This window comes from Globicephala melas, chromosome 6 (genome assembly GCF_963455315.2).
Source record: "Globicephala melas chromosome 6, mGloMel1.2, whole genome shotgun sequence".
Classification (NCBI taxonomy): domain Eukaryota; kingdom Metazoa; phylum Chordata; class Mammalia; order Artiodactyla; family Delphinidae; genus Globicephala; species Globicephala melas.
In genome coordinates, this window is record NC_083319.1 from 79,748,983 (window position 1) to 79,870,878 (window position 121,896).

The 121,896-nt window shown below is 41.8% G+C and overlaps 2 protein-coding genes across 2 annotated transcripts; one reads left to right on the forward strand and one right to left on the reverse strand.

Moving 5' to 3' along the window:
* Positions 1-18,383: 18,383 nt before the first annotated feature.
* ACO1 (aconitase 1) lies at positions 18,384-78,872 on the forward strand. Its single transcript, XM_030832659.3, has 21 exons — positions 18,384-18,486; positions 38,955-39,073; positions 40,127-40,295; positions 41,348-41,485; positions 49,101-49,170; positions 49,300-49,483; positions 50,053-50,192; positions 51,848-52,019; positions 53,328-53,428; positions 54,818-54,934; positions 56,035-56,194; positions 57,461-57,596; positions 59,996-60,080; positions 60,861-61,017; positions 62,411-62,535; positions 64,386-64,490; positions 64,960-65,102; positions 67,550-67,697; positions 71,901-72,023; positions 74,740-74,925; positions 76,531-78,872. The coding sequence occupies exons 2-21, from the start codon at positions 38,977-38,979 to the stop codon at positions 76,642-76,644; spliced, it is 2,670 nt and encodes an 889-aa protein (XP_030688519.1). The 5' UTR covers positions 18,384-18,486; positions 38,955-38,976; the 3' UTR covers positions 76,645-78,872.
* Positions 78,873-82,899: 4,027 nt separating this feature from the next.
* On the reverse strand, positions 82,900-121,602 carry RIGI (RNA sensor RIG-I). The gene is given in 20 exon segments (XM_030832660.3): positions 82,900-83,317; positions 84,899-85,040; positions 92,577-92,728; positions 94,425-94,595; positions 97,411-97,501; positions 100,048-100,198; positions 100,934-101,067; positions 102,007-102,062; positions 102,065-102,160; positions 104,278-104,306; positions 104,308-104,380; positions 105,804-105,854; positions 105,857-105,962; positions 108,237-108,345; positions 108,347-108,490; positions 109,068-109,221; positions 109,974-110,075; positions 111,767-111,883; positions 112,922-113,069; positions 121,544-121,602. Coding segments are annotated over 19 exon segments (2,304 nt in total). The 5' UTR covers positions 113,049-113,069; positions 121,544-121,602; the 3' UTR covers positions 82,900-83,018.
* Between the last annotated feature and the right edge of the window lie 294 nt (positions 121,603-121,896).

Consider the following 121,896-nt stretch of genomic DNA (forward strand, 5'->3'; position numbering starts at 1 on the left):
TGGAGAACAGTATGGAGGTTCCTTAGAAAACTAAAAATAGAATTACCATATTATTCAGCAATCCCACTACTGGGCATATACCCAGAGAAAACCACAATTCAAAAAGACACATGCACCCCAATGTTCACTGCAGCACTATTTACAATAGCCAGGTCATGGAAGCAACCTAAATGCCCATCGACAGACAAATGGATAAAGAAGATGTGGTACATATATACAATGGAATATTACTCAGCCATAAAAAGCAACGAAATTGAGTCATTTGTTGAGACGTGTATGGATCTAGAGACCGTCATACAGAGTGAAGTAAGTCAGAAAGAGAAAAAAAATATCATGTATTAACGCATGTATGTGGAACCTAAGAAAATGGTACAGATGAACTGGTTTGCAGGGCAGAAGTTGAGACACAGATGTAGAGAACAAACGTATGGACACTAAGGGGGGAAATCCATGTGGGGGTGGGGATGGTGGTGTGCTGAATTCAGTGATTGGGATTGACATGTATACACTGATGTGTATAAAATTGATGACTAATAACCTGCTGTATAAAAAAATAAATTAAATAAAATTCAAAAATTAAAACAAAAACAAATAGAGACTTGAAAGTCACCTTAAATTCCACCATGTGGAGGGAACTAGTTAAACATGTGTTCGTGTATTCTATAAACTGTAAAGATAACATTTTGGTAAAAAAAAAAAAAGAATATGCTCTATTTTGAGTAATTCTTGAATATAATATGAGGTATGGGTTGAAACCGATTTTCTTAGATATGGATATATAATTGTTCCTGCCTTTTTTTCCATTGACTTACATTTGCACCTTTGTTGATAATCAATTTGCTTTGAAAAAGATACATATATGTATGCATGTCTATTTCCAGACTCTCTATTCTCCTGCATTGATCTATGTGTCTATTCTTTTGCCAATACTACACTAACTTAATTAAAATAGTTTTACAATAAATCTTGAAATCAGGTACAGTGAATGCTTCAGCTTGATTCTTCTTTTTCAAAATTGTTATGGATATTCTATTTCATTTGTCTTTCCATCATAGGAAATTTTAGAATTAGCTTATCAACTTCTACCAAAACAATCCTGCTGGATTTGATTGGTATTGCATTGAATCTACAGTTCAACTTGGAAAGAACTGATATCCCAACAATATTAAGGCTTGAAATCCATGAACACTGTATGGCTCTCTATTTACTTAGCTCTTCTTTGATTTCATTCATCAGTGTTTTGTAGTTCCACATACAGATCCCTCACATATTTTTTTAGATTTATACCTAAGTATTGTATAATTTTCATATTATTATAAATAGTACTGGTCTTTAATTTCCAACTGTTTATTGCTAATTTATAAAAATACAATTGAATTTTATATATTGAACTTGTACCCTAAAATTCTGCTAAACTTAATATTAGTTTTAGTAATCTTTTTGTAAATTCTTTGGGATTTTCCTCATAGTCATTAATGTCACCTACGAATAGAATACAGCTCTTTCTTCCCAGATTGTATACCTTTTATCCTTTTTCCTGGCTTATTTCACTGGCTTGTATATGGAACAAAATCAAATAGAAGTGATAACAGTAGACATCCTTGCCTTGTTTCTGATCTTACAGGGAAAGCAGTCAGTCTTTTGCCATTAAGTATGACATTAGCTGTAAGTTTTTCATAGATGCCCTTTATCAGGTTGAGGAAGTTCCCTTCTATTCCTAGTTTGCTGAAGTTTTTATTATGAATGGATGCTGAATTTTGTCAGATGATTTTTCTCCATCTATTGAGGTAGTTATAGTTTATCTTAGTCTGTTGATACAGTGAATTACAGTGGTTAATTTTTGAATGTTGAACCACTCCTGCTTTCCTGAGATAAATCTCTTTTTCATGATATACTATCTTATTTATTTAGTTGGTAAACTTGATTGGCTAATATTTTGTTGAGGATTTGCCTGTTCTGGACATTTCATACAAATGGAATCATACAATATGTGGTCTTTTATGACTGACTTCTTTCATTTAGCATGATGTTTTCAACATTCACCCATGGTGTAGCATGTATCAATACTTCATTTCTTTTTATTGTCAAATAATATTCCATTATATGGATATACCACTTTTTGTTTATACATTCTTTAGTTGACAGACGTTTGGGTTGTTTCTACTTTTGGCCATCATAAATAATGCTTCCATAAACATTCATGTATAAATTTTTATACGGACATATGTTTTCATATCTCTTGGGTTTATACCTAGAAGCAGAATTGCTGGGACATATGGTAAGTGTGTCTAACCTTTGAAAAATGTCCAAACTGTTTTCAAAGTGGCTGCACTATTTTACATTCTCACCAGTAATGTATGAAGGTTCCAGTTTCTCCACAGTCTCATCAATACTTGCTATTGTAATTTTTTAATTGTGTTTGGTTTTTAAATGTTTCTGCTTTAAATACCAAATATTTCTACCATATAGCCCAAGAGAATCTTTTATATTTTTGTTTAATTATAACAAGGTCAATAAAGTCATAATCAGTTAGTGAAATAGTATGAAATCCAAATATAAATGTCTATAACCTGTGTTAAATAAATAAAATTTTCTACTCCAAAATAGTTTTTTAAAATAGTCTCAAAGTTAAAAATCAGTGTGTCACTGGAGAAAATCTTGCTGATAAACTAGCCAGATCCAAATTCATGATGACAAAAATATATTTATACATATATATATATACATATATAAAATTTGACTAGAACTTTATTCTCCAACCTAATTAATATTTATACTTCTTTTTCCCAAAGGGCTAAACCATTTTTTCCAGCTGTACTGAGGTGTAATTAACAAATAAAAATTGTATATTTAAGGTATACAATGTGATAATTTGATATATGTATATTGAGAAATTATTACCACAAGCAAGCTAATGAGCACATCCAACACCTCACATTGTTGCCCTTTTTGTGTGTGTGGTGAAACACTTAAGATCTACTTGGTTAACCAATAAAACTATACGACATTAATGAAAGAAACTGAAGAAGACAAAAATAAATGGAAAGATATCCCACGTTTATGAACTGGAAGAATTAACATTGTTAAAATGTCCATACTACTAAAAGCAATCTAGAGATTCAATGCAACCCCTACCAAAATTCCAATGGCATTTTTCACAGAAATGGAAAAAGCAATCCTAAAATTCATATGGAGGGCTTCCCTGGTGGTGCAGTGGTTGAGAGTCCGCCTGCCGATGCGGGGGACACAGGTTTGTGCCCCGGTCCAGGAAGATCCCACATGCCGCGGAGTGGCTAGGCCCATGAGCCATGGCTGCTGAGCCTGTGTGTCCAGAACCTGTTGCTCCGCAATGGGAGAGGCCAAAACAGTGAGCCCGTGTACCGCAAAAAAAAAAAAAAAAAAAAAATTCATATGGAACCACAAAAGACTCCAGATAGCCAAAGCAATCTTGAAAATAACAGTGCTGAAAGTATCACATCTCCTGGTTTCAAACTATATTACAAAGCTATAGTAACCAAAACAGTGTGGTTCTGGTTAATATTACACTTTAAAAACATCAAGTTTTCAGCTTTTGCCCTCGTCTCCTTAATAGCATAAAATCTCAGTGCTTTACACCTTCAAACCATCCTTGTCAACAATTATTTTTCTTCTCAAGATTCCTGCTACTGAAATGTGTGGCCTCTGGTTTCAGCTATAATTTTGATCAAAGCTAAATCAGGAATATTTTGATCTTATAATTTTATTTATAAATTAATATTCAAGAAATAGAAATTTTTAACAAGTACAAATTATCAATTTCTCCCATCAAATTAAAAAAAATTAATATCCAGCATTATGAAGGATCCCAAAAGACAGTTATTCTGCCTAAGGTGGAAATTTAAACTATTATAAGTTTTCTGGAGGATAATTTATAAACATAATTTAAAAGTTTTAAGAATGTACAAACCCTTTGACCCAGCAATTCTTCTTCTAGGAATTTTTCTTCCTATTTTTTGGCCATGCTGTGTGACATGCAGGATCTTAGTTCCCTGACAAGGAATTGAACCTGTGCCCCCTGAAGTAGAAAGCACAGTGTCTTAACCAGTGGATTGCCAGGGAAGACCCCCTTCTTCTAGGAATTTGTGCAAAGGAAATAATTAAATGTGGTCAGAATTTTATGCATAAAAATGTTCATCTTTATAATGGAAAAATAAGGAAATTTTTACATAGCTAAAAATGTAGAATGGTCAATGGTTAAATATTGGGTTGGCCAAAAAGTTCGTTCGGGGTTTGCTGTAACATCTTAATGGACAACATGAACTAACTTTTTGGCCAACGCAATGAAATACAATCTATTTGTGTGATGCAATATTATGCAGCAATACAAAAATCATGGTTTCAATTAACTTTCAATGGTCTGAGAAAAGTTTTTGATGTTATGTTTTGACAAAAATGCAACAAACAAAACTACCTGTTGTGTGTTCCCCACTATTGAGATAAGACAGAGACCAATAGAACTAAACATACTGCCAGTGATAAGTCATTCATGGGTGGTAGGATTATGGGCAGTTTTTAATGGAGTGTGTGTGTGCGCGTGCGTGTGTGTGTGTGTGTATGTGCACATGGGTATATTTTCAAAGTTTTCTGCAGTGTACGTATTTTACTTTTACAATGATAATGAAAGTGATGTACAGAACTGTTCTTAATTTCTATTTAAAACCACTTTTTTATTTCACTGCACAGCCATAAACGTCTCCTTCATGAATACCTCATTTTGCTTTCTCCAAAAGTTGCAAAAACAACTTAGATAATGAGCAGTTTATTTGCAGTAATAACGTATTGGCTCCACTTAGGGAAAAAGCTCACAGAACTTTTCCCTATGGAAAAACAAAAATGTCATACAAAGAGGCATTACAATGTTTATGCTAACTCTGGCATTTTACATGCTTGAGCTCATTATTATTCTCATTAATTTTGTGATTGTTAATAGTGCTGCTATTTATATGATGACTTAACCTTTACAGATTTCAATCAAAGGTTTCAAAACTTAATGAAGAATGTGTCTAGAATGTAAGAGGATGTAACTCTGAGTGATTTTCTCCAGCAGGAGGCATATTTTGATCCTCAATATACTTAAAAGACTGGGATGCCTAGCTAGGGAGAAGTCAAGAAACAATTATTTTATCAGTACAGGTATAAAAATTGTAGATGAGAAATTGGCCTTCATAAAAATATGTATGAATGTCAAAATATACATGAAATGAAAACAAACTACGGGGGTATTTTCTAAATGGTCCCTTTTATGTAAGTAATCTTAAAATAAGCAAGGAGTAAAAACGTTTTTTAACGAAATGTCTTAATTTATAGCAAAAGCTGTTCTAGGCTTAAATCTGAGCAGGATAAACTAAAATTTCCAAGGGATAGAAATACAGAAGATTCCACTGTTCGCTTTTGCCAACAGATGGTTTAGGCCATCTTGCACAACCATTTTATCCTTGGTCATAGAGTTGTCCATTAGTCTGTGTCAGCTGTGTTTCTGTATAATTGTGTAGTGCTTTACAAGCATTGTTAAAGCCATTATGCATGATAAACATAAAAGCAGTGAGAACTATTATATCTTCCATCTTTTTCTCTACTTCAGAACAGTTTATAGGGCGGATAATTACCTGTTGTTTAAAAGAACCATCTGATGGCAAAAATCTGCAAGTCTGATGAAATATTCCATCGCTAAGGCTGTGGTGAAAAGGCACTGGGTAATTGAAATGCTTAACAATTCTACCACACCTGTGGAGATTATGAAATTGCTGCCTCTCAGCTCCAAATCTAACCTTTCGTACTCTGCTTTTTGATCCTGGGGCCAGGACTCTCCAACCACCTTTCTGCTTGGTCAGGTGGCTCTAAGTTAGGATGTGTCAGTGGGAGCCTGAGAGGCTACAGGAAGACGAAGGGACTTGCTTCTTCCTGTCTGCTTCCTGGGGGCTTCCTGTTTGTTTGCCGTTCCCAGGAGCCGGCCCTGCAGTGCCTTCACTCTGCAGCAGCAGGTACCTTTGCAGAGCAGCAGCCAAATTCAGTTTTCAGTTTTCCCCATACTTGCAAACCCCTGTCTCCCACAGAGACATCAGAATCAGCTGGCCCTCTCCTCCTGCAAGGCCTGGGCCCCAGGCCCATAAGACTCCCCGTATCAGACTCAGAATCTCCCACCAGTCCAGCAGTGCCATCTCCTCGGAGTTCTGAGTTGCAGCTCCATAGGACCTCTCCTCTAAGTTTCCTCAGCTGAGGGTTGGGAGCAGCTGCCTACAGTTGCTGCCTTTTGATACCTTAAAGTTCTCTTTTTACCTTCAGCTATTAATAACATTATACCTAATGAACAAGCCTTTATATTAAATTCTTTTGGTTCACATAACTGGTGTGGTCTCTGTTTCCAAATGTGACCTTGGCTTAGTCAGTTTAGGCTGCTATTACAAGTTACCATAGACTGGGTGGCTAAAACAGCAAACATTTATTTCTCATGGTTCTGAAAGGTAAAGTCCAAGATGAAGGTGCTGGCCTGGTCGGGTCCCGGTGAGAGTCCTCTTCTGGGTTGCAGAAGAAGTTACAACTGCTAACATTGTATGTTCACATGGCAGAAAGAGACCTAGCTAGCTCTCTAGACTCTTCTTCTAAGGGCACTAACCCCATTCATGAGGGCTCCACCCTCATGATCTAATCATTTCCCAAAGGACCCACTTTCAAATACCATCACATTAGGGGAGTCAGGATTTCAACATATAAATTTTGGAAGGACATAAACATTCAGTCCATCGTAGAACCCAACTAATACAGAAAAGAAGTGGGCAATATCTAGCAAAAATGACATGGACTTACACTTTGACCCATCAATACCACTGCTAGTACTCTATGCATAAAGATATATGATCTTTCTTTGAAATGCTATTCATAATAGCAAAGATTGGAGACAAAAGTCTACCAATGGTACATGCACATAATAGGATATTATAAAGTCATAAAAAGAAATGAGAAAAGGCACTATATACAGCCATGGAGTGATCTCCATGATACGTGGTTAGGCAAAAAAAAAAAAAAAAAAAAGGCAAGAGGGAGAAAATGTGTGTAGGATGCTGCTGTTTGTCTAAGAAAGGAAAGAATAAGAACACAGTCACATATTTACTTTTATTAAATTAAGTTGAAGGATAAACCAAAAAATCAAAAAACAAGATACCCATTGGAGGTAGGAAAGAATAGGTTGAAGAAGATTGGGACAGAAGCTAGACTTCTCTACATTTACCTTGTTTTACAGATTTGACTTTAAGAGGTTCTGGTGAACAATTCCACCATGTAGGTGTGTATGTGGAGTGGGAGTCCCCACACCAACAAGCAATTCTTCAACACCAGCTAGGTGTCCTACAAATCAACTGAACACTGACTATACCTGGAGATGGCATCAGATCCCACAGGTTAAAGGCTCCATCCTATAAGACTGTCCCCCTGACACCCCCAACTTTAGACACCAATCACAAGCCCAGGTTATCACCTGTGCTTCTGACCAACCAACAGTAGATTGGAGGCTCCAATGACCTTCAAATTCAATTAACTTGCTAGAATGACTCACAGAACTCAGAGGAACATTTTACTTATGAGATCCATCAATTTATTATAAAAGGATATAACTCAGGAACAGCCAGATGGAATAGACACACAGGGCAAAGTATGGGGAAAGGGCATGGAGCTTCTATGCCCTCTCCAGGCACACCAGTCTTCCCAAATCTCCACATGTTCACCAGTCTGGAACCCTCCAAACCCTGTCCCTTTGGGGTTTATGGAGTCTTCATTACATATACTGGGTTGATTAAATCATTGGCTATGACTGATTCAACCTCCAGCCCCTGTCCCCTCCCTAGAGACCAGGGGTTTGGACTAAAAGTTCCAGCCCTAATCACAGGTTAGCTCCTCTGGCAAACAGTTCCCATCCTTAGGTGATTTCCGAAAGCCACGTCATTAACATAACAAAAGACACCTTTAAGCTCTTATCACTCAGGAAATCCCAAGGGTTTTAGGAGCTCTGTGCCAGGATCAGGGACAAAGACCAAACATATTTCTTACTACAAATCACAATATCACAACTTTGCAACCATAAAAATCATTTAAATAATCATAAATAATATTTAATTTTTTAAATGATGTATTATATAAACAAATAAACAAAAACTATATCCACTTAAAAGGCAGTGTTTCTACAAAGACCAATCCAACAGCAATGAGGACCCCTAGTGCCCAGGTTATGACTCTAAATACCATTTCCCACTAAGAGGAACCAGGGCTCCTTTGAGAAATGGCAGATTCTAGGTCAGGAGCAGAAAATGGACAAAGCAAGTAAGGAAGCTCTTGTTACACCAGAAAGCAAGAACAGTATCAAGGGACTTCCCTGGTGGTGCGGTGGTTAAGAATCCGCCTGCCAATGCAGGGGACACGGGTTCGATCCCTGGTCAGGAAAGATCCCACACACCATGGAGCTACTGAGCTCGCACGCCACAACTACTGAAGCCTGAGTGCTCTATAGCCCACGTGCTGTCACTACTGAGCCCATGTGCCACAACTACTGAAGTCCGCGTGCCTAGAGCCCATGCTCCGCAACAAGAGAAGCCACCGCAATGAGAAGCCTGCGCACCGCAACAAAGAGTAACCCCCGCTCTCTGCAACTAGAGAAAGCCCACACATAGCAACAAAGACCCAACACAGCCAAAAATAAATTTAAACATTTTTTTTAAATAATATGTTTTTTTAAAAAAAAAGAACAGTATCAAGGATGACTGGGTTCTGTCAAAAGGACTCAGGAGTCAACTTGAAGAGATTCTATTAGAATATCTTCATGTGCAACCCCTAATGATTAATGAGTCTAAACATTGATCATCAATGCCTGCTCACATTCACAAAAAAAGAGAGACAGTCAGATACAGTTAAGTCCCCTACATACGAACAATTTCTGTTCCGAGAGCAAGTTCGTAAGTCCAATTTGTTCCTAAGTCCAACAAAGTTAGCCTAGGTACCCAACTAACACAATCGGCTATATAGTACTGTACTGTAATAGGTTTATAATACTTTTCACACAAATAATATATAAAAAACAAACACAAAAAATAGAGAACACATTTTTAATCTTACAGTACAGTACCTTGAAAAGTATAGTGGTACAGTACAACAGCTGGCATACAGGAGCTGGCATCTAGTGAACAGGCAAGAAGAGTTACTGACTGGAGGAGGGAGAGGAGGTGGGAGATGGTAGAGCTGAAGGATCGTCAGCAATAGGAGACGGAGGGTAAGCTGCAGTTTCACTCACGCCTGACTTTGATGGAATGCATCTTTGAAATTTTGCAACTGGAAATTTCACAACTTGAAGGTTCATATGTACTGGACTTACTGTATTATATACCTCCTGATAAAAGTACACAGTATCATCTTTGAAGTATTCTTGTGCAAAACATGGGAACCATAATCTAATCAAGCTTCAAGATACATGTATCTATTTGCAGGGGACAGAAGAACATATTAATGACATCATGGAGATGCAATTAGCAAAATCCAGGTGGTAGAACACAATTATTTCTTCAACAAATAAACTACAAGAAAAAAAATAGAGTGTAAATCTGTAACTTAACAGAGAAAAGATAATGGGCCTGATTTAAATACATTGTTTCAAAAACTTTATAAGACAGGGAAATTTGAACATGAGATATTTTATGATTTTTGGAATTATTTTTAACTTTGTTACGTGATGATACTATAGTTACATTTTTAAAACAAAATATATAATACATGAAATTGTATAAAGACAGGTATTTACTTCAAAACTGTCAGGTTGGGCTTCCCTGGTGGTGCTGTGGTTAAGAATCTGCCTGCCAATGCAGGGGACACGGATTCGAGCCCTGGTCCAGGAAGATCCCACATGTCGCGGTGCAACTAGGCCCATGCATCACAACTACTGAGCCTGTGCTCTAGAGCCCGAGAGCCACAACTAATGAGCCCACGCACCACAACTACTGAAGCCCACGTGCTTAGAGACCATGTTTTGCAATGAGAGAAGCCACCACAATGAGAAGCCCGCGCACAGGAACAAAGAGTAGCCCCTCTCGCTGCAACTAGAGAAAGCCTGTGTGGAGCAGCAAAGACCCAACACAGCCAAAAATAAAAAATAAATTAAAAAGTAAAAATTAAAAAAAAAACAAAAACTGTCAGGTGTGAGGAAGAATTGAGTGAGGATATAGAAGAAAGAAAATTGTCCAAGAATTTATAATTGTAGAGTCTGGGTCATAGGTATGTTGACTGAAAAAAAAACATATGATGTAAAAGTAGTAAGTTTCAGTTTTATTTGGAGACCCTATTGAGGACAATAGCCCAGAAGACAGCCTCTCAGGTAGCTCTGAGGAACTGCTCTGAAGAGGTAGGGGAGGAGCTAGCTTATATATGAATTTTTTGGCTGGAAAATACATGTAGTCAAGCATACATCTTGGCGAAAGGTTACTGCTAATTACAAAAAAAGATATCTCAAGCTAATGACTTTAGTGTTTTTCTGTGAATGGGAAGATGCAAGAATCTGGGGTCGTTGAAATTCTTCCTTAGATATGCATCTTAACTTATCTAGTGGCCCCCATACCCAAAGCACAGAATGCCATTTTCCCATTTTTCTCCATCCTGAATTCCCCTCAGGCGTGCTAAGACTAGGCTTGCTAAGACTGGGCGTGCTAAGGCGTGGGAGACTGCAGCGGGTTTCCATTTGACCGTTTGGATCAGGGTGACACTCTTTGTTCTTTTTGTTTACAGGTACATGGGGATTCATTATAAAGTTTTTTATATGTTTATATTTTCCATAATAAAAAGTCCAGGGCTTCCCTGATGGCGCAGCGGTTGGGAGTCCGCCTGCCGATGCAGGCGACGTGGGTTCGTGACCCCGTCCGGGAGGATCCCACATGCCGCGCAGCGGCTGGGCCCGTGAGCCATGGCCGCTGGGCCTGCGCGTCCGGAGCCTGTGCTCCGCAACGGGAGAGGCGACGACAGTGAGATGCCCGCGTACCGCAAAAAAAAAAAAAAAAGTCCATTTAAAAGGCAAAATCATCTCACTTAAGAACATTTTTGAATGTATCTCTTTGATAACTTTTCCTATTACTTGAGTGATTATTGTACTAGCCAAGTTTTTCATTTCTTCTAGAGTCAACTTTTGGTGATATAATAATGTCAACTTCATGTGTATTTATGTAGATTTATTAAAATAAAAAGCTTAAGCGATACATTTACCACTATGTACAGCTTTGGTTACCTCCAAAATATTTCAGGTGTCAGGGAGAAGGAGAATTGTGATGCTTTTTTTATAATTATTATTAGTGGAGCAATATATCCTATGTGCACAAAATAGCTCTTGAGAAATTCCAAGAATACAGATACTTTAAAACAAAGCAAACTCCAGTTAATGATTTTAAAATAAAATATATTACAAATGAAATTATATGATTTTATAAACATGCTTCAAACTTATCAGGGACGGGAAGCAGATATAGAAATAAGAAGACTGGCTATGAGCCAGTTGAACTGAGTGATGTCTATATGGATGCTCATAATACTAATATCTCTACTTTTGTAAATGGCTGAGATTTTTCATTATTTTAAATCTTTTAAATAAAGCGAAATTTAAAAGTTCTAAATTCCCAGCTTTGCAGAATTTGGCACAGCTGCAAGACAAGTTTAATAAACTGAATCTTTTCCCCTCAATGTAAAAACAAAATTACACAACTAAATTTGTGCCTGGTGATTTCAAGCAAACACCAGAGCATCCTTCACCCTCCCCAAAAAACACAGATACCTATCAGGGTTTGGGATTTTACCCAACTTACAAGCTAATAAGAGCCTGTTACTATTTTATGAATATTGGCAGGAGACAGGAGACTCCTAAGTCAAAGAAAAATGTTATTACTCAAGGCACAGCGAGCAGCATGAGCATCAAGTCCTTGCCTCGGGTCCCATGGGAGAGATGTGGAGGGTCCAGAAGGATGTAATACATACAATGGGTTTGTGCTGCAGGAGAGGAGCACTGAGCTTGGGAATTCACTGCTTTTATGGTGATAACAAAGTCTGCACTTTGAACCCACATGTACCCATGACCCAGACTCAACAATCATACATTCTTAGACAATATTGTTTCATCTATATCCTCATTCAATTCTTCCCCCCACCTAGTAATTTTGAAGCAAATGCCTGACTTTATATAATTTCAGTACTCAAAGCCACTCTCTGTAATCACCACCCTAAGGAACGGCCTCGGTAAAGAGTAGTCAGGACCTTGCGTACTTGGCATACCCAGCAAAAATGTGCAGGGCTGCTCAGGGCCCATGAAAGTTTGCCTTCCCCATCAATCTACCTGTTGTCCCTCCACGTCTTGGCTTCTGGCAAAATTCACAAACACATGCCACTCTGTTGACCACTCTGATTAATTTAACCAACAGAGGCTAGAACTAAATCTGTTCAAATGGCCTCATACAGCATTTAATTAAGGTTACTATCAATAGGACTCCAAACAAGCCAGACAAAGTTAGCCTGTAGTATTGACCTCAAATATGCCTTTGGGGGTCCTGGAGTCAGACAACCGGCCCGGGGAGACCAGAGGATTTTATTTCAGCCAGTCAGGATGTAGTCTAGTGTAAGGCCAGTCCATTATCCATTACAAGCCATGAAACAGAGTTTACACAGACCTGCTGATCTTTGGTGTCATTGCCAATAATCACAGAAGGCAACAGATAAGCCAAAAAAAAACCAAAAAAACAAAAAACACCCAAGACAAAACAAAACAAACAAACAAAAAAAACATCCATCCCCAATGGAGAGATGTTCTATGGCCCATTTCCAGTCATATGCAAACCCAAACAGGCACAGGTAATTCTGATCAGGTTTTTCATTAAACTTGATTTGGATCAGCCTTAACATTGGTTAAGTCACACGGGCAGTGTCACTGAGTGGTTGTAGCTGGCATAACCTAAAACCTCTCAAGCATCAGAAAAGCACGTGAATTTATAACAGCCAGAATGAAACAAGGTTGTGCCAGCCCGTGTGTTTGTACCTGCTTAAAGGGGGTCCGTGTTGAGAGCTACTATCGATGGCATCAGGCACAGCAGAAGAATTAAGAATCAGCCATGTCCACAGAATGTCAGCTGCAGCTGCTACGTGACTCAAGTGGCAGTGGTGGATCTAGGGGACAAAGAGATTATTAATTGCCCCCACCCTTACACATTTTGGGTCTAAAGTGTTCCCATCAGAGGTGCCAGGGTTGTTTAATCTATGAGTCTATAGTATTTCAATTGGCAGACCAGATAGCAGACCAGGCAGCTAACTCACTGGCAATATCCCAAGAATCAATAAAAAAAAATCTTTCATCAAAAGGAGTATTGGCCAGAGTTATGAGAATGGCCTTGAGTTCTGCCCACTATGTGGACGACCACACCAGTTTTCAAGATGGTATATATTGAGCAGCACTTGAACAGCTGAAGCAGCCCGGTGGACACTAACAGGATCCAACTAAGCCAAACCACCAGTGAACAAGGGTTAGGCTTTAAGGAGAACCTCTGTGAGTCAAGCGCCCCATTAAACCAATGGATTTATTTCAGGTTGTATACGTAATGGAGAAGAAAGTTTCTCCAAAACAATAGCTGCCCCTTTTTCATATACACTGAGATGCTGTTGGGGCCAGGTCACTGTGTCCTTAAATATACAATCTCCATTTGACAAGCAAGTAGACTGGACCTTTTCCTTATTAGTTGTCAAGTCTGAATTGACCCACCCAAAAGTGGGGACAGCAGGCTGCAGAGTCCTAAGCCCTCTATGCATGGATCAGGCGTTCAGCTTGGCAACACATTAATAGCCACCCCACTTTTTAAAAGGGGTGTACTTAGTACCTGCATCCGGCAGGTGGCGATGTTGTACTGGGAAATTGCCTCTCTGAGCTGCCACCATTTAAGTCTTTAGAGCTGTGATTTCCATTTCTTCTCAGATTTTATATTCTTTTGGGAGACGGCCGGGAAGAGGACAGAGATTATCTCTCTACACGCCACAGTGCCTGAATGAAAGAATCCCTTCTGGACTTCATGAGCATTTACAATACAAGCATGTACAACATAAATATCAAGTAGATGTTCAGCAGTGAAAGACTCATTACCAAATCATTTTCTGGAAAAAAGTATTAAATAAGTCAGTAGGAGCAGCCTCAGAACAGTAAAATTACTGCTCCTGATTTCCAACACCTCCATCCCCAGGATGGGGAGTTTCTTTACCTGTGTGCACCTAAATCACAGGGCAGCAGCAGGGATCTCCATACTACCATAAGGGAGAAGCAGCCCTGAAAATTTGTGAACAAGGAATTCTAGACCATATGGGAACAGACCAAAGTTCCCTCCTAGAACATTTAAGCTCCTCTTCCTTTCTGCAAAGAATTAATAACTTATAATCTCATGGTATCCAACGATTTCGTTTAAATAAAATTATATTTGTTTGCACAGGGTTTCAAGCACAAGCTCTGGAATTAAGACCAGGCTTTGTTCAAATCCCAGCATCACCATTTACAAGTTATGTGACCTGAAGCAAATTACATAATCATTCTGAATCTCAGTTTCCTCATCTGTGAAATGGTAACATGCCACCAGATACAAAGTGTTCTCGTAAAGATTCAATGGGACATTTAATCACATTTGGTTTTTATTATTAGCTTTGTTGAGGGGAACGGTGCTTAATTGTAAAGCCAATGGCCAGAGGACCCTGGTTCCCCGGGGAAGGCAGCTCAGGAGTTCAGGCATTTAGGCAGTAAGAAAGCGCAAAAATTAAGACTATGAGAGGCATGGAAGGGGATGGCAGTTGGATATCTGTGGGGGGCCAACATAAGCCTAAGAACTGCCTTTCCTTTTTATGAATGTAGCATTTTTTTGTAGAAGAACAGAAAACATTTATCTCAAACTTCCTCTGATATGAGGAAGAAATACATTCAGTGATGAACTCAGGCATTCTTGAGTCATACCAAACAGGAATTTCAGAAGGGACCACTTTATACTTCATTCATTGCCATACAGATATCTCCCCTCTACTATGCTAGAGAATACTGAATGGTTCTACTATGCTAGAGAACACTGAACACCAATGGAGAGCACAGAGTAGAAGGCAGTAATTAGTCAGCAAACTTGTACTGAGCACCTTCTATGTGCCAGGCTCTGTGTTAGGGGTGATGAGCAAACTGACATTATCCCACCTTCAGGGAGGGTACATTTCCAGCTTGCAGTTCCCTGGGGGCAATCTGCTGAACATACAAGAGCAGAATCACCTGTAGTATTTAGAGCCCTCAAACTCTGAGCACAGATCCTACTCCTGAACTAATTCTAGGTCGGGGCACAGGAGGCTGTATTTTTAATAAATTCTAACACCCAGTTTGGGAACCACCACTGGTGTTACTCAAAGGGTAGTCAGACCCTCACATTCAGTCTGTCTAAGAGTGCAGTATAGGAATGTGTTTTTTCAATGAGCCTCGAGGTTTGAGAACTGCCATGCTAAACTGCCTCTCTCTCTCTCTCTCTCTCTCTCTTTTTTTCCCTTTTCGGCCACGCATGGCATGTGGGATCTTAGTTCCCCTGACCAGGGATCGAACCCATGCCCCCTGCAGTGGAAGAGCAGAGTCTTAACCCCTGGACCTCCAGGGAAGTCCCTAGACTGCCTTTCTCTTACACCACTTCCTTTCTATTAGATAATATGTGTGAAAATGCATTATGACAGCAAAGCAGGATGCCAAGTTAGTGGGGTCCAGTTTATACAAGCAACTGAAGTCAATGTGGAGTATAATGAGGCATTCCTCAGAGCTTAACAGGTCTCTGACCAAAACCTCATGATTCTTTCTCTTTTTTCTTTTTAAATTATTTTATTTATTTATTATTTTTGGCTGCGTTGGGTCTTTGTTGCTGTGAGCGGGCTTTCTCTAGTTGCAGTGAGTAGGGGCTACTCTTCTTTGCAGTGCGCAGGCTTCTCATTGCTGTGGCTTGTCTTGTTGCAGAGCATGGGCTCTAAGCGTGCGGGCTTCAGCAGTTGCGGCATGCGGGCTCAGCAGTTGTGGCTCGCAGGCTCAGTAGTTGTGGTGCATGGGCTTAGTTGCTCCGCAGCATGTGGGATCTTCCTGGGCCAGGGCTCAAACCCGTGTCCCCTGGATTGGCAGGCGGATTCTTAACCACTGTACCACCAAAGAAGTCCTCATGATTCTCTTTATAGTAGCATAAGCTTCTGGCAGGTAAGGCTGATAGAACAGTGCTGTTACCTCACTGAAGGCCCTTCTGCCACTGGCCCCTGGAGCGGATTCATGGTGCCTGAGCAGTTATCACACCTGGAGGGCTTCCTCTCAGAAGGCCCTTAAAGTCTACACATTCCTCTGGGCCACTTGCAGAATCTTTTGTATCATGACCGAAATATTTATTAGGCGAAACTTGTATGAGCATAGTGATATGGTTCTAACCCCCTTAAATGCTTTCTCAACACACCATGAAATCCAAACTCAGGATGTGGGATTCAGGATGAGGAAGAAACTGGATGGGTTGGAGGGGACAGGCAGATGTCTAGAGAAGACACTGAACTGCCCCTTTAGATGTGAAGAATGGCAAGTGCCTTGGGAATACTCAGGTGGTGATGCCCCACAAATGGCTGCTGACAAAGAGTGTGGAGATCTGAAGAGGGTTAAGGTCAATGACAGAGGCAGAGGGGACTTCAGCTGGAAGTTTGCATACAGAGAAAGTAAATGAAGCAGAATTCATCAGTGTATGGAGTCACATGTGAAGTGAGAGGAGAAAGAGTGCAGTGAAAGAGCCTAAGAAAGAGGGACCAAATTCAGAAGTGAATCATGAGAGCAGAAGGCTCTAAAGCCAAAGGAGGTTAACATCTCAAGGAAAGACCTGTCAACCAGTGTCAAACACCACAGAGCAGTCAGCAAGGGCAAGAACAGAAGAGAGGTCACTGGATTTGCAATCCGCACATCACTGGTGACGTTTCCCAGAGCAAAAGAGCAGAGTGACGTGGGAACTATTTCCTTCATGGTTTTGGCCAGAGTGTTTACTAACAAATCTCAATTCCTTTTATAGTTCTGACTTAATTATTTCCTGTCAAGGATTACCAGTTCTTATATTATATGTATGTTATCACTGAACATTAAGAAACTTTGCTTTTTGAAGGGCTCTCTCAGTAAGAACCAAAATGTAGCTGGATGTCTTTTCTCCCTACCCCTCAGCTTTCCCTACACTCTAACTTCCGAGGCAACCCCAGTATTATTTTTCGGGGTTTGTGGTGAGCCTCTGGTATATGGTGGCCACTCAAGGAAAGTTTGCTCAATGAATGTGAATGCAAGGACTTTAGGAAGTGGGTGGGAAGAAAGTCTTCTCCCATACAGTAAATACGTAATATTTACTATAGTAATATGAAATATAGCAAATATGTTCTCTTTCAAAATTAAATATAACCAGGGAATAGCTGTACCCTGCAGTGCAACATGATGAAGTGTGGGCTTAGGAGTCAGATAGAGCTGAGGACTGAATCCCAGCTATGGATGTCTGTAAAACAGGGTCATATTCCTCACTTCATGGGGCAACTGGAGGAACTGAACTAAATAACATATGTAAAGACCCCATCATCGAAGCCTGCAAAGAGTAGGAGCGTGGTAACTAGTAGAGGTCAGTATCAGTATCAGCTATTAGTCATCTTATAAGCTGTTTATTCAGATAAGATAGAAAACGACAATAACTCTCTATATAAGTTGGGCAGGAAAACCTCACCTTTCATCTAGAAAGATCTAATCACCCACATTTACCTCAGCGGGCGCAACTCCAACCAACCTACGGAAAGTAGGTGCGGTGAAGAAGGCCCTCTCAGTGTATGCTGAGCCATTTCTCTGACTTCTGACAGGGTGAACAGCGTACATTAGGAAGAGTTGTTACACGTTAAAAATAAATAAGTTGATTAAACATTGAAACTTTGCACTCCTAGCCACGGAAACGTTGAAGTCCCGCCAGGTCACTCAGCACGCTTTACAAGGCATTAAAGTGGCGATGGGGTGAGGGCAAAAGGGAGAGAGGGGAGGTGACCACACGTACCGGGGTGCCAGATAGGGAAGCCTCCAGCTTGACGGCCAAATCATTTTAAAAAGTGGCATTTTCCCCTCGTCCCTTCGGCTCCCCTCCTAGAGAGCTGGACAGTCATACTGCACGGCCCAGAGTGAGCGAGTCCCAGGCCTGGGCCCGCATAGGAGGAGCCTGCCGCTGGCCCCTAGCAACCCTCCCTCCCGCGGGGGGCGAGGTCTCCTTCGCCCTGCAGACCCCGCCCCGCCCCGGCTCCGCCCCTCGGCCGGTGGCCCCGGGGCGACAAGGGGAGGAGCTCGGCGTCTGGAATCGCGCAGCGCACGGGATCGGGCCCCGCAGCCTGGTTCCCGGCCGCCGGTCGGAGCCTGCAGTGCAGTTCGCGGTAAGTGAGTACGTCGCGGCCCGACCGACGTCCGGCCCCGGGCGGGAGCGCCGGCCGCCCTGGCCCTGGCAGGGTGGGCGCGAGTCCGCGGCGCCCCGGGCACCTTCCCCGAGCCTGGACTGCCCGGACTGCAGCGCGCCGGGCGGCCCGGGGCGGGGATCCGGGGAAGGCCGAGGGGAAAATCGGGGACTAGTTCCTGGGGACTGACCCCTTCGCCCTGTCCCCAGCCTGTGCTGAGCCAAGGACAGGTCTTGGGGACTGGAAATGGCTCTCCTAGGCCTTCTTTGTCTGGGCTGTGCGGGCCGCCCAGAGTCCACGCTGAGACTGTTCCGGCTGACTGAACTGGGGAGTCCTAACCTCAGGGAGGGTGTGCGGGCCTCACCGGGGAGTCCTCGCCGAGCTGCGGGTGGCGGGATAGGGAAATCCTCAGAGGTTCTGACAGATGGGGGAAAACACACCAAGTGGTAAGGGGAAAACGGAGTGCGGGGGGAAGAGACCCTCGGTGGAAGGGGTGGGGATAGAGCCCATCCTAATAGATTCAGAGATCCAGGAAGGAGCACGGGCTGCCTTTACTAATTCAGCCAGCACATCAGAATGGCACATCTTCCTTCCTGCCACATACATAACCCTCCTTACAGCGTGTGTGTGTGTGTGTGTGTGTGTGTGTGTGTGTGTGTGTGTGTGTGTGTGTGTGTGTGTGTGTGTGTGTGTGTGTGTGTGTGTGTGTGTTGGCGGGGATGGGGGTAGGGAGTCGGGGACAGCCTCCAGGGTAGCAGTTCTCAAACTTTTCTGGGGGCGGTGCTCAAAAACCCCTTTACTTAAAAATCAGTATACTAAAAAAAAAAAAAAATCAGTATACTAAGGAACTTTTATGTGGGTTATATATTTCAATATTTGCCAAATATAACTAAAACTGAGAATATTTTACTATATTTAGTAATGCATTTAGACATAATAGTGGACGTATTGTACATAACGTATCTTTATGAAAATAACCATCCTTTTCAAAACAGAACGTTACTGAGAAGAGTGACATTGTATTAATTATATTTTTGCAAATCTCTTTAATGTCAGGTTTAAGAGACAGCAGCTAGATTCCTTTTTTGTTTTTCATTTGCTTTTTCATCAGCTAGATTCTTATATCTGCTTCTGCATTCAGTCTGTTGCAGTATTACATGTCATATAGCCTCTGGAAAACTCCACTGTGTACTCCGGAAAATGTGAGAGTGAAAATGTCAAATAGCATCTTGGCATTGTTACGAAAGTGGTTTTGACTTTGTGGATCCCTAGAGTCCCCTGCACCACACTTTGAGAGCCACCGGTGTAGGAAATGCTTCAGAGGCTTAAATCATTGGGCCTGCTTCTTGTTTGTGACCCTTCCTCTGAATGGGAACACACACCACACCATGCATGGATGGTTAACCTCTGGTAGTTGCAACCAAGCTTGACCCCACTCTGGAAACCAAGAACTAGGTCCCCACATAAGGCATGATGAGCCCTGCTGGCCTCCTGAAAACTGGCAAGGCTCTCAGATGCCTTTGGTTATTTCTGTTCCTGCAGAGGTGACCTGTGCGTAAGTCCAGACTGTAGCAGTGATGTGGCACACAGGACCCAGGCATTCGGAGACGTGCCCATGGGGACCCCATGCCAAGTGTGGAAGGGTTTGTGTGAGAGTTTGCAAGTGTTTGAGAAGTGATTTGCAAAAGAATAGGGAGGCGTGTTGTTGCCTTCCTGTCCTCCATGATCATTTCTGTTTGTGGTTGAGCAGCCTTGAGTTTATTGGAATATGACTGGTGAATAAGAGCACCCAGCCTTGGTGCTCTTTCACTTTCCACTTTCAGAGGGGTGTCCCTGTGAGTGGTCCTTCCTCAGCCTCTGCCAGAGCCCAGTGCCCTGCATGCTGCTGTGTGGTAGGTGGGATCACTCACTGGATTACTTCTGTTGCTCCTTGTTCTGTCAGCACAAATTCCAGATAGAAATTACACACATATTTAGCCTTATAAATGTTTGGAAGACAGACATACCAAACTATCAACAGTAGCCAGTTCTGGACAGTGGAGTCGGAAGGAAGGCAGGGAAATTATCTTTGTTACTCTTTGTGGTAACATATGTCTGCCTGCCTTGCAGCATTCATGTATTGCTTTTACAACCTGAAAACAAAACAAAAAACTAAAATCCCAACAACCTATACTTTTTCAAGGAAGATAGGATTATTTCTGTTAGAATGTTACCATCACTCCCTCTCTCCTGCTAAAACAAATTACTGCATCCTATTTCTAAACTAGTATATATGATACTAGTATATATTAACTCAAAGTAATATTGAGAGAGAGAGCCCTCTCAGACCAAAGCATTTTACTGAACAATATTTGTTTGACGTAAGCCCCTGTCCAAGGTTAGAAGCACCAGATCAGACTTTTTAAAAAAAATTTTTGAATTTTATTTATTTTTTTATACAGCAGGTTCTTATTAGTCATCCATTTCATATACATCAGTATATACATGTCAATCCCAATCGCCCAATTCATCACACCACCACCCCCCTGCCACTTTTCCCCCTTGGTGTCCATATGTTTGTTCTCTACATCTGTGTCTCCATTTCTGCCCTGCAAACTGGTTCATCTGTACCATTTTTCTAGGTTCCACATATGTGTTAATATACGATATTTGTTTTTCTCTTTCTGACTTACTTCACTCTGTGTGACAGTCTCTACGTCCATCCACACAGATCAGACTGTTTTCTAATGGACTACTGTGCAGCCCTTAAACTGATGTTGTAAAACGCTGTTTCATTAAATGCCATGAAGTACAGTTTTAAAATTGAAAAACATGTTACCCAAGACTGTGATCCTACCGTGAAGAGGAGAGAAAGCATGTGCGTGTATGTACAGATGTGCACACGCGTGGACAGAGGCAAAGGATGTGCCAAACGCTGGGTGGTTTTTCTCTTGGTGGCGGGCTACAGTGGGTTTTTAATTCTCTTCACTTTGCTTATTAATATTTTCTAGCAAGTACTAAACAAATATTAAAATTGACTTGACCGGACTTCCCTGGTGGCGCAGTGGTTAAGAATCCGCCTGCCAATGCAGGGGACACGGGTTCGAGCCCTGATCCGGGAAGATCCCACATGCCACGGAGCAACTAAGCCTGGGTGCCACAACTACCGAGGCTGTGCTCTAGAGCCCGCGAGCCACAACTACTGAGCTCCCGCGCCACAACTACTGAAGCCTGCGCACCTAGAGCCTGTGCTCCACAACAAGAGAAGCCACCACAATGAGAACCCCGTGCACCGCAACAAAGAGTAGACCTCCCTCGCCGCAACTAGAGAAAGCCCACGCGCAGCAACGAAGACCCAACGCAGCCAAATATAAATAAATAAAATTTAAAAATTAAAAAAAAATTTGACTTGACCAAAAATAACTCCTACAGTTATTTGTACATTGAGGGCAACATAGTTGGCTTCGTTTTTCTTAGACTGACTTAGCACCAACTTGGCCAGTAGCAGACCCCTGCTACTCCCTTCCTCCCAGTGGGAATTTGAGAAAGAAGTATGGAGCGAGAGGCATGGGGAACTGAAAACAGCCCTTAGTTATGTTGTGCAGTATCTACTTCTGCCTGTGGAGTCAGTTGCAGCCTCAGCCCTGCCCGTTCCCTCCAACTGACCTAGAGGTTAGAATGTTCTTTTCGGATCAGCACCATCACCTGAGAAGCCATCAGCTGACTAGACTGAATGGCCTTCATTTCTTTTTTAGCCATTTTTAATGGAAAATTGCAGACATCCAAAGAAGTGGAGAGTATACGCCCCCCTCCGGCTTCAACAATTATGAACATTAGCATTTGACCGATCTTGTTTCATCGGGACCTTTCCTCAAACTCACTTCTTTTTTTCCCTCTTCCAGGAGTTAGCATCTTCATTTTCAACTGTATAAACTAACAAAGTATCTTTGTTATGTCTTTTAGTAACAAGCATGTACTAACTGCTTTAACAAAATCTTAAAACTTCTGTCCTAATGTCAGCACAACCGAACCCCGGGGCAGACTTCGAATACTTGCTGTGTGGTCCCCCTCCTCTGCTTCCGCATTTCCTCTCTTCTCTGCCTTCTAGGCTAAATCAGTCTTCCCTCTTTCCTTCTTCCAATTCTCCTCTGTTAAGCCTTTCTCAACTCCCTTAGTTATAGCTGTCACTTTCCTCTGACCTCTCTTATGACCCTTAGCATATTATAGTTCTTTGTGAGCTTATCTCAGTCTCCTTAGATCATAATCTTCGTGTAAAACAAGATTTTCCTTATCTCCCTTTCTCCTATGCTACTTAAAAATGCTTAATGCAAAGAAGATGCTCAAGAAATAGATGCTAAATTAATTTAAATTGATTAAGTTCATTGGAGAAAAATTTTGATTACAAAAGAAATGCATTATGTTCAAAGGAAAAATTTCAGATATTGCCTAGGACCACGGACATTTTAATCTCACCTGCAAGATTTTTAAAGATTTTAAAGTACTGCAACAAAAAAAATCTTCAATTTGAGCCAGTATAAAGAAGACATCTTTTTTTTTTTTTTTGAGGAAAATGGTCTTTATGGTCTTTTGTCATTTTTTTCACATATATCTGGAGCGTTTAGGTCTTCTCTTATTCTAGAATGCTTTTTTTCCCTTGGTAGGGAAGAGTGACTCTGACAACATTAGAATATCTATTATGTTTTAAGATGTAGGTTTAAATCTTCAGTAGAAGAAACTGGCTATGTTTAGGGTCCACATGCCCCATGAAGTAAGTTGGTATCAATCTCATGAATAACGGCAGCTCACAGGTATAGAGTTGCTCCCAGTGTACACCATCTTTTCATCTATTGCCTCCTTTAATTATCACAGTGGCCCTTGTGAGCTGGGCAGGGCAGTGCAGGGCAGCTATTGTTGCCTTAAATCTGCAAAGAAGTAAACTGAGGCTTAGGCAGATAGAGTGAATCTTGTCTACGGCAGAAAGTGGCAGAGTCTGATTTTAAGTGTAGATTGGAAACCAAAGGGCTTTGGGATTGGATGTTGGGAACATGCAAAGACGGGAAACTCTCTCTCTCCAAGCACTACATATATTTGGGAGCCAGACCAGGTTCTCGAAGTAAGTATGTATATCCCACTGCGTAGAACTATCAAAGTGATATCACACTCTCTGAGCGCATCACTTCCCAGATTCCTCAGGTTCTACTTTAGTCTTTGTCGTAGAAGTTAATCCACTTTCTGATGAATTGGCAAGGCTGCTGTGCGTGCGTGCTGCTGGGGTTCTCTCTCATTCTCTTTTCGTGACTTAAGAAGAAATCTGGGGAAGCCCATCTTTGAACAGTGTGATCTGCCTGAGCTGTTGCTCAGACTGACATGTATGGAACCCTTAATTATTCCTTAACCTCGTCATCCTTTCATGACCATTACTGTAAAATTACAAAGCAAATTGTACACATTGTGGCCTAATTCATGAAGAAGGCATGTTAGTCGAAGACGGTGTCCTCCTACAGGATTGCCAGGTTTGAATTTTTGGTTGAGAAGCGGAGAAGGAAACGAATCATTGTGGACAGTCGGTTACATGCAAGAGCTACGCAGATACGTGCAGGACAGTTCTATAATAGTGGTGGGATAAAGACCAGCCTCCAGACTGGTCTTCAGAATTGCTATGTTTCATAAAAGCCTTATTTGCTTAGACAAGGAATCAGTTACATTTTAAGGGTTGGTGATGCCTGGTGATGGGTTTTTGACATCAACCCGTACTTTAAAAGTTATCTGTCATACAAATTTTGCCAAAATCAAGGATATTTTAGGGGAAATTAGAGGTTGACTATCTAGTCCTCGCATATATACCTTAGAGTTTGAAGATTGTTTTAAAGTGCGATTTAACTTTTTTAATCCATTTGGTGAATGTGGGTTTTGGGATGAGGAGTGGCTATAAAATGCTATGCCTATTTGGAAGCAGCAGGGTGCGAGGAAGTTGGCCCTGACATCAGGGGCCCTGGGTTTCACTCCCAATCTGGCCACTTACCAGCCACAGGGCATTGGCAAGTTACCCTCTCTGATCCTCAGTCTTCTCATCTGTATAATGGGATGGTAGTCCCTATCTCACAGTTGCTGAGGGACCATATTAGACAATGTGGATAAGATATCTGGCACTCCACGGGCACTCGGCACATGTCAGCAGGCTGCAGTGCCTATGGAGTGATATAGCACTCATGGCAGAATGCCTGTCCAAACTTCTCTCAGCCCAGACCTCCTGAGCTCCTAGCACATATATGCTGCTGCCTGCTGTTCCTCTTCATCCCAAATTCCCCATGTCTAAAACCGACATCCCGGTTCCCATTGTGGTCATTGGCTCTGCCAGTTTGCCCAAATGAGGAACAGAGGAGCTATCCCAGATCTCTCTTTCTCACCCACCCTCAGTCCATTCTCCTTTCTTAACTCTCCCTGGGATTTATTGCCCCTGCCCCCTTCTTCCGACTTGATGACTGTAATAGCACCATAACCTGCCTCCCTGACACCCATCTAGCATCCTTCTCCCAAGTCAGCTCTTAACCACTACCAGAGTGATCTCTGAAAATCAAATCAGGTCTTGAAGATTCCAGCTTAGAATCTTTTAATGTGCTTCCCTGTCTTCAGGATAAACCCGAGCCTTTCTGCGAGGTCCCTCATGATGTGGACCCCGCCCCTCCCTTTCCCTCTCCTCTTACCGTGCCCGTCGTGAGCCCTGTCCTTCGTCCACATGGAACTGCTTTATGGCTCCCACAGGGTCACGCTTCCGCACATTTTTTTTTTTTTTGCGTTACGCGAGCCTCTCACTGTTGTGGCCTCTCCCGTTGCGGAGCACAGGCTCCAGACGCGCAGGCTCAGCAGCCATGGCTCACGGGCCTAGCTGCTCCGCGGCATGTGGGATCTTCCCGGACTGGGGCACGAACCCGTGTCCCCTGCATCGGCAGGGGGACTCTCAACCACTGCACCACCAGGGAAGCCCTTCCGCACCTTTACACGTGCTGTTTTCTCTGCCCGGAATATTTTTTCCCCGACTCCTTCCCTCAGTGTAGTTCTGGAAGGCTTGTGCATGGCGTGCCTGTCCCCGGAGGTCTTCCTGACCCCCTCCCATGCTGGATTAGGTGCTATCCCTAGATGCTTCTTTTTTTTTTTTTGCCTGCACCGTGCAACGTGCAGGCTCTTAGTTCCCCAACCAGGGATGGAACCTGTGCCCCCTGCAGTGGAAGCTCGGAGCCCTAACCACTGCACCGCGAAGGAATTCCAGCACCCCTAGGTGCTTCTTTATCGCTCTCCATCCACTGCTGCTGTAGCATGGACTGCTTGATAGTCTCTTAAACTCCTGACCAGTCTGTGTGTGACTGAAGAGTAAGCGGACTCATCTCTTTTTCCCATCAATGTCAAATCAGTGTCTATCAATGTCAAATGTATGAATGAATCTGGGTCAGTCCCTTTTCTTAGACAAGCCGGCGAGGCCCAGGTAGTAGATGTGTCATGGTCGAATGCTGCTCTATTACTTGTCACATCTTTGACCCAATAAAATGGCCATTGCGTGTAGATGCCATGCCACTCTGTGGGGCGCTGAGATGGGACTAGAGCATCATTGCTTAAGAGCTGGGCTTAAGGCCAGATGGACGTTCCCTCCATCTGGGTTGAGTTCCCTCTCAGCACGCCTGTAGTCTGGCTGCAGCTTCCCAGCTCCTAACCACATGGTTATACCACTGCGGGGAAAGAACGTGCTGGTCAGAAAACAGGAGCTTCAGGTCCTCCCGGCAGCTGCCTTTCTTCTCGAAAACCAAGAAACGTAGGCTTAAACCACAAGCTTCTGGGAACTCTATTAGTACGAGTCATCATTCTTGGGTCTGAGCAGTGCTGAAGTGGGTTGGGGTAGATGACCTCAGAAACATGGTGAATTCATGAAGAGAAATGCTGCCCTGTGAGACCTCCGGCAGCCTGACACCCAGCCTTTCGTGGTGACACTATTTCTAATTTCTAAAATTTGAGTTAGAAAAGTTTGTTACCAAGGATCTACGAAATGAGTTTGGAGCTTGAGGAAATCACGCCACTCTTAAAGGATGGCTATCGACGAGGCCTGCTCTGTAATGCTAGTAACAACTACAGTTGCTGCCCCCTCGCACCCCCTACTCTTAGGACTTAGATGCAGTAGGACTTCGGGGCTCTGCAGGCATCATTTTTGAAGCCCTACTGGCAACGGTGGGTTGCTGCAGGGTAGGGGACCCACAGTCTGAGAAGGGGCTGAGGACTGGCCTTAAAGAGGAGAGGATGGAGCTTCCCTGGTGGCGCAGTGGTTGAGAGTCCGCCTGCCGATGCAGGGGACGCGGGTTCGTGCCCCGGTCCAGGAAGATCCCACATGCCGCAGAGCGGCTGGGCCCGTGAGCCATGGCCGCTGAGCCTGCGCGTCCGGAGCCTGTGCTCCGCAACGGGAGAGGCCACAACAGTGAGAGGCCCGCGTACCGAAAGAAAAAAAAAAAAAAAAAAGAGGAGAGGATGAGGTCAGGAGCTGAGGACTGGCCAGGACACCTGGTTCTGAGGGGGTCCTGCCCTGCTTCTTCCTTTACTTTCTGGACAAATGTTTCATGACCCCACAAAGACTTTCCTTTCTCAGTGCATCTCTGGAATAATAAATCTGAAGTTCAGCAAGACTTTTTGTGAAACTCTGTTTATATTAGTTCATAGCGATACCAGAAAATAAAGGTAACTATTTCTGTTCTTTGGAGTTTGTGCTACTGCAGTTAATTTAAAATGAGCTTAAAGGATGTGTCAGGGAAGTTTTCTCTTTTGGAAATTTCATATGATGTTGTGCTGTCTTGGCCACTGAGCACAGCACAGTGCTGGGGCAGGGGCTGCTTGATCAGACAGTGCCGTGGTCACGGCTCTGGTCCCCCAAATCCTGACCATTACCTTTGGCAGTGGCTATGGACATCTGCTGAGTGAGTCATGATCATTTTTATGATACATCCTGAAAATTTCCAGTGTTACTTAATGAAGTTCAGGGAAACAGAAGGGTTAGATTTCAGGAAGTAGCTACTTTTTAAATGGCAACCTAATGTTTTCATAGTATGAGTTAATATCTTACCAAACCTAAATTCTGATGTTGGAAATGTACAATTAAAACCAAGTGTAAAGTTAGGAGAGTACTTTGTAGTTTGTCCTTAGTCAGAGTTCCTACAGTAGCTGACTCTGCCACTCCCCACCTCAATCTTTTCCTTTTCTGCCCTCGCTCACTCTGCTCTGGCCTCCTTGCCTTCTCTCAGACCCACCTCAGGACCTTTGCACATGATCTGACCCCTCCTCAAGATTGCGCTGAGCTTGCCCCCTCACTTCCTTCAAGCTCGTTCTCAAGTGGCTCCGTATCAGTGAGGCCTTCTTTGATCTCCTGATACCCTTCACGGCGACACTCCTTAGTGCCCTGTCCTGCTTTATCCACAGAACTGGTCACAGTCTGACGTTCTGCTTCTATGTTTGTTTATTGTTTAGTCCATCTACCTCCACTGAAATGGAAGCACCATGAGGGGGCTTTGTCAATTTTGTTCCCAAGTTCATCCCTGGTGCCTAATACAGTTCCCGGCACATGTTACGCAGTTAACATAAATATATGTTGAACAAATGAATGAATGAAACAGAATTTTTTCACCCAGAAGGGACTTTTTAGATCATCAAGTAACCTTATATTACAGACTGGGAAACTGAGGCACAGAAAGGTTATGTGGATTATTCAGAATGAAACTGAATCATTTAAAAACTGTTATAGCTCTTTTTAGAACTCTAGGAATATATGTGGAGCATTCTGGTCAGTGGTCCAGGATGAGACAAAACAGTTAGTGAAAACAGACTGATAACTTAAAATTTTAGCAAAAAGTGACAAGTTATTGTGTGATGGCAAAGCTTTTTGAAAGCAGAGTCTTGTTGACTTTTGTGGTGTAAAGTGCACTTTGCATTAATTAGTGCCCAAGAAAAATGTGTTGATGGATTTGGTTATACTGTCATAAAGTCATTCTTTCTCTAAGACCCTCCTTCTGCACTGAGACAGGAGGGACAGGGGCAAGGCACAACCTTTAAAAGAATGACATATCCTGAGGATACGACAAAAACTCGTTAAAACCAACTAGGTCCAAGATGGCAAAAGATTTAACTTCCCGTAGACCTTGAGCCTCATTATACACTCATTGTAATATATTAGCATATGCTAAACAACACACAGACAGGCACCATGACAGTTCTGAGGACAACCATGAAAGGCCAAAAGGTGGGTGGTGCCCTAATTCCTGGAAATCCCCACCCCGTCTCCAAGATAGAATATTCCACTCGTTAGCTATGAAATTGCCCAGCGCATAGAAACTAACCAGCCCCACATTTCAGGGGCTGCTCTCACTTTCCAAGAGGATCCCACCCCTGGGGCTGCTTCTTTCTGTGGAGTGTGTACCTCTGTAAATAAACCCACTTTCACTTTACTATGGCTCACTCACTTGGCCAGCCATCCCAAGGACTCTAGGCCTGGGACATGACCATTCTCTCATGCCCCATTTTCCCTACAACAGTACTACTCTTTTTCCGTTTTTGTTTTTTTTTTTTCCTTTCTTTCTTTTTCATTCTCTCCCAAAATATACAATTGCACTTACGGCTTTAAAATTCTTTTGGTTACAAGTATCACATTTAAGAGATTTTTGTGTTGTTTTTGGAGTGTGTGTATTTTTTTTTCAATACTTTTATGAACAGCTAAGAAGATCAAAGAAACTTGGTCTCTGGGAAAATTCAGAGCTATTCAGCTATTCCATTTTTCCAGATGCGTCTGCATCAAATAAAGCAAAGAACTAATATTTCTAGTTCTCCGCTTTGTAAAAGAACCGAGTTGACAAGCCATGGTGGTTTGAGGGCCTGAATGGTTCTGACCTCAATCTTGTTTATAGACATCCTTGGAATCTCACTTTTGACAAAAAGTTGTTTATAAGTAGCATGATGTTTAGATACACAACAGTTTGGGGGTGGGACCAATTAATTTCTCTTTAAACAGAAAAAAATGAAGCACAGCTAATCTTTTTAGTGAACTGAAGTAAACCCTAAAAGATGCAGTGATACTGCTTTAACTTCGGAGTTGGAAGCCATGAAAATTCAGGGAGGGTATATTTAGGAAAATGTGAGAAGAGAGGAAGAGAGGTGGGTAAACCACATGAATACAGAAGAAACCTCTTTCTGTTGTTAGCATAGATTTAAAAAAAATCTACTCTTGTGTGTCTTTAGATATCCTAAATAAACAATTCTGAGAGTGTGTTGTCTGTACTTTAGACCACACAGAGCAGTGATTCTCAACTAATCACCTGAAGGCTCTTTCAAACTCTCCAAACTCTCCAGGAAACTGATTACACACAATCTCCACCCCACCCCCCAACTTTATTCTCCCCATCCCATTACTGAGGGGAATTCTGCTGCCCAGGGTTACGCCTGTCCTCTGCTCTTTCCCACTGATGCGTGGAAATCCTGTGGTTGGTGGTAGGGCCCATTCATATGCATGTCTCTTTCTCTATCATAAGACAACCTAAGAAGATTCAACTCCGACAGCATAAGCAGCTAAATCTTAGATTTATATACTCCAAAGGCTGGAAAAACACCGGAAAACGTGACTCTTATTTTATCTGATCGTTGGCATTTAGCTAAAATCAGTCGACTATTCCAAACATCTCTACAAATCTGGCTGTACCAAACAGGCATCATGACTGTCAGCTGGGGTATAGTCCCAGGCGATCCTCTAGCAAGAGCAGTGATTTAGCATTGTACTGTCCATATGCTGTACTCGGGCTCCCTCACAAAACCCATTTGCAAGACTGCTGCCTGGGCTTGGAAATGGTCTGGGTTACAGGTAGCAAAGCTCACTGACCCCAGTGGGGATTCTGCCTGTGAGGTAAGCTCATTGGTCACTTACTTAGCTATAACCAACTAGGTTCACAGTGCACCTGAGCATGGGTGTGAGCAAACTGTGCATTAGATTTTAGGGCTCCCTTCAGGTAAAGGGGAATCTTACAGACAGCAAGTCTCAAGATCAGGTAGAGGCCACAGGCAGTCCTTGCCTCTCCAGGACTACAGAGCGGAGTCTCATCCACAGGAACAGTGCAGTGAAGTCCCCTCGGAGATGAGAACATTTGGTCTCCAGAGGCCATCTTAGTGACCCTCAGTTTGCCCTTTCTGGCAGACAGGGAGTTTACAAAAGAAGAAATTCAGATTCTAACAGAGGGATGGAAAGGTATTCACCTTCACTAGCAATTAGAGAAATGCCCAAGGTTAGCTTTTTAATCTCTCAGTTTGGCAAAAGGTAAAGACAAATTATCTTCATTTACTCACTGCTTCAGAGAAGGGTCATAAAATTGGTACAGCCTTTCCCTGGCAACCTGGTGATGTGCAACCCAATGGAGATATCCGATCCTTTCACCCAGCTGTCCTACTTCTAGGAACTGAGAGCTACGAGTTTATTTTAAGGAAATGGATTAAGGAGCTATTCGAAGAAATGTATACAAAAGTTGCAAGCGGTATTTGAATGTTAGTACTTGGAAACAACCTATGTATTTTAATAATAAGAGATTTAAATAAATTATATATCTGAATGATAGATTTTTATGGTGTAGTTAAAAGTGATATAAAATATCACATGATGGCTCTATAAAGATGTTTGTGGTCTACTGCTGAGTGGGAAAAAAAGCAAGTTACAAAACAATGTGAGGTCTAATCATTTTTTAAAAATCCAAGTACATTTAAGTCATGTTAAATGAAACTCCAAACCATGGTATTAGAGATGACTTTCATTTTCTTCTTTTTGTTCACTTGCATTTTCTTTTTTTTTGTGAGTTGTGTTTCTTTTTTTAATTAGGTTCTACTTCTATACATTAGTGCAATCTGATCATACAGTATTTGTCTTTTTCTGACTCATTTCACTTAGCATAATGTCTTCAAAGTCCATGTTGTCACAAATGGTAGGATTACCTCATTTTTTATAGCTGATTAATAGTGTTTCCACAATGAGCATCTATTTTTAAAATTTTCTTTTAGGGACCTCCCTGGTGGTCCAGTGGCTAAGACTCCATGCTCCCAATGCAAGGGGCCCGGGTTTGATCCCTAGTCAGAGAACTAGATCCCACATGCATGCTGCAACTAAGAGTTCACATGCCACAACTAAAGATCACACATGCTGCAACTAAAGATCACACATGCCACAACGGAGATCCCAGGTGCCCCAACTAAGACCCAGCGCAGCCTAAATAAATACATAAAAATTTTGTTTTTAAAATTTTCTTTTAATGTATTTTTCTGATCTTTTTTCTAAGTTTATTTTTAAATTGAAGTGTAGTTGATTTATAACATTATATAAGTTTCAGGTGTACAATATAGTGATTCACAATTTCTAAAGATTATACTCCATTTATAGTTATTATAAAATATTGGCTATATTCCCTGTGCTGTACAATATATCCTTGTAGCTTGTTTATTTTATACATAGTAGTTTATACCTCGAAGACCCCTACCCCTGTCTTGCCCTCCTCCCTTCCCTCTCCCCAATGGTAACCACTAATTTATACTCTATATCTGTGAGTCTTTTTTTATACTCACTAATTTGTTTTATTTTTTAGATTCCACATAGGTTATAACTGGTATCATTTTTTAATTGAGTTGTTTGTTTTTTTGGTATTGAATTGTATGAACTGTTTATATATTTTGGATATGAACTAACCCCTTATTGGTCATATCATTTGCAAATATTTTCTTCCATTCTATAGGTTGTCATTTTGTTTTGTCCATGTTTTCCTTTGCTGTGCAAAAGCTTTTAAGATTAATTAGGTCCCATTTGTTTATTTTTGCTTTTGTTCCCTTTGCTTTAGGAGACAGGTCCAAAAAAATATTGCTATGACTTATGTCAAAGAGTGTTCCATCTACGTTTTCTTCTAGGAGTTTTATGGTTTCTGGTCTTACATTTAGGTCTTTAATCCATTTTGAGTTTATTTTTGTATATGGTGTTAGAAAATGTTCTAATGTCATTCTTTTACATGTAGCTGTTTTCCCAGCGCCACTTTTTGAAGAGACTGTCTTTTCTCCATTGCATATTCTTGCCTCCTTTGTTGTAGATTAATTGACCATAAGTATGTGAGTTTACTACTGGGCTCTATAGTCTGTCCCATTGATCTAAGTGTCTGTTCTGTGCTGTTTCAGTTTTGTTATATTCATTCGTTTTATTCTTTAGATTCCACAGGTAAGTGATAACCTTTCTCTGATTTATTTCACCAAGCATAATACCCACCAAGTCCAATTGTTACAAATGGCAAAATTTCATTCTTTCTTGTGGCTGAGTAATATTCCATTGTATATATGTACCACATCTTCTTTATCCATTCATCTGTTGATGGACACTTAGGTTGCTTCCATATCTTGGCTACTGTAAAGAATGCTGCTTTGAACATCGGGATGCATGTATCTCTTCAGATAAGTGTTTTCGTTTTCTTCGGGTATATGCACAGCAGTGGAATTGCTGGATCATGTGGTAGTTCTGTTTATAGTTTTCTGAGAACCTCCATACTCTTTTCCACAGTCGTTGCATCAATTGACATTCCCACCAATAGCGTAGGAGGGTTCCGTTTTCTCCACATCCTCGCCAACATTTTTTTTTGTGGTCTTCTTCATGGTAGCCATTCTGACAGGTGTGAGACTGTGGTTTTCATTTGCAAAACCACTGACATTGTGGTTTGCATTTCTCTGATGATTAGCAATGTTGAACATCTTTTCGTGTGCCTGTTGGCAATCTATATATCTTAACTTTACTCTGTATCTTTCTTTTTTGTGTTCATTTGCATATGAATGGTATGTGGGTCTGATATTTACATCAGCAGAATTGATTTGTCATTCCTCTGCCTCTCTTGGAATAAACTAGTCATCAAGAGCAGTTAAAAACTTAACCACAGGTTGTTTTCCCAAAGTTTAGCTGTCAGTCAGTTCTCTGGAATTTTGAACCACGGAAGGTTCAGTGAATGATTATAGAACTAACTCACAAAAGTGCCAGAAGACTGTGATACGCCTAAGTAGTACTTTTTTCAACTCTACTTACGAAGGATTTTAAGGTGTTTTTGTTTGTTTGTTTGTTTTCTCTGCCAGAAATTTGCTTTTTTACTGGAGGGAAAATCAGTTATATTTCTCCTGGTGTTACCACTTATAATCCTGTGACCCCAGGCCATCAACTTCCTTTTAGGGCCTCCATTTTCTCATCAGGGGAATGTTGGTCCCCTGATGTAGTCCTAGGTAAAGTTCTTTAAGGTAGGCTCACCATTCTCTGATTTACCTCATTACCTCCTTAGCATCTAAGATCAAAGTGTCCCTAGCCTGTGGTGACGGATCAATGCCAAGCCACACATGTACAAGTGAAGGTGCCTCTCCAAGTAAGTCACATGCCACTGTCCTAAATAGAGGCCAAAGGTCAGTTGGCAGCAATACCGCGTCTGTGGCTGGAGAGGATCCCCAGTACTGAACTCCCTCAACCTTTTTTACTGGGAGAGTAGTTCATGTGTTAAGTGTCTCAGATCTGCCTGCCTGTGCCTACTATTTAGTATTTTTAGTAATTTACTTTAAAAATCTGGTGTCCAGCACTCCCTTCCCCACCCCTACTCTTCAATGCACAAAATGTATCTGTAAGGATCATGCCAAGTCACCCAGCTGGTATTTCAGGATGGGTTAGCTTTGAGAGACACCGTTTTACTACCAAATAATTATCTTTTCTTTCCGAATGTGAACAGATGTAGTGAAGGGTTTCAGAGATGGTGCAAGTGTCTCTTCTTGGATTCCTTTTCTTTGAGAACTGTCCATGGGTCCCACTTGATTCAGAGGCCAGGCAGATATCAGCAGTCCTAGCCTTCTCAACACAAGTGTTCAGGAAGGGCAAGTTCTGAGTGAGCTGTAAACTCGCTGCTTAAAAGATATCATTTGCCCTTCTTTCCTTTTTTTCTCTTTTTTTTTCCTTTGCCTCCATGCAGTACCACCTTATTCTGTGGAACACAAGAGGCAGCAACCCGAACATATTTCCATGCATACTAATTCTTCCCTCTTCCAAAAGAGAAAAAAACCTAGGATGACACTCCACCCTCTCCCCCCAGATCCTCTCTGTTTGCTCATTCCTCTCTTTTATTAGTATTGAATGGGGATTAGACAAAACAGAAAAAAAGGCAGGAACAATGCAGATAAGAAAGGAATTGAAACAGTGGGGTCTGTGCTTTCTGTGGTTGTGGAAGTAGACAAGATTCCCTGGCCAGTTGGTGGCGTTTCTAGCAAAATCACAGATCTTGGGATAATTTGGGGTAATATTCAAGGTTTGGGGATGGGCTAGGATTCTGGCCAGGGTAAGGCAGACCTAGGTACATTCACAATGCCTAGATTCTACTTTGTATCTGGACTGTTCCCAAACCAAAGATCTTTCCCCTCACACCCTGCTTGGCATGTGGTTGTTTTGGCTCCCTCTTGGGACTACTAAAGCACTAGGAACTCCTATAAGGTCATTTGAAACAAGAGTGATAGAATGAGTGAAACTGTGGAGTGGCTCTGATTTCCAGAACCCAACAGGCTTATAAGGGGGTGGTGGTGGTGGGGGAGGTCCATTTCCCAACTTCCAAGCAAAACCAGTTTGGGGTTGCAAAAACATAGCTCCTGTTGCTTTCCACTGACCTGTGGCTCAGAGTGGCAAGGGACATGTGACAATCAATGCCTGGCTCAGGCCACTGTGCTGGGTGACCCCTAGAAAGAAGGAAAGGCAACTCTAGTATTCAGAACTGCCTCTTGGAGGATTTCTCAGGCCCATGCGTCTCCTGGCTTTTTTCAGCTCTGGGGGCTGGTTGGTGACCTCCAGCCAGCGCCATCTTCAAACCAGGAGTTGCCACACCTGGAGAGGCAGCCCCAAGGGGCTGGTGGAAAAAGCCAGAGTTCAAAACCTAGCTCTGCCTCTTACTGGATGTATGCCCTGAGGCGAGTTTTTCCATCTCTCTGAGCTGCAGTTTTCTCAGCTGTAAAATGGGAGTAATGATAGGCTGGAATTTACAGAGATGTTGCCAGAGTTATAGAAGATGGTATGAAGCACTTGGCACGCGCTGATACGTAGTAATTAGTCACTGGCTCTTCTCTCTCCTAACTTCTGCAAGTAAAATTTCCTTCATTTATATAGTGAAACTACACAATTATCTAGTCTCTAAGGAAAAAAGGAGGCAGATGGAGAGTGCTTTATACGACACATTTTCTACAAGAGCCATACTGGTCACTATATCCATCCTGAAATACCAGCTGGCTTTGTAGGGTGGTAGGAACAGCAGGAATCGTGTAAGGCTTCCAGAGTTCTGCCAGGGCATTTATAAGTTACGGGGAAGCAAACTGACACGTTGTGTCCTGTGTCCTCACTGCATCATGGCAAATATGGGTACAATTTGGCAACTGGTTTAACCATAGAATTTTGGCAAACTGAGCCCCTTTAGGGATGATTCAGTGACTTAAGGCTTTTGAAAGATATGAACAGCCCACCGTGCCCAGTTCAGCGAGGGGTTCCTACCACTTCCGGAGTTTCCTGCCTGAGTTTTCTCTCTGTAGTTACCTCCCATTCCTCCAAAACATCTGCCAGGCTAAGTTAGAACACAGGTCAGGTAGTGCCCCTCAGGCATGTTTGGTTTGGCCATTGTGCTGCAGGCCCACTCAGTAGTTTAGAAAAATCTAGTTACTGACATTTATAAATCAAGAATGTTCGTGTAGAAATCCAGATTGCCAGCCTCGCTTGAAAACTTGGCTCTGTCCACACTGGGCTGGCATATTCCAGCATGCAGCCCGCGGCTGGAGCCAAGTGGCTTCCGCTCCCTTAGCCGGGCAAACGTTGCCCAGGCTGCCAAGCCCCTGTGCTGCCTGCTTCACTTGTTCAGGCCCCCTTCCTGAACCGTGTGGTATTTTGGTTGCGATTCACTCCCCCTCTCAAACATATACTTTCCATGGTACCTCCCTGCTTTCTGAATCAAGTGTACCTTCTTCACCTGGTCCTCCACGGTGTCCAGCAATGATTCTCAAACTGGACACGTGCTAGAGACACCTGGGAGATTGTCGAATTCCTGGCGCCTCCCCCAGTCCCTTCTGATTCAGTAGCTCAGCGGTGGGACTCGGGAGCCTATTTTTAACAAGAAAGAGCCCCAGGTAATTCTACTGCAGATGATCTAGGGCACGCCCCAGCATCCCGTGCTAGGCTTTCTTTAGTTTCAGTTCCGGAATTCCTAGAGAAGTCAGTTAGCCTTCCCTCTCCCCCACCAAATGGCAGCTCCTGCAAAAACCTCGTGGGACTACGGGAAAGAGGCGATTCCCAGTAAAAAGGTGCTCGGCAGACCACTGCACTCTTCCTTCTCATTCTCTCACGCCTGTTGCCGGTGCCCGGCTCATCCTATTGTCTCCGCACTCGTTAACTCCAGGAAGGCAGGGGTTGCTTCTCACTCAGCTGCCTCTCCCCAGAACTGCCTGGCACTGGACTTTAGACACAGTGGGTGTGCTCATCATCTATCTCTTTTAAGTTTTTAACTAGTTTTCAAACAGTTATATTTGTACAGTTAAAAATGCAAATAATACCAAAGGATATACAATGAAGCTGAGTCTTTCTCCCAATCCTGACTTCGAGGCCGCTGTCCCTCTTAAAGGAACCAGTCTCTTTTGTGTCTCAATGAAGACATGGGCCTCTCTATGGAGACAAGGCCCACTTGTCACTTTTTATCCCCACAAACAGTTGTTTTCTGTACAAATGGTCCTCGACTCACAATGGTTTGACTTACAATTTTTTGACCACTTTGGTGCAAAAGCGATAGGCATTCAGTAGAAACACACTTTGAATTTTGAATTTTGATCTTTTCCCGGGCTGGTGATATGCGGTACAATACTCTCTTGTGACGAGTCCCAGTCAGCCACACGATCAGGAGGATGAACAACCGACACCCTTACAACCATTCTGTACCCAGACAACTACCCTGTTTTTCATTTTCAGTACAGTATTCAATAAATTACATGAGATATTCAGCACTTCGTTATAAAATAGGCTCTTTGTTAGATGATCTTGCCCAAATGTAAGCTAACGTAAGTGTTCTGAGAATATTTGAGGTAGGCTAGGCTAAGCTGTGATGTTCAGTAGCTTAGTATATTAAATGCATTTCAACGTACGATATTTTCAGTTTACAACGGGTTTATCAGGGTGTTACCCAATCATAAGTTGAGTAAGATATTGTACTTTGTTTTCATTTTATAGTAATACGTTGATCATTCCATATCAGTCATCCCCAAAATAGGTTTTATGAATATTTATTCATAAAAACCTTGGATTAGATAGGGGAATGCTACTATAATTATCTTAAAATTAAGACTATTGGAGAATGGATCGATTAAAAGACTTTTGCCCAAGGGGTAGGACTAGAAAGCAAGTCTTCCGACTTCCACCCCGGAGTGTTTTGCTCTAAGTTATATAGTTATTTGAAATCGCTGTTTATCTGTGTGGTGGAGGCCAGGAACAGTGTCCTTTCTTGTTCACCACTTATAATTTATAAAAAGATAAGGAGAGGGCTTCCCTGGTGGCGCAGTGGTTGAGAGTCCACCTGCCGATGCCGGGGACACGGGTTCGTGCCCCGGTCCGGGAAGATCCCACATGCCGCGGAGCAGCTGGGCCCGTGAGCCATGGCCGCTGAGCCTGCGCGTCCGGAGCCTGTGCTCCGCAACAGGAGAGGCCACAACAGTGAGAGGCCCGTGTACCGCAAAAAAAAAAAAGATAAGGAGAAATTCTGCCCAGAGCTGCGGTAGAGGGTCCTCTCCAAACATATCTGGGGAGTTTGGGCATTTATGCCACCACAGTGTACCTTAAAGATTACCTGATGTGAACTCACTCTTGCTACCAACTCAAAAGTGAGTTGGGAAGACTTCCAACTAACAGGTTTATTTAAAACGCTGCAGAGACAGTTACAACAGAAAACAGCTGCTTTCAAGTCCACTCTTCCAGAGTTCGAGTTTTACACGGTTGCACAATGTCACCTGCTCCGGACCTCTTAACCTCCTATCAAGCAAAACATGAGTCCAGTTCAGAGGTCTGTCCACATATTCGAGATTCACCATGCAACACATCCTTCATTTCCCTTCCTCCTCATGACTTATCAGTGCAAGAATTTTGGAAAGTTGTATACAGATAAGGCAAAAGAAGTTTGGAATTGTATGCACCCTTGAGAGGTGAATCCTAGCTTTCACAAATAGCTTCACAGAGCCCACTTTCTTTGCTAAGGATATCATTTTTTATTCATTTATGTCCCACCTTTCCGCTACTCTGAGAAGATAAGTGATTTCTTGAAATGAATGTATCATAATCATTAAAGAGGGCAAACACTCATTGAATAAATAAGGTCCAGCTTTGAGAGTAGAAATTAAATGTTCTCTGTCCTTTTCAGGGACACGTGGCCATCAGGAATAATGAGCAACCCATTTGCACACCTCGCTGAGCCTTTGGATCCTGCACAACCAGGAAAGAAATTCTTCAATTTGAATAAATTGGAGGATTCAAGATATGGTAGGTACATGGCTCTATGATGTAAGTGCTCTGATAGTAATTAGAATATCATTTGCATAATAAGTAAGCTACTTAATAAATTAGGCTTTAGGAGAGTTGGAAGAGGGAGTAGCAGAGATGGCTGAATGGTCTTGGGTTAACCACACAAATACACACCTTTCTTACATTGCTCGTTTTCAAGTAGATAATAATGATTATATATATGTAACATTTACATAACATTTAGTATAGAGAGTGTTTGTACATATATATTGTTTAATCTGAATAACAACCCTATCATGTTATGTTTAAAAACATAAGAAGCCCTGAGGAAGCTGAGGCCCAGAGAGAATAAATGATATGATTAAATAACAACTATGTAGGTAGCAGAAGAGGATGAAAACACAAGCCTTTTTTATTCCAACTCCTATGCTTCTCTACCTTTGTAGTCTTGCCTTTTCTGGATAATACTGGTAAATAATTGTCATGTATCCGGATGGACCATTTCTTTTATAAACAAAATAACTTTTCTTAATGAATTACCATTGTTTTATTCTAGAAAACAGAGTTACCAATGACCACACTACATGGTGTTTAGGGGTTTATTTCCTTTGAAAGATGTATCTGACTATTCTTTAGTCTTATTATAATAATTGTAAAAGGGTTATCTTCTCATTTCTTAAACACTAGGTTTCATAAGAAATACTACTGTATGTGTGTGTACTTGCTAACAGTAATACAGTAAATTATCTAGACTCGTGTCTCTCATGATGACTTAAGGGAAATTCTGTTACTGGATTCCAAGGCTAGGCAACCATTTATTATGAAAGATTTAAGTGTAATATTTTCTTTTTGCCTAGGCTATTGGTATTTTCTAGTACTGAATGTCTCCTAAATCCATTCAATAGTCTTATATTTTAAACTGTTGGAATCAGTTTAAATTTACTCTCTTTCCCTGCTGGAAGAATACTGTGATGCCTTGTATCAAGTCTGTATGGAGTTTGGCTTTAGAGAGCTCTTATAATAAGATGTCTCATGGGTTTGGTTTTGTTATACTTTCTCCTTTACTCCTAGGACAACTACCATTTTCTATCAGAGTTCTCCTGGAGGCAGCCATTCGGAACTGTGATCAATTTTTGGTGAAGAAAAATGATGTTGAAAATATCCTAAATTGGAATGTCATGCAGCATAAGAACATAGAAGTGCCGTTTAAGCCTGCCCGCGTCATCCTGCAGGACTTCACGTGAGCCTCATGTCACTTCACTCTGTTTTTCTCTGCATCCCTTGTCAGCCTTTAAAGAAAGCTTCTTAAAAGCAAAAATAAAAAACACAGTGACTGTATAATTTTTCACTCAACATTCAGAGACGGTTGAAAGCAAAAGAGGGCAGTCATCCCAGACGGGAAGAGATAATCTCAGGCAAATCAGGATGCATACTCACTCCACCTTTTCCAGTGGCAAAGATCTTTGTCCTTGGTCTTCAAGATCCTAGTCCTAAGTGTACTAGCAAAAGTTGAAAGAAACAGTATGGAGTGGAGCTATCTCGGAATCTTTTCGCCCCTATGTCCTATCACCCAAGGAGCCAGGTTTCAAACAGCTGTCCTTGGAACGTTGATATGTGTCACATGAGGGGAGATACGTAGTTCACAAGGCGTGATGTGTTGCTGTTAAGCCTCTGTTCACATCCTGCTATTCCCAGGAATTGCTCCCTATCACGGCTTCATTTTGAGACATTACCGTTTCATTTTGAAATGATGTTATTTTATTCCTTCTGGAGAGCAAATTTCATTTTTTTTAGAGGAAAGATCACCCAAATTTTATTCTCTAATAAAAAGGAAGCATTCACTTAGTATAAATTTGATTCACAGCCTACTTTTCTGAATTATATCCATTCCTTTAAATTTGGTCTGAAGTTGAAGGGTGTGATCTTGTACAGGTCTTTGTCAGCCCACCATATGAAAAGGGAACAGTGATGGCAGAAAAAGTTCCAGAGTTTTTAATTGCCAGCTTTCCCACAGCTTCTCTGTTTAGACCATGTTGGCTGTGACCTTCAATGCAGGGATAAAATTGCATATAGAGATACCACTCAGTCGCGGCACTTATTACTGATGTGATTTCTGCTGAAGGGAATGTGTTTAGACACTTTCACTTTTCTAACACATCCATTGTTAGCACCACTGATGAAACAGCCGATGAAACAGCCCCATTGCCAATATTATCAGCAGAGGCAAAAGCTGAAAAATCCCATGGCACTTGTTTAACCGATTTGTTTTCTGCTTAATCTCCCTTTTCTTAGGGGTGTGCCAGCTGTGGTTGACTTTGCTGCCATGCGTGATGCTGTGAAAAAGTTAGGAGGAAATCCAGAGAAAATAAACCCTGTCTGTCCTGCTGACCTTGTCATTGATCATTCCATCCAGGTTGATTTCAACAGAAGGTGAGAGACTAGGATGAATAGTTGGGTTTTCTGCTTTGTGCAAAATCTCAGAGTGTAAGTCTTTTTTGTGTGTAAAAGGGAACCCTCCTGCACTGTTGGTGGGAATGTAAATTGATACAACCACTATAGAAAACAGTATAGAGTTTCCTTAAAAAAACTAAAAATAGAACTACCATATGACCCAGCAATCCCACTACTGGGCATATACCCTGAGAAAACCATATTTCAAAAAGACTCATGTACCACAATGTTCATTGCAGCACTATTTACAATAGCCAGGACATGGAACCAACCTAAATGTCCATTGACAGATGAATGGATAAAGAAGATGTGGCACATATATACAATGGAATATTACTCAGCCATAAAAAGAAACAAAATTGAGTTATTTGTAGTGAGGTGGATGCACCTAGAGTCTGTCATACAGAGTGAAGTAAGTCAGAAAGAGAAAAACAAATACTGTATGCTAACACATATATATGGAATCTAAAAAAAAAAAAAAAAAGGTACTGATGAACCTAGTTGCAGGGCAGGAATAAAGAGGTAAACATAGAAAATGGACTTGAGGACACGGGGTGGGAGGGTGAAGCTGGGGCAAAGTGAGAGTAGCATCCACATATATACGCTACCAAATGTGAAATAGTTGGCTGGTGGGAAGCAGCCGCATAGCACAGGGAGATCTGCTTGGTGCTTTGCGATGACCTACAGGGGTGGGATAGGGAGGATGGGAGGGAGGCTCAAGAGGGAGGGGATATGGGGACACATGTATGCATATGGCTGATTCGCTTTGTTGTACAACAGAAACTAACACAGTATTGTGAAGCAATTATACTCCAATAAAGATCTATTAAAAAATTTAAAAAATTAAAAAAAGAAGAAAAATCTTTAAAAAGTATATTCTGGAAAACTCAGACTTAATAAATATTTTCCCCTGAAGTTTTTTTTTTTTTTCCCCAGGGTGGGGGCAGGGGGGATTAAGTCTTTTTTTTTTTTTTTTCTATTTACTTCTTGGGTGAGAACAGCCTGTGTTTAAGCTTGAAGTCTGGGTGAAAAACACATACAAATTCTGCCATGAGAGCTTGTCAATACAAGTATGTGTTTGACTTTAAAAGAGTTTGGCTTTTTTTTTTTTTTCCCAACCACTGGAGTCTTATTCCTTTTTGATTCCAAGTAACTATTTCATATCTGGCCATCTCTGCCTCTCCACGTGGGTGTCCATAAACTCTATCCTTTTCCTTTTTTCCTTCTATTGTTCAGGATATCCACTTCTCTCTTCCTGCTAAAATCGTACCAACAACCTACCAATCTTACCAATAAAATCTCAGTAGCAGAAGACAATAAGAATTTATTTCTTACACATCTACAAGTTGGGTGGGAGCTCAGCTGATCTCAGCTGAATGCAGTTGGGCAGCTGTGCCTCACCCAGCCTTGCTGGGTTGACTGCTTACACTGCACTGCACATCGGTAGGGCAGCTGGGACAGCTCCATTCTATGTGTGCTTCTTTGGGAGCCCAGGCTAAAGGAGAAAGCAGCTATGTGGTGATCACAGAGGCTCAAGAAGGCAAGCGGGACCCTGCAGCATCTCTTGAGGCTTAGATGAGGACTGACATAGGATCACTTCTATTCACAATCACATTAATCAAAGCAAGTTGCACAATTTAGCCCAAAGTCAGGGGTGAAGGAGTACACTCCAGTAACTGCAAGATTACACAACGAGGATTTGGATACAAGGAGGGCAACCAGGTACTAGTAGAAGGCTGATATCTTAACCTAGAAGTATAACTAAATAAAATTATTTCCAACTTTAGATAGAACTTTAGTTAGAAAGAAATAACTGTTCTGCATACAATGCTGGGAAAATTAATTATTTGGTAGAGAGAACAGTTCATATAATTTAAAGCATTAATATTTTAAAAATTAAATCATCAAAGATTTTGAAGAAAATTTAATTATATAGTGTCAAATGTCTTGATAAGAAAAACCTTTCTAAATTTAGAAGCAATGAATGAAACAAAGGGGAAAAAAAATCTATAGATTTAATGACTTCAAAGTTACCAGGAGATAACTTGAAAAATATTTTCAATAAAGAGTTAATATCCCTAATATATAAAGAGTATGTATAACCTATTAAAAAATAGTAAAACCCAGCAAATAAATGGGCAAAGGAAAGTGGACATTTCACAATAAAAGGAAATACAAATGGTAAACAGTTTATAAAGCCTTTTCAACTTTACAAGCAATAAAAAGGTAAATTAAATCCTTGAGATACCATTTTCTCTTATCAACATAGTTTAGAAAATAAATGTTATTAATTATAAATGTGTCATGAGGGAGACACTTTTATACACTGCTGATAGCACTACAAATTAGAAATGATGAAAGCAATGTGCCATGTCCTTTGTCCTGGAATTTCCACTTCTAAACATACACTTCATAGATATCTGAAATTCAGCAAAAGCTTAATGACTAAATAGTGCTTATTAAAGTATTATTTATAATAGTGAAAACTTAAAAGCATTCTAGGTTTCCAACAAAGGAGAGTGATTTATTAAATTATGGTACATCCTTAAAGTAAATTATTAAGTAACCTTTACGGTTATATTTTAATCCTTAATAATATTTGGAACATGCTCATGTCTTGGCTCAATGAGCTAGATAAAAATTGCATGTATAGAGTGATCTCAGCTCGATGAAACTCTAGGCAAAGATTACAAAATTGGAAAGAGAAGTGCCAAACTGCTAAGCGATTGTAACTATTCTTTATTTTTACAATAAAAAGCTATTGTTTTTATAATAGAAAGTCATTTAAGAATATGAAACCAACCACTCAAAGGAAAAAAAAAGCAAAAACGTTTATTTGCTTCCTTGGGGATTTAAGTGGGTTCCATACAGCCTCAAGAGAAATGTAGAAACTGGTCATTCTCAAATTAGTATTGCCAATACCCAAACCAGAGAAATTCAGGAATAGAGAGAAAACTGCTTTGTCTCCTGAATTGATGGTTCTTGGAACAAACAGACTGGATACTTGCTAGCTCTTTCCTTTTCTTTGGACTCAACCCATCCTTGGGCAATATGTCCTTTTTTTTTCTTCCTTAAATCACATAAGCTCAATTTAATGTTTTGATTTCAAAGGGAAGACTTAAAAATACACAAACTATTATCCTATTGGAGAGTATGTTTCCTAAAGTCCCACTTCAGAAATTATTAAAAGTAGCCTCACAAAATCATGGGCAACTTTTTCTTGAAGACTCATTGGTGTTGATGGATTTACCTTCATTTCCCTGGCCTGGAAGGTGAAAGTACTGGTGGAGACAGAATTGTAATTGTTTTAATTTCTAAAGTTATTTGACTCAAAAGAGCTCCTGACAATTAAGCAGGTAAAGAATCTGAGTCAGCACCAAGTTCATTGTGACTTGGTTTCCTCCTTAAACCTTGACATCCATCAACTCTGGTTTCAATTTTTTATGGACCTTTTTCATTTATACTGTAATACTAAAAACATTATGATGAAAATAGCAAAGTCTAGTGGTGAACTTTGATCCAAAATGATATCCAAATCTAGCAAACACTTCTTTTTTTTAATTAAAGAGAAACACTTCTATGAGAAGTATTTTCTTTTTTTAATAAATTTATTTATTTATTTATTTTTGGCTGCGTTAGGTCTTATTTGCTGTGCACAGGCTTTCTCTAGTTGCAGTGAGCGGGGGCTACTCCTCGTTGCAGTGTGCAGGCTTCTCATTGCAGTGGCTTCTCTTGTTGCGGAGCACAGGCTCTAGGTGTGTAGACTTCAGCAGTTGTGGCACGTGGGCTAGTCAGTAGTTGTGGCACATGGGCTCAGTAGTTGTGGCTTGCAGGTTGTAGAGTGCAAGCTCAGTAGTTGTGGCGCATGGGCTTAGTTGCTCCGTGGCATGTGGGATCTTCCTGGAACAGGGCTCGAACCCGTATCCCCTTCATGGGCAGGTGGATTCTTAACCACTGCACCACCAGAGAAGCCCGAGAAGTATTTTCATTGCTAGTGTTTTGTTTTTATTTCTTGAGTTTGGTTTTGCAATTTGACCTCCCAGTCTCTTTCCTCATTTTTGTAAGGAATTAAGTGTGATGTCTCAGTTTTTGTGGAACTGTGTACTGTGGGCTTATTTCCAGCTATTTCCAGAATGAAGTAAGGAGTGGTGGGATGGTGAATTTTCTCAGTTAAGTATTTCTAACCTCTTTCCCTGCTGTGAATAATAGTAATTGGCTTCACACCATCTTTAGGAATCGAGGATCTAACTAATGCATTATTGTAATGTTTTACAAAGTTATCTCAGAAATAACCTTTTTAAAAATACCAACAAGAATATCATAGCAATTTCTGACCAGATTTCATGAGTGTCAAAATTATCTTCTCTATAAATACTGTCTGTGAATTCCTGGAGTACCATTACATGTAATACTCAGAAACTTTGAACTACATCCAATCTGATTTCAACTTACATAAATAAGGAGAAATTTCCTCTTTAGTGTGTGAGGCCATTCACATTCAGAGATCTTATTGAAAGCTCACCAGATTGGCTAAATCTAGGAAAGTTCTGAGTGGTGGAAAAATCTGAATTCTAGGTCTGTTTATTCATTCGAATAACTAGAACTAAGTTAACGAGCCAAGGTTAGCATAAAAGATTTTTTGCTTTAGTGAGTAAATAGGGTTGTTTTTTAAATTTTAATTTATTTTTAATTTTAACTTTTTTTTTAACCTAGAATTTAACATATCTTAAAGCAGCCTAAGCATTTCTGGCTTCTGCTTGTCCTGTGACTATGTCATGTATATCGAACGGATGGTCCCAGCATTCTCTGGGGTAAATGGTCCTCTTCCAACCTTGCTTCTGTTTTGAGAAACTCTGAAATCCTTCTGGAGACAAGAGGACAAGGCATAATGACTGGGAGTCCACATGTGCTCAGAGCTCAGCAGAAGAGATGGGGCAGGGCCATACATGATTAAGAATAACGTTCCAAGATGCCTTCCCTCTTTTTTGTAAAATTAAATCCATTTAACAGACCTATTGTATGTCAGTATTTATTCAAGAAGTAGGTTAGTCTAGAAAAGTAGAGAGATTAGGGAATGCACAGCTTGAATGCAGTTAGTAAGTGTAGGAACCAAATCACTAACTTGGAGAGTCAGGGGGGCTCTTCCAGAAGTGTCACTTAATCTGGGTCCCCAGGCATGTTTACCAAAGAGCAAAGAGCTGGAAAGGCATCCTACACAGAGAGAACAGAGCATGCAAAGGCATGAGGAAAGTGCGGTTTGAGAGAGTATGAGGGCCACAGTGCAGCTGAAACTAAAAGTTTGGACTGGAGGATGGGAGAGGATTCATAAAGGAAGTCTGACGTCAGACTGAAGGACCTTGTTGTTGTTGTTGTTGTTTTGCAGTACGCGGGCCTCTCACTGCTGTGGCCTCTCCCGTTGCGGAGCACAGGCTCCGGATGTGCAGGCCCAGCGGCCATGGTTCACGGGCCCAGGCGCTCCACAGTATGTGGGATCTTCCCGGACCGGGGCATGAACCCGTGTCCCCTGCATCAGCAGGGGGACTCTCAACCACTGCGCCACCAGGGAAGCCCGAGATCAGCAAACTTTTACTGTAAAGGGCCAACAGTAAATACTTCAGGTTTTGCTGGCCACATACTGTCTCCGTTTATTTGTTTTCCAACCTTTAAAAATATAAAAATTATTCGTTGCTTGACAGCCAAACATATACCATATTGGGCCAGATTTGACTCATGAACCACAGTTTGTGGACCAACCCCTGCTGTAAGATACTCTCAGAAATTGATTCCATCAAAGCAACTGACACTTATCTGGAAGAATATTCACATCAAGAGAAAAAGAAAAACATCCGCATGGTAACTGAATGTGTATTTGTAGAGTAAATAGTGCGTGCCTCCAGTCTTTTTCTTCTCAAGGAGTGCCCGCCTACCCATGCTCATCTGGCAGACTCCCCCTCGCCCTCCAGGCTACATCGATGTCATCGCCTTCTGGAAGGCATCCCTGGCTCCCTGGTCTGAGTTCATGGCCCTTTCTGGGTGCTCCCATGGCACCCTGTACTTCCCGTATCATGACATTGATAATCACACTCTCATGGTTGCCTGGTTGCTGCTCTGTGTCTCTCGCTAGGCTCTGAGCTCCAGCTGGGCAGCACACATGCCCCTTCTGCACATTTGTATGGCCAGCATGTGGCACCAGGTAAGCTCTGTAGATCATTAACAAGTGACAGAAGAAAGTGGGTATAGTGGTTAAGGTAGAGGCTCCAGGACCGCTCAGACCTGGGTTCAGGTGACCACTCTGTAATGTACAAGCATCTGATCTTGGAGAAGTTAACTAATCTTTCTGTGCCTCCGCTTCCTCTTCCATACATTGGGGTAATGGTAGTACCTACGTGAGGGGTTGTTAGGATGATTGAATGAGTTCATGTGTGTAAAGCACTTAGAGCCTACGATGCACCGTGCAGTCTTGCACTTTGGCTCCTGCTGTTATTATTATTACGGTAGTTGTTGCTATTACCACCACCACCATCGCTGCTACAGTTTCTGCAACTACTACTACAGGGAGGCAGCACAGGGACTTAGAGCATCATTCTTGAGTCAGACTGCCTGGGTGTCAATACCAATTCCATCATTTACTAGCTGTGAGGTCCTGAACAAGTTTCTTACCCTCTCTGTGTCTGTTTCCTCCTTTGAAAAATGTGGATATTAGTTGCTCCTAGCTCAAAGGGCTATTTTGAAGACTAAATTAGAAAATAAATGTAAAGCACTTTGGTGCCTAGTTCCTAGTAATGTCAATAAGTGTTAACTATCAATTAGTGAAGTCTGACTTGGGTCTTAGCTATTAATTTCACTATCATTTCCTATGTTCACTCAACCCATGACAGTTTGTAAGCACTTCCTGTGTGCTAACCATGCCGAGTTGTCACTATGACTTACTCTACCTCAAAACAATGTAGTTTGATTATAAAAATTCTGGAAAAGCTTCCTGATGCCCTGAATTGTCCATGTCAGTCCTGATGAGCTGAATGACTTGGAGCAAACCTCGGTATATATATAATCTGGGCTTTACTCATGTTCTTGAGTGTCACCATCCTCCTCATAAACCTCCTTTTGCAAGATAGGAGATTGTGATTCTATAAATTCCTGTGCCTCCTGGCATCACTGGTTCCCTACCTCCCAACATAAGACAGATGAAAATGCCAGCCCAGATATGGCTCAGCTCAGAGAGGTGTTGTAACAAGGTCATAGGTAAGAAAGGAGTACAGAAAGAAAGCTTCTTTAAATATCTAAGCTGCTATTGTCATCATAAATGTCTTGAGTCTGTTCCTAAGAGTCAGGCTTTATGATTAGAAGAGTTTTAACTTAAATCCACTTAATGTTTTCTACCCACCATGTTTAAAGGCATTATAAAAATCACCTGAACCAAAAAATAATTCTTCTTTTTACTTTCTTTAATTACCTCTTTCCCACGTTAACGAACGCATACCACCACCCAGCAAGCCTGCAGATGAAACTGCCATTTTCTTTATTATCACCTATAAATTTGACCAGTAACATTTTACGCCTTAAAATTTATACATTTAGTCTTTCTCTTTGACAGGGCAGACAGTTTACAGAAGAATCAAGACTTGGAATTTGAAAGAAATAGAGAACGATTTGAATTTTTAAAGGTATGGGCAGAGTTTGGCTCCATTGGTTGATTCTTTATGTGTGTGGGGTATGAGGAAGAGGTGCCAAGGAGGTGAGCTGCATAAAGGTGTGCTGGTATTCACAGTGTTCTCCCCATTTTTCAATCCCAGTGGGGCTCTCTGGCCTTTCGCAACATGAGGATTATTCCTCCTGGCTCAGGAATCATCCACCAGGTGAATCTGGAGTATTTGGCAAGAGTGGTATTTGATCAGGATGGATATTATTACCCAGACAGTCTTGTGGGCACGGATTCGCACACTACCATGATTGATGGTTTGGGCGTTCTCGGTTGGGGTGAGTGTTCTTCTGGGTTCCTGTTCCACTTATGCTGTTCTATGTAAATACCTTGATTTACTTTGATACCCTTACATCCCAGCAGCATGAATTTGAGTGACCACAAATATCAGAGAGGTTTTTTTGGTCTGTTTTCCAGTAATTTCCAGTACCCGGAAAAGTGTCTGATGCCTTTTAGGCACTCAGTATAATGTTTGGAAGAATGAATTGGAATAAGCAGCTGGAATTGGAATAAGCAGCTGGAATTGGAATAAGCAGCTGGAATTAGAATAGGCGAAAATCAGCTGGAGTGTTTGTTAAAAACAGCGACTCCTGAAGCCCATTCTTCTTTTTAGTGTGGAATCAAGGGGATTTTGACACAGGTTTTTGGCGGACCACACTTTGAGAAACACTTGTTAAAAATTCTATAGAGGGAAATAGAGAAAAGATAACTGTCCTTTATGGAAATATAACTCTACACTAGTAAAACACTGTAAGTGGGTTGACTACTTGTTAATGACAGTGAACTATGCCTGAGGGATATCGTGAGGACTAAGGAAAGCATTACTCTGTCACGCCTTTCCACACAGGTGTGGGTGGTATCGAAGCAGAAGCTGTCATGCTGGGCCAGCCAATCAGCATGGTGCTTCCCCAGGTGATTGGCTACAGGCTGATGGGAAATCCCCACCCCCTGGTAACATCCACTGACATCGTGCTCACCATCACCAAGGTAACAATGTGCTGCCTCTTCTGTGGTCTGAGTCGCAGTGACAAATAGGAGGAAAGTCCATGATGGAGTCTTTCTTGGTTTCCATGTGCTCTAGAAGTGCTAGGAAACAGTACGTTTATGACTTTAAAAGAGATGACATAAGGAGAGAACTCTGCAGTTAGGTTCCAGATCATTACGTTCATTTTACTCTTCTGTTGCTGCATGGATCTTTTTCTTTAAAAAAATTCTTTGAAACTGTGAAATAGTTTAAATACACAGAAGTTAAAATGACATTTATATGCCCACCATGTAGACTTAACAGATGGTAACATTTTGCTGTATTTGCTTCAGAGCTCTCTCTGTATGTATATTTTTTAAGAAGTGAAATGTAATATTTATGGCTAAAGCCACCCTCTTCATTTCTAGAGATAATCACTGTCTTGAGGTTATAAGAAATCATTTCCATGCATATGTTTCACTTCTACATTTTTTCCACATGGTTCTTCTTTATATGAAAATAACAAACTACGAATAATTTTTGACTATTTAAAATTCCATTCTCTGTATTGTAAGTTACATTATTGTAACAGATGTTTCTCCAAGCTGGAAAATATTAGTTTTGTTTTGTTTTTCATTTGCCCTTGTCAGAAATAATCCTTTTTGGTGATTTGCTTGCCTTGCAAAAAGAAGGCAGTTTCATTTTGAAAGACTATTAGAAAAGTAATTTTTTTTTTATTATCACGCAAGTTTTTCTGGTTGTATAGTTTGAAGGCTTGGGTTATGTGGGATGGATGCTATACTTTTGATTTAATAGTCATGGACATCGGAATCGGATTTATTTGAACACTACAGCTCATCAGAGATGTCCGCATCGTTCAAGTGTGGAATAATATAGGCTCTGCCCACAAAATTTGGCAGAATTCCATGTAACCAAAAGGGCCTGTCCGTGTGGTTGTCCACACTTCATACAGCTGATTTCATGCAGAGCCAAGCCAGTCATGAGGCTCCAGCCCTGGCTGATGGCTTGTATGGAAAAGGTGTGAGAGTCAGACTGCCTGGATCTTTTGGTTACCTTTGACTTATACCTGTGTTCAGGATATTTGTTCATTATACCCTTGAAAACAAGGCATTTGCTTATTCAACAAGTGCAAATCATAATTTATTCAAGTTGAAAGAATTTATTTAATTTTTAGAAAGAAGTTTTCTCATTTGGCAAAACTTTTCTTATTATTTGTGTTTTTATATTACTTTTTCTTTCTTTTTAAAGAAATGTTTCAACATAATTTTAGATTTACAGGGGACTTGATGTAAAGGTAATACAGAGTTCCTGTTACCTTTCTCCCAGCTTCCCCAGATGTTAACATCTTACATAACCATGGTATATTTATCAGAAACAGAAGTAGTTAACATCGGTATGACATTTTTAACTAAACCAGAAACTTCACCAGTTTTTTCAGTAATCCCTTTTCTGTTCGAGGATCTACTCCAAGATACCACGTTGTATTTAGTTGGCCTTACTTTTTAAGTTTTATTTTTAAAAGTAATCAAACATATGTTGGGCTAATTCATTTTTTGTGTTTACTCACAAGGCTACTTTATGAGAATGCAAGGGGATAGTTCTGCAATTTAAATACAGGTTATCAAGTCTCAAACTCTGCTATTGTTCTGTTGCTCAGCACCTCCGCCAGGTTGGGGTAGTGGGCAAATTTGTCGAGTTCTTCGGGCCAGGGGTAGCCCAGTTGTCCATTGCCGACCGAGCTACAATTGCCAACATGTGTCCAGAGTATGGAGCCACTGCTGCCTTTTTCCCGGTTGATGAAGTCAGTATCAAGTACCTGGTGCAGACAGGTAAGTGCAGAACCCTGAAAACAGAAGGCCGTTTCTAAAGTTCATAGAACGCTGAGAATTGGAGCACTACCTTCTGCCTCTGTCCCTCGATTAAATAGTTGAGGCACTCAACCTAAAGAAGAGAAGAGAAGGGATGGTGGGGAGGGGAAAGCTGCAAAATACATCCAGAGATGAGATTAGTTTCTAGAGGTGGCCACCGAAACTCTAGAGGTGGCTCTAGAGGTGGCCACCGAAACTCTTACTGATCTGGTACCGAATTTGTAACATCTACTGATTTGAAACCAATGGTTTCAGAGAAGTTGAACACTTTCTTAAACTGAAACCTAAAAGAAATTTCTCCTGCATGTCTTCGTGGAGAGGATGACAGGGGATGTAATGAACACTGGGGCCCAACAACAGGTCATGATAAATGTTAACGAAGATCAGACAGTCATCTGTTATAAGGTCCATGCTGAAAGCTGATGACCTTTACAATTCAGTTAAAATGAAGAGGCGAAAAAAAAAGAATGCTGATCTGTTGTGGATCCAAGAATCAAGCTCTCAAACAGCCTTATTTAACTGTCAGAGAACTGGGAGAACTCCGTGTCCATTGGGCAAACCGTGCGTATTATCTCCTGCAACCAGGGTCTTGATCAGAATGAAACAGCAGAGCTTTCAGGGTCATATTCCTGGTGATATAGCATCACGAGTTAGGACTTTGAACTCAAATCTAAACTCAGCTTCGGATCCTGGTTCTGCCATTTACGGCCCGTGTTCCATGGGAAAGTTAATCTTCTTGAGCCACTATTTCCCCATCCATAAATGAGGATAATAACAGTGCTTTTCTCATAAGGTCATGAGGATTAGAGAATGAAATAATGCATTTAAAATGTTTAGCACACAGTGCTGGGCATACAGCTGGTGATCTGTGGTGGGAGACTGCGGGGATTACTATAACAAGAATAACGTGGAATGCTGAGGGTCTGTGGCCAGTTGAAGGCAGATGCGCCGGAGGTATGCTTTGACAATTCGCCGAGGCTTAGGATCCTCTTAATTAAGACCCATAACCAAAGAGAGACGAGTGCTTATAAGTGAGAATCTTCTGCAGAAAATGGTCACTTCGATAGAACAGCAGATCAGTTAATGGCCCCTAGTAAGCAGCAGCATCGGCTAGAGTCAGACTGTTAGCCTGAAAGCTGCCATATCAGCAGAGCTCTTGGTGTGTGTTTAAGTGAAATGCCCATTACTTGTATAGCTTCTGGTAGAGGCATTAGTTTAATCAGGAAATATTAACATCTGTTACTTGTTACTTCTTAAAATGCCCATTAGGTCGTGATGAAGAAAAAGTAAAGCATATTAAAAAGTATCTTCAGGCTGTAGGAATGTTTCGGGATTTCAGTGACTCCGCTCAAGACCCAGACTTTGCCCAGGTATGAGAATGCCTTTCATAAGGTCATGATAAAGGATTAGAGAATGAAATAATGCATTTAAAATGTTTAGCACACAGTGCTGGGCATGTGTTTCTCAAGCCTGTGGTTTTAGTTGTGAATGTTTTTTCTTGGGGGGTGTATTTGTAGGAAATTAGTCACTGCCAAGTTATCGCAGAAGAACAGCGTGTTAAAAGGCTAAAAAATCAAAAAGATAAGGAATTGTAGACATAAAATAACGTAACTTGTCCCATTCTTCCTGGCCATTAGGTTGAGTATGCTCCCGCCACCCACCGCTTTTTTTTTAATAAATTTAATTAATTAATTTATTTTTTGGCTGCGTTGGGTCTTCGTTGCTGCGCGCGGGCTTTCTTTAGTTGCGGTGCGTGAGCTCATTGCGGTGGCTTCTCTTGTTGCGGAGCATGGGCTCTAGGTGTGAGGGCTTCAGTAGTTGCAGCACGTGGGTCCTAGAGTGTGTGGGCTTCAGAAGTTGCGGTGTGTGGGCTCATTAGTTGCGGCTCGTGGGCTCTAGAGCGCAGGCTCAGTAGTTGTGGCTCACAGGCTTACTTGCTCCATGGCATGTGGGATCTTCCCAGACCAGGGCTTGAACCCATGTCCCCTGCGTTGGCAGGCAGATTCTTAACCACTGCGCCACCAGGGAAGCCCTGCTCCCCTTTTTTGCTTTACTCCTCTTATGTGGAAGATCTTTGGAAAAGGAGTTTAGAAGGACTGGAGCTATTTAAAGGCTGATAAGCACATCATTATTATAGATGGGGAAAGAAATGGAGGTGCAAGCGAATCAATTTGTTCTGATTTACCCATCGACGTACTTATCTTCATTCATTTTCTAGGGTGCAAACTGAATCCACATTTTTCTCAGCAGCCAAGATTGGAGGGTAAACCAGATGCGGGATCCTTGTCTTGTTTCATATTACATTGATGGAAGGAAATATTCAATTAGACTAGGGCCCATTTCTTGGCATTGATGAGTTAATGGCTGCATTCCCCCAGTCATCTTAGAAAAATTACAATGGTTTATCTATCATTTCAGTAGAAAATCCATCTCATTGACTAACTTAAGCAATAAAAAGGATGTATGAGCTGCTTTGCAAAGATGGCTGAGTGAAAGACCCTGGCGGCAGCCACAATGCCCACCCTGGTCTTTCTGAGAGGTGGCAAGGCTTCTGCCTGTCCCATGCTACCGAAGTGCTCATCTGGAACTTTGGAAATTCATCCCTTCAGTGTAAAATGGACATTGACTTCCTTGGTTTTGAATGTGGTAGTTTAGTTTATTTTTATTGTTGTGGTGTTTTAAATTCTCTGGCATGGCTGTGTTTTTTTCTTTGTGAGTATAATGTCAATCCCACGGTTCCTTTTCTTTTGGGTGCACAGGTTGTGGAGTTAGATTTGAAAACAGTAGTGCCTTGCTGCAGTGGACCCAAAAGGCCTCAGGACAAAGTTGCCGTATCTGACATGAAAAAGGACTTTGAGAGCTGCCTTGGAGCCAAGGTAGGGACCTGGGAGAGGTGGGTGGAAATCCTCCCCAATCCTGCCCCAGGCTTGGCTTCTTTGTGCACAGGCTTCACCGCCCTCGATGATGAGTCTTCCTGAAGCCTTGGTGCTGCGGGCGTTTCCTCTCCATCCTATAGTCCTCGATGCCTCCCTCTGCATTAGCTAAGAGCCAGGCAGCTTCCTTAGAGCACTTGATTGCCTGTAAACACAACTCAACCCTCCTTTTCCAAAGCATACCTCCTTTTCACATGACTCACCACCGTGTTCACTCGGCTTGCCCAAACTTTTCTGGCCACTGTACTTTTGTTCATGCCATCCCCTGCCTGCATGTCCCTTCCCCGTCTGCATGCCCTAATCTCTCAGCTCTTCCACAATGTGGCCTCAGATCCCATAGCACAAAGTCATCTCTCCCTCATTTGAACCTTCATGGCATCAGTGGGAAACCCTGTGATGGTGTTTCGTAGCCTTTACTTTCATTGTTGGTACTGTATAATATGTGCATGTCTGATTTCCTTTACTACACTGTGGATTGAGGATAGGATTTATACACAGTCACCTTTGTATCCCACAAAGTGCCCAGCATAGTACCTTGTACACAGTAGATTTTCAATGAAGATTTTTCAAATGAATAAGATTTGTGATGGATTTTATCCGCGGGATGCCAGCATTTTACCAAATGTTCAGCGGCACTGTGTTAGCCTTACTGCTTATGATTGGTTGAATCTGGCCAAAATGGCACCTTTTTCTAAATTTCCATAAAGGTTAGTATCAGCGCCCTCAGTGTAGCCATTACATCTGTACTAATTAGCTCTAATGAGACTAAGCTAAATTTGTAGTTTTAGTCTTTCGGTATTTGAGGTGGGGAAGAATTGTTAATAATTTCAAAGCAAAATCAGATTCAGAAATCATGACTCCCTTTTATAAAGATTTTAAAAGAGTAAATTTAATTTTTCTGTAGCATTTCAGAGTTTACCAGCTGAGATGTTTATGTTTTGTTAAGAATTGGTCTTTAAAACTATAGTTACCAAAGTATTTCTTCTTCTTCCAAAGTGAGAACTTTTGACCACATATTTTTTTTTCTTTTTTTCTTCCTATAGCAAGGATTTAAAGGATTCCAGGTTGCTCTGGACCATCATAATGACCATAAGACATTTATCTATAATAATAGCGAGTTCACCCTTGCTCATGGTTCTGTGGTAATCGCTGCCATTACTAGCTGCACTAACACCAGTAATCCATCTGTGATGTTAGGAGCAGGTAAGTGCCTTTGATGGTCATGTGGACGTGTGGGTGAAAATTTCCCAAGACATGACCCAGGGGCTTAACTGAGTTCTACATATAGTTCCCTGAGCCTTATCCTTTCCAGATGCAGAGATTAATTGGCCCAGAAATGTTTACACAATAAATAATGCAAAGTATTTAAAGTAGTATAGTCTTTAGAATCAACACAGAAAAGAAGGAGAAGAGAGGAAAGAAAGATGAATTTCTGGTAAAGCCTAGAATCTTATGTCAGACTTTAGAAGAAAAAACCTGTTTTCATTTCACAGACTGTTTTCTCCATAAAACCCCTGATAGGCCTTTTTCTACAGTGGAATTTAGTCTGTCTTAGATGCATTGTCAAGTGCATCTGAATTATGGCACAGGGCACTGGTCGATAAAACTTATCTACCTATTATGCAATTCTGTTTAATTATTTAATATTTACATGCAGAGTTTCATTACTCTAATGTCCCTTTAGTTTCCAAATTTTAAAATATCCCTAAGAGTTCCTCTTGTGTTCACAAACAGTTCTTTCTTTATGAATTGGACAAGTGCGTAAGGAGAACCTTCTTTGTCCAGGAATTCATCTGTTGCCACCTAAGCTTTGGACAAACCAATTTCCTTAAGATAAGATACCAGCTTGTCTGTAGCCTTTTGTCTCTTTATACCCCTGACTCCTTATTTCTTTCCTACTTCCCTGATATGTCCTAAGTCAGAGCACCCAGTGTCCCTGTAATAAATAGTCTCTGTATTTGCCCAGAGTCAAGTGGCCCAAGAGCCCTTGATCTTCCTCTTCAAGAAATATCTGAGGACTAGATTTTATCTTCTAGGCAGACTGTATTCCTCACCAACAAGTACACAATTCATATACTTTAAGAAGGGGCCCTTCCTATTATTTTTCATCTAAATAAAATATAATTAGAAAGACTGCTTTCCCTCCAAAAATTAAAAACTCATTCTATAATACAATCATGAATGGTTCAGGTTTATCTCTTTTTTAAAAAAAAAAAAAGGCACAGCTCTTTTTATCTTTTTCTTCATGTCCATGGCTAATTTTGAGTTTACTGAATACACGTAAATGACTTTGGGCCAGCGAGCTTTTGATTTCTGTCAGGCAACAAAGATGGCAGAAAGCATCAACATGAATGGGGCTCTGTCAGGCAGTGCAGGAAGTGCAGACTGAAGTCAGTCTCCTTCCTGAAATGTCCGTGGCACCTAGAGTGGGCAGCCCCACACACCGTGTCTGTGTTTACCATTTCACAGGCTTGTTAGCAAAGAAGGCTGTGGATGCTGGCCTGAACGTGAAGCCTTACATCAAAACTAGCCTATCTCCTGGAAGTGGTGTGGTCACCTACTACCTGCGAGAAAGTGGAGTCATGCCTTACCTGTCTCAGCTTGGGTGAGGGAGAAATCTCTTGCACCATTGCTTTTGTTTTATTGTATTCCACAGGTATTTTGCTAAGTCACCTTGTAATGGATGTAAGCTTATCTGATGGTGTCTAATTGCGTAGTCTTCTGTCAGATGGTAAACAGACAAACCCTCACATTCCGACAGAGCAGGGCCCTCCTGTACAGTTGTACTGGTTGTTCATCAGACAAGGGTGTCTGTGAAGAGAGCAGGGGCTGATATCAAGCCTGTGCTCTGCTGTAGCGCTGCACTCCTGGGGCAGGGGGCGTCTTTTCTCAGTTGTATGAAGGTGTGCTATGGGCTAGTGTTGGCTCTGCAACTGAATCTGCCCTTTGGTATGAAAATAATTATTTCCCATGCCTGAAAATGTTCTGATTCCTTGAAGTCAATTAGTTATTTGTTGCCAAATACAGCTTCTCTAATTAATCCACTATTCCTCATTTGGATGACATAGATTTTTGTCATGTGCCTCATAAAAGTCAGAAGTCCTTGGGATTATATAATAAGAGTAGTGAATAAAGACATCAAATGGCATATCTGATTTCAACTTTTAAAAATTACATATCATTCAGATAGACTCCTTATAATTTTCTTATAAATTTAAGAAGTAAATTACTTATAAAAGTAAATTATATGGAACAGAATAGAAAGACCAAAAATAACCCATACAGCTATGGTCATTAATCTTCAACAAAGAAGGTAAGAATATGCAATGCAGAAAAGACAGTCTCTTTAGCAAGTGATGTTGGGAAAGCTGGACAGCCTCATGTAAATCAATAAAATTAGAATATTGTCTCACACCGTATTCAAAACTAAACTCAAAATGGTTTAAATATCTAAATGTAAGACATGACACCATAAAACTCCTAGAAGAGAACATAGGCAAAACATTCTCTGACATAAATTGTAGCAATATCCCAAGGCAAAATAAATAAAAGCAAAAATAAACAAATAGGACCTAATCGAACTTAAAAGTTTTTGCACAGCAAAGGAAACCATAAACAAAATGAAAAGACAAGTTACCGAATGGGACAAAATATTTGCAAATGATGCGACCGACAGGGGATTAATTTCCAAAATATACAAACAGCTCATACATCTCAATATCAAAAACAAACAAACCAACAACCCAATCAAAAGATGGGCAGAAGACCTGAATAGACATTTTTCCAAAGAAGACATACAGATGACCAACAGGCACAGGAAAAGATGCTCAACATCACTAACTTTTAGAGAAATGCAAATCAAAACTACAATGAGGTATCACTTCACACCAGTCAGAATGGCCATCATCAAAAAGTCTACAAATAATAAATGCTGGAGAGGGTGTGGAGAAAAGGGAACCCTCCTGCACTGTTGGTGGAAATGTAAATTGGTGTAACCACTATGGAAAACAGTACGGAGCTTCCTTAAAAAACTAAAACTAGAGATACCATATGATCCAGCAGTCAGTGGAATATATCCAGAAAAGACAGAAACTCTAATTTGAAAAGATACATGCACCCCCATGTTCATACCAGCACTATTTATAATAGCTGAGACATTGAAACAGCCTAAGTGTCCATCAACAGATGAATGGCTAAAGATACATATACACAATAGAATACTTGTCAGCCATAAAAAAGAATGAAATATTGCCATTTGAAGCAACATGGATAGACCTTGAGAATATCGTACAAGTGAAGTGAGTCAGAGAAAGACAAATATTATATATTACCACTTGTAGGTGGACTCTAAAAAAAATAATACAAATGAATCTATTTACGAAACAGAAACAGACTCACAGACATAGAAAACAGACTTATGGTTACTAAAGGGGAAAGCAGGGATTGTGGGGAGAGGTGGGATTAGGAGTATGGGGTTAACAGATACACACTACTATATATGAAATAGATATGGGACTTCCCTGGCGGTCCAGTGGTTAAGACTTCGGGCTTCCACTGCAGGGGGTGCGGGTTTGATCCCTGGTTGGGGAACTAAGATCCCGCATGCTGCGTGGCGTGGCCAAAAAAAAAAAAAAAGATAAACAACAAGGATTTACTGTATAACATAGGGAACACTATTCAATGTCTTGTAATAACCTCTAGTGCAAAATAATCTGAAAAAATATGTGTGTGTGTTTGTATATGACAATCACCTTGTTGTACACCTTAACATAATATTATAAATCAACTATACTTCAGTTTTTTAAAAAAGTAAATTATAAAAAGGACTCTTAATTGAATGATCTAGAATGGATGAATAGTAGATCAAAATGTTCCCAAGAATGAAAGCTTTATAGAGACAGCCCTGTACTAAACTTACTTAAGTCAGTGGTCTCCAGGAACCGTAACCAACAGGTGAGCCCACTGAGAGTCATTCTCCATCCTGTGCTTCTCTCTTGCACCTAGGTTTGATGTGGTGGGCTATGGCTGCATGACCTGCATTGGCAACAGTGGGCCCTTACCTGAAGCTGTGGTAGAAGCCATCACGCAGGTGATTACAGAGGAATTTGTGGGTCTTAAGAGCTGTTGTCATGTTTCATATGATGTGTGATCAAAAGGCTGGTAATTTTAAGAAGGTCCAGGGAAGCATAGGATGTGGTTAAGAGTACGGTCTTCGGAGTTGAGCGAAACTTATTAACTGTATACCTTTGAGCAAGTTAATTAACCTCTGTGCTCAGTTTTCACAACTGTAACTGGAGACAATAATAGCACCTGTTTCATAGAGTTGTGAGCATTAAGGTGATAGTGGACACGAAGGACATAGTGCAGCGCCTGGCACACGTGTGGTCCCTAAACATGGTTTTGACTGCAGAAGGCGCCAGAATCATTTGTTCCTGTTGTCTGAAAACTGGTTCCAAGTCAGACAAATGAATGTAAACTAAATTGCATTGGCTTGATTTTTGGCCCATAAATTCTGTAGCGTTGAGAAATACTATTTGGTTTGCTTTGCATTAATTATAGAATCCCTATCAGTCAGTGCGGCTTCCTTTAGCTTTCAACTTGCAGTCTTCCCCGCCTGTTCTCAGGCCCCAGCAGCAAAATAACCAGGATGCCGCCTCCTGACCAACCTGCTATTTTCTCATGAGCAGAAACCACTGAATGTGTCTCTCAGCTGCTTTTGACCCAGAGTGTCTCCCACAGGGTCACCCTGTGTGCTCTTCTTCCCAGGGAGAGGACCAGGTGAAGGGGAAGCTTAAAGGGAAAACTTTGACAAATGGAGCCTAGGCATTCTCTTCTCTTTGCGACCTGCTTTTCCCCTTGCCTCACACAGGGGGACCTTGTTGCTGTTGGAGTACTGTCTGGGAACAGGAATTTTGAAGGGCGAGTCCACCCCAATACCCGGGCCAACTATTTAGCCTCTCCGCCTTTAGTAATAGCGTATGCAATTGCCGGGACCATCCGGATCGACTTTGAGAAAGAGCCACTGGGTAAGATCTTTTCTGGGGGGTTACAGTTTTTCCAATGTATCTGAAAACATTTCTGGGAGAAAGTTATTGCTTTCCTTAATAAATAATGAAGGCTAGACCCTCCAGAGATCAGAGGAGGAGTCTTTTCTTTATGCCCCAATACACAGCTAAGACATAACTGAAATAGTTAAACAAGAATTTACTAAAGGGGGAGGGACGACAAAAGGGGAAGAAATACCCAAAGTAGTGGAGATCTTGCCATTCTGGCTTCTTCTCCAGTCCCTTCCTTTCCAGCTCCCACTTTAATCTAATGATAGACACTGTTTTAATGTCTCCTCTGTAGGAACACATCCACATAGTACAGCTTCTTGAAATTCTGCGGACAGGATGCTTTGCTTCCTTTCCTCTGGTCTCTTTGCTGTACCCTCCTCAACCTATGCTAATAAGCAGATTAGATAATATGAAAATGGTGCCCTGGAATTTACTTTCAGGAAATCATAGCTTTAGACATACAGTTTATCCTCATTATATATGGATTCCATATTTGCAAATTTGACTACTCATTAAAATGGATTTTAACCCCAAAATCAATGCTCATCACTCTCCCATGGTCACTCACAGATGTGCACCGGGTGGGGGCGGGGAGGGGTGCAGGTGTGAAAACCTTGAGTCTCTCACTGTGCCTGCTCTCAGCTGAGGTCGAACAAGGCAACATTCTGCCTTTTTTTTTTTTTTTGCGGTACGCGGGCCTCTCACTGCTGTGGCCTCTCCCATTGTGGAGCACAGGCTCCGGACGCGCAGGCTCAGTGGCCATGGCTCACGGGCCTAGCCGCTCCGCGGCATGTGGGATCTTCCCGGACTGGGGCACGAACCCGTGCCCCCTTCATCGGCAGGTGGACTCTCAACCACTGCGCCACCAGGGAAGCCCCATTCTGCCTTTTTATTGCAGGTCTTATACTGCAAACAAGTGTCCTGTTCGAGCTCTGTTTAGCACCATGTTTTTCACATTTTTGTGCTTTTTACTGGTGATTTCACTGTTTAAAATGACCACCAAGAGTAGTGCTAAAGTGCTGTGTAGCGTTCCTAAGCCCAAGAAGGCTGTGACGAGCCTCGTGTTAGACAGGCTTGCGAGTTCAGTGTGAATGCATCAACAGTATGTATGAAGTAAGGTGTCATGAAACAGAAACACGCATAAAACAGGGTTATGTCTTTATCAGTTGACGACAGTGTTGTGGATGGAGGCTCTTGGGAGCCTAACCTGTGTGTCCCCTGGGGGCAGTGACTGAGTATTCTCTGAGTGTGCACGTAGGCTTTACAGAACGTAACTACCCTGAACGAGACTTGACTGACTGTACGTGGCGATGAAAATGGGGTATGAGATGTTTTTCTCACTAATAAACATTTTTTTCCCCAGGGGTAAATGCAAAGGGACAACAGGTATTTCTGAGAGATATCTGGCCAACCAGAGATGAGATCCAGGCAGTGGAGCGTCAGTATGTCATCCCTGGGATGTTTAAGGAGGTCTATCAGAAAATAGAGGTGAGGTCCCAGCCCACCTGTGAGGGAAAGCTGCTCTTATGCATCATCTCTGCCACCCTTGAGGCCAGTGGCGGTGTCAGCTATACAAAGTAACATTTCTTCAGATGATTGGGGAAGTGGTTACCCATCATTTTTCTCCTAAGACTCACGTTTTTCCGAACCCCACACTCCCCAGATGTTCCCAGAGTTGGACAAGTGAGCGGCAGCCTCAGGAGGAAAGGCCTCAGCTGTGTGTGGTTCCTGGCCAGCTCTCCACAGCTCCCCCCTTCCTCAGGCAGCCTGGGGCGTGCATCAACTATGGTTGAGGACCCCCTGATGTCACTGTAGTGTGTCACTGAGGCATCAAATGGTTGAATGCACCTCTCAGATGTATTTGCATGCTTAAAAAATAATAATAAAAATAAAAGCCACTCAGTAGGAAACACCATCCTATCAAACTACCGAAATAAAAAAAATAAACTTGGTGTGCATTTTCCAAATACAGGGAAAATGTATGGGGCTCAGCATCATTTTCTGAGCCCCTTGGATGTTACCACTTTCCCTAGTCTCTGTGATAGGCTGACCCAAGGGCTTCAGCCTGGGGCTGGTGGTTTGAATGAAACAAGAGGGAAGACTGGGGAGCAGAGTCACACGGGGGTCATATTCATGCACTGTGAATCCCACAAGCTGCTCATTGGGAAATGGTACAAGGGAGTTGGGTAGATATTGGGTTAAATGTATTCCTCCAAAGTCTGAGTCAATGGACATGTAGAGCTAATTCAAGCCAATCTGAATGCATAGCAGCTGTCTTTTACTAGCTAATGTCCTTATGACCTGGAGGTCTACTTCCCAGAATCTTCAGAGCATACCTAATTTCCCCTGGGGTACAATCTGGATTATTTCATAAATTATAAGTATATGTATTAGTTATCTATTGCTCTGCAACAAATTACCCCCAAACTTAGTGAGTTAAAACAGCAAGTTTTTTTGTTTTTGTTTTTTTGTGGTACGGGGGCCTCTCACTGTTGTGGCCTCTCCTGTTGTGGAGCACAGGCTCCCGACGCGCAGGCTCAGCGGCCATGGCTCACAGGCCCAGCCGCTCCGCGGCATGTGGGATCTTCTCGGACCGGGGCACGAACCCGTGTCCCCTGCATCAGCAGGCGGACTCTCAACAACTGCGCCACCAGGGAAGCCCGCAAGCATTTTTTTATCTCAGTTTCCATGGGTCAGAAATGGAGGTGCGGCTTAACAGGGTGTGTGTGCCTTCACAAGGCCCCAGTCAAGGTGTCATCTGGGGCTGCAGTATCATCTGAAGACTCAACTGGGGGAAGATCCATTTCTAAGACCACTCATGTGGTTGTTGGCAGGATAAAGGACCTCACGTGCTGTGGGTAAAGGCCTCAGCTCCTCACTGACTGTCAGCTAGAGGCTGCCCTCAGTGCCTTACTAGTGGGTCGCTTCACCTGCTCTTCACAGAATGGTAGCTGGCCTCCATCAGAGCAAGTAAGCAAGCAAGCGAGGGTAAGAGGGTGAAAGTGACAGAAGGCAGAGTCTCTTTATAACCTAATCCTGGAGGTGAGTCACTAGGCCCAGCCCCTACTCAGCAGGAGGGGATCACTTAGGGGTGTGAATCCTAGAAGGCAGGTCCGTGGGGGCCATTCCAGAAGCTGCCTATCACAGAGCACATGTATTTTTAAATTACTTAGCATGGTGTTGTCTTAGTATAGAGGAACTCTGTTGTGTGACCATTTAGAATAAGAATGGTTTTCACTGTGCTCTTAGCTTGAATATATGTTTGTGTTTGCATGTTAAATTTTCCTTAGGATGGACTGTGATTAGATCTGCCTTTCCTTTTTTCTTTTTTCCCCAAGACTGTGAATGAGAGCTGGAATGCCTTAGCAGCCCCATCAGATAAGCTATATTACTGGAATCCCAAATCTACATACATTAAGTCACCACCATTCTTTGAAGACCTGGTAGGACTTTTTACTTTTTAACAAAACGAATTCTTCAAAAAGTTTCTTGCCTTGCAAAATCCATATTTAAACCTTATATCCATAAAAACAAGGGAAATCTTCTCTGAAACTGATGATCAAGGAGTCTGCACTGCCCTGGGTGGGACAGGGAGGACTCCTGGTGTCCTTAGCATCTGAGGCCTTCTCTGGATGTGGAGAAAGAGAATGTCGTTTGCAGCAGCATCCCTGTTGCTTTCGAGGGGACAGTGCCAATACTTCACCTCCCTTCAAGAGTGAGATATGAATATTTTGCATAAATTCACCTCACCTTTCTAAACACCCCTGAAAAAACCAATAAAACTAGAATTTTCTATGCGCTGATATAGGGCTGTCATCTGGTTCAGGTCCATGGACCGCTACTGTTGGGGTTCCCCTGGTGACATGTTGGAGAAAACCTGGGCAAACACTGACTTACTGTGTTCTTTGGTAGACTTTGGATCTTCGGCCCCCTAAATCTATAGTGGATGCCTACGTGCTGTTAAATTTGGGAGATTCAGTAACAACGGACCACATCTCTCCGGCTGGAAATATTGCAAGAAATAGCCCTGCTGCTCGCTACTTAACTAACAGAGGGTAAGTAATGAATAAGGGGAGGAAGGCCTGAAGGCAGAAATGGAGAGAGTGAGGCCAGCAGTTCTCTTTTCATGAGGTCTCCTTGGAGTCACACTTCGGTTTTTCACAGAACCCTGGGGCTTGAAAACCAATTGGTCTTTCTGTTTGCTGCTTCGAAGCTTCCCTGGGAGGATCCATCAGCACGTGAACCCCAGCTCTTTCTGAGCAGGTGTACTCATTAGACTCAGCTGTCATCCCAGCCCCCAGCTTGGCTGACTGTTAAAGTACAAGGCTCTGCTCTTCACCTGTGGCAGAGTCTGGTTACACTTGAAGCACTCGACAGGGCTAGAACTGGAAATGCATTGATATTTCCTGGTTGAGAGACATATTCTTTACAGAGATCCACTTCAAGGATTTGCAGTTTACGCATCCATTCAGCAATCCTTCAGTCACATACCGATTTTCACAGTATTATCCACTATTATTTAATATACCACTATCAATCAGTGTCGGTCCCAAATGGGACTTTCATGAGAGTCGTCTGGGGATTTAAAAGTTCCTGGTTCCCGTCCCCACCTCCTGAATCAGCTTCTTCAGGGATGAGGCCCAGAGCCAATTTGAGGAACGAAATTCAACACTTTTTTTTTCCCAGTAGGAAAGGATAGCTGCCTTGCCCCTCATCTCACTTGCCTAGTGACTAACCCATTTTCTTCATGAATTTCCCTTTCTATCCTGCTCACTCATCTCTGCCTTTTCCTAGTGCACCCTATGGGACAGTCTATTCATTCAGACCAAGAATATTTCATATTCCCCAGAAATGTGAGTGTTGTAAGTTTAAGAAGATAGCCCACATCTAGAGGAGATGATGCACAGTGGGTCTGTGTCAAGATTTTTCTTCAACGCAGGGCAACTACTTTTCAAAATGTATGGGAACTGCCTATACACAGATACATATTGTGAGATTTTAAAGGGATATGATTCTGCTTTGAGTGGGAGACACAAGTCCATCAGCAAGTAGAAAAGGGCAGGTGATATTCAAGATGAGTCAGTGAGTCCCTGCTCTTCCACTCACCCACACTGCTCGGGACACATTGCCCACCACCTTGTTCATTGAATGTTCCAAGCAAGGCCAAGTACCCTTCTGCCTGAGAGCCTTTGGTTGAGCTGGCTGTTTTTTCCTCTTGGATGCCCTTCCCCAAGATACCCTCTTAGCTAACTCTCTCACCAAGTTCAAGTCTTCCTCCATGAGTTCACTCCCACCATACTCCTGTTCTCCTTGCCCTGGTCTACCTTTTCTTTTTTCTGAGGTATTAACCACAATCTAGGAACACGTGCGTAGGATGCTCTTTAAAAAAATTTCTTTGTCTCCAGCTTCTAGAACGTAAGCCCTGCAAAGGCAGAGATCTTAATTTGTTTTGTTCATTGTTCACCCACAACAGCTCCTGGCACATAGTTGGTGCTCAATAAAAAGTTGTTGAGTGAATGAATGGGAGAAAAGGCTTCTAAGAACAAACAGAGGAACTAGGGAAACACAAGATTGAGGCTGGAGGAAGAAACTAGAAAATGATCAGTGACCAACACCTTTTTAGATTGGTGATTATTGATACTCTAGAGAATTGAATGAAAGGAGATATACCTTCTCATAAAAATGCACATGCACATTTTGGACATAATTTCAGGGGTTCATAGCCACACTCACCTACTCCTGAAGCCCATTCATAGACTCTCAATCTTCAAATTAGATCTAACTAATAAATCATTAACCACACGCTTCCTAGCATTATAAGAAACAGCCCAGTGAACTGGTCACCATGTTCATTTTAAGATGTTGTTACTCATTTTGCAAAGTGTCCTTTCATTGGGACCCACAGACAAGATTTTTCTTTGATTTTAAGACCACCGATAGCTATTCCTGTCTGCCTCTTTGGCACTGCCCTGATTTTGATCTTACGAAAATTCTAAGTCATGTCGCCAGTTATGTGTCTTTTCATTGCACTGAGCTCCTGGTAACTCAGGGACATATTTGAACCTACTTCTGTTTAGTTTATAGAAGGTATTTTATGTGTCCCCATTCTTGGCTCTACCTGACTGGCCTACCCTGAGTATTCCCTTTGCTTCCTTTGTTTTTTTTTTACCCATTTTTAGTATTTTACCTTTTGTGAAGCTTTATAGGCTACCCTACTGAATCAGTAAAATAAATACTCCTATTAAAGTCCCTCCCGATTGCTCTACTCAGATTTATTAGACTGTAGGTTGCTGCTGGGAGCATACTGATTCACAATCCCACCTGCCACCTCTCACTCTGCCCTCAGTTGAAGCCATGGGAACAGTTTTTCTGCCTTGGAGAACAATACTTAGCAGACTTAGAGAAACACCTAGGTTTGTGGGTTTTCTCTTTTCTCAGGGTAAGCCAAGTTTAATCTTCTCTCAGTTCACTAAACCAGTTCCCCTCCTGCTTTCGTTATCAGCTTGACTCCACGAGAATTCAACTCCTACGGCTCCCGCCGAGGTAACGACGCCATCATGGCGCGGGGGACATTTGCCAATATCCGCTTATTAAACAAATTCTTGAACAAGCAGGCACCACAGACTATCCACCTGCCTACTGGCGAAATTGTGAGTATTGTGTCTTCTACTTCATTAAGAAGCCAGAATTTCTCAGGCTCTGGGTGGTTGGACGTTGGCACCATCACTTTCCTTTTGGTCTTCTTTTTATTTCACAGCTCATCCTACCTCTTGCTTTGTACAGTCCCTCTTGCCAGGTGTCCATGTATATTAGAGTTCATCCTTGATGGAGAGGCCCTTTAAACTGGGAAAGCTTTTCCTGCTTAGAGATTCTGCTTCATGCTTTAACTAAGTCTAGTCTCCTAGGAGTTGAGCTTAAAAACCTCTGAGTGAGATTTCGTCAGCTCAGAGTACTTGAAGGAGAAATTCCAGGTTAAGGTGGAGGATATTTATGAAGAAGTGCTATTTTATTGGACTGGCCAAAAAGTTCGTTTGGGTTTCCGGTGGCCTCGTATGGAAAAACCCGAATGAACTTTTTGGCCAACCCAATATAACTTTAATAGCATTTAATTAATTTACCATATCACTAGGAAAAGAAGGAATGTACGGGATTGTGCAGGCCTGCTAGGATCCTAATGGGAACCATTTGGAGTTGGCATATTACAGCTGGAATTGTCCGTTCACAGATGGCAAGCATATGAGAGGTGGGGAAGCCTGCACTTTAAGTCAGACAAGCCTGGGTTCAAGTCCCAGCTCCACCTCATATCAGCTGTGGAGCCCTCAGCAAGTTGTCTCCCTCTCTGAGCCTCATTTTTCTTACTTGAGATGTAGAAATAATATCTACTTTTTAAGGCTCTGAGGCTTAACCTGGAATGGAATGACATGTAAAACACCTAGCATAGCATCTGGCACAGCAGCAGGTCCTCAGGGTCAATTCCCTTCCCAGTGAATGCTGTGAAACCGCATGAAAACTGGTTAAGCTACTTAAGAAATAACCCTCACAAATTATTTTAAAATGATAACGGCCAAATACGTCTGTGGAACTTACTCCATCCCAGGTGCTGTTCTAAGCTCTTTGCATATACTGACTTGTTCAATCCTCATAACAACCCTTTGAGGAAGGTACCATAATTCTCCTTGTTTTAAGTTGGCAAGTGGAGCCTAGAGAGCTCATGTAACTCCCTAAATTCACAAGTCTGAGGAGCTGAGATTAAAACCCATGGAGTCAGGCTCTGTCCGAAGTCAACACTCTTTACCACCAAACACACTGCCTCACTTGTAACTGGTTCTATGTTTGTAAAGCAAATTCATCATAGATACTCTGATCACCTGGATCCAGCACAAAGTCAGTGCCCAGGAGATATTTGTTCAGTGAATAGCAGGGATGATAAACTATTAAGTGAAAAAGATACAAATAAATGGTAAAATCCCCGAGAGATGAAGGGGAAGGACTTGCAGTTACAGACTTTGGAGGCCTCCAGGATACTGTCACAGTGAATCTCCCTCATGTACAGCCCTGCCATTGCACAGAACTCCTAGTCAGTTGCTTAGTGCCTCAGCTTAAATAAGGAAACAGAATGAGAGATGAAGAGACATTTGAGTCAGGCCTTGAACTTGGAAGACAGACAAAGAACAGAGGAATATAAAGGACAACAGATAATGGAAAGAGTAGAAGAAAACTAAGGAAAACAACTGTCTCCTCAGTGATAAGAGATGATTTTCTGTTGCTGTAAAGTAATCAGAAGACAAGAAAGAGCTCCTTAAAAAAAAGAAAAGCCCCTAAAATTTCACAGGAAAAGTTGATTAGTTGAGAATATCTTCCAGAGTATAGAAAGACAAAGGGGAAATTAGAAAATGTAAGAAAATTAAAGACTGAACCGAGGAGGGCCAACATCTGATTGAATAGAGATGCTAAAAAGAACAGACAAGATCTGAGAGGAAATTATTAGAGAATTAACACAAGAAAATTCCTCAACTGCAAAATCTGAGATTCCAGGTTCAAAGGTCCACTGAGTGCCCAGCCACATGATTAAAGAAGACCCACTCCAAGTGACATCATTATGAAATTAAGACAGCAAAGTTGGGAATTCCCTGGCGGTCCTGTGGTTAGGACTCCACGATTTCACGGCTTGAGGGCCTGGGCTCGATCCCTGGTTGGGGAACTAAGATCCCACAAGCTGCGCGGCACGAACAGCAGAGGTAAGGAGATCTAGAAACTTCAGAGAGGGAAAAACAGCTTATGTGCATTGTCCTGGGGATCAGACGCGCTCACAGCAGCCCAAGAAACAGACTGAGGAAAGTTATTGGGACCCTAAAATCTGTGTCCCTCATACTTCCAGCCAAGTGAGATTAAAGTAATAACACATTCAGCTATTCAAAAACTTTAAAAATACCCTCAGTCCCAGTCTCAAGAAGCTACTTAGTAAATGTATTACACCAAAACGAGGTAATAAACCAAAAAAAGAGGAAGATGTAGGATCCAAGAAAAAGAAATACAGGGAATCAACAGGATGTTGGGGAAAGAACAAGAATGCACCATGTCCTCAGAGAGCCATCAGTCCACACAGGAATGTTGGGTTCCAGGAGTGACACCCCATGAAAAAGATTTTTAAATTAGATTGCCTGATAGATTTGAATGTCTTTAGAGAAGACTTGTATTGATACTTTAGGCAGTGCATTTGGGAATTAATTAACAGGTAGGGACACAGAAATAGGTGAGCACACATGCAAAAATTTTATCCCAGTGGAAAAAAATTTTTTTAATTGCCAAGAAAAGGAAATCAGAGTATATTATATGGCTCAGCTATAAGTGGCATTTACATAATCAAAATGTATGACAATGATATTAGAAGGCCGCGGAGAGTAGGGGTGGGGGAGGGGAAGGAGCGCGGTGGTTAAAAGAACTAAATCATCAAAGTAGGAAATTAACAATAAAAAAGGAGAAATGAAGAACTGGCTGATTAAATACTTAGGGATACAGAGGCACAATAACAGAAGAAACCACTAAATTTTATGTTTTCTTCGGAAGAGCGGGAGAGTACAGGAGCTGATGCTTTATAAGCTGCTTGCTACTCTCAGTTTGGCTCATGTATGAGAAAAGCCAGGAGCTTGCAATTCTAGACCTGCTTAGTCCCACTCACCTTGGGTTCCTGGACCTGCTTAGTCCCACTCACCTTGGGTTCCAAGACCTGCTTTGCCACGGGATTGTCAGCTTTGCGATAGTTTTGAAAGCACTTTAAAAAACACACACTCCCACAGTCTTAATATACAAAGCTACTAATAGATACCTCTGAAAATATCAGGTAGGTTGTTTCTTTCTGGTCTTTGAAAGGATCCAGGCTATTTGGCTAGAGCAGGCTTTCACTGGTTTTTTGTTTGTTTGTTTGTTTGTTTTTAAACAGTTTCTATATTCATGAGCTCTATCCAGCTAAAGACATACAGAATCCTACCTAGATTTAGGCGATGCCGTGTGACATCAACCACTGTCTCCATCCTTTCACCGCAATAGTAATTTGTGAAAGCCTACTTGAGAATTTGATTAGACACCTTTCTAGAGCTCCTTTCAAATCAAATACTCCTTCTTTAGGACAGATCTTATTTTCTGACTTAAGTAGCCAGGAGAAAACAATGTTTTATTACTCACCAGCAATGATATCATCTCTTTGTGAAGTCTCAGCTCAGCAGAATATTCAGAGTTCCTGTGAGAAACAAATGAATCTATTTGTGTAAGATGTTTCTCATATATACTAAAAGGTCCATTAATCCTTTCCTGTCCTTTATTGATTGGTGCTTCCATCAGTGTTTCTACTGTCTCTACCTTGACCTCCATGTAGAAGGGTGACAAATAAGAGTTTGCATTTTATGTAATTTCTGAACACGTGACCTTCTTTCTGTTTGGCTACCCTTCACAACTGACCATCACTGAGTTTCTGGTACTCAGTCAAAACCCAGGTTTAGGTGGGATTCTCTGCTTTAGCTGTAAAATATTTTAATCAATGGAAGAGTTAAAAAAAAAAACTGATCTAATTTCCTATTTTTCCCCTGATGCCCTAGGATTTGAATGTTTTTCTAAAACTAGGACAATTGGGCATTTCACTTAACAGTATAAAATTCAATTTGACAGAGGTACGTAGATGGAGTTAACTGGAAATTTGTAGACCAGGCAACTGACTGGTTGAGTGTTCCATTGACTTTACGTTGGCTTGGCCGACTACAGGCACTTCTGCCCCTGCATGTCCCACCAGGACTCACTGCCCCGTGTCCACACTCTGTGCCTTTACTGTGTCTGTAAAACCTTCCTCTTCTCTTCCTCAGCTTGACGTGTTCGATGCCTCTGAGCGGTACCAGCAGGCGGGCCTTCCCCTGATAGTTCTGGCCGGCAAAGAGTACGGCTCAGGCAGCTCCCGAGACTGGGCAGCCAAGGGCCCTTTCCTACTGGTGAGTAGGATGCAGAGACATCCCCGCAGGCAGCTGCCCGTCTGAACCGGAAGGGAAGCTGGGAGGGAGGCCAGAAATAAAATGCTTTGCTTTACTTTGCAAGATGTAGAAGAGCAAAGCAAGCTCGGGAAAGCAGGGAATGTTTACTCATCTCCTGCTTCTTGGTAGATCAGGATTTACTTCACTGAGTGAAGGGTAATCTAGAGTTCACTGGCTTCCCTTAGATCAAACATTGCTATCCTGGGAGCTGTGGATCTTTGGGGGTGTCTACAGAACAGCTGGGGGGAGGGTCCCGAAGTTTATCCATCCAGAAGTGTGTAGTATGTGCCTTTTTTTTTTTTTTTTAATGGGGAAGGTTTCATGGTTGTCATAACGTTCTCAGAGGTTAACACCTGAAGTTTATTCAAGGCTCTTGTCCCAGGTGAATGTGAGGAATAAGCTACTGCTACTGTATCGTCAGGTTCACAGAAGGGAAAAAGTAAGGAGCCTGAGCTTTGGATAAGCTCGGGGAATGCACATTTTAACAGTTGCTTATCACTGCCTGTGAAAAGTCTGCATACAGGCTCAATAGAAAAGGAAGCCCTCTCTGTATGTAGACAGTCAGCTCTTTGGAACCTTCAGCCATTTCAGGGCTTGACCTGCGTCAGGTGTCCCTGTGGGAGGGGCCACGCAGGGCCTTTTACCTCTTGAGCATTTGCTTGCCCTGAAAGCAGGGCACACTCCTGGTGACTGACTTTAATCCTCAGGATAGGGTAGAATAGCTTAGCTGGTATCAATTTAAATAACGATGGCTCGAGCAAATCAATGCACTTGGCAGATGCTAAGTAAGTTGATATCCACAAGTACAGTAAAAAAAAAATGGCTGTCTGGCACGCAGCCCTCCAGACTCCCAGGCTTCTGAAAAATGTCTTTGAACATCACACCTATTTTTTTTTTTTTTTAGGCAATCAGTTTGCAGTGGGTGGGGGGGAGATGTTCTTATTAGTTGGTAATTTGTCAAAGGCCTGCCTTTTCTAGAAACTGCTGAAAAGAACCTAAGAAATTACAGAAGAAAGGATTTTAGGAAGGGAGCTGGGCGCTGCAGGGAGCAGTCAGGTGGGGACAGTGAGATCTGGGGAAATAAGAAGAGACCTGGCACCGAGGGGCTCTCTAGAGGCTTGCTGGGCTGCACCAGCCACAAGACCAAAGAAGGAGCCCGGATACAGCGACAGAGACATCAGTGGTTTAATAGAGGGGGGCTCTTACACATCGGAAGCAAGGTCCTGGGGCAACAGCCCACCGTGTGCAGCAAACAGCAAGCAGGACACAGCAAGTCTTCCCTCCCCTGCGGGAGAAGGAGGCTACCATTTATAGGGGGGATTGATGTCAGGTTGGCTCATCAGTTACCAGGGAAACCAGCAGCTGGGGCCTGTGCCTCACAGCCCCTCAGGTTAACCACCACCACTAGGGCAGATGTTTCCCTTTAATAAACTAGCAGGTGGGGCCGTTCTGACTTTAAGGGGCAGGGGGCAAGCACATTCATGTGAGTAGGGCGGAGGTGAAGCAGGGACTGGTCGAGCAGGGGATGTACAAAGAGCAAGAGAACAGCCATCTTGAGGGGCCTGACCATACACGTCTAGACTTCTCTACAGAACTGCTCCAAGTTCTGTCTGCCCAGACAGCCGTACACACTTCATTCTGTAGCTGCCCAGCCTTGGCCACTAGGCAACCCCGGGCTGTCCTCATGCAGAGAGGGCAGCTGTGATCTGCAGTGCTGCAAGGCCCTTTACACAGAGCTTGAGATGTGAATGACCTGTGTTTACAAAGATTACCACTTCCCCCAAAATAAGTATACAGTACATATATACATAAATCCATACAAAATATCTACTGTCTTAAAGAATCTGCCCTTCCTCTATAAATTTGCTTTTAAATTTGGAAACACCTTGATATTTTAAAAAAACACCTGTGCCTGGATCTCATTCTAAGAGATTCTGGTTTAACTGGTAAGGGGAAAGACCAGGACATCGGGCTTTTAAAAGTCTCCCCAGTGATTCTAATATTCAGCAGAGTTTGAGAACTACTGCTCTATACCCATGGTTCTCCTAAATTAAAAGAATCACTGTCTTCTCCCACCCATGCTCCCTGTTAGAGATTCTGATACAGTAGACCTGGGGTAGTACCCATGAATCTACATTTTTTTAAATTAATTTTTATTGGAATATAGATTTACAATGTTCTGTCAGTTTCGACTGTACAGCAAAATTAATCAGTTATACATATACATATGTATAACTCTTTCTAAGATTCTGTTCCCATATATGTCATTATATTGAGTAGAGTTCCCTGTGCTATACAGTAGGTTCTTACTAGTTATCTATTTTATATATAGTAGTGTGTATATGTCAATCCCAATCTCCCAGTTTATCGCCCTCCCTTCCCCCTTGGTAACCATAAGTTTGTTTTCTACATCTGTGACTCAAGAATCTACATTTTTAACAAGCTTCCTGAGTAACCCTGATTCAGGGGATCTTAAAAGTGTACCCTAGATATTGAGACCTTTTAGGGCTATCTTACTATTATATTACAGTTAACTAACATTTGAGGATGGGATATTCTAGTTAATCAAGTATCCTGGTTTATTGATCATTGCTGTATATTGCCAGTTATAGATCATAGTAAAATGTGTCTGTGTAACTAAAGAAAAACTGTCCACACTACTCTGTTGGCTCATCAGGGAATCAGAGCTGTCCTGGCTGAGAGTTACGAGCGTATTCACCGAAGTAACTTGGTCGGGATGGGGGTGATCCCCCTCGAGTATCTCCCCGGGGAGAATGCAGACACCCTAGGACTCACAGGGCGGGAACGATACACTATCAGCATTCCAGAAACCCTCAAACCACGAATGAAAGTCCAGGTCAAGGTAAGTCGGCGCCTTTCCATGCCAGGCCCAGCTCAAAGGCCCTGTGTTCATCATCAATCTTGTTAGAAGGAAATCAGTGGGATTTGGAAGGAAAAATAAATCCTTCAGTAGACATGCTTTAGACTTAGGAGTTCTACTAGCACCTTTCTGACCTGCCAGCACAGTGATGCCACACTATGTCGGTTTATTATTTATTCTGTTTACTCATAGAGTTATCAGTTCCATCCTTCCTCCCAAACCTGCCAGCCCCACTGTGTCCTGTTCCTCCCAATCTCAGCCCAGAGAACGGTGATGAAATCTCAGCGAAAGGGCATTTTCACATTACCTTAAAAACCTTCTTAGGGGCTTCCCTGGTGGCGCAGTGGTTGAGAGTCCGCCTGCCAATGCAGGGCACACGGGTTCGTGCCCCGGTCCGGGAAGACCCCACATGCCGCGGAACGGCTGGGCCCGTGAGCCATGGCCGCTGAGCCTGCGCGTCCGGAGCCTGTGCTCCGCAACAGGAGAGGCCACAACAGTGAGAGGCCCGCATACCGCAAAAAACAAAACAAAACACCTTTTTAGGGCTTCCCTGGTGGCGCAGTGGTTGAGAGTCCGCCTGCCGATGCAGGGGACGTGGATTCATGCCCCGGTTCGGGAAGATCCCACATGCCGCGGAGCGGCTGGGCCCGTGAGCCATGGCCACTGAGCCTGCGCGTCCGGATCCTGTGCTCCGCAACGGGAGAGGCCACAACAGTGAGAGGCCCGCATACCGCAAAAAAACAAAACAAAACAAAACAAAACACCTTTTTAGGGCTTCCCTGGTGGTGCAGTGGTTGAGAGTCCGCCTGCCGATGCAGGGGACGTGGGTTCGTGCCCCAGTTCAGGAAGATCCCACATGCCGCGGAGCGGCTGGGCCCGTGAGCCATGGCCACTGAGCCTGCGCGTCCGGAGCCTGTGCTCCGCAGCGGGAGAGGCCGCAGCAGTGAGAGGCCTGCGTATCTCAAAAAAACAAACAAAAAACACCTTTTTATTATAAACCTGTGAACAGACACACTCACCCCGTCCTGAGCCTCACCCCCAAGCGGCCGACTTTGATTAGCCCAAAGGTGAAAAAGACAGTGCCCTGGATGAGGTAAGGATGAAGAACCAGCACCATGGTCCCAGGGTGACCTAGCTGCCCAGACAGACTAAGCTGCTGAGCTGTGTCCCAGGGTCAGCAGCTGGGCCAGTGCCTAATGGACAACCTTAACGAAACATCTGCTGACTGCCGACACTTCCATCCTCGGGCAGTCCCTGGAGGATGTTTAAAAAATATCCCAAACGCCACTACTAGCTACTGCCCTGAGAGGCTATTTCTAATTCTCAGGTGTCTCTCACTTCCATCACTTACTCTCTGCAGTGCTTGCTTTACCGTGTAGATCAGTACACTGGGGATCTTGTTAAATAAAATTCAACTTACTACTCAGCAGGTCTGGGCTGGGGCCAGCGTGCACCTGTCCCCGGCACTGCCGGAGTGTGGACCACACTTGGAGGGGTAGCCTGAGGGCAGGCCGGGCAGGATGCCTCTGGAAAGGGCTGGCTTGCTTCCTCCCTCAGCGATTCTTCTCTGCTTCTTCGTCCTCCCAGCTGGATACCGGCAAGACCTTCCAGGCTGTCATGAGGTTTGATACCGACGTGGAGCTCACTTATTTCCACAACGGGGGCATCCTCAACTACATGATTCGCAAGATGGCCAAGTAGGCCCTGGTTTCCTCGGAGATGGGCATCCTGGCCGCAGCGGGGAGGAAGCGCAGTGCCTACAGCCCGCAGGCCCTGGCGTGGCAGTCTCTCCACCCCAGCCTTTCCCCTCCCCTCTCCTCCCCTCCACGCAGGGGCGCTTCCAGCCCAGGGTGCCCTAAGGTTCCGGTGCCCATCCTCTGCACACAAAATCAGCAGTCTCTACATGCTCTATTTTTGTTAATCTTTTTATCTTTTTCTAGAATTTGGAAGCTTAGAATGGTGGGATTGTCAGTTGTGCCAGGAAGGGAGAGCTGAGCCCTTTACAGTTACTGATCACAGAATATGTTGATTTTTCACTCTTAGCCTGTACTGTTCAGCTGAACACAAATGTCTCCTGCCTGATTTTTGGTTCCTCTGTTACCCTCTGCTCAATGAAACCTTTCCCTTGAGAGTCCTTTGCCTCTGCATACTGTCCCAAAGTTAACCGACAAGGCAGAGAAGAACTTTTTCTCACTTCAAATCCTAGCCATGACTGTGATCCGCTCGCCCCGCCTTTTCCTCCAGAGTGAATGATCCAGACACCTCGTGGATGGCTGAGGTTGAAATTTTTTGATTATGTACCTTTTGATAGATCAACACTGAAGAAATATGGAGGTTTCTTTTACTATATTCAAACATTTTCCCCAGAAAATGTTTCATGTATCGAGAGAACTTTAGATGTGGTTTTGGAGAGAGATGCAGAACATTTCTAATTTGAATACGATTAAATCTATTTTCAAGGAAAACTTTTTGACTTTGATACTGAATTCTGCTGTGTGTGTGCCCCTCGTTTTGGGATATGTAGAGCAGAGCAGATCTCAGACTGCAGGATCCTGAAGCCTGGATGACCTTCGAGTTCTCCTCTTTTTGTAACCACGTCAGTAATATGCAGGTTAAATGGCTGTGTTGAACCTCATTTGGGAGCAAACAAGAAGGTGGCAATAGCCTGGTAGCAGTAGCAATCATGTAGTCTGGTGAACGGATCATAATTTTTTTATTTTCATCTAGGTTATCTGCTCATTTTCATCACTGAAGTCATTTCAGGGCACATGTCTTAAGCTACTCCAGCTGCCATAATGAAATATCATAGGCTGAGTGACTCAAACATCAAAAATTTATTTTCTCACAGTTCTGGTGTCTGGAAGTCCAAGATTGAGGTTCCAGCAAATTCATTTTCTGGTGAGAGCTCTCTCTCTTCCTGGCTTACAGCCAGCTACCTTCTCACTGTGTCCTCACATGGCCTTCCCTTAGTGCATGTGCACGGAGAGAAAGCACGAATGAATGAGCTCTCTGGTATCTCCGTCTTTCAAGGGCCCTACTCTCGTGACCCTTTTTAACCTTAATTACTTCCCTAGAGGTTCCATCTCCAGAGTCACAGTGTCCGGGAGGGCTTCGACATATGAATTTTGGGGGACAACATTCAGTCCATAACAGGGCACCTTAACAGCTTACAAATTAATCTTCTTGTAATGAATTTTAAGTCTCAACTTTAGCACTCAGGGTTTGTGCGCTGGTCAGTAGAACACCTAGGATCAAATCCTGTCTCCACCTCTTCCCAGATGACGGACAAGGCAGGTTATTGAGCGTCCTTGCCTCTGACGTCCTGGGATCTAGCTTCTGTTCATGAATAAAAATTACAAACAGAACCCTGTTGCACAAGACAAGGCTGTGACCCTCAAATTAAGAGCAGTCCTAGGATAAAAACACTAAGAAGGGCTGAGAAAACAGACGTCCACCCCTTAGCCCTCCATTGTGGAGCGTGGGAGCAGCCTGGTTCCCCACAATCAGTGCTTATGAGGAAACAGATTCCTGCAGCTATGACTTCTGGAATGGGATCCCTTCACTTCTGGACTCCCCTCCTCTACCTCCAAACACACTATCTTGTTCATTGATAAAATGTCTCAGCCAGTGTCCCATCCTTGCTCTCCACAAGGCTGAACAAATAGACCCTTTTTACCTGGTTTCTCAAGAAGGCACTGGGCTGCTTACTCTCCAGATTAGAAGTGTGCTGCTCTATGCTAGACCCAGCCCCTCCTTCCTCTCTATGGGGTTCCCATCTCCTTTGTTCTTAGTTTTCTAAATCCATTCCTGCCTGATCCCTCCTAGGGAAACAAGCGCTCCTTGGTGTGCACAGTGAGTTCACTGACCAACTTTTTTAATGCAGCAAATAAGCACATGTGTCTTTGGCTATGGGACAGCCTTCATGTAAGTGAAGAATAATCTAGGAGAAGGATATATTAGTCATGACTCTTAGTTGTAGTGTTAGAAGCACAATTCAAACTGCCTAAAGCAAAAAAAAAAAAAAAAATTGGCTCAAAGAACTTGAAGAACACGGGTGGCCATGGCGGCAGGTCTGATTGGATCTATGACTCAAACAGTTTCCTTCCCTATCGTTTCCCCTCTCGCCCTTCATTTGTGAAGGCCTCTTTCTGGGGCGGGCCGTGTGCGGGGGGATATGGCCACCGGCAGCTCTGGGGTCACAGTTAATAATTTGTGGTTGTAGAGATCTGTCTCCCAGTATTCCCTAGGCCAAACATACTGGAAGTTTGCTAGTCACCTAAATGAAGAACCTTATTTTTGGCACAGTTGGCCTTTCAGGGTTGAGTTAGGACAGTGTGGCGCACCCTGCAGGTTATGAGGAGCAACGGAGAGCTGCTTCTGAAAATCAGGAGCCAAGGTTCCACTGGCTACCTTCTTTGGAAGTTGTTAAATGTCATGACCACAAACAGAATTTAACATCCAAGTAGCTTTTGTTCACCCAGACAGCCTAATCATTGTGCACAAAGATTATAGAATTACAGCTGATATTTTTAACAGGTTTAATAATTTGCATCCCCAAAACTGAGATCTACTTTTTAAATACAGATTTGTTGAGTGGAATTTAGTTTTATTACATAATATAATAAAACAGAGTTACTGGTATGATCCTGAAATTAATACTCCAGTTTGGTTCTGGTTGTCTAGTCAGCATCAGGGCTGAGTATCTGCTATTGTGCTTCTACAGGATGTTAACAACGTCCCATGAATAAAAGGGGTCCAGGGTCGGGGTATCTGGGAACCACTGGGTTAAACGGGCCTTATTACCACAGAATTGACATAAGGACACACAATGGCAGTGTGTACTGGAAGTCACTCATTTGAGGGGAGAGGGGGCAGCAGACAATATAGAATCCTATCTGCCCACAGAACTGCTTTCTTCAGAGCATCTCACAGCACTTGGGTTTCAAACGACACACTTGAGGAAACACTGACCTGATGGCTTGTTTTTAAATTCAAATAATAATGTCAGTTTTAAGGATGGGAATCAGTTTACTGGCCTTGTGACACAATCAGGCATTTGACTGAAGGTGACTTTTCATTTCAGGTGAAAATATCACAAGGCGAGCACTGGTGGGGACCACAGAGTTAACCAGATCGAGTGGTTGTTATCAGATTATATCAGAACCACCTGAGGAACTTCAAAACGTACACGTTTTTAGACACACCCTGGCAGGATGTTCTAAGGGGGCTGGGCATGTGCCATGAAAAAGACTCCCCAGTTGGTTCTGAAATGCAGCCTTTGACCTAGAATCCAACGACCAGCATTTGGACATCAGTTAAGAGTGCGCAATTCTTAAAACCCTACCTACTGGTTTCTTTCATTCAATAAATATTAACCAAATGCCTACTCTGTTCCATGCTCTATGCCTGCAATGGCTTGACTCCAGGCTAAAGTCAAACAAGGAAATTATTTTTCTTGTTTCAGCTTTAGCCTGCATTCTTCTGTTGGCTGTACTATTCACCTTCATCCAAATTGAATTATTTAGATACTTGCAAGAACTTTTCTCAAATAGATTTCCAGTGGATGTTGTATACATCCTATTGGAGTCCTTAAATAGCAGCATCCAAAAAGGGCACTCACATATACAAAGAGATACTTGTTAGATTGGGATTTATAAGAAATATATATTTGGTCTTTGTCCCTAGTTTCTGGCACAGAGCTCCTAAAACCCTTGGAATTTCGTGATAAGAGCAACAAAGGTGTCTCTTGTTATGTTAAGGAGCGACTCTTGGACCACCCCTAAGGTTGGGGGCTGGTTACCGGAGAAACAACCACGTGATTAGAGGGTTAGACCTTTCAGTCCCACCCCCTGACCTCAGGGGAGGGGAGAGGGGCTGGAGGTTGAATAAATTACCAATGGCCAATGATTTAATCCATCATGCTTACGTAATGAAACCTCCATTAAACCCAAAGGACAAGGTTCAAAGAGCTTCCAGGTTTGTGAACACGTAGAGATTCAGAGAAGACACAGAAACTCTGAGCCCCTTCCCCAAACCTTACCCTATGCATCTCTTTCATCTGGCTGCGCCTGAGTTACTTCCTTTTATAATAAACCAATGATCTAGTAAGTAAAAGGTTTCTCTGAGTTCTGTGAGCCTCTCTAGCAAATTAAGCCCACAGAGGAGGTTGCTGTAACCTCTCATCTGTATTCAATTGGTCAGAGGCACAGGTAATAACAATTTGGCTTCTGAAGTAGGGAAGAGGTGGGGCAGTTTTGTAGGACTGAGCCCTTAACTTGTAGGGATCTGACGCCATCTCCAGGCAGATAGTGGCAGAATTGAGTTGAATGGTAGGACACCCCGTTGGTGAATTGCTTGGTGGTGTGGGAACAAAGCCCATATTAAAACTGGTGACCAGAACGTTAATACTCTAATAAAATATAAATGGAAAATGAATAAAAATTAGCAAGCAAGTTGGCTTAAATAACCCATTTTATTGTGTCTTACTAAGAATACTATTAATAACCATTATCAAACAACTACTATGTATATCAAGTACTTTATGTTATTTCAGTTAAAAACTCTCTACTAAAAAAAAAAAAAAAAACTCTCTACTAACTCTTACAGGTATGTGTTATCCTTGTTTCGCAGATGAAGAAAATTAAGCCTAGGAGAAGTTATGTAACTGGCAAGTTCTCTGACTCTCATCAGATCAAAAGGAGGAAGAGGTGGCTGCAGCAGGTCACCCCACTGATCTCCAGGACTGATCTGGGGGTCTGGGTGGCCTCCTGGACACCAGTAAGCCTTCAGATATAAGTGCTATCTGAAAAGAGTTATGCGACCCCTTATGCTGAGCATATTAACATTTTATGATGTTTGGAGGTTTGTTAAAGCCATTGATGGTCCTAGTGAATTACAAACAACTAATCTGAATCTGTTTTAAGAAGATGCTTAAATTACTACAGAGGCTATCCTGAGCGGAACATAAAATACCTTGGCCTGGATGGAGACAGTAAAACTCAGGTAGTTGTCTCCATGTCTGGAAAACCCCAAACGAAGCTCTGGAGCATCAGCCTTGTTAAATGACACAGGAATGCCATTCGGATATGTATTCTAAGTTTTTTAATAGAAAGGACAGCCAAATTAAACTGCCTCTTCAGTATCATCCAAGGGACCTACCTGAGAACAGAGTCCGAATGTTGACCATCAACTATTACTGGAAAATGGCTTGAAATGACCATTCGAAGGGAACAATGGCACAGGTTAAGAAAACAAATTAATCGGTCAAGATGTACAGTAAACCAAAAGAACAGAAATCAACTTCTCAATGAGTACTGTATTATTTAAATGCCCCCATAACTAAAAATTGTCCACTGTAGAATTTTAAGATCAGATGCCACACATAGAGAACACAAGTGTATGTGACTATTATGCCTGTATGTGTATATATATTGAACCTTTGGAATTACCAACGTGTAAAGGATCAGCAAAAAGGAGCCAACAGAAAAGACTGGGGTAGAGTTAGAAGCGCTAGTGGCCAAGAGGGAGTTCCAAGAAAGGAGTATTCAACAGGGCCAAAAGCAGCAAAGAGGTCAAACAGAGGGAAGGACTAAGACGTGCCCAGTGGATTGGGCCACCAGAGTCGCTGGTGACCTTGACAAAAACAATTTCAGTAGATTATTAAGGGCAAAAGCCAGTTTACAGTAGGTTAAGGAAAGAAAGGGAAGCATGGGAAACCTTTCAACATTCCATTCACTCATTCATTTATCTCAATGTGTACTGAGTGGCTAGCGGTGCACACTGGCAGTGGGTTCTGAAGGGAAGAATGGCAATAAGTTAAGCCTTTTTCATTTTTCCCAAGCTCTACTGACCTACAAAGTGATTCACTGAGTGCTGTGATTCATTCACTCGTGTTTTATGTAAGTGATACAGTACAAACTCCTGAAAACAACAGAAGTTAAGTGATATATACTCAGTACAGTACAAGCCTTAGGGAAAATATCCTGACAGTGGTACAAGTGATCTGTGATTCACCCACTGGTCTAATTTCTTCCTCACTCAAGGTCACCCCTTCCCTGCAGACTGAGGTCCTGAGCTCAAGTGGACATTTCTGCAGCATCAAATGGGATCTTCTCAAAATGAAAGTCCTTCCACTTTGCATACAGTGTCTGAACTCCAGTTGCAACATCTTCCACCACAAAACTTTCAGTCTTTATAACTGGAATCTCAAATACCTTATACTTCACATGGATTCCCCAGTCATAGCTGCAGTCCTCCCTGGCACAGAAGATCTTTGCTCTCTTCTCAAAACTCCCAAAGCTCTTTGGTCTGGGGTGTAACTTACTCACAAAATGCTCCCTGAAAGCAACTCCAACCATAGTGAAATGGCATTCCTACGGATGAAGGGATCGAGTAGCATACAAAACAGAACGTTAGAACCAGAACATAACTGTGATTTAAAAAAAAGAAAACTCCACAATAATCAGAGATGATGAGAAGGCGGGATCCCAATTCTTTTACAGATGGAGTAAGAAGGAAATGTGGATTTGCCTCAAGGCCAGAGTAGAATCCACGCAGCCTGACCACCAGTGACACAGGTGGAGGTTAGGGTGGAGGTGGAGGTGCAAGTGAGGGGGCAGGGGACACCTCAGGAAGAGGAGGACTAAGAAGTTTCCAGGCAACCTGGCTCCCCAAAATAGATACTCCTTATTAATTCAGAAACAAAGAGGTATTTATTGAAGATCTGTGAAGCCTGAGTTCACCAGTGGCCCTGACAGGAAGAATCCAAAGGATACAGAGAACAACAACAAAGGGTCAATGTGTATCTGAAGAGGCTCAGGGACTAATGTGTCCACTGGCCCCGCCCCCAGTCAACGTTTGAATAAACCTGAATAAACACCACAGTGCACAGAACAAACGCAGATCCTACATAACCAGTCCCTCGGGAAAACATAGTCTAAAAGGGCCATTTCAACAGAAGATCACCCAAATTGGAGCTGAAAGGACCTTCCTTTTACTGCTAAAGAAAAAGACTCAGAAAGGTATGGGAACTTGCCAGTATTACCCCTAATACGCTTCTTGCTCCAATGTTGGACTGATTAAAGACTCAGCTTTCTGAAGACTAAACAGAACCCTAAAGTAATAACTCATCATCTGACCCGGCCCAGGCCCTCCACCCTCCCCAATCGGCAGCAATAGTTACATCCAATTTTTGTCTTTGGAGATTTTTCTAACCCTTATCTAAGAGTTTTAGAAAGCTACCCTGCAGATGTCATGTTTTTAAAATAAGGAGATTTTGCTTCCATTGTAAAAGTGATCCATATCCTCAGAAGAAAGTTTAGAAAACACAAAATAGTAGAAAGAGAAAAAATCATGGTATCTCACTTCAAAATATTAATACATTTTAGTATACTTCCTCTAGCCTTTTTTGGTACAAACATAAGTGGTTTTTTGGTGGTGGTGGTGATGGTGGTATTGCTGCTATTATTTTGCACTGCTATGATCATAGCATATTTACTACTTTCTATCCTCGTTAATTTTCCCACTGTACCATTAGTTTGTAAGAAGTTTTTCATTATACTATATAAGCTTCCTAATCACTTTGTTTAATAAACTTTATTTTCGAGTAATTTCAGATTTACACTGAACTACAGGTTTTACCACTTTTTCTAATAATATCCTTCATCTGTTCTAGGATCTAATCCAGGATACCATGGTGCATTTAGCATAACCATTATTTGTAATGGCTACGTAATATATAATTAAGTAGCTGTGCAGCAATTTTTAAGCTATTTCTTTATTGTTGAACGTCAAGGGTTTCTTTTAAACTTTTTAGCCTTTTAAAAATACATGGACCATGGCCATGATAACAACAGAATAATAGTATTCTTACTATAAATATCTCACTGATAGATAATAAGCTTTAATGAGTGCTAAAAAATGACCCAGTGCTATTTGTTAAAAAGACTGCCTATCTCCATCACTCTTATATCAGCTGTATAACATGCAAAGGTTTTGCACTTTCTGCAGAGCAGTTTTTTATTTTCCTTATCAAGCACAGGTTTTACTTTTCCTTGATTATCCCTGATGAATTTTTCATGAATCTGTATCTGGCAAACCTAGATGCAAAAAAACAAAACAAACAAACAAAAGAACCTCCTCAAATATGTAATTTGAATATAACTAGGATATATATACACACACATATATATGTACATAATCATTCATTCTTATACAACTTCCATGAACATACAGTACCTGGCTTTGTTCATAAAAATCTCATAGGTAATTTTATTGATTCTCCTAATAGGAGAATTCTTTGTTAGTTAATGTTTAATTGTGGCCTCCAATTAGCCTTTTAATATCTTCATCAAAGATGCCCATAAAAGCACTAAAGATGTCCGTGAAATAGTGATGTGAACCATGCTTTCCACTTTAGTAGTTGGTAAAACTTTAAAAATCCTTCACAGGGACTTCCCTGGTGGCACAGTGGATAAGAATCTGCCTGCAACGCAGGGGACATGGGTTCGATTCCTGGTCCGGGAAGATCCCACATGCAGCGGAGCAACTAAGCCTGTGTACCACAACTACTGAACCCACGTGCCACAACTACTGAAGCCCGTGTGCCACAACTACTGAAGCCCACACGCCTAGAGCCCACGCTCCACAACAAGAGAAGCCACTGCAATGAGAAGCCCGCACACTGCAACAAAGCCCGCACACTACAACTGCATAGCAGCGAAGACCCAACACAGCCAAAAATAAAATAAAATTAAATCTTTAAAAAAAAAAAATCCTTCACAAACAGACATATGATATGCATTAACTGTTTCAGGAATAATTACACCCACTCTCAAGGCATAAACTCACTGAATGGAACAGTAGGCAGAAGAGTCCCTCACCACCTAAAATCTTTTTTCTCTCTTCCTTTCCAACCACAGAGAGTATTGTTGAATTACAGTAAAATTAAATGTCTGTATAGGATGACCACATTCTATCTCAAAATTTAGGCCTTGGCTAAGTACAACTAAGAACCCTGGACATTATATATAAAATAAACATAAGATTCTGTAGGGTGAAGAGAGGAAGGCAGACCAGCTAGGAACCTTGGGACCCTAGAAACAACATGGTAGTGAGTTTCCTGGGTTTTCGTTTTGCCTCTTATATCCCAGACATGGAGCTGAAGAAGCTGGCAACCAGAAATGACTATGGGGACAGACAAAGAAATCTCAACAAAACCCTATCTCTCTAGCTACTGGTCAAAAGACCAGGACAGGGGCAGCCACCAGAACAGGGGCAGCCAGCAAGACAGAAAACTTTCAGACAATAGCTGTTCTACCAAACACCACAGGAAAAAACAGCAACAACAATAACAACAACAAAAAACCCTGAACCCTGAGGCTAAGTGTGGAACTTAGATTTCCACTCTGCAGGTCTGTTAACAAAGCACCTCAACACTCCCACCTGCTGGTGTCAGAGAAAGCCAGGATTTTCAGTCCTGCCAAATGGTAGCCCCCCTCACCTGTGGCGTCCATGGAGACCACATGAGGGGCCAGAACTCCCATCCCCACACAGCAGTAACAAGGAGCCTCTCCTTGCTGGTATCAACAAAGGCTGAGAAGGAAACCAAGACTTCTACCTTTACCTGACAGTGATGAAACAATGTCCCCCATCTCCCCTGACAGAATGATATCAGAAAGAAGCCAGCTGACACAGAAGGTTAAGTAAGATCTCAAGTCTCATCATATAGTATGAAAATCTCTGGGTTTTGATTAAAAATCACTCTTCATAGCAGAAACCAGAAAGATCTCAAACTGAGTGAAAAAAAAAGACAACCAATTGATGCCAACATGGAGATGACAGAGATGTGAGAATTATCTGACAAAGATTTTAAAGTAGCAATAATAAAAATGCTTCAGTGAGTCATCATAAACACTCGAAACACGAACAAATATAGAGGCTCAACAAAGAAACGGAAGACATAAAGAAGAACAAAATGGAAATTTTACAACTAAAAGATACAATAACCAAAATAAAAAACTTAGTGGATGGGCTCAACAGCAGAATGGAGAGGAAAAAGGAAAGAATCAATGAACTGGAAGACAGAATAATAGAAATGACCCAATGCAAACAACAGAAAGAAAACAGACCAAAATAAATGAATAAATAAATAAATAAACAGAGACTCAGGGACCTTTAGGACCATTTAAAAATATCTAACATTTATGACACTAGGGTCCTGGAAGGAGAGGGGAAAAAGCAGAGCTTAAAAAGTACTGGAAGAAATAATGACGGAACATTTCCCAAATTTAACTAAATGTAACATAAACCTACAGATACAAGATGCTGGACAAATCCAAATAGGATAAACCCAAAGAAACCACACCAAGACACATTATAATTAAACTTCAGAAAACTAAAGACATAGGAAAGAATCTTGAAAGCAGCCAGAAAAAAACTGACACCTGACCTATAGGGGAAAAACAATCTGGATGACACCAGATTTCTCAGCAGACACTATGGGAGAGCAGAAGAAAGTGACACAGTATTTTTCAAATGCTGAAAGAAAAACCTGTCAACGCAGACGCCTATATCCAGCAATATATCCTTCAAAAATGAAGAGGAAATCAAGACATTCTCAGATGAAGGGAAACTAAAAGAATTTGTTCACCAGTAGACCTTCCCTAAAAGAAGAGCAAAAGGAAGTTCTCTAAACAGAAGGACATGATAAAAGAAGAAAACTTGAAACATCATAAAGGAAGAAGAAACATGGTGATTTCCACAGTATCAGCTGTAGAAGGATCCGCTCTGTCCCAGTGGTTTGTGGCGCTGCCTCTCTTTTATCAAGTGTTCCAGGTGGAACCAGATAGCCTAGGTGCAAACCCTGTTCCTACCACTCAGCAGCTGTGTGATTTGGGGCAAGTGCCTCAGTTTCCTCAATTATTATACAAAATGGGAATAGTAATAGCATTTACTTTGTGGGCTGTTGGGAGGTAAGGTGAGTTAATAATTGCTCAGGGCTGCCTGGCGTAGCTCTAATGCTCCTTGTTGTTAGCCTCGGTCTGTTAGGCTAGTCTTTTGCTGAGAACCATGAAAATGTTAATGATGGTGATTTGTACTTTAGTATTGGGTAGGGCAATACCCATTCATGAGTTATTTTTTCAGAAATGTCATAGCTATTTTCATTTATTTATTCTTCTGTATAAACTCAGGAACCATTTTACCAACTTAAAATATCATTTAGGGCTTCCCTGGTGGTGCAGTGGTTAAGAATCCGCCTGCCAATGCAGGGGACACGGGTTTGAGCCCTGGTCCAGGAAGATCCCACATGCTACGGAGCAACTAAGCCCGTGCGCCACAACTACTGAGCCTGCGCTCTAGAGCCCGCGAGCCACAACTACTGAGCCCACGTGCCACAACTACTGAAGCCCGCGTGCCTAGAGCCCGTGCTCTGCAACAAGAGAAGCCACGACAATGAGAAGCCCGCGCACCACAAGGAAGAGTAGCCCCCGCTCACTGCAACTAGAGAAAGCCTGCGCGCAGCAAGAAAGACCCAATGCAGCCAAAAAGAAATAAAGAAATAAATTTTAAAAAATCATTTATACTTTGATTATGGGTTATGATAAACCTATAAGAGAATCTGCAGCAAATGCACATCTTTAAAATATTCAGGCATTCCATTCAAGAGCATGGCATTTCTTTTGTCTTAATCTACCTTCTATCTCTAAGTAAAATTTTTTTAGTTGTCCTTATTTACACTTCAAACATTTCTGGTTAGGCCAATAGATGTAGTAGTTAAACAGATGGGCCCTGCCAGCTCCACCCCTAACTAGCTGTGTGGTCTACTGACACTGAAAACTTCCATGCCTCTGTTTCCCTCCTGGAGCATGACATAATAAGAGGCTCTACCACATGGAACTCTGTGAGGCCCGTTGATATAAATAAACAAGCATTTGCAGGGCTTGGTGGAGAGCCCATGTTCTGCATGTATGAGTCACAGTTATTGTTGTCACTGTGAATGGAAATGTCCCACCCCCGTATATCTTGTATTGGTTACTGATCATCCATAGAGAATCCATTGATCTCTAAAGCACTTCAAATTCAAATAAAATTTGATTTATATTTAAAAATTTAGGCCTGGAATATAGGTTAGGAAAACAATCAAAATATGATTTTCTGTCCCCCAACTCCCCACCCCATCCGACTTGAAATTACCTTCATTGTTTTTGTAAGAATAAAGGATGCTTAATGCTTCCTATTTTCAATTCAAGTTTTCACTGCCGTAAAACTGTTGCATTATGTATATTTAATCCCGTTATTTCCTTTGGGTAAATTTCTAGAAGTGAAATTCCTGGGTTACATGATATACATTTCCCTATGAGCAATTTTAATTTCTTTTTCTCAGACACGGTTCTGATCACTACCTAATGCAGGCTCACGGTGGGGGGGATTTGATAGGAAAGAGGGTAAAAATATAAACTTGCCCTTTGGGCATCCAATTAAAAAAAATCACTTATATCTAATGATATTCAATTATATACTAAAATTCATTAACTATTAATAACCTCAAATATTTTAAATGTCACTAAAGGCAATAAATATAAATCCTAATAAATTAAAACTATTACTGCTATACTGAAAACTAAGTAAAACTCAGTAACTGGATAAAGAGGTTCAACCAAAGTCACAAATTAAGTCTAGAGCACACTGCTTCCCCATTGCCCACCTGTGGTTGAGAAGCAGCCTAACTCCCTGCACTGAGGTGGAAAGAGCGAAACTATGAAACCCCGATTGCGTGCAGTCATGGGTACACATCACGTTGGAAGTTATTCCGTCAAATTGAACTTTCAACCCATAACTTATTCTCTACTCATAAGAAAGGAAAGTAGGCTTCCTCATTTTGATTTCAAATGACCCTCCACAACTAGAACTGTGAAAAATATCCTTTATACTTTATTCCTCCAGAACGAAATACTACCAGATCCTGAAGCTTCCATCATAGAAATAAGTTCTTGGATGATTCTGGGCTCTCTACATGTTCAGATGGCTGGAGAGTAACCAGAGATTCCCCAAGGGCCACAGTGCTCTGGTGAAGGTCAGCCACACGTAGACAATGGACAATGCAGCTGTGGGTGCAGAGAAGAGAGTGTACAGTCTCCCTCCCCCCTACCCAGGGATTACCCTAGAGATCTCTGAACTGGTTCCCTCTCTTCTGCAGAGTTTCTTTGATATGAAGGGCCCAGGTGCTCAGATCCAATGCCCAACCCTTAACAAAACACCAGAGAAAGGGGGCTTACCCCAAGAACCATAATTCCTTCTAGTTTTAAGAGCATACCGTTTTTCCCTAACTTATTATACACTTCTCCTAAGTCTTTGAAAGCAAGGTCTTCTTCTTTCAACAGAGCAGTGGAGGCTGGTCACCAGGATAGGACAGGGATGACACCAAGACTCTGAGCTCCCAGCTGCCATGGCATTGCCAGCTGCCAATGACTCGTGGCCACACTTGTGCTGGGCCCTTGCTGATTCTTTACCACCTCTGCCGGTTTTTGATCTGTGGGTGTTAGGGGAATCCCAAATGCTATTAAATAGCCTAATTCAACAGATATTAAACCATTTTCTCCTCACCCCATTCTATGGCCTGGTGTACTGCCTACAAAAGAATGTCTATGTGTTTGTTCCAGCCTCCGTCTGCCTCAAGACTTTTACTCTATTGCTTCTGCCACATGTGAGTGTAAGCACCTTGTTACTCAGTGAGGGAGATAAAGAATTATGCCAAAGCTAACATGGTTTTAAAGCCTTTATTAGCAGTGTCCCTGTATGCTACAAAATGGAGAAGTGGCTCAGTGAAAAAACCCTATCCTAAGTAAAATTAAGGAGGGAAATTAAGAGGAACTAAAGAATTGCCCTTCAATTCTGTTCAGTGAAAGTGTGGAAGAGGTATTTTTAAATATCTTGTTCTCCAAACTTTAGGAAGAAATGTTCTTTAAAATGAGTCAACGCTGACATAACACTGTAATTTTTTCCTAAAATAAGTATTAGTTTGCTTTAGATCATTCATTGCTTCTCAATACTTTTTTGAGCTACAAATTATGACTTTTCAAAATTATGAACCCTATGGAATCAGTCTACTAAATTGTAAGACTCATCTTCATGAAGTTTAAAGTAGGCCTCACGCCTCTGTCCAGTAACAACTCCCATTTTTGAGCACTTATTTTATACCACGCACTGTAGGAAGCAATGCATATGTCTCACTTTATCCCCCAAACTACCCTGTGAGTCAAATACTGTTATTTTCCCAACTTTACAAACAAGGAGAATGATGATCTCAAAGAGGAACTACCTGAAGTCACACATTTTGTAAGTGGCAGAACTGGGACTGGAACCACTGATTCTAATGTTAAAGCTCCTGCCCCAGACCTGCAGAGTTCAATGCTTCCAGAGTCTGAGATAAAATCTCTGCAAATGGTCTGCAGAAAGCATGGGTGTATGTGTGTGTGTGTGTGCATGTGTGTGTTTCCCCAATCTGCCCCCCCATTTTTCTGTGTTATAAAGGAAATTACAACCAAACTAAGGTCACTACCGAGATGCTGGACTGAATCAGTGCGCCACTCCAAAGTTCACACTATTATCCATACCTACGTACTTCCAACACTGGGCACACCTCCCAGGCACAGTGCACTGGAAGCTTTTCCCTGAGGACTCTGGATGTTAAAGAGAGATTTGAGGAAAAGACTAAGAAGAGCTGTGTCTTGCAGTGTTAGGGTATAGTGCTCATAATGAACTGTCAACTTAAGAGCAATTTTAGCTCAGTTTGCCTTTTAGATCTAAAAACATAGTTTCAGGTATTAGCACTAATACAATATATTTTAACTCACTGAGACTCAAAGCAGAATGAATCTGATGCTCACCACAGGGTGAAATTTTAAGCATAAACTTATGGTTCTAAAATAACACTCTGGGGATTTCCCTGGTGACGCAGTGGTTAAGAATCTGCCTGCCAATGCAGGGGACGTGGGTTCGAGCCCTGGTCTGGGAAGACCCCCACATGCCATGGAGCAACTAAGCCCGTGCACCACAACTACTGAGCCTGCACTCTAGAGCCCACGAGCCACAACTACTGAGCCCACGTGCCACAACTACTGAAACCCGTGTGCCACAACTACTGAAGCCTGTGTGCTGCAACTATTGAAGCCCCTGTGCCTAGAGCCCATGCTCCACAACAAGAGAAGCCACTGCAATGAGAAGCCCGCACACCGCAACAAAGAGTAGTCCCCGCTCGTTGCAACTAGGGAAAGCCCGCACGCTTGCAACTAGGGAAAGCCCACACGCAGCAATGAAGACCCAATGCAGCCTAAATAAATAAATAAATAAATAGAAATGTTAAAAAAAAATTTTAAAGTAAAATAAAATAACACTCAGGGAATTCCCTGGCAGTCCAGTGGTTAGGACTCCACTGCCAAGGGCGCAGTTCAATCCCTGGTCAGGGAGCTAAGATCCCACAAGCCGCACAGTGCAGGGAATGGAATGGAATGGAATAGTGAAGTAAAATAACACTCAGAGCAATATGATAACAGGTACCAGCCATGCTCACAAACAGGGACTGTTTGTGACTTACAGTCAGATTCTGAAAGAGTAACACAGATACAAAGACTTACCTTTTCTTTAAATACTGCTTCATCTCATGTCTGCAGGCTTAAAATGGAGTCATTCATCATTTTTTCTTCATATATGTTTATTTTTTCTTTTTCGATTACATCGGCATTACTAGTCAGAAGGAAACACTTGCTCCCTCTTGCTCTTCTTCTGCCTATTAGAAAATAAATATTTTATTTGGTGTCTTTGACTTAAAACTCTGATAAATCTGAGAATATGAGAGAAATAGGGGTATTCCTAAAATTCAACTTTGGTTCACTGAATCCCACTTTCTAGAAAAGCTGAGCTGGTAGGGTGTGAGGTCTAACTCAGGTGTGCACCTGCATATTAAACATTCGGATAAACAAGGAGCCCACCTTAGGCAGGCTTCCTCGGGGTCTCCATGGTACAGTGTGACTGGACAGGCACATTATTAGAAATACTGCTTAAAGACAATCTGGCATGAACCCTCAGGATGACATGGTGAGGGCCCCAAAGATGAATAATAAACAGATGGGGAAATGGGGAAATAAGATATGTTCACAACCACCAGAATATAGGTGGAAAATGATAACTGCTCTAAGAACAATGGATAGGGAGGGCTTCCCTGGTGGCACAGTGGTTAAGAATCTGCCTGCTAATGCAAGGGACACGGGTTCAAGCCCTGGCCCGGGAAGATCCCACATGCCGCAGAGCAACTAAGCCCATGTGCCACAACTACTGAGCCTGAGAGCCCACAAGCCACAATTACTGAGCCCACGTGCCACAACTACTGAAGCCTGCGCACCTAGAGCCCGTGCTCTGAAACAAGAGAAGCCACGACAATGAGAAGCCCGGGCACCACAAGGAAGAGTAGCCCCTGCTCACCGCAACTAGAGAAAGCCCATGCACAGCAGCGAAGACCCAACACAGCCAAAAAATAAATAAATAAATTTATAAAAAAAAGAAAGATGGATAGGGACTTCCCTTGTGGTCCAGTGGGTAAGACTCCGTGCTCCCAATGCAGGCGGCCAGGGTTCGATCCCTGGTCAGGGAACTAGATCCTGCATGCCACAATTAAAACCTGGCACAGCTAAATAAATAAATAAATTTTTTTTTTTTAAAAAAGAAAGATGGATAAAAGGGTCATGGGCATTCAAATTAGAGATTATTGCCAGCTGGGAGAATTAGGGACAGGTGATGTGGAGGCAGGAGAAGAGGAAAAACAAAGGTCAGCAGAAGCAGTACTCGTACAATTCCTTCAAAAAGGAAGAAATGATAAAGTCAGGTAGGCTGAAGTGGCTAATGAATAAAATGGAAGAATGCGGAATAAGGTTGGAAAGATAAGTGGGTGCTGGATTTTGAAAATGCTTTAACACCAAGAAAATTGGGGAAACACTGGAGTTTCTAAACAGGCAAGGGACATGCTCAGAGCTATTTTTCTGGAAAAAAGATGTGGCAGCCGTTGTTATGGAAATTAGAAAAAGTAAGAGAGACCAGTTAGGAGACTGTCTAGTTCAAGTGGGACACAACTCCTTGGAGTGTCTCTTCTGGAATACAGGGAGCCCACCAGCACCTAAGCACAACCAGAAAAGGTCCACATGTGACTGCCAAAGCGTCAATCAAAGTTGGAATTATCCTTCAATAAATATGTCAGCCAATGTCGGTCCAGTAATCAGTATTCATTGTGAACAAGAACCAAAATGGAGTATATGTTAGTGGAAAAAACTGTAGCCACCCAGTCCTGACCAAGTAAGCCACGTTTAGGGCCAATGATACCAGGGTCCACTGTGCCATTGGTCACAGTAAAGGAGAAAGACTGGAATGACAGACACATTCACAAATCAGATAAAATGGCAGCCATTTAGTAATGGTATGAAAGCTTTTCTTACCTCTGGTTTGGATCATTTTGGCGACATTGCCCACATACTCATATAGGAGGACCAGATTGCACTGAGCAATGACAATGCCTTCATCAGCAACTGAGGTGGCAATCAGAATCTTGTTATCTCCATCAGTTCTGAATGCATCCAATACACACTTCTGTACTGGGAGGGTCATTCCTATGTCAGAGTCAGAAGGCAGGTATAACTCACCAAGAGGGAACTTTACCCTTGAAAAAATAGCTATTAATTATGGAATACTTACGACATGCCAGGTACTGTGATAAGTGCTTTACATTCATGATCTTACAACAACCCTTAGCGATAGGGCCTATCCTTGTCTTTGTTTTTGAGAGGATTTTTAAGGTGGGGTCCAACAACTTGGACTCTGCCACAAGTCTGCCTGACCTAAAATCCCAGCTGTGGCAACTACTAGCTATGTGGCTTTGGTCATGGTATATCAAAACAAATATTGATTTTTTTGCAAAAATATTAACAGCTGATTTTAGCACATTTGCACACGCACAGCAGTTTTCAGCTAACAAGACCGTTTCACATCTACTTACTCACTGGAATTTCACAAGGCCCTTTTAGGTTGATGTGGCAAACGTTATGATTCCCCTTTGTTATAGGTGAAGATCTTGACGTTTTGGAGGTATGGTAAACTGACAGCTAGCTAGCAGCAGAATCGGGCTTTGAATTTAAGTCTAGGATCCAGCAGTATGCAGTTCCCAGCCACTGATACACTGAGAAGGGAAGAATTTCAGTGGTCTCCACCTCAGAATTAATAGAATTTATATATATATATATATATATTTTTATTTTATTTTTTTGGCTGCGTTGGGTCTTCATTGCTGCCTGCAGGCTTTCTCTAGTTGTGGTGATCGGGGGCTACTCTTCATTGTGATGTACATCTTCTCATTGCGGGGGCTTCTCTTATTGCAAAGCATGGGCTCCAGGCACGCGGGCTTCAGTAGTCGTGGCTCACAGGCTTAGTTGCTCCACGGCACGTAGGATCATCCCGGACCAGGGCTCGAACCCGTGTCCCCTGCACTGGCAGGCGTATTCTTAACCACTGCTCCACCAGGGAAGTCCTGAATTTATAAAAGTTCCATTTTTTCCCTAGTATATAGAAAGCCAAAATCTTGAGATATATTTTGTTGAGGCCAAAACAATTTTTTTCCACCATCATTTCTACTGAACAATGAACATGCCCAAGACAGACACCATACTTCACTAATTTCTGAACTTATCCATTTGTTCATCAAATATTCATTCAGCAGTTATGGTCTGTCAGATAAGGCTAGAATGGTGAAAAGGTTCATTTTTATCTACAAGGAGCTCCTAGTTTGTGGAAGAAGGATATAAATAGGAAACTACAATTCAGTGTGATGAGCAATGAAATGGGGGCGGAACTGGGTGCTGCGGGGCCTGGAGGAGGGATACCCCTCCCTGGTGGTCTAGTCTTAGGAGGAGGGGAACGCTGCTTGGCAGATACACAGTGACTGAAACAGAGTAAGTTCTAAACGAATGCGGGTGGATGGATGGACGGACGGACGGATGAATGGAGGGACGGACGAACAAACAAGTATGAAAATAGTTTCCGGGTGCTTATGTGTGGAGGAATAACAAAGTTTGAAAATCAAATTAGACTCACGCTGGAGTCATATGGCAGAGAACTCTGAATTCCAACCACAGTAATGTGGTGTTGGACTTCATTTGGTAAGCCAACTTTTCAAAATCTGACTTTACTTTTTAGATTCATGAAGTTTAAATTTTGCATAAGGGGAAAGTGCAAGGGTGACAACCAAGGACTGGCAGCAAGGGGACTGCTTATTATAAATAACACTAAATAAGAGATACAGTAAGGACCTGTCATTGCCGGTCACTGAGGCATGGGGAGCATGGCTGTGAGAATGTCAGGATGAGGACCGGCCACCTAGAATCCTCCTGGGTGACAACAGAGGTAGCCTTTAATCCTTTTTTTTTTTTTTTTTTTTTGCAGTACGCAGGCCTCTCACTGTTGTGGTCTCTCCCGTTGCGGAGCACAGGCTCCGGATGCGCAGGCTCAGCGGCCATGGCTCACAGGCCCAGCCGCTCCGCGGCATATGGGATCTTCCCGGACCAGGGCACGAACCCGTGTCCCCTGCATCGGCAGGCAGACTCTCAACCACTTCGCCACCAGGGAAGCCCAGCCTTTCATCCTTTAACCCCTACCTAGATTTCAGGATTATCTCTAGGACTTTTTTAAAAATTACAAGATATATAATATTATATAAAGTATCTATAGTTTAAAGAATAACAATAAAATAGAAAGAGAACATTTCTGTTTCCAGTTAATCTTAATCTATTGGCTGAGAATTTGAGCAAGAGAGTAACATACTCAAACAATATTAAAAGAAAAACTGTGGTTTTGTCTATAGGACTTATGGAAGGAGGCAAAGTCTACAAATTTCTGGCATTTGAGCACTGTGATGGCTTTCTGATGTGTCCACTTAGTTAGGCTGAACTGCAGCCCCCAGATATTCACCTAGGTGCTTCTGTGAAGGGAATTTGCAGATGTAATTTAAGTTCTTAAATCAGTTGGCATTGTTACTCAAAAGGGACTTCAGCCTAGGTGGGCCTGACCTAATCAAGTCAGCCCTTTAAAAGAGAGCTTAGGTGACCCCTGAGCTCAGAGACTCCAAATAGCTCATGCCTGTGGGGTTCCACCTGGTCCTGCACCTGCCCTATGGACTTCAGACTTGCTTTGCCAGTCCAAGTGTCTATGTCAATTCCTTGTAATAAATCCCTGTGTGTGCGTCTGTGTACAACACATGTATGTTTCAATATATATATATATGTACGTATATATGTATGTATGTATAATCTCCTACTGGTTTTGCTTCTCTGGTTGAACCCCGACTGATATAAGCAATAAGAAAGAATTCAAATATATTATATATGTTCTTATATATATATAGTATACTAAATCTAATCCACTATATATAAATACCTATTTTCTGATTTGTTCTGCCACGTCCAGTCAATATGCCAGGTTTGAGAAAGCTGAGCTTAGGATTTTCTTCAAGCCGTTTCTTTAAAGCCTGAAAATACAAAGCAATTATCAGTTGGATACTATTTGTATACTATCTGTATTAATTCAATATTGAATATACGCAAAAAACTTAAAGTAAACCGTAATGGAAAAGAATATAAAAAAGAATGCATGTATATGTATAACTGAATCACTCTGTTGTACAGCAGAAATAAATTCAACATTGTAAATTAACTATACTTCAATTAAAAAAAAAGTATACAGACAAGTATACTTAAGTAGTTTTCAGACTAATAAACCTGAGGGAAAAAAGCTTCTTGTAATTGAAGTCTATGCAATAATTAACTATAATGGTATAGATCTTTGTAATCTGATATGGTTTAATCTCTTAGATACTTTTTAAGTGAAAAAGGCAAGGTTCAGAATAGTGGGTATGTGGAACTAATAAGTGAATTTAGCAAGATCTCGGGACACAAGATCCATATACAGACATCAGTTGTATTTCTATATACCAGCAACAAACAATTAGAAGTACGGTTTATAATAGCATTAATACTTAGGTATAAGTCTAACAAAATATGTGCAGAATCTGTATGCTGAAAACGACAAAACACTGATAAAAGAAACCAAAGAATATGTGGCAGGTGGCCTCGAAGGTAGCCCTGAGTGATTTCCACCTGCTGGTATTCATTCAGATCCTGTTTAATCCCCTCCCCTCAAGTGTGAACTGAACTTACTGACTTGCTTCTTTTTTTTAATTTTTATTTTATATTGGAGTATCGTTGATTAACAATGTTGTCACTTTCAGGTATACAGCAAAGTGATTCAGTTATACATATACACGTATCTATTCTTTTTCAAATTCTTTTCCCATTTAGGTTATTACAGAATATTGAGCAGAGTTCCCTATGCTATACAGGGTCCTTGTTGGTTATCTATTTTAAATATAGCAGGTTGTCTTATCGACTTGCTTCTAATGAACAAAATATGGCAGACCTGAGGGGAATCACTTCCAAGTTGAAGCTATAAAATGACTGTGACCTCCATATTGACCTCAACCTCTCTTGATCACTCACTCTAGAGGAAGCCAGAGGCCATGTTGCGAGGCCAGCCTGTGGAGAGGTGCCCGTGAGTGAGCGAAGCACACCTTCTGCCAAAAGCCACACAGTAAGGTTGGAAGCTGGTCCTCTGAGTCAAGCCTTGAGATAACTGCAGCCATGGCCAGCACCCTGACTGCAGCCTCATGAGACACCCTGAGACAGAAATACCCAGTTGTTTCCAGATTCCTGACCCATACATATTAAAAGATGACAGATGTCTGTTGTTTCCAGCTACTAAGTTTTGGGGTAATCTGTTATCAGCACTAGATAACTAATACAGAAGCCCTCTATAAATGAAGAGATATACTATGGTCATGGACTGGAAGACTCAATATTGTTACAGTGTCATTTCTCCCCAATTTTATCTATAGATTCAATGTAATCCCAAATGAAATTCCAGCAGACTTTCTTGTAGATGTGGATGAGCTGATTCTAAAATAAAAATGGAAAGGTAAAGAAAGATACCTAAAACAATTTTGAAAAGAATTAAAAAGTTGGAAGACTCATACTACCTGATTTAAAGACTTACTATAAAGTTACAGTAATCAAGACAGTGTAGGATGGGTGCAAGGATAGATGTATAAATGAATGAAACAGAATAGAGAATCTAGAAATAGACCCACATAAATACAGTCAACTGATTTTTTTTAAGTTATGAAGGCAATTCAATGGAGAAAGGATAGTCTTTTCACCATATATGCTGAAACAATTGGATGCCCACAGGCTAAAAGAAAAAAAAAATCTCAACCCATACCTCAAAATGGACTGTAGACTTAAATATAAAATGTAAATCTATAAAACTTCTAGAAGACAATATAGAAAAAAATCTTTGTGCTCTTGGGTAAGCAAAGGTTTCTTAGACACAATAGCAAAAGCACAATCCACAAAAAGAAAAAAAATGATAAACTGGACTCTGTCAAAAGTTAAAGCTTTCAATCTGTAAGAGATACTGTTAAGAGAATGAAAAGATCAGAAGAAAATATTTGCAAATCACATTTCTGACAGAGGACATTTTTGTCAGAAAAAAGAACTCTCAAAAACTCAACAATAATATGATAATTAACCCAATCAAACCCCATTTTTAAATGGGCAAAAGATGTGAACAGATACTTCACCAAAGGAGATATATGAATGGCTAATAAGTGTATGAAGAAATGCTCAACCGTATTAGTCATTAGTGAAATGCAAATTAAAACCCTAGTGAGGTACCAGTAGGTACCCATACAATAGCTAAAATTTTTTAAATTGATGAAAATAATTAAAAAGTATGAAGTGCTTTCTCTATGGGTATTAAAACTTACTATAAATCAGAGTGATTGAGACAGTGAGGTATTAGTGTAAGGATAAACAAACAGAAAATCAGAATAGAATAAAGAGCCCAGAAACAGACCCACACATATATGGATGCTTGATTGCAAAGCAATGAGGAAAGGACAATCTTTTGAATAAAATGGTACTGGGCCAATTTGTTACCCACAAAGCGGAAGAAGCTTACATCCATGAGTGCTCTGGTTTTCACAAAGAGGATGATTCTGGTCTCTGGGCTTAAGTGGTACTCTTCTTGCAAGATGAAGCAGAGATCTTTGAGTTTAGGGTTCTCATTGCTGGGATCCATGGAAATACATTCTAGTTCCTGCAGCTTCTCTGCAAAAGGGGAACATTTTACAAAAGGTTTATAAATTCTAGCACTGTGACCTTTAGCTATAGTTCAAACAGTTTATCTCCCAATCTCTGACCAGAATTTTATGAGGAATAACCATCAATTTAATGCATACATTAAATATACTGATAAATGCATACATTTTTTCCCCCAGAAATCTGGTTGTTCAGTGTTTAGCAGCAGACATATGTATAGTTAATACTCCGGTAGGCAAAAAAAATTAACAGTAATTACCTTTGGGAAAAGCATTTGAGAGAGGAAGAAGAGAGATTTTTCAGTTAATATTTTCCTATATTTTTCTTAATATGAAGGCAGTGGGATTATGAGCCGTGTTGGTTTTCTTCTTTATAAAGACATATATATAATTATAGTCTTAATATCATTAAAACACTTTTCAAAAAAATTTTAAACCTTTATAAAATTACTAAAAGTTAAACCAAAAAATGCTACTATCAATTGACTATTTTGATGGGATGTATCCTTTGCAAATCCTATTATTTTTTCCTTCTTCAAAACAAGAAATAGTATAAGCAGCAGATTCTTTTCATAAGCGCCAGATTTCCCTGAAGCATCATAGTCCTGACATGTATAGTACCTTCTTAAGCCGGGGACAAGTCCCTGAGCGTAACCACGTGTCACTAAGTGTGACACAATATGTGTAGGCTGCCCTTGGAGTCTCCAGGCTCCACTGGCCTTCCTCTCCTGGAAATGCCACCCATCTTCAAATCTCTGAGTGAGCGCTTGCTCAATCTCATCAAATCCTTCTGCTTGGACATTTCTGAAGAAGTCTTTTAAGTAATCCAGAGCATCTTTCATTCGAGCATGCTCATTGATAATGAGGGCATCATTGTATCTCTGTTGAAAGTGAAAACAGTTTCAGTATGTTTCTAATGCCTAGTGCATTCGCTGTACTCAAGTTCAATTTGCTGTAATTAACACAGAATTAATTTTAATAATAAACTTGTCTCAAATCTATTCCAACTTAGTTTTTTTTAAGATGAATGGTCTCTAACAGTACTATAATAAAACCTTAGAACCACACTATAAAAAAAAAACCCTCAATTAGCTAGACTCATTAATTAATTAGGATCACTTTGGATTCTAGAATTCTACCTTAGAAGAGAAAGAAAATTCCAAGAAAAGTGCATGTCAAAGATTAAATCACACAAAAATGTAATTCAGACATTCAACTTAACCTTTTTATACACCCAAAGCCATCACTGAATTGTAATGGCACCTGTTCAGAATGATGGTGCTGACCACTTACACCAGATAGTCAATTAAATTCATTAAAATTCTACAAATTCATACTGACTGAGTGCATTTTAAAATATTTTCAATGGCACGACAAGCAGAGGTGATGATGGTTGTTGTTGCTTACCTTCTTGATTAGCCAGCAAACAACCAGAGACTCTGGATTTCTCAGCATGTGGCTTGACCAAAAGCAGAAAGACATGTGCTTCAGGATATGGCAACACAACCCACCTACTGAACTTTAAAGATGGCTGTCACTGGTCACGTATCTACAATAATGTGCATCACCACCCAGTGTTTTCCAATTATGCCAATTATGGGAATGCTGAGGCACAACATACAACCTCGGCCTTTGTTTCTGTCCCGTTGCCTCTAGTGCTAGGTTTCAGAGAGCAAAGAAGACGCTGAATGGGATAACTTTTGGAGTTTGCTTCATAAGAACCACCTGGCAAGTTCCTAAGTGATGCTCTCTCAGCTGCCACAGTGCAGCTCCCAGTAGGTGACACGACTGAAATATGCTTTTCCAAAGAAGCCACATACCCACAAATGCGATGTGTAGAAAAACAGTGCTTTACAAATCCTGCTCTCTTCATCTTTGGCATCTGAAACACCATGCACGCTTTCTGAACTGCGATAATCCACTGTTCATATCTCTGTGTTCCAAAATTCCTATTTTGAATTTGAGATAAGTTTTCTGAAAAAAAAAAAAAGTTTTTCATTGTGCCATCTGGCCAGTCATTTAAGGTTCTAAGCATGCCTTGCCTTCTAATTTTCTTCCTTACTCTCTGTACACAGATATTCCTCTCAGTAGTGTGTCTGTGTACATATACGCTTGTTTACTGAATACCTACTATGTACCAAGAACCAACATGTCTTACATTTAAAATTTCACTTCAGTTCACAACCCCATGAGGTAGATATTACATTTTACAGATTAGGAAATGGAAGCTCAGAGAAGCAAAATCATTATGCTAAGTCACAGAGCTAGCATACAGGGGAAACCTGGCAAGAGAAGCAGAACCAGATTGCACGAGCAGGGCGCAAATGGGCAGGTTAGAGCTCGGCCTGGAAGAACAAGGATGCCAGCAGGACACTGACGAGATAAAACTGGTAATTTCAGGCAGATGAGCCAGGTAATGGGGGTTCAATGGGAAACAGAGGTGGACAAATGAGGTGTTAGAATAAGTCTGAAATCAAGCTGTGAAAGAAAAGGAAAGAGAAAAGCAAATTAAGTGTGAGAGAAGGCGAGACACCAGGAGTTACCTTGCAGACATCAAGAATTCAACATCTCCAAAACTCTGAACTCACCCGTGTCTGCCGAAGCTGCTCCTAGCGCTAGAACCAGTACCACCTGCTGGCGCACACAACACGTGCCACGCCACCCTGGCCCCCCCGCCTTCTCATTCCCACCGAAAGCCAGCTAGCCCTTAAAGCTGAACACTTCCTGTCTGCACAAGCCTCCTCCCTTCACCACCCCATCTCCACCGCCTCTGTTTGGCTCTCTTCATTCACTGGTGTCCTCATCTCAGGACTAATCAGTTTAAAATCACCCGCTGCTTCCCATTGCTTTTAGGCTAAAATTCAAACTCAGCTTGGCCTACTGGGCCCTTCACTGGCCCTTGCCTCTCCCATTAGCCTCACTCCTTTCTACTACTCACTTGTTAGAATTATCACGAAATCTTGCAGGTCCTAAAAATTTACTGCACTCTCTCCTTCCTTCTGCGTCTGATGCCATTTCTTTTCTTTTCTTTTTGTTATAAATTTATTTATTTTAGTTATTTATTTTCGGCTGTGTTGGGTCCTCGTTGCTGCATGAGGGCTTTCTCTAGTTGTGGTGAGCAGGGGCTACTCTTCGTTGCGGGTGCATGGGTTTCTCATTGTGGTAGCTTCTCTTGTTGCAGAGCAAGGGCTCTAGGTACATGGGCTTCAGTAGTTGTGGCTCGTGGGCTCCGTAGTTGTGGCGCACGGGCTTAGCTACTCTGCAGCATGTGGGATCTTCCCCGACCAGGGCTCAAACCCGTGTCCCCTGCATTGGCAGGCGGATTCTTAACCACTGCGCCATCAGGGAAGTCACTCTGATGCCTTTTCGACCTCACTTGATTACCTCTCCGTCTTAACTTGGCTGACTTCAAGATCTGTCTCAGGCATCACCTCCCCCGGGAAGTCTTCCCTGCAGCCCAGTCCATGCCTAAGCTCCCATATGCTCCCATGATGCCCAGTGTGTAACTCTGCCCGACGGCATGGCAACTATTCGCATCTGATTCTCATTGTTTGTCTGTGAGTTCCTTGAGGGCAAGATTGTCTTTAATCTTGGTGTTTCCATTACTAGCATAGTACCTGGCACAACACCTGGTGAATTAATTAATTAACTAATTAATGAATTTTAAAAAGGAGAACAGAACTTGGTGACTTCATGAGAGCCTCAAAAGAAGAAAGAATCAAAGATCACCCCTAGGTTTGAATCTGAGCCTTCATGGGAATGGTGGTTTCATTCATATAAATAGGGAGGTCGGGATGGAAAGCTAATTTGGAAGGCCACGAAAGCAATGAATTGATTTAAATACAGTATTTTTCAGGTGTGCATGTCCAGATGGATTTACTTTGGATTTAAAAAGAGAAAATAAAAGCAAGAGAAAATAAAGGAGGACTAAGAAGTTTCCTTAATAACCTATAATCAAGAAAGTCAACCTCTAGATATGGTCTTGACATTGTCTGAACTAAGGAGAGTGCAAGACACCAGTGAACAATAGATGGCTGTTCCCATATGGAGAGAGTACAAAATGAGGTTATTCTCACCGAGAGTTATGGTACCAAGTTCTTCAAAGATACTCTTTACCAAACTCTGTCTCTATCATCAACTGAGATATGTTGCATTTAAATCTGTTGGTGGTCCGTGATTCCACTTTCCTGAAAACTAGAGCCATCAAAGGAAAATGAGTATTTTTCAGGAAGCACACTCCATAGTTCAAAGCATGCCTCTCCAAACCTTTCTCTGCCTTTGTTACTTCCTCTGTAAAACCCTAGGCCCCAGGCTCACGGGCAAGTCATCTGAATGATAAAACAAATACTCAGTAACCTTGCAGCGGTTCCCTAGTGTTTAATGCACTGATTCTAACATCTCCTTCACTGTCTGGGTCTAATTCAACTTCTTACTCAGGCTTTCCTGTTACTCAACACATAGGCCCTGCTCTGACAAGTCTGATAGCCATCTTGTTCCTGAAAATGCCACATTTTAAACACTGTCTCTGTTCTTTGATCTTCTCCCTTCCCACCCAACCCCCAGGAGTGTTCACAATGTTCCTAACATTCATTTTTGCATTGTATCCACAGAAACTTATTAATCATCTACCACATGCCGTGTTCTGGTGATAGCTGAAAGAACAGGCTCTGTGCTCCAGAGAGGTCTGTCTTCTTAGGGGAGAGAAAGATACACAGCCAAATGACCACACAGAGTGCTGTGACACAGTATGTGCAAGGTGTCATGGAGCATGGGAAAGACTCTCCCATTCTTCCCGGGGAGGCAGTGTCATGGGATAAAGAGGCAAGAAGGAGTGAGCACAGTCATGTGCAAATGGACAAAGCTTAGAGACAGAACACAACACATGACCCGTTTGAGGAGCCCAAGGAATGCGACTTGGTTGGGCTTATGGGTCGTGAGAGGAGATGAAACTCAGGGGGCAGGGGGGACTGGACTATAAAGAAATTTGTACGTGATATTAAAAGGTGTAGACCGGGTACCTTCTCTATACTCCTTACAAGCAGCTCCTTGACTATTTCAGGTATGTATGTTCTGCCTTTTACTCATTTAGTCATATGCTATTCAGAGAGCAAGGGGATGAACTCATATGCATCTTCTGTACCCATCTCCCTTGCTGGGTTAATATAGCATTCATATTCAAGAAACATTTGTTAGTTGATTTTATTAATAAAATCATATTCTGATCTTTTGAGGGAAAATATAGTTGAGATAATTTCACTTCAACCAAAATTACCAGATACATATTCAAATGATGAATGGGAACTCAGTGTCTGCCTCAGGCACGGAAAGCAGGGAAGGACTGAGCCATCTACATGATTTTCTAAGCACCCATCTCTCACTGCCAGTACGTTTATAAGAGTTTTGCAGAAATGAAGAGTAAGAATGTTTGCTGTCTACAGGCCACTCCTGAACTTCGTTGGGGAAAGAAGCTGGAAATGTGATTACTTCCCAAGTCTGGGGTTAAGTATTTTCCACTAAACAGAGGAAGGGTAAAAATTCAGCGTTCATCTAAATGGCCCTGCACTAAGAATAGCAGAGTAAAAAAGTCCCGAAGGGCTTGTTACTGGATCCCACTTACACTTCTTGGGCTTATAAACAATCTCCTCCAGTTCCTCCAAGTTGTCTTTGTTGCTACCACTGATGTGTCGAGAGAAGCACACAATTTGCAGATATATTCTGTGGCTTCAGCTGTATTTCTGGCATCCCCAGTGCCAACCGAGGCAGTCAGCCCAATGACCTGTGAGGAGCACTCCAAACTGTTAGATGTCTGGGAAATAGCATGATGTTTCCACAACCCTTCATGTAACTCTTTCCTGCTAAAGTAGGTTTTGTTCTGTTTTTTAAACTAACTTCAGATAAAGAGCAAGAACGTTATTTTTTTTTTCTGACATTCTCCATGACATCAAAAATGGAAAGGTCCCCATTAGGCAAAGCACTGAATAAATGCAGGAATAGTTACTCAGCACTGAATAGTTACTCAGCAGCTAAACACAAATCAGCATAGAAGCCAAGAGAAGAAACCCTTTCAAGGCAGGACTTTTCTTTACCCTTGTTTCCCCCATGATGTGTAGAACAACATACTGAAAAGGAAAAGGACTAAAATCAGACACGCTTGCATTCCAATCTCAGCGATGTCACACTGTCTGTGTGTCCTTGGACAAGTATCTTCAGCTGTCTCTAAAGTTGGGAAACAACAGCCATTTAAAATGGTAGCTGTGGGACTTCCCTGGCGGTCTAGTGGTTACAACTCCATGCTTCCAGTGCAGGGGGCATGGGTTCGATCCCTGGTCGGGGAACTAAGATTCCACATGCTGTGTGGTGCAGCCAAAAAATAAAAAACTTAAAAAAAAAAAAAAAGGTAGCTGTGTGACATAGAGAATCGACTTGTGGTTGCCAAGGGGGAGGGGGTGGGAAAGGGATGGATTGGGAGTTTGGGATTAGCAGATGCAAACTATTATATATAGAATGGATAAACAACAAGGTCCTACTATATAGCACAGGGAACTATATTCAATATCCTGTGATAAACCATAATGGAAAAGATTATTAAAAAGGATGTATATCTATATATAACTGAATCACTTTGCTGTGCAGCAGAAATTAACACAACATTGTAAATCAACTATACTTCAATTTTTAAAAAACGGTAGCTGTGTGAATTCAGTAAGATAACATTTGTAAAGAATTTAGTTTAATGGTCTCCTAATAAGTATTTATTCCTTCCTCTCATAGCCACTCAAATATTGAATGACTGAATCATTCAATCAAGCAAGGAATCTAGTTAACTACCAATTTTATTCTAGAAGAAAAATCTGTAAGAAATGTGATTTCTACTGAATTTTGTCTATGGGCACCATACTGAATTTCTTTTAAACTGTGCTTCCTAAACGGGTAATTATTAAGGTTAGAGAACATAACTCAAATGTGAGATCAGTAAACCATAGTCATGGTTTCCAACCTCATTTGGCCCCAGTATGACCAGGCGATTCTTCTGTGTTCCTCTCAGTTCTGTCTCGACCATTTCAAATCCTCTCCATACACCCTGAGCTCCCTCCTCCATTCCCATCTTGATTATCCTCAGTGAACGATCTCTCTCTCCTACATTCGAGAGAAAAGAGAGGTTATATGCCAGGGATTCCCTACCCTTCCTGCCTCCGTCTACTCTCTGTCTTGACTCTCCTCAGCCACTCCTCTCTGATGACACCAAAAATGGTGTTTCATCTGCTCTCCCGTACTAATGCATCTACTTGCCTACCTATCCCATACCCTCTGGTCTCTCCTGGAATCCTGTTCTGTCAGTCATTCCCTCTCTCCCATCCTGCCTCACCAGCTGCTATTCACTACTTCACGCTCTGCACTCAGGAAATATCAAGAACCTCAATATTCTTGGGAATTCCCTGGCAGTCCAGTGGTTAGGACTCAGCACTTTCACTGCCGTGGCCCAGGTTCAATCCCCAGTCAGGGAACTAAGATCCTGCAAGCCATGCAGTGTGGCCAAAGAAAAAAAAAAGAACTTGAAGCTTCTTGAGCACCCCGTGCTCTTTCATAACTCTCTGCCTCTGGACATACAGTAGCCTTTACTGAAAACCATCTTGTAAACTCTTATTAGTTTTTGCCTATCCTAACTTCTGTTAGGTCTTGCCTTACTTTCATAGCACATTTAGGATCTCTGTCATTTCTGTTCTGTACCACTCCACCATGTGCCACCACCATAAATTATAACATAATTCTCACATATTTTGCTCCCCACAAAACTTAAGCTGTCTGTGGGCAAGTACTATGTCTTTTTATATTTATACCCTAGTGCCTAGCACAGTGCGTGACACATGGAGGCACCTAATACATATTTGTTAAGTGAATAAATGAATGAATCAATCAAAATTAACGAATGAGTTGTACAATGTGCACTCAGGATCTCAGAAGGACATCCTCAGTATGGCCACAAGGGTAAATAAACAGGATTTAGGAAGGTTAGAACTCTTCTGAGAAATCCATCTGACTTTAGAGATACCTGGGGCAGTGAGTCTGAAGACCCTCCAAACTTCTGATCTAGACAATTAAACATGATCATATTATAAGGATGATGTTTACTAGTGTTGTGGCATTCATCAAATATCATCAAAGACAGAGAGTGATGGAATAGTCCCATTTTTAAGGTTGTTCACAAGAATCTGTGGAGTTAAAATGATGATGCCATTGTTCTCAACAGTCTGTTCCACTGAGACATTGTCACATGTTACTCCAGAAATGCCTACAACTTTGTACCTGGAAAATGACAGAAATTTCCTATTACCAACCATGATGTGAATGACGAACCACAAAGATATGAAATACCAGGTCAGAATATCGAGGGATTAAATTCTCCCTAAGTTCAAAAGGAACAGATCTGGAGAAAAGTTAAGTGCCAGCACGAAGCCTGACACATAGTAAGTGATCAATAAATGTAAGCTAGGAAGAATTGCTAGTAGAATATATTCCATGTGGTACCTGCAGATACAGAGGGCTGACTGTAACTCTTGTAAGCCACTGAGAAAGAAAATAGTAAGGAAAAGAGTAATATTAAATAAATTATAAAATCATTAAAAAGTTAACTGTGCCATTTAAATATAAAAGTTATCTTAAGTCATTTACTCATTCAACAAGAGCTAATCAAAGGAATTTAGGATTTCAGGTCTATCTAACAAAAAAGACTTGAATCCATGAAGGAACTACATCTAGATTATATAAAAGCTTAATCTACTATAAATTTTTTGAATCATGGTTTTCCAAAAGCAACACAAAGCAGAAAACACATCAGTTACATGAAGCTAAAGAAAAAGAAGTTGGACCAACTTATACCTACCCAAGTCTTCCAAAATACTTTGAGAACACAGATTTCTGCTGCCCATACACTGAGAGTTGCATAGCAAAAAAGACAGCTTTCCCCTTTTGTCCTTGTGGAAATTTTTTAAGATGATGTTCACATATAAGAAGTGAAACAAAAGTTTTTCCACAACCTTTTAACATATAAAGAGAAAGACAACATGTAACTAATAGTATACTAAAATACTTCTGTAGAAAGATCATTATTTTAGGCTCCCCTAAACCCACTGAGCTGACAGTAAATTGGTGAAGTGGGCAGGTTAACAACTGCAGAATTTACACTATGACTGAAAAACCAAGCTGCGTCCTAGTTAACATGCATTCAGACAGTCAGGGCCTGCAGGAAGCTAAAAAAGGGCATTTTTCGGGGGATTCCCTGGTGGTGCAGTGGTTGAGAATCCGCCTGCCAATGAGGGGGACATGGGTTCCAGCTCTGGTCTGGGAAGATCCCACAAGCCACGGAACAACTAAGCCCGTGCGTCACAACTACTGAGCCTGTGCTCTAGAGCCCGTAAGCCACAACTACTGAAGCCCGCGCACCTAGAGCCCGTGCTCTGCAACAAGAGAAGCCACAACAATGAGAAGCCTGCACACCGCAATGAAGAGTAGCCCCCGCTCACCTCAACTAGAGAAAGCTCGCACAGTAACAAAGACTCAACACAGCCAAAAATAAATAAATAAATTTTAAAAAATAAATGAGGGCATTTTTCTTTCCTTCCTCATGTTCCTTAAATACCTTGAGACTATATTAATAGAATGGTTGTCTCAAAAGACAAATGGAACAATCAAAAAACTGAAACTTGCCCATTGTGTCCCAGTGTTCAATAAAGGGGAAAAAAGGAAGCAAAAGAGAAACAAACTATATCAGTAATGGCAATTGGCTTACCAGTAGGAGCACACATTATTGTGTTTTTTCCTTTCTGAGCAGGTAAAGCAAGCTCTAGTTGGTAATTTCTTGGCTTCAATGGGCTGTAAGTATGAGGCACTTCTGTAAAACAAAAGAAACTAAGTTACCAGACAGTGACTGCTCTGAGGAATCAAGGCAACAGGTATTGTCCAACAGACAAGAATTCTGTCTCTAGAAAGAAAGGCCTCATTCAAGAAAGTTTAGAATCCTTGTCTCTAATTAACCATTCCAGCTTCTGCACTGACTTGAAGTACAGAATTCTCCCCAATGACAAAGTACCAATGGCAAAAAGGAAAAAAAAAAACAAACCCACAAAGATTTCTTTCTGAAACAATCATGGAAGCCTAATAAGGAGAAATTAAAGCAAGAATGGCCTAATTCAGGGCAAGATAGATGGCCACCAGTTAAAGGAAATGCTGTATGTGACAAAACAACCACAAACCCCTCCTAGATCTTTGAAAAACACCTAACTGTGAATAATGAACTCCCAAAGTAATCTCTTATTGACAAACAACCATGCTTTGTAATTCTGCAGGCTCTCACATGGTATTCTCTCTTCATAGAATCAGAAGTTTTAAAAAATAATCAGAGGCTTTTCTCACTAACAGATAAGCATACAGAATATTAAGAGCTAGAAAAGACCTTGGAAATCATCTGTTGAGTCCAATCTACCCATTTTAAAGAAAATGGGAATTTCTAAAAGGTTAAGTGAGTTCACTAAGGACCTTTACATGTCAGAAAAAATGAAAGCAATTTACATTCATTGATTTTATTCTGGAATAACAAAAAATGTGTATCATTCGGTTGCAGAAGTAATCTATAAATTTTCACCTTATGTTGTTATCCCCAAATCACATCTTTCTTCTAACACTATTCATTATCGATCCTAATTGTTTCCCTGATGCCCTTTTATAAATAACTCTTTTTTTTTTTTTTTTTGCAGTACGCGGGCCTCTCACTGTTGTGGCCTCTCCCGTTGCGGAGCACAGACTCCGGACGCGCAGGCTCAGCGGCCATGGCTCACGGGCCCAGCCACTCCGCGGCATGTGGGATCCTCCCGGACCGGGACACAAACCCGCGTCCCCTGCATCGGCCGGCGGACTCTCAACCACTGCGCCACCAGGGAAGCCCTATAAGTAACTCTTTACTATGGCTTATTATGCAACTTTCTGGTCTCCTCATGAAAATATGCTTCAAGAAACATAAAGCAGGCCTTATAGGGCCGTTGCTAACTTATGTGAGAATTAGAGAAAGGAGCCCCTTTTGGAGGACACAGCCCCTCAGTGTATTGTTTGCCAAACAAGACAGGCTGGATCTCAGCCCCACTCAACCTCTCAGCTCCACAGGTCTGTGCAGGGCACACATTTCATCAACATACACTGCAGCCCTGAGATCTTGAGAGGAAACTGAGCAGGTGACTCACAAAGAGTAGAAGTATTTCTTTAGAAAGCAGGGCTGATTTTGGATTTCATAGACATTGAGTTTCTGGGAGGACTCTATTTGCATTTTCAATGTATACATGCAAATACTTAGTGATAAAAGAAGACAAAAAAGAGAAAAAAAAAGGGAGAAGCTAGCAATAGCTATGGAAGGGAGAGAATGACATTTCTAATTACAGAGAAAGTATCCATTTTAATATAAATTCTCTTTTCTTTCTGACTTTTCCTTAAATAACTTTTCATTAGGCTATGACTTTTGGCACTGCAAAACATGACCCCACACAAAATACCTAAAGAGCATCATTATGGATAAGAACAAACGATGCTGAGTACCTGAAGAAGGGCATGAATTAAGATTCTGGTTTTCTGGTTCTTCCCGGTAGAAAACCTGTACATCCAAAGTTTTCATTTCATCATCCTCAAAATCTTTCATTTTGACATCTTTTGCACCTTTATGAGACCAAAACACATCTTAGAATCTTTACATTATTTGATTACGATCTTGATGGTGAAAGCCCTACAAAGAGATCATAATACTAAAATTTTAAACTTCCATTAAGATTTCTCACAACTACTCCCTCCACCTTTTAAAACAACCAAAGGAATCTTTTTGATTTCAAATTGAAATCTCAATTTGGAGTTTGAACTCCAGTGTCATTTAGAACTTTATTATTCAAAGTGTGAAACATGGACCAGCAACTTCTTTAGGCGCTTGTTAGAAATGCAGACTCTTGAGCCCCGAATGAATCAGAATCTGCATTTTAGCAAGCTCCCCTGTGATTTACAATCAAACCAAAGAGAAGCACGATTTAGCAGACACTCTTGTCTTCCATTCCTGACCCGACCCAAGAAATCAGATGTATATTTAGACAGATAATTTCTGGAACAATTTGTGATCTTAAAGAAGCCTACAAAAAGGCTAAGAGCAGACGCTCAGATGGTTTATGAAACTCAGCCTTTAAAATAATGCTCTGAGAAGATGTTATTAGCTTCAGGAAGCCAAATGATGGCTCAGATACTTAATCACAACAGATTCTTTTTTCCAATCCTGTTCTAGTTCAGTTCCTGATGGCTTCCAGGCAAGAGAACCAGGCAATGTCCATCATGATTCTACTCTGAAAAGGGGGTGAGTCCTGGAGTTTGAACCTTTAACTCTAGAATTTTCAAGCTATTTCTCTGATAATCTAAACCCAGACGGCGAGCTCAGACTCTGCCTTACCCAAATGCTTTGGGCAGGATGGGCTAATTCTGGCTGAGAGTGGTTTGTTAGGGGTTATATACAACCTAACTAATTCTGTAGATTAAAAAACCACCTGCCTTCCAGAACTCAATTTCATGCTGGTCTCTCACTAGAGATGTAACCATGAGTATTTGCAGGGGAAATGCCTCTGACACTGAGAGAAAAACAGGCAGGACTGAAGGAAGCCCTAAGTAGAACTATGAGGAAGGGCATGTTTTCAGACCCTCCCACCCTTCCAAATACCCTACCTTTCTCTACCATCCACAGTTCACTGAACTCGCTCTCTTCTTTCTCCAATGCAAGTTTCAAAGTTTTCGGCCAGTTCTCCTTGTCTGATCTGAGAAGGCATTCAACCATTTTCTCTGCACCTGCCATCAGCCCCTTGTTGGAACAAATCTAAGCAAGACAAATGCAGTTGATTGATCAAGTTCAAAAGTTTTCGTTTTATGAGTTTTTACTGAAGAAATATCAATTCAACTACTACCTGATTTAAAATCATTGTGTACTTTGGTTCACTAGGTCTCCTTCTTGACCGTTCTTGCCCCATCCAACTCAACCATTTAAGATACGCTTTCCTTCATCCTTGTCCTCTACATGTGATATCAACATGTCAAGCCATGTGTTCTTACCTCCTCTGAGATGTTATATGTATCATCATCAGCTATATCAGGAAGACAATGAACCTATCTGACACCCATTCAAAATATGGGTATATTGGCATAGGTATATTTGGAAGGATATGACAAAATATTAACAAATGCTTTTTTCTGGGTAGTGGGACTTACATGACTTTTATTATTAATCACAATAATTAAAATTTATTGAGCACTTATTATGTGCCAGGGATATGTAAGCACTTTACATATATTATCTCATTCAATTCCTATAAAAATACCATTTTAATAAGGTACTATTATTATTATTAATTTTATTTTTATTTTATTATTTTTTTTTTTGCGGTACGTGGGCCTCTCACTGTTGTGGCCTCTTCCGTTGCGGAGCACAGGCTCTGGACGCGCAGGCTCAGCGACCATGGCTCACGGGCCCAGCCGCTCCACGGCATGTGGGATATTCCCGGACCGGGGCACGAACCCGTGTCCCCTGCATCGGCAGGCAGACTCTCAACCACTGCGCCACCAGGGAAGCCCTGTGGTTATAGTCTTTATAGCCTAATGAAAAGAGTGTGGGCCTTATAGTCAGACAAGCCTGGTTATTCTAAGAATCTTAGGGCCAAGCATTCTTGGATTATTACAGTAGAAAATAAATTTTTCTCCTCAAATTTCCCATTATACTTACTATTCTTTTCTTGGAATAATGTAGGAGGTAAGCCCCTGAGGGGCAGGAATTAAAATTTCTATTTCTTTTTGCCTTTTTTACTAATTTGCACTGAGGAGATACTTAATAGCATGATGGTTTGACTCATTTGAAAGGCAAATCAGAGGCTGAGGTGAAGTCCATGGGGTACCTTGGAAGGAAGATTTCATACTAAGACCAAATGTAAGACTTCAAATTTATCCTTAGTACTTTCTCCTAAGAGATGGTAAACGTTGTTAGAGGACCTGAAATGTGGGGTGCCTAAAATGAATACTGAATTTTCTTTTTGAAAGATCATAAATAATGGAGGTGACTTACAGATATGTTTTCAGTTCTCTTTCATATCATGATTTTGAGATATTAATCTCAAAGTATTTTTTAGTTGGCGTTCTAAAAGCCCCATTTTCTTCCTACTTTTCAGGTTACTCTGGACTTTATGATGCCATTGAAGGTTGGGATTTTGAAAAAATTGAAAGGTTGGAGGAGTACAGATTACTTTTAAAGTGTTTACAACCAGAATTTAAAACCACGATCAATCCAAAAGGTATCCTTCCTGAAATAGCTGAACGCTTAATTAATCAGGAATGTGAAGAAGTTATTCAGGTATTTTAATTAATATTAAATATTGAATTTGGGGAAAAAATTTGAACATGGGTAATGTCTTCTATTTTCTATGCTATTTTAGACCTGAGCAAGATCATTGAAATCTACAAAAGTCCTCAAATCTAAGGCATAATTACCTAGAAGAGTACTTTTAATTGTGATCTGAGTAATTTTTGTGTCGCAAGTTTTTTTCAGGTTTGCCCTATTTTCAGATAAAATTCTTTTATTACTTTTGAGAATAATATTTTATGCAAACTTAAATACAACCAAACAGTTTAGCAAATAAAAAGAAAAAAGGGGGCTTCCCTGGTGGCGCAGTGGTTAAGAATCTGCCTGCCAATGCAGGGGACATGGGTTCGAGCCCTGGTCCAGGAAGATCCCACATGCCATGGAGCAACTAAGCCCGTGTGCCACAACTACTGAGCCTGTGCTCTAGAGCCCGCGAACCACAACTACTGAGCCCGTGGTGCCATAACTACTGAAGCCCGCACGCCTAGGGCCCATGCTCCACAAAAGAAGCCACTGCAATGAGAAGCCCGCACACTGCAACGAAGAGTAGCCCTCGCTCGCCGCAACTAGAGAAAAGCCCACGTGCTGCAACGAAAACCCAACACAGCCAATTAATTAATTAATTAAAAAAGGAAAAAAAGAAAAAAGGCTATGGACTCCAGTGGTTAAGTGTTCAGGCTCTGGACACAAATACATTTTGTTAATCCAAGCTCAACCACTTATTAGTGGTGTGATCTTAGGCAAGTTATTTAGTTTCTCTAAGCCTCTGTTTCTTCCTGTATGAAATAGAAATAATAATAGTACTTTATTGGGCTTCCCTGGTGGCGCAGTGGTTGAGAGTCTGCCTGCCGATGCAGGGGACATGGGTTCGTGCCCCGGTCCGGGAAGATCCCACATGCCGCGGAGCGGCTGGGCCCGTGAGCCATGGCTGCTGAGCCTGCGCGTCCAGAGCCTGTGCTCCGCAACGGGAGAGGCCACAACAGTGAGAGACCCGCATACCGCAAAAAAAAAAAAAAAAAAACTGCAGAAACTAATCATTGGAAGTAAAACCATTAATCATTGGAAGGGTTGGTTGTCAGACCCCTTCTCAAATGATACTGGGGAGTATAACAAATCACAGCGACGAAAGGAACTGCAGGAAGGCAGCAAGTTCTCTGCCCAGGCCAATCACGCCCATTCTTGACCAAATCCCCCTCCTATCCTCTCTGGAAACTTCTCAGTAGTTTGGTGTGGAAGTCTGGGAACACGCTGGAGGGCAGTCCTTAAGAAAAGGAGCTTCTTAAAGATGTTTGCAAGAGTCTCCCCATAACAAGAGAGAAGTTAGGGTAGCACCGGGTTAGGTGGAAGAACAAAGGCTTCTTCTAACATTTTGATAGCTTCTTGTTCAAAAGTCTAAATTAATTACAGGACTAAAAGAGTGTGAGGATAGGACCACTCATGTCATCAGTAACAGTTACAGTGGACACAGCAAGCAGAGTTAGGATAAACAGAGATACTTTCATGGTCCTTTTTCCAGGCTTTCGCTAAGACGTGTAAAAAAATTAATAAACAGAAACCTCAATTAAATATTCAGGAGACCAGAAGGGGTCGCTCTCATGCCCTGTGAACATAGCAGAGCCCAAGAGGAAGAAGACAGACTCTTCTATCCCGGTAACGACTCGGCCAATGAAAAGCCATGGACTCTTTGTTTACTACAGCCCTCCCAGCCTCCTTTCCTCTCTAAAAAAGTGTTCTCCTCCCTTTGCCCTGCAGGGACTTGCACACAGCTGCCATGGTTGCAGACCCCAGATTGCAATTCTCTGCTGACCCTGAAAAAACCCATCTTTGCTGAAGAAATATCTGGCAGTCTATTCATTTCAGGTCAACAGACAGTAGGAAATATAGCAGAAAAGAGAAAGCAAAAGAAGCTAAAGAGAAACACAGTGAGGTCAGGTAACAGAAAACCATCCACCAACCAGCTGGTGGTCATACTGATTTTGTACACTAACTCCACGCCTGGGCTGGTGACCAAAACTTTGCCTTCACATGACCTGACATTTGATAATTTTCCATTTTTTTTCCCCATTGTCAATGGAATGTAAATTCCAATGGAGTAAGCCAGTTGTCTGGCTGGTTAACCTCTGTATTTTCAGAGTTTAGAAGAAGACCTAGTACTTAATATACACTTAACAAAGGTATGCTGAATGAATGAAAGAAGAAAGAATGCATTCCTCCTCTGCAACACTAAAACAAACCCTTTTAAAGTGTAAAATTCAATAGTTTTTAGAGTTTTAAATCTAATTTTAGTGCCTTTTCCTCACTGTAAAAATAGATCTCGTACCCATTAGCAGTCATCCCCATTTCCCCTCCCCCTAGCCCCAGGTAACCACTAATCTTCTTGGGTCTCTCTGGATTTGCTGGTTTGGGACATTTCATATGAATGGAATCAGATAATATGTGGTCCTTGTGGTCCTTCACTTAGCATAATGTTTTCAAGGTTCATCTATTGTGTATCAGTTATCATTCAATCCTTTTCCTTGCTAAATAATATGTCATTGTATGGGTATACCACATTTTGTCTATCCATTCATCAGTTAATGGGCATTTAGGTTGTTTCTACATGTTGTCTTTTATGAATAGTAATGCTATGAACATCCATGTACAAGTTTTTGTGTGGACATATGTATTCATTTCTCTTAAGTATACACCTAGGCATGAGATTGCTGGGTCCTATGGTAACTCCATGTTTAACGCTGTAAGGAATTGCCAACCTGTTATCCAAAGGAGCTGCACCATATTACAGTCTTACCAGCAATTTATGAGGATTCCAATTTCTATACATCCTTGCCAACACTTTTTACTATCTTTTTAATTTTAGCCATCTATATTAGTTTCCTGTGTCTGCAGTAACAAATTACCACAAACTGGGTGGCTTAAAACAATAGAAACGTATTCTCTCACAGTTCTGGAGGCCAGAGTCTGAAACCAAGGTGCTGGCAGGGCCACACTCTCCCTGAAGGCTGTAAGGGACAAGGCATTCCTTGCCTCTTCCAGCTTCTGGTGGCTGTTGGCATTCCTTGGCTTGCGGCCACATCACTCCACTCTTTGCCTCTTTCTTCACATTACCTTCCCCTCTGTTTGTCTGGCAGCCGCATCACTACAGTCTCTGCCTCTGCCTTCACAGGCCATTCTCTTTGTTCCTCTATGTCTTCACATGGCTGTCTTCTTAGGAGGACACCAGTCATATTTGATCAGGAACCCAACCTACTCCAGGATGACCTCATCTTAACTAACTACCTCTGTAAAGATACTATTTCCAAATAAGGTCACATTCTGAAGCCTGGGGTTAGGACCTCAATATATCTTTTTTGGGGGATAATTCAATCCATAACAGTAACCTATCTTGTCCCCTATCCCAGCATCCTTGGGCACACAACCCTTTGCAATAGTTAATCCTTTTCCTAAACCTAGTCCTTACAGCTGGGTTCTTGCTCCCAGGCTTCGCTGCTGTTTGTTCTTCTGCTAGACGTGCTACCTATGAGCCATTACGGATAGTCCACATGGAGGTCCAGATTCGTCTAGTCACAACTGAGACCTTCCCAGGTAAACTGCCTCGCCAGATCCTGGGCAGTTTAGTTTTACTCTGCACATGGTTGGGCCCACTGTGATGCTGCCTGGTCCCAATATCTGCTGCTACTAGGTAGTGTTACTTTCCTCAAAAGCACTGGGAGTTCAATGCATGGAAACTCGCATTTTTGGCAGGCAGTATCTCTCACTCCTTTTGCCATCCTGGCCACTCTGTGATGCTATCCTCAGCTCCCCAAGGCAGAATTTCTTGGTCTTTCCCTGTGCTTTCAGTTAATTTACATGCCTCTGACTGGAGCACTGACACTGCATAGTATATAGTAATCATTTGGGGGCCTGTCTTCTCCCTTAGACCATGACCATGAGCATGTTGTACTCATTTTATCTGCATCTTTGTCTTCTAATCATCAACAAAGTGCCCGGCTCGTGCATGTGTCCAGAATATGTTACTGAAGGAATGGAGAAATGCTTAGAATATTGCCCACCAGCACCCTTCCAGGATAAGGGTTAGTCTTGACTCCAAAGGCATATTGCAAAAAATCTGTAGCCCACACCCAGGTCTACATTGAAACATCCTGGATAACTTGTGAATAAGCAAAGCCCTGAGGTACCCCAGTTACCAAGCAAGCTCTCCAGAAGAAACATGGCTGCAGTGCTCCTGTTGCAAGAGGCACCTCATGCACAATATCCAACATGTGGAGAGAAGGATTATAGTAAGAGATAGTGGATGTTGCTAGTGTAATTTAAACATATTGGTGTACCTGTGTGTGTGTGTCTGGGGAATGTATGGGCATAAGGAGAGTATGGATAAGCTCCCACTGCCTTCTAATGAGGGCAAAAAAAAATGAGTCAAAAAGCATCTATCCAGCCATAATGCTCTTTAGTGTCTGTGCTCTTTCACTGAATCCTGATGATAAAATATATTTGTCACAGTTAAGGTTAACCAATAGAATCCAGAGCTTCCAAAGCAGCCAAGAAAAAAAAAAAAATAGGGGATTGAGAACTTTATCAATATAACAGAAAACAGAAAGAGATAGGGAGAAAGCAAAGAGTTTATGTGATAAAATATAAAGAAATGAACAGGAAAGATGTAAACCAACTAAATGAAAACAGCTGCCTCCAGGAAAGGGCTCGAACTAAAAACTCTATGGTATCGTTAACAGTCAAAAATAAGAAAATATTATACAGTGTTCTTCAGCTTGCTTTCCTAACTTAGCTTTTGGTATTTTTATTGTAACCGTATTGTAACTATAAATTAAAACTAATATATATTAAAAGCTATCCCACTTATGTGCTCCCTTAGTACACTACAGTTTTCCATCAAAGCACTCAGCACACTTTATTACCATTGTTCTGTTACTTGCCTTCACATGTGCACTCTAATCCCTTAGGGCAGGAACCATTTCTATCCAGCTCACCAGTGAACCCTCAGTTCCTAACAGGATGCTTCCTATTAAATAATATATGTAGTAATATGTGTTAATTGTCTCCAATGCTAGCCTAATGCCTAACACACACCTTAACTGGGGTTAAGTTGCTGGTAATTGAATCAATACATGAGTGCATGAAAGAATGGGATTCCTAGCATTGTTAGGGTTTCACTCATTCCAAGGATTTCTAGAAAAGACAGATGTCTTGCATGGCTTACATTCTCCAAGGGCCCAAGCTACTCTTTTGTTACTTTTCTCTGGGTACAACTAGAAAGTAGGGGTCTATTTGTGTTGGTGGCATTCTTTCACTCCTCACTCCACACAACCTGTGCTTTGCTTTTGCACAACAATTAGCACTCAAGTTACCTGTCTGCTTTAATGCAATTTCCAAAAACCACCTCACATCAGGAAAGCTACGTAGGCACTTAGAGCAGATTCCTTCTCTCATCTCAACCCTTCCAGGCACCACCTCCCTTCTCTTCTCCCCAAGCCTCTGCTCACCTCTGCCACAAAGCACTTCAATACAAATTTGTAAAATGGCCATTATCCATCATCAAGGGACTTATAAACCACATGGAAACACCTGAATTGAAGCCTAAAGCCATTCATTCCAGGGAGTCTTGCTCCTCTCATAATTCAAAAAGATTCATGCACCCCAGTGTTCACAGTAGCACTATTTACAATAGCCAAGACATGGAAGAAACCTAAATGCCCACTGACAGAGGAATGGATAAAGAAGATGTGGTATGGGCTTCCTTGGTGGCGCGGTGGTTGAGAGTCTGCCTGCCGATGCAGGGGACATGGATTCGTGCCCCGGTCTGGGAGGATCCCACATGCCGCGGAGCGGCTGGGCCCGTGAACCATGGCCGCTGGGCCTGCGCGTCCGGAAGAGGCCACAGCAGTGAGAGGCCCACGTATCAAAAAAAAAAAAAAAAGAAGATGTGGTACATATATACAATGGAATATTACTCAGCCATAAAAAAGAAGGAAATAATGCCATTTGCAGCAACATGGATGGACCTAGAGATTATCACACTAAGTGAAGTAAATCAGACAGAGACAAATACCATATGATATCACTTATATGTGGAACCTAAAAAAGTGATACAAATGAACTTATTGACAAAACAGAAACAGACTCACAGATTTCGAAAAGAAACTTGTGGTTACCAAAGGGGAACCCTAGGGGAGAGGGATAAATTAGGAGTCTGGGATTAACGTATACACACTACTACATGTAAAATAGATAATCAACAAGCACCTACTGTATAGCACAGGGAACTCTACTCAATATTCTGTAATAACCTATATGGGAAAAGAATCTGAAAAAAAATGGATATATGTATAACTGAATCACTTTGCTGTACACCTGAAACTAATACAACACTGTACAACTATACTCCAATATAAAATAAAAATTAAATTTAAAAAAAATTTCCAGTTATTTGGTAATGCAAATAAGATCGAGATCCAGCAGAGTAAGCCTCAACTTCCTTTGAGTTCTGACAGCACTTTGCAATCATTTGTGTACTTCTGTGCTCAACAGTCTTCCATCTCCAAACCCTTGGACTTTAAAGTATTTTAAGGAAGGGCTTGTATCTTATTCTGAATCTCTGATGTCAGCCCAAAGACAAACACAGGAGATGTCAAGTATTAGTACAAATAAATGAAATGGACAGCGACTTGTTTCCCCAGCTTTAAATCTAAATAGATGTGCCCCCCTAAGCAAGTCGTTTCACCTCGCTGGGACTCAGTTTCCCCATCTGGGCCTCCAAGTGCTCCTCAAACTCTGACAATCTCTAGTCTAAAACGCTGTGGAGATCTTGCCACAAACCCGGTGTTCCCAGTAGGCTACCTGTATTGATTGAAAGACCGGGGAAAAGCAAGGCGGAAATAAGTCCTGAACTGTTTTCTTGCCCCAAGGGGCAAGCGCCGCTGGGAACCACTCACCGTCCCTAAACCAGGGGGTCACGTAGCTCAGGATGTAGGTAGAGTCCACTATGTTCCTGACATGGTCCCGGAAGGCGTGCAGATTCTGCCGCTCCTCGCTCCCCGCGAGGTCCTCGCATCGCCTGCGCTCCGCTCCCTGCGCTCAGCTCCCAAGAAAGCCCAGCAAGCCGAGAGGGATTGTCCAAGAAAAGCACCCAGCGCCGAGACGCGAAGCTGCAGGGAAACCAGGACTGCCAAGGAAAAATCAAAACAGCAATCAGGGGTGGGAGGCGGCGGCCGCCCAGTCTCCGCTCGCGCAGGTCCCCTGCGCGATTTCGTTTCCTCTCTGGCTGCCGGGCCCGCCCACCCGCGGG

What these genes read in the sequence shown, in the direction of transcription:
- ACO1 (XM_030832659.3), top strand. Translation starts at nt 38,977, where the DNA reads ATGAGCAACCCATTTGCACACCTCGCTGAGCCTTTGGATCCTGCACAA. An exon ending in GTCATCCTGCAGGACTTCAC is followed by an intron (nt 40,296 to 41,347) that starts GTGAGCCTCATG and finishes CCCTTTTCTTAG; the next exon opens with GGGTGTGCCAGCTGTGGTTG. An exon ending in AGGTCTATCAGAAAATAGAG is followed by an intron (nt 62,536 to 64,385) that starts GTGAGGTCCCAG and finishes TTTTTCCCCAAG; the next exon opens with ACTGTGAATGAGAGCTGGAA.